Below are 144,179 nucleotides of genomic sequence, written 5' to 3'. Positions count from 1 at the left end.
GGTCAGCCCTTGTTTCATTCCCCCACGTATCCTCTCGCCACAAGCAGTTGTTCCCATGTCTGTGCTTTCTGGAAGTAGGCTCAGTCTATCAGTCACGGGACAGTCGTTTGGTTTCTGGGCAGTTTCGTAGTGCCAACGGGTGGGGTTCCTTCTAATCTTCAAGTCTTAGGAATGCTGGTTTCTGCTGTCGTAACGGATGCTTACTGGAACAATTCTTTGTGACCATCCGGGCGTGCATTACTCTACCAGACAGATTGTACATGCCCTTCTACTTTCTTATCACACCTACTTCCGGGTCTTTTTGCCCACTTATAGGCATACTGACCAGCGAGCCTAAGGCACACCTCAGGCCTTGGTAGTTAGGGTGTCGCATTCCTCACTGAAGACTCTGACTACAAGTGTGAAGGCTGGCCGCAGGCTAGCCTGTATTTGTAGGAGGAGTCTGAGGGCTATTTATCCCTCCTCTCCTCTCATCTCCTGCGTCGGTGCCCACCCGCCCGTTCCTAATTTTTTCATATTATCATTTTCTTCATTCATTTCTTCACATTCACTTTCAGGGTATGCCCACTTATAGGCATACTAACCAGCGAGGCTAAGGCACACCTCAGGCCTTGGTAGTTAGGGTGTCGCATTCCTCAGTGAAGACTCTGACTACAAATATAATAAAGTGGGGGGAAAGGGATAGTGGAGAGGAGAGTGAAAGAAGTGGTCATTGTGTTCTATAATGACCAGGCCCTCCAGCCAGGAATAAAAAGTTCCTCCGGTCCTAGCCAAAAGGCCCGGCCCAGGAGGCAGGTGGTGCAGTGACCGTGGTATCTTTAAATCAAAATGACCCTTACTCACAGTGATTCTCAGATACCCCTGGACTGCCACTCCAGGGGCACATTCACCATAGGCATTTCGTTCCAGATCCAACCCCCGACCGGCCAGTGCAGCCCTCCACCCCTGCCAGCTAGAGAGCCCTTCAAGGTTTTCTTAGGGAGAACTGCGGCTCCAGTTAGCAGCCTCCGCCAATACTAGCCCTTCCAGACCCCCCGTCAACCCGGCAGATTTGCATGGTCCTCCCCCGTCACATCCCAGGGCATTACCAGCTCCTCCAAACGGATCGCTGACAAAGATAGCACTTACACCAGCCAGCCAGAAGGCCGGACTAGAACTCGGCAAAAAGACCAGACCAAGTGCAGCCACCCATCCTCACCAGGAGCAGGGGAGACACCATGATCATGAAGGTGGTTCTCCCAGGGCGAGGCTCGGCCATTGCACTCCGGCTATGCTGATTGTGGTGTCTTCCCTGATGCTTCTCGGCATTTTGGCTAAGATCAAGTGTAGTATCTGTTCTTATCAGTTGTCAGAGGAGCGCTGAAGCACCTCCGTCGGGAGGGTGGATGCAATCCAATGACGTAATAGCACCTGGAAGGGTGGTTTCAGCAGGGACTATGCCGTGCTGCCGGACAGATACTGGGGGCCGGCCAATGGTCGAGTCTGAGCCATCTGGAAGGGTGCTTCTAGTGAGGATGGAGAGGCATGGGGTCTTAGCTGAAGGGCCGGGCCCTGGCCTTCTGGCCTGAATTTGATGCAGTTCCTAACCCTGCTTTGCCCGTTTTTCGAGAGGGAACGTTAGCCCTGCCTTTTGGGGGGGAGGGGGTAAGGGCGGCTAGTACCTCTTGAGTATAATTAGCTCCAGATCCTTCCTGGTGGAGGTGGGGAAGGGGACTGTGACTGTCTGGGCCGTGGACCAGGGTCCGTTGAAAAGCCTGTGGAGATAGTGCCCCTGGAGTGGCAGTCCAGGGGTGCCATACATTGCACAAGTGTGGGGACACTCATCGTGTGGCACCATGGTCACTGATCTCCACAATACACCTTTTCACACTTGCCTCTAGGGCTGAGCCTTTTGGCTAGGACCAGGGGAATTTTTGTTTCCTGGCCGGAGGGCCGGCCAACGTATTGCACGTTGGTCACTTTCTCCTCACCTCTCCCATCTTCCTTCTTCCCCGCTTTCTTTTTATTTATCCCGTGTGTCATGTTACGTCTTTTTTCTGTTTGGTGCACTAGCACTTTATGTGTGATGAGTAGGGTGCTGGTCCTCGGGCCTGCTCTGAAAGTCTTGGGAGTCGGTTGACATGGCCTTCTGGCTTAGTTTGCCGGTTTTTATGGGGTCTCCCTTCGGGGGAGCCTCACCGAGGAGGGTTCTGTTTCGGCAGTCCCTCCAAGGATGTTGGGTCCATGTGGCTTCGGCTGCATGGGCCACTGTTACTCAAGTCCCTGCCAGGAGCCTAACGCCTCGGGGGATCAGAGTTGGGCCCTTTTCAGAGGGCCAATTGACGATGCACCCGTCACAGATTTTTGTTGCACCTCTTTATGTGTGTGCACATTTTTCCTGCACCGGGTGGAGTTTTTGGGTTGTGTTTTGCACGCCACAGGCTTTTCAATAGGAAAAAAAAAAAAAAGTGTGGAATAGCAGTCTGTGGTTCAAAGTCTTTAAGTTCAGGTTACAAGGCCCTCAACAGGCCCTGTGCAAAGGGGCACTCCCAGAAAACATGAAAAGCAGTTTCCTCCTGGATGATACAAAAGGGGCAGTGCCTGTATCTACACAGGTTTCTGGCATGCATGAATGTTCTCATCGGCCTCAGCGGTATGGATCTGACTGATTTTTTTTTTTTCTATTGAAAAGCCTGTGGCGTGCATAACACAACCCAAAAACTTCACCTGGTGCAGGAAAAAATGTGCACACACAAAAAACTGACGGGTGCTGCATCAAATGGTCCTCCGAAAAGGACCCAACCCTGATCCCCCCGGGGCGTTAGGCTCCTGGCAGGGACTAGAGTAATATGTAGTCCATGCAGCAGAAGCCGACACGGACCCAACTTCCTTGGAGGGTCTGCCGAAACAGAACCCTTCTCGGTGAGACTCCCCTGAAGGGAGACCCCATGAGAGCAGGCGAAATAAGCCAGAAGGCCATGTCCGCCCACTCCCAAGACTTTCAGAGCAGGCCCGAGGACCAGCACCCTACTCATCACACACACAGCTCCCGGTCCCCGCTCTGTAACGAGCAATCGCGGACGCGCGGGAGTTAGGGACGAGCGGGGGTAGCGCACGCGCCCCCCTAGTGGCCGCTTAGAGAGCCGATGTTATTGTACGGGCTCTCACGCAGGGGAGTCGACCTGCCGCCGTAGAACTGCGGCGACAGGTCGGCAAGTAGTTAAAAAACTGCCCAAATTCTCCAGGACTTAAATTGCCAAATCCTTTCAGCCTCCTCTATGCCCAACTTAATTCGATCCATATAACCAGATCCAAATAACCGTCCCCGGACCTTAGCCATACATTCTCTCACTAACAATCGTTCATTTTTAAACACTAAAATATTCCTCACTTCCCATAAACACTCTTTCACGCAGTTTACAAGGATCCACAATGCTCTCCCTTGCCTCTTTCCCAACTTCCATAACCCATATAATACCATTTCATACGTCAAAACTTTTACACCAGTCAAACCTTCAATCATTTTTCCAAAACTCTTCCATACTTTTTTTTGCAAAACTACACTCCCAGAATAGATGCACAATACTCTCTATACCCCTACATCTTCCCCTAGGACATTTTTCAGTATCTGACATACTTCTCTTTCTCTGGAATGTTCTTACCGGTATACAACCATGTACCCCCATCCAAGCCAAGTCTTTTTGTTTATTATCCAACTCATTCATACACACGTCCTTCCACACTCTTTCACTCTCTACTACTGTCAAACCCCCTATGCCTTCCATCTCTTCTTTCATTCCCGAACACTCACTCGCCTTCTTACATTCATACCACAACTCTTTCTCTATTCCATCCAGACCAAACGTTTCCATTCCTCTTTCTATACACACATAATACCATGGAGCTTTGAAGCATACAGGTCTTTTTAAATCCACTTCACACCATCCAAACTTCTACCAGTATATCTTATCATACATCCAGCCAAATTTTCCTTACTACAAGATTTCACACACATCCCTACATACCCAATAAACAAAAATCTTTCCACGCATACCATTCCTTTTCCACCATTCATCTTATTCTTCATTACCTTCTCTCTTATATGTTTTTCAGCCTGGAACCATTAAACCAAGCACACTTTTATCTTTCATCATCATTCTCATCAAAGGTTCAATGACACATATAAATAGCACGGGGGACAAAGGGCACCCCTGCCTAACTCCGGATTCTACTTTAACTCCTTCCGTCAACCACCCATTCACCTGAATCTTACTCTCGATATCCGTATATAAACATTTCACCCATCCAATCATTCTTTCAGGCACACCCATTCTTTCCAAAACTTTAAACATAAAACCATGTGCTACAAGATCATATGTCTTTTCAAAATCTACTGTCAAAACAGCTGCTCTCTTCTTTCTTTCTTTACAATCCCACAACACATCTCTGAAACATACCAAACTTTCAGAAATCATTCTACCCGGTACTCCACACACTTGCTCTTCACCAACCATTTTATCAATCACTCCACGCATTATATTTGCTATAACTTTGGCAATAAGTTTATAATCGACATTAAGAAGCGAGATCGGCCTCCAATTTTTAAGATCTCTTTTCTCTCCCTTCTTATACAACAAAACAATCAAACTCGCAGACATACATTTAGGTACCTTCCCTCTTTTAATACAGCTACACATATTTCATGCACATACACACCAATCATTTCCCAAAAAAACTTATAATATTCTGCAGGCAAACCATCCAAACCAGGTGTTTTCCCCCTTTTCATTTCTTTCAACCCGATCTCCAACTCATTCAATTTAACATCCTCACTCAATCCAATCTTGTCCTCTTTTTCCAGACCCATCTCTATTTGTTGCAACACGTCTTCTTCCACTTTCATATCCCTTATTTTTTTAGAAAATAGATCATCATAACATTTCTACACTTCATTCTTTACCTTATCATTCTCATCCAAAACACTCAACAGTTCACTCTTGCTTCCATAAACTTTTTTTAAAAAGAATTTTGTACATTTTTCATTATTTTCTTTTATGACTGCTCTGGCCTGAGCTAAAATTGCTTTACCCTTTGATTCAATAAATTGATTCACTTTTTTCTTCGCTTCTACAATCTTATTACTTACATTCTCACCCCATGTTCTCATTTCTTCTAAATGCGTCAATCTTTTCTGCCACCATTCATACTCTTCACGTTCCCCTTTCACTCTTTCACACCCTTTTTTAATAAAAAAACTTTTTGTATTCTCTTTCACCCATTCCCACCATTCTATCACAGTCCCCAAATCCAATCTTCTCTTCTTCCATCTCTCAAACATCCTCACATACTCTTCTCTCACTCTTTCATCCTCTAACAATTCTACATTCATTTTCCAAACACCCTTCCCATGCGTTTTGTCCGATTTCATACTCACGATACATTCAATACGGCCATGATCCTTGAACGGTGCACAATGAACATTAAAAGAGATAGGCTTAAGAATTCTGGAGAGGAAACAAAAATCAATTCGTGAGCAAACTTTACGGCTTTCACAAAAATAAGTAAAATCTTTTCCCACATCCTCCAAACCTAGATCCACACATAATTCTTTCAGAATTTTTCCGGATCCACCCACACCACCCCCAACACTCCCTCCAACCCCACTCCCACCAACCCTCCTATCATCCTCCCCCAAAATACAGTTGAAATCCCCTAATACCAACAAAGGCTCCCTTCCGCCTAAAAATAAATTGTCATTTTTCAAAAAGCTCAATGCGCTCGCTTTTTTTTTGTAGAGGCATAAACATTTAACACCCTAAAAATAAAACCATCAAACTCAACTTTAACTAATAGAGCTCTTCCTCTTTCAATATGAGTACTGTGCAAAATTTTAAACCTCCACCCCTTAAATAAAATTCCCACCCCTTCATTTCTCTTACTACCCACCGACCAGATTGCGGGGCCATGTGACCATACATCTTTTGGAGGCTCCTCTTGTAGGTTGCATTCTTGGATGCATATAACATCACTCGGTACCAAGGACAGATACTTCAGCACAGCAGCCATTCTAGGTTCCGAACAGATACTCCTGATGTTAAGAGAGGATACCTTCAACATTTTGTACTAATAGAAAGAAAAGGAAAACAGTCAACATCGGGTTAAAAAAATCAATCATCAGTTTTAGCCATTTTTCCTCTTGCTTTAGGCAGTTTGCTTTTCTTAACCTTACTCTCATCCTTCACCCCTGCCATAACTGTTTGTTCTTTATTATACCCTGCCACAGACCGTTTGATCTCCACCTTACCAGAACTCACAACAGACTCTGCTGATATTTCAGAGGAATTATCTGAATCCATTACCAGTGTGGCTGGACTAGGAAAGTCCTCAATGACCTGTGAGGACCCTCCCCCTTCTGGACTTTCCGACTTCCTCTTAAGGGTATCCCGGGATAGGTCCATCTCATCCGGACTCCCACCCTCTGCTGCTGCAGGCTCCGATACAGATACCCCAACTGCTGGGGATCCCGCCTCTGCAACAGCGTCATCAGGATTTGGAGTTTCCGGGACCTCCCCACTTATTGAGGTATTAGTCTCCATCTCAGCTGGAGCGGTTTTTGGAACCTCCCCTACCACTGGATCATCAGTCACCACTGCAGCTGATGTTGCTGTTGGGACCTTCCCACCAGTTCCTGTTGCCCCCTCCACTATACATTTGCCACCACTTACAGCCTCCGCATAAGCTGCTGCCCTTTCCCCAGGAGACTGATAACCCTGTGGGCAATCCTTGGCAAGGTGCTGTTCACTATAGTGGCATTTTTTTCCCGCTTGACACTCCGCAGTCTTGTGCCCAGCCTTGTAGCAGTTTCGGCATACCTTCCCTGCCTCACAATGGTCCCTTGTGTGTCCTAAAGAGAAGCAATTGCGGCAATACTGCGGTTGTCCTGGGTACCATAATACATCATGGTTGGGACCGATGGAGAAGGCTTGTGGTGGGTGATCAACACCACCAACAAATCTGCCAGCTCTAAACTCCACATAATATTTCCGGTGCCCATTGAATGTACCAAAAACATTTTGCTGCTTAACCCCAGCAGATACACTAGAGCAGTACCGCTGGAGAAAAGCCTGGATTTCCTCCTCTCCCACAAAGGGGTTGTACATCTGCACTGTTAGAGGGGTATGCTTCTTTGGTTCTGTGCTTTGTAAGAAGTTGATGCCCAACAGGGATGGGTCCTCCGACTTCTCGTATCTCCTCAGAAGGCAGGTCTGTAGGTCGTTCTGCTTAAAAAAAGGTAACGTCAGAAAATCCACTGGTCGGAAAAGACTGGACACAAAAAATACTTTCGTGAGGCATCCCAAAAAAGTTCCATTAGAATCTTCTTCTGTACGAAATGAAGTCCGCACTCGGCCCTCCGGGGCTCGGGTATGACCACCCTCACGGTGTTTTGATCACTAGGAAGCACCGCTGCCATCCCTCCTAAGCAAGAAAACCAGGCTTACACCAACCCCCGAAGGGAAGGCTTAGCAAGGCGATCGCAACTTGTGAACGTCAGGTAGCGTCCCACCCAATAGCAGCAGAGGATGTACCAATTAAGGAGACACTCCCAGGCCTGTTAATCAGCTGTCTAACATAGGAGGTTCAGGTCCACAACTGCCCGAGAGTCATAGACTCCAGAACAGCATTTGGAAAAGGAACACATGTAATAATAAAAGAACTGCCGGTACTGAACTGAACCCTCGATTACATTATTCTGAACAATTCATTATTTAAACGCAACTACAGTGAAACTTTGGATTGCGAGTAACGCGGTTACCAAGAGTTTCGCAATACGAGCACTGTTTTTTTTAAATCCTGACTCAGTTTGCGAATGTGTTGTCTCACAAAATGAGCAGGATTCAAGCCACAGTGGTGTGCAGTACCACATTTGGCCTGAGGGGGGCGCCAGAGCTGAGCCATTTGGAAATACTCCATTCCCAAGCCTTTTCCGAAGTTTTCCAAGTTCACCCAAACTGTCCCGGGAGCCTCTCTGGTGAAATTTATAGAAGTTCTATCAGCATTCTTATTTCTATTTTTGTACCAGACAGTTCAGTCTCCTCAGAGACTGTCAAAAATTGTCATTGCCGGCTATATTGCAAGCCGTCATGACTGGGTATTGGTAAAAGTTTTCAATTAGCAATAATCGCGCCTCGGTTTGACCTCATTGGCTACGATACTGCCACTGCGCAAAGCTACCATTAGATGGCCACAGTGAGCACCCTCCCACAGGAACATCGCATTCAGCTGAGGGCGAGTCACACTGGAACGCTTTGTTTTCTTTTTATTCTAGATCTTAAGTGTCCTAAATAAATTCCATAGTACAAATACCACATGTACACATATCTTACACACTAATCATCTATAACTATCTATATGTAAGAGAGGCTGTTTGAGTTACTGCTGCATTGTGGGTATTGTATTCAAATGAATCATCACACAGCTCCGCCTCCTATTAGTTCTAGGAACAAGCTTCCCGCAGTTTTTTCCTTTCTATTAGTTCCAGGAAAGGGCTCCTGGCAATTCTTCACACATGCTATAGAGCAGGGGCTGGCAACCTACAGCTCGCAGCCCACACCCAGCCGGCCACCGCATAATGTCCGGCCCGTCAGTGCCTGTGATGACTTCACGTGCACCCGGCCCACGGACATTTTCGCCAATTTCCACTTTATTGGACAGCGGCCTTTATCACAGGGCTGGATGGGGGCAGGAACTGCTGGAGTTAAAGCGGAGGTTCACCCAAAAATCCACTTTTTGACATTAGCTGTAGCATACTGCTAACATCTGCAGTATGCTGTTTTTTTTTTTTTTTTAACTTGTACTTATCGTTATATGAGCCCTTGTTTTCCGGCTCCGAGCGGGGAATCCTGTGGGGAATGGGCGTTTCTAAGCGAAGAGGAGTTGATTGACGGCTGCTAAGGCGCGTCTTGGCCTCTGTTTAATCTTCAACTGCCATGATGCTGCACATGTGATCAGTTATGACACCAGCCATTGGATGGTTGACAGTTTGGTTGAGAGCACAACCAATGTGACAGTTAGCATTCCCGGCATGCCAGGAATGTAACTGCTTTTTCAAACTGTTAAATTGATGGGTTTACTTCCGCTTTAAGGATGCTTGAAAGTTCATTTTGAGGGTGAACCTCCACTTTAACTTTTTGCATGAAATAGCAGGGGATTGGTTGCCGGGCGATCCAAGCAGCCAATCGCCAGCCTTTTTTTTTTTTTTTGAAAAGCCTATGGCGTGTGAACACACCCAAAAACTCCACCTGGTGCAGAAAAAATGTGCACACACATAAAGAGTGTTCACAAAAAAGTGCAGACGGGTGCAACGTCAAGTGGTCCTCCTGTGAAGAAGGGACCCAAACCCTGATCCCCCGGGGCGTTAGGCTCCAGACGGGGACTGAGGTACTGTGGTCCGAGCAACCGAAGCCGACACGGACCCAACTTCCTCAGAGGGACTGCCGAAACAGAACCCTCTCAGTACTAGGTGGGGCTCCCCAGAAGGGAGACCCCATGAGAGCAAGTGAACTAAGCCAGAAGGCCATGTCCACCTACTCCCAAGACGTTCAGGGCTGAAACCATCCTTCCAGGTGCAATGACGTCATTGGATTGCATCCACCCTCCCCATGTAGGAGGTGCTTCAGTGCTCCGCTGACAACTGATAAGAACAGATTTTTTTTTCTATTGAAAAGCCTGTGGCGTGCAAAACACAACCCAAAAACTCCACCCGGTGCAGGAAAACATGTGCACACACATAAAGAGTGAAACACAAAAAACTACGACGGGTGCCATCGTCAATGGTCCTCCGAAGAGGACCCGTCTCTGTTCCCTCGGGGCGTTAGGCTCCTGACAGGGAAAAGAGTTACAGTGGTCCATACAGCCGTAGCCATATGGACCCATCTTGGTCCAAGCAGCCGAAGCCACGAGGACCCAACATCCTCGGAGGGACTTCCGGAACAGAACCCTCCTCGGTGAGGCTCCCCCGAAGGGAGACCCCATGAGAGCCGGCGAACTTAGCCAGAAGGCCAGGTCCACCAACTCCCAAGACTTTCAGAGGCAGGCCCGAGGACCAGCACCCTACTCGCCACACATAAAGTGCTCAGCACCAAACAAAAAAAGTGACAAAACAAAACAAAACACGGGGTAAAATAAAAAAGGAAAGTGGGGAGAAGGAAGATGGGAGAGTGAGGTAAAGTGACCAATGTGCAATACATTGGCCGGCCCTCCGGCCAGGAAACAAAAATTCCACTGGTCCTAGCCAAAAGGCTGGGCCCTAGCGGCAGGTGTCAAAAAGGTGTATTGTGGAGATTAGTGACCAAAAAGGTGCCACACGTTGAGTGCCCCTCACACACTCAGTGCAATGTATGGCACCCCTGGACTGCCACTCCAGAGGCACTATCTTCACAGGCTTTTCAACGGTCCCTAGCCCCCGGTCCGGACCGGCAGCACACTTCCCAGCCAGGAAGGTAGGAGAAGGGGCCGGGGAGTGCCCACCTAAGCAGGCACTACCCACAACCCCTATCTCTCCCACCTAATCACATTCTGGAAGTACTACCTGCTACTCCCGGTAAAGAGAGTAGCAAGGGTTCCCTCCAGAACAACTGACTGGGGCAGATACCACCAAATCCAGGCCAAAGGCCAGGGACCCGGCCTCTTGGCTTCGACCTCATGCCTCTCTGTCCCGATTAGAAGGCTTTCACCTCCACGCCAACAGGCTTAGCGTCCGCCGACTGCCATCCCTTTCCCCCTCTCACAGGGTACTGGGGACAGTCAGCTTAGCACCACCTATTGGCAACTGATAAGAACAGATACTACACTTGATTTTAGCCAAAAGGCCGAGAAGCGTCAGGGAAGACACCACGATCAGCACGGCCAGAGTGCAATGGCCGAGCCTCGCCCTGGGAGAACCACCTTCATGATCATGGTGTCTCCCCTGCCAGGTAAGAGTGGTCACAAAAATGTGCAGATGGGTGAAACGTCAAGTGGTCCTTCTTTGAAAAAGCACCCAAACCCTGATCCCCCAGGGCGTTAGGCTTCAGATGGGGACTGAGGTATTGTGGTCCGAGCAACCAAAGCCAACACGGACCCAACTTCCTTGGAGGGTCTGCCGAAACAGAACCCTCCCAGTACTAGGTGGGGCTCCACCGAAGGGAGACCCCATGAGAGCAGGTGAACAAAGCCAGAAGGCCATGCCCGCCCACTCCCAAGACGTTCAGGGCTGGCCCGAGGACCGGCACCCTACTAATCACACAGTGAACAAATAACGTGCACAAACAAAAAAAAGACAAAAACTTTACAAACATAGGCTAAATAAAGTGGGGGAAAGGGATAGTGGAGAGGATAGTGAAAGAAGTGGTCATTGTGTTGTACAATGACCAGGCCCTCCGATCAGGAATAAAAGATTCCTCCGGTCCTAGCCAAAAGGCCCGGCCCAGGAGGCAGGTACAAAAAAAAAAAAAAAAAAGCGTGTATTGGTGCAGTGACCGTGGTACCAGTCAAATCAAGGTGACCCTCACTCACAGTGACTTTTCCGGTACCCCTGGACTGCCACTCCAGGGGCACATGCTCTATTGAAAAGCCTGTGGCGTTCCTAACACAACCCAAAAACTTTGCCCGGTGCAGGAAAAAATGTGCACACACATAAAGAGTGAAACACAAAAAAACTGATGGGTGCTGCGTCAAATGGTCCTCCGAAAAGGACCCAACCCTGATCCCCCGGGGGGGTTAGGCTCCTGGCAGGGACTAGAGTAATCTGTGGTCCGTGCAGCCGACACGGACCCAACTTCCTTGGAGGGTCTGCCGAAACAGAACCCTCCTCGGTAAGGCTCCCCCAAAGGGAGACCCCATGAGAGCAGGCGAACTAAGCCAGGGCACATGCACCATAGGCTTTTCATGTTCCATATCCAACCCCCCGACTGGCCAGATACTACACTTGATCTTAGCCAAAAGGCAGAGAAGCGATCAGCAGCAATAATCGCGCCTCAGTTTGAACCTCATTGGCTACGATACTGCCACTGTGCAAAGCAACCATTAGTGTGTGTGTGTGTGTGTGTGTGTATAAAAGGTCAATGAGTTTCTGTACTCTTGACAGACCCTTGCATCTTTAATCCAGTGCTGCACTGACGTTTCTGGATTCTGAGTCATGGGGAAAGCAAAGGAATTGTCAAAAGATCTGCTAGAAAAGGTAGTTGAACTGTATAAAACATGAAAGAGATACAAAAATATATCCAAGAAATTGAAAATGCCAATCAGCAGTGTTTAAACTCTAATCAAGAAGTGGAAAATTAAGGGTTCTGTTGAAAACAAACCACGGACAGGTAGACCAACTAAAATTTCAGCCACAATTGTCAGGAAAATTGTTCGGGATGCAAAGGAAAACCCACAAATAACTTCAGGTGAAATACAGGACTCTCTGAAAACATGTGGTGTGGCCGTTTCAAGATGCACAATAAAGAGGCACTTGAAGAAAGATGGGCTGCGTGGTAGAGTCGCCAGAAGAAAACCATTACTACGCAAATGCCACAAAGTATCCCACTTGCAATACGCCAAACGGCACAGAGACAAGCCTCAAACCTTCTGGCACAAAGTCATTTGGAGTGATGGGACCAAAATTGAGCTTTTTGGCCAAAACCATAGACTGCATTTGTAGAGGAGTCAACAAGTGAGTGAAAAAAACTTATATAGCGCAGCACATGCAAACTGAATCGCCTCTGGGCGCTATGGCCTATGATGAAAGGTATGAAAATTGATGGCAAGATGTTATCAGTATGTTATCAAAAATATTGGAGAACATTTGCATTCAACAGCCAGGTAGCTAGCTGTGCAGGGGACGTCAACCTGTCATTAGCTACAGCAGAATAAAGTGAAGGTTCTGGAGTGGCCCCACCTAGTACTGGGAAGGTTCTCTTTTGGCAGTCCCACCTCTTTATGTGTGTGCACATTTTTTATGCACCGGGTGAAAGTTTTTTGGGTGTGTTTTGCACGCCACAGGCTTTTCAATAAATAAATACATTTTTGGAAGCATCTCCCCTCATGATTTAGGGTATAGACACCATTCATACAATATGGGGGTTTTTGCAGCAAAATTCAGAGAGATCCTTTTTAATCAGCTGTCTAACATAGGAGGTTCAGGTCCACAACTGCCCGAGAGTCAGACTCCAGAACAGCATTTGGAAAAGGAACACATGTGATAATAAAAGAACTGCCGGTACTGAACTGAACCCTAGATAACATTATTCTGAACAATTCATTATTTAAAAGCAACTACAGTGAAACTTCGGATTACCAAGAGTTTTGCAATAAATCCTGACTCGGTTTGCAAGTGTTGACTCACAACATGAGCAGGATTCAGGCCACAGTGGTGTGCAGTACCGGGTTTGGCCTGAGGTGGGGGGGGGGGCGCCAGAGCTGAGCAGAGCCATTCGGAAATACTCCATTCCCAAACCTTTCCAAAGTTTTCACCCGAGCTGTCCCTGGGCCTTTCCGAGCCTCTCTGGTGCCCCCCACCTCTGGCCACATGCAGTATTGCATGCCATAGAAGTCAATGCAGAACAAATTATTTTCGTTTACATTGACTTCTATGGGGAAACTCGCTTTGATATGCGAGTGCTTTGGATTACAAGCATTCCTAGAATATATACTCATAATCTGAAGTTTGCACATTGCTAGCAATTTAATATTTCAGTAAATTTACAGCAGTTCTATGAGCACTCTTATTTCTATTTTTGTACCAGATAGTTCAGTCTCCTCAGAGACTGTCAAAAATTGTCATTGCCGGCTATATTTCAAGCCGTCATGACTGGGTATTGGTAAAAGTTTTCAATTAGCAATAATCGCGCCTCGGTTTGACCTCATTGGCTACGATACTGCCACTGCGCAAAGCTACCATTAGATGGCCACAGTGAGCACCCTCCCACAGGAACATCGCATTCAGCTGAGGGCGAGTCACACTGGAACGCTTTGTTTTCTTTTTATTCTAGATCTTAAGTGTCCTATAAAAATTCCATAGTACAAATACCACGTGTACACATTTCTTACACACTAATCATCTATAACTCTATATGTAAGAGAGGCTGTTTGAGTTACTGCTGCATTGTGGGTATTGTATTCAAATGAATCATCACACAGCTCCGCCTCCTATTTTTTATTTTATTTTTGAAAAGCCTATGGCGTGTGAACACACCCAAAAACTCCACCCGGTGCAGAAAAAATGTGCCCACACATAAAGAGTGTTCACAAAAACGTGCAGACGGGTGCAACGTCAAGTGGTCCTCCTGTGAAGAGGGACCCAAACCCTGATCCCCCGGGGCGTTAGGCTCCAGACGGGGACTGAGGTACTGTGGTCCGAGCAACCGAAGCCGACACGGACCCAACTTCCTCGGAGGGACTGCTGAAACAGAACCCTCCCAGTACTAGGTGGGGCTCCCCCGAAGGGAGACCCCATGAGAGCCGGCAGACTAAGCCAGAAGGCCATGTCCACCCACTCCCAAGACTTTCAGAGCAGGCCCGAGGACCGGCACCCTACTCATCGCACATAAAGTGCAGTGCACCAACAGAAAAAAGACGCAACGTGACAAACGGGGTAAAAGAAAAAAGAAAGTGGGGGAGAAGGAAGGTGGGAGAGGTGAGTGGAAAGTGACCAACGTGCAATACGTTGGCCGGCCCTTCCGGCCAGGAAACAAGCTTTTCGTTCCAAATCCTTGCCACGCTGCCTGCCACCAGATGTGGTAAGGCCCCAACAGATGAAGGCAGTGCCCCCCTCCACAGATAAAGCTAGTGCCCCCCTCCACAGATGAAGCTAGTGCCCCCACTAGGCCCTGTACACATGTATCCCAGTCAGTCCCTTCTCACACTCACCCTGTCACTGGTAGTGTTGTCATACTCTGGGCTCCCCCATTAACAGTACTGTCCTCTGCCCCTATTTATATCATAACCCCACATTACATTCCTCAGTCCCCCCCACACATTACAGTCCTCAGCCTACCCCCCACATTACAATCCCAACCTCCACTTTAATATCCTCAGCCCCCCTCACATGACAGTTCTTGGTCACCCCAATTTAACTTCTTCAGGCCCCCCCACACTCCAGTCCTCAGTCCCCCCACATTACAGTCCTCAGTCCCCCCCCCACACTCCAGTCCTCAGTCCACCCCCCCCCCCACACTCCAGTCCTCAGTCCCCCCCCCACACTCCAATCCTCAGTCCCCCCCCCCCACACTCCAGTCCTCAGTCCCCCCCCCCCCCACACACACACACACCAGTCCTCAATCCCCCCCCACACACACACACACACCAGTCCTCAATCCCCCCCCCCCACACCAGTCCTCAATCTCCCCCCCCCCCCACACACACACACACCAGTCCTCAATCTCCCCCCCACACACACACACACACACCAGTCCTCAATCTCCCCCCCACACACACACCAGTCCTCAATCTCCCCCCCACACACACCAGTCCTCAATCTCCCCCCCACACACACCAGTCCTCAATCCCCCCCCCCAAACATCAGTCCTCAATCTCCCCCCACACACACACACCAGTCCTCAATCTCCCCCCCACACACACCAGTCCTCAATCTCCCCCCCACACACACACCAGTCCTCAATCTCCCCCCCACACACACACACCAGTCCTCAATCTCCCCCCCACACACACACACCAGTCCTCAATCTCCCCCCCACACACACACCAGTCCTCAATCTCCCCCCCACACACACCAGTCCTCAATCTCCCCCCCCACACACACACCAGTCCTCAATCTCCCCCCCACACACACACACACCAGTCCTCAATCTCCCCCCCACACACACACACACACACACCAGTCCTCAGTCCCCCCCCAACACACCAGTCCTCAGTCCCCCCCCCCACACCAGTCCTCAGTCCCCCCCCCCACACACCAGTCCTCAGTCCCCCCCCCCACACACCAGTCCCCCCCCCACTCCAGAGACAGATCGGAGGGAGGCACAGCATGTCTGGATAGGGACAGGAGAGGAGTTGCAGGGTGGGAGGCGGGACAGTTCTGGATAGAGGGCCGTGGTAACAAACAGGTGATTGGCTGCTAAGATGAAGGACAGTCCTAGCAGCCAATCGCCTGTTTGATAACCTTGTGCAGCTCCGCCCTCCACCCAGAATTGTTCCGCCTCCCGCTGTCGGCTCTGTGAAGATTACAGAGCGACGGCAGGAGGAAGAAAAGTCTCCTACATAGTGGTCCGAATGGCAGAGTGCCGCGGGACGCATGTGGGGCTCTCTCATGCCGCCCGCGGCCCAGCTGCAGAAGTGCCGCGGACTGGGGGTTGACAACCCCTGCTATACTGTATAAGGTACAAGCCTTAAAGGGACACTAAAGGCAAGATTTTTTTTTGTTTAAAAATAACAAACATGTAATACTTACCTCCGCTGTGCAGTTCGTTTTGCACAGAGTGTCCCCGAATCCTGTCTTCTGGGGTCCCACGGCGGCTGTCTCTGCTCCTCCTCGCAAAAGCTTTCCACGTTCATGCGAGCTCCCTCGCATGGTGAAAAGCTTTTGCGAGCGCGCTCCCGTGATACAGCGGTGGCCATAGCAGCCGACTGTATCACTCGGCCCTGCCTCCCGGTGCGCCGCGTCATCCGCTGTGATTGATAGCAGCGCCAGCCAATGGCTGCGCTGCTATCAATCCGCCCAGCCTAGCCAATCAAACAGGGGCTGGGGGGGGCGGTGCTATCAGATGTTTTTTTACCTTAAGGGCCCTTTCACACGTGCGGACAAACGGTCCGTTTATTACAAGTCCGTTTACGGACTTGTAATGTATCCCTATGTGATTGCAGACGTTAGCGGATGATGCATCCGCTAACGTCCGCAACCATCCGCGTCCGCAAAGATCCGCTTTTGCGGACGGAAGAAAACCCTATTTTTCTTCCGTCCGGCGGAACGGATCGGATGAATACGGACACACGGTCCGTATTCATCCGATTCCCCATAGGGGAGAGCGGAGGAGAGACAGGGCGGTCTCTGCACAGTGTGCGGGGACCGCCCTGTCCGCCGACAGCTCAGCGGGGATTAACGGAGGAATCCCCGCTGAGCCAAACGGGCTAACGGAGCGGATCAATACGGATCTGCTTCGTGTGAAAGAGCCATAGGATGCATTAAAGTAAAAAAACTTTTACCTTTACAACCCCTTTAATTAAAAATAAATGTTTTGAAGGTAACATCTACTTTAACCACTTCCCGACGGCCGTACGACTTTGTACGGCCGCAGGGTGGTTCTACTTCTCTGAGTGGCCGCCTTTATACGGCCTCCGCTCCTCCTGGCCACTAGGGACACAGATCGGTCACCTCCCCCAGTCAGTCCCCTCCCCCCACAGTTAGAACACTATATAGGGTACACATTTAACCCCTCCCTCGCCCCCTAGTGTTAACCCCTTCCCTGCCAGTCACATTTATAGAGTAATTAGTGCATATTTATAGCACTGATCGCAGTATAAATGTGAATGGTGCCGAAAATGTGTCAAAAGTGTCCGATGTGTCCGCCATAGTGTCGCAGTACCGATAAAAATCGCAGATCGCCGCCATTACTAGTAAAAAATAAATAAATAATTCTGTCCCCTATTTTGTAGGCGCTATAACTTTTGCGCAAACCATACGCTTATTGCTATTATTTTATTTACCAAAAATATGTAAAATACGTATCGGCCTAAACTGAGAAAAAAAATAAAATAAATTGAGCTATTTATTTTTTAGCAACAAGTAAAAAATATAATTTTTTTCAAAATTGTCGCTCTATTTTTGGTTATAGCGCCAAAAATAAAAACCGCAGAGGTGTTTAAGTACCACCAAAAGAAAGCTCTATTTGTGGGGAAAAAAAAGGACGTCAATTTTGTTTGCACGTACACGCAATTGTCAGTTACAGCGATGCAGTGCCAAATAGCAAAAAGTCCTCTAGCCAGTAAGGAAGTGGTTAAGTAACTTCATTGCCAGAATCTTTAACGATGCCATAAAGATTACAACAGTTCTATTTTTGTACCAGATAGTTCAGTCTCCTCAGAGACTGTCAAAAATTGTCATTGCCGGCTATATTGCAAGCCGTCATGACTGGGTATTGGTAAAAGTTTTCAATTAGCAATAATCGCGCCTCGGTTTGACCTCATTGGCTACGATACTGCCACTGCGCAAAGCTACCATTTGATGGGGACAGTGAGCACCCTCCCACAGTAACATGACACTGAAATCAGGGAGAGTCACACTAGAACGCTTTATTGTCTATCTATTCTATATCTTACTTGTCCTATACACATTACATATTACAAATAACACATGTACACATTTTTTACTAAGCATCTATCACTATCTATATGTAAGGGCCTGTTAATGTCATGCTTGAGTTACTGCTGCATTGTGGGTATTGTATTCAAATGACTTGTCAAACAGCTCCGCCTCCTATTGGTTCTAGGAATTTTTTTTTTTTTTTTTTTTAAAGCCTATGGTTCTAGGAAAGACCTTCCAGCAGCTCTTTCCTTTCTATTAGTTCCAGGAATGGACTCCAAAAAATTATTGTTCAATCTTTTTCGCTGCTCTCCTCCTCATTGGACAGTGACCGGTATCACAGGGCTGGATGGGGACAGGAACTGCTGCAGTCAACTTTTCGCATTAAATAGCAGGGGATTGGTTGCCGGGTGATACAAACAACCAATCAGCAGCCTGTTAATGTCAATGTTTAATTTAGCAGCTCCCATCCCCATCCAGCCCTGTGATACTGGCCGATCTCAGCTCTGCTGTACACCTGTGGAAGGTAGGAGAGTTCTACCTTCACAGTGTGTGTGTGTGTGTGTGTGGGGGGGGGGGGGGGGGTGCAGGGGACACTGCTTTGGGTGACCTCTAATGTTCTATTTGTGTCCATGCTGCTGCATTATGTAAAACTATTAGAATAGCTTTTACATTTTACATTTTTTCAGCGCCCAAAAGCTGCTCCAAAGATGCTGCTTGCAGGACTCCGTGTGAAAGGGTCCATTGAGATGCATGGAGAGCGTTTTTATAGCGCTATTTTTAACGCTAAAATTTCTATTTTAAACTTACCTGGCAGGGGAGACACCATGATCATGAAGGTGGTTCTCCCAGGGCGAGGCTCGGCCATTGCACTCTGGCCGTGCTGATCGTGGTTGTCTTCCCTGCCGCTTCTCGGCCTTTTGGCTGGGACTGGGTGTGGTATCTGTCCTTATCAGTTGTCAGCGGAGCGCTGAAGCACCTCCTACATGGGGAGGGTGGATGCAATCCAATGACGTCATTGCACCTGGAAGGATGGTTTCAGCAGGGACTACGCTGTGCTGCCCGACAGAATACTGGGGGCCGGCCCATGGTTGAGTCTGAGCCATCTGGAAGGGTGCTCCTGGTGAGGATGGGTGCTGCGCTTGGTCTTGGTCTTTTTGCCGAGTTCTAGTCTGGCCTTCTGGCTGGCTGGTGTAAGTGCTATCTCTGTCAGCGATCCGGTTGGAGGAGCTGGTAATGCCCTGGGATAAGACGGGGTAGAGCCATGCAAATCCGCTGGGTTGACGGAGGGTCTGGAGGGGCTATTATTGGTGGAGGCTGTTATCTGAGTGGCAGTTCTCCCCAAGAAAACCTTGAAGGGCTCTCTAGCTGGCAGGGGTGGAGGGCTGCACTGGCCGGTCGGGGGGGTCGGATATGGAACGAAAAGCCTATGGTGCATGTGCCCCTGGAGTGGCAGTCCAGGGGTATCTGAAGATCACTGTGTGTGAGGGACACATTGATTTAAGATACCACAGTCACTGCACCAGATACACGCTTTTTTTAGCACCTGCCTCCTGGGCCGGGCCTTTTGGCTAGGACCGGAGGAATTTTTTATTCCTGGCCGGAGGGCCTGGTCATTGTTTCACCACAATGGCCACTTCTTTCACTCTCCTCTCCACTATCCCTTCCCCCACTTTATTTTATTTAAGCCTGTGTCACTTTTTTGTCTTTTTTTGTTGTGCACGTTTTGTCACACTGTGTGATTAGTAGGGTGCGGGTCCTCGGGCCAGCCCTGAACGTCTTGGGAGTGGGTGGACATGGCCTTCTGGCTTAGTTCGCCTGCTCTCATGGGGTCTCCCTTCGGGGGAGCCCCACCTAGTACTGGGAGGGTTCTGTTTCGGCAGTCCCTCCGAGGAAGTTGGGTCCGTGTCGGCTTCGGTTGCTCAGACCACAGTACCTCAGTCCCCGTCTGGAGCCTAACGCCCCGGGGGATCAGGGTTTGGGTCCCTCTTCACAGGAGGACCACTTGACGTTGCACCCGTCTGCACGTTTTTGTGAACACTCTTTATGTGTGTGCACATTTTTTCTGCACCGGGTGGAGTTTTTTGGGTGTGTTCACACGCCATAGGCTTTTCAAAAAAAAAAAAAGCTTTTACATTTTAGAATGAGGTGCCTTGAGATTGTCCATCATTTTGAAGGGTGTCTTGACTGAAATAAAGGTTAAAGCAGAGTTCCACCCATATTAAAGTCAGCAGCTACAAAACGTGTAGCTGCTGACTTTTAATAATCAGACACACACGTGTCCCAGGGTCCAGCCATGCGGGCGTGCAAAGCCCCGCTCCTCTTCCCCTCCTCTCTGCGGCACTGGCATTGTCACTGCGGGCGCCTAGCTGTGGCTTCACAGCCAGGCACGCACTGTGTCATGCTGCACACTGTGACTGGCCGGGCAATCATCTGGGACCTGTGACATGTCCCAGAAGATTGCAGAGAGGGAGAGGTGATATTTGTTTTGGCACCCTGGGAGGAAGTGGGAGCAGGATCCCTCTAAAAAGAGGATATCCAGCCCGCCCCCCCCCCCCTCCAAAAAAAAAAAATGACATGCCAAGTGTGGCATGTCAGGGGGTCACCTTCACTTAAAGCTGAAGTTCCATGTTTGGGTGGAACTCCGCTTTAAGAAACACTGATCCATCTCTCACAAGCACCACCACCTAGTTGATGTCAATCAGCTGCTAAGTGTTATGGTGGCACAAGTTTAACTGCAGAGCAGGCTGGACCCAACAGGATTGAGTAGGAGCTAAATGAGAGATATAAATCATAGGTCAATAGGCTAGCATGGTATTTAAGTTTCCAGTGTTGTGAAAGGACATTCTGGGGATGCATATCCATTGAATACTTATGCAATCTGAGCAGGTAAGTATACACACTGAGAAACAGGTAATGGGGTGAACATGCATATAGACAGCCAGCCGATCGGTCTTTCACGAGCACCACCTCCACCACCTCACAAGACAAGTTGATGTCAATCAGCTGCTGAGTGGTATGGTGGCACAAGCTTAAAATGCATAGCAAGCTGGACCCAACAGGATTGAGTAGGAGCTGAGAGACAATAGTATATAGGCCAATAGGCTAGAATAATTTATTGTACTGTTGTGAGAAGACCCTGGGGATGTACATTCATATACCCCCACTTCCACATGTGCATTTGCTGGTCTTGGAGTGAGGGCAGGCAGTGAGAAATGATGTAATCATCTGTGCTTGCCCACAGCTCTGTCAAGAGCAGCCTTCGCATGCCCTGCTGTAAAGGGTGGAACAGCGGTGATGTGAGGCGGATAGTGAAAGATGTCATCTCTTTGCTCGCCCGCCGTACACTGCTGACAGAGTAGTCTTCACGGCCCGGCTGCATCATTCTGCGGCCCAGGGGTTGGGGACCCCTGGCACCAGTCTGTGGCCCAGGGGTTGGGGACCCCCGGCACCAGTCCGTGGCCCAGGGGTTGGGGACTCCCGATTTAGGGTATAGACACCATTTCATACCACTCCCAGGATTCATACAATATGGGGGTTTTTGCCACAAAATTCAGAAAGACCCTTATCAGCCTTCTAACATAGGAGTTTTGGGGGCCCGGGAGTCGACAGAACAACATTTGGAAAAGAAAATCCTACTTGTAGGAAGGCGCAAAGCTAAACACATATTAAAATAATTCCTAGCAATGAACTGAACTCCTGCATTACATTATTCTGATCGTTTTATTATTGTCAGTAACTATTAGACAGCCAATTATGTAAACAGTAACTCCAGAATGCTTCTATAGGCTCTATTTTTGAACCATATAGTTCAGTCTCCGTAGAGACTGTCAAAAATTGCCAGTGCCGGCTATATTGCAAGCCGTCATGGCGGGGTATTGGGAAAAGTTTTCAATTAGCAATAATCGCGCCTCGGATAAACCTCATTGGCTACGATACTGCCACTGCGCAAAGCTGCTGAAACCTAAAAACACAAAGCACACTCCCACAGGAACATCACACTCAGCTCAGGGAGAGTCACACTGGAACGCTTTATTTTCAATCTATTCTGGATCTTATTTATACTAAAACATTTTACATTGCAAGTAACACGTGTACACATTTCTTATACTAATTATCTAGAATTGTAAATGTAATATGTAAGGGAGGTCGTTTGAGTTACTGCTGCATTGTGGGTATTGTATGCAAATAACGTGTCACAGGTCCGCCTCCTATTGGTTCTAGGAACGACCTTCCCGCAGCTCTTTCTTTTCTATTAGTTCCAGGGACGGGCTCCAGACAATTCTTCTCTCAGGCTAACAGCACAGAGCTACACAAAGCCATCATATACTGTATTACATATCACGGCTTATACATATATGGACAGAGCAAACCCTACTCACTATCGCCATCTATTGGTAGTTAAAAGAAATACATGTGACACGCTTTCTAAAGAATGCGCTTTGTTTAGCTCGGCCATGCAGATTGTAATCCCGACACCCATTAATCGCCACAAAGGTCATGTACAAGAGGAGAAAAGAAAAAAGATTTATATATATAAATATAATATATATATAAACACACAATGTTCAATCATTTTGAACAATTTCAAAGTGTTAAAAATGTGATTTGTGTTTTCTGGCACTCCAAATCATCATACAATGGCAGAAACCACAATGGATTACTTTTTTGTAAGGGTGTCTGATACCTCCTCACCACCAACTTTAACCCTCAGAATGCTTGTCCCTGAGCATGTGGTTGCAGCGCAGACCCATTTTCTTGAATGAATTGCATTAGACCATGGTACTGCCTGGCGAATGTGACATGCCATTTTATTTTTGCTTCTTTCCTTTACAGCTGTGGCATGCCCTGAGCAGCTGCATTTTTAGGGTTAGATGTGGGTAAAGCCGCAGTCCAACCACCAGTGGCAGCCGGTAAACCATTTTTTTTGGGGGGGGCAGCAAACCCCCCTGCCTGCAATTCCCGCACTTACCCCACCAAGGTCGCGGGGGCTTTGGCAGCTTCTCCTCCTGGCCAATCTGGTCACTTTCCCACCTGCCAATCCAGTTTTAGCACCTGCTTCCTGTCCTGATTGGCGGGGAGGAGAAGCAGGAAGACAATAACGAATCAACTTTCGCTAATGTCACAAGTGGGTGGGCTCGGGCGCAGTGCTCTGTGCCATGGGCCCACCCTTTTTGAAGTCCATTACAGCTTCCGGCTCTAATCGGGCGCTTCCCAAAAAATAAAAAAACTCATAGAACTCTATGCGTCTGGCGCCCCCGCATGGAGAATAGGGGGGGGGGGGCAGTGCCCCTTCGACCCTCATGGATGGGCCACCACTGCCAACCACCTACTTTTAATGTCACCCATGTGAACAGGGAGATCTGGAGAAACAGTATTGCAAAATCTACATCTCATATTTCATATGTCTCATATATCTCAATTAAAGTGACCTTCGGGCAAGTGATTAAAGCGGGGGTTCACCCTAAAAAAAAATTCTAACATAACATTGAGCCGAGTTGTGAGAATGACATTATGCTGACCTTTTTTACTTTCTTGCCGTACATACCGTTTTATCTATATTTTCACCACGACTTCGCCATCGACCCACTCCTGCTGTGATCTCACACACTGGGAGCCCAGCAGTGGGTACCATGGACTCAATGTCCGCCTGCACCTGCTGCTTAGACAGTGGGGGAAAAAGGACATAAAATTGTATTTGTGTAGAGCGTTGCATGACCAAGCAATTTTCAGTTAAAGTAACACAGTGCCGTATCGCAAAAAAAAAGGCCTAGTCATGAGGGGGGGGGGGGGTAGATCTTCTGAAGGTCAGGAGGTTAAGCATTGTCATATGGAGCGAGGGCGCAGGATCACATCAAGCCCTATGCAAACACTGACTTTCAGGCTCCATTCACAGCACGTGTTAGTCATGTGACCTCATTCATTTGAATGGGCGTGTGCCAAACATGGCAAGAGAGGTTCCAGGACCTTTCGGGGTGCCAAGCTTCATGTGCGTGAAAAGACGCACATTTGCCAGCTGCGCGAATGTGTAGATGTAAATGGGGCCCAGAGAATGAATAGATATTGAAAAGGCTCCATCAGTACAGTGAAACAGGAGAATTGATTGCATATATGCGATGATGCCATCTAATTTAAAGCGGTGGTTCACCCTCAGTGACACGATTTTACCATCGAGACAGGCATTGTAGCGCGAGCTACAGTATGCCTGTCCTGATTTTTTTACCCCCGTACTCACCGTGTACTCGTACATTATAGATTTCGGCTCCCGCGGGGAATGGGCGTGCCTATGGAGAGGGAGGATGATTGACGGCCGGCCCTGGCACGTCACTCTCCCCGAAGACAGCCAGAGTAGGTCTCGGCTCTTCACGGCGCCTGCGCACAGGCTATGCGCAGGCGCCGTGAAGAGCCAAGCCTATTTCGGCTATTTCCGGAGAAGCGTGACGCAACGGCCGTCAATCATCCTCCGTCTCCATAGGCACGCCCATTCCCCGAGGGGAGTCGGTATCTTCGATGTACGAGTAAACGGTGAGTACGGGGATAAAAAAATCGGGACAGGCATACTGTAGCTCGCGCTACAATGCCTGATTTTATGGTAGAAGAATTTTTTTTATTTTTTTTGGGTTTATAGGGTGAACCCCCGCTTTAACATTGCCATTCAGAATCACTTCAATCTTCCATAGTATAATAAATGTAACATATTACACGATCAGCTACAAAATAACAAATTCATTTCTGTTTGACAAGTTAAAAATATTCACTTGTATGTGTTTCATTTTAAAGCACTATCTAGTATCTACAACATCTATTGAGATCCAAAATCTAATCTTATACCCATTAGTTCAGTCTCCGTAGAGACTGTCAAAAATTGCCAGTGCCAGCTATATTGCAAGCTGGCACGGCGGGGTATTGGGAAAAGTTTTCAATTAGCAATAATCGCGCCTCGGATAAACCTCATTGGCTACGATACTGCCACTGCGCAAAGCTGCTGATCTAAAGAAAAAGCGAGCACCCTCCCACAGGAACATCACACTGAGCTCAGGGCGAGTAACATCGGAACGCTTTATTTTCTATCTATTCTGTATCATATCCTGAAAACATTTTGTATTACAAATAACACGTGTACCCATTTCTTACACCAATTATCTATAACTATCTATATGTAAGGGAGGTCGTTTGAGTTACTGCTGCATTGTGGGTATCGTATTCAAATAACTTGTCATACAGCTCCGCCTCCTATTGGTTCTAGGAACGACCTTCCTTCAGCTCTTTCCTTTTTATTGGTTCCAGGAACGGGCTCCAGACAATTCTTCTCTCAGGATATATTATAAAGGGAACAGACGTGTCCTGAATGTGACTAAACAGCACAGAGTTACACAATGTCATTATATATTATTACATATCACGGCTTATACATATATGGACAGAGCAAACCCTGCTTACTATCGCCATCTATTTGCAGTCAGAGGCACTACATGTGACATGCTTCCTAAAGAATGCGCTTTGTTTAGCTCGGCCATGCAGATAGTAATCCCGACACTCATCAATCGCCACAAAGGTCATGTACAAGAGGAGTAAACTAGAGATTTACATTTGCAGATTGACCAGAACATTAAAGTCTGTTCACACCAGCGCACGCTGCGAGATCTAATGTGAGTCGCACATCACATGCAATGTCAATGCAATGCGATTTCAGCCATACAGATAGTATATCTGAATTTGCATTGCATTCGGACAAGATTAGCACAGGACCCTTTTTTTGGTTCACACTCATGTAATCGGATTCATGTCTGAACTGTCAGTTCGCAGTGTGATATGCAAGCTGAAATGGGGGTGTCATTAACAATGGATTGACACTCCCAGCAGTTTGCATAGGGCATTGTGAACTGCTGTGCAAGTCGGGTGCGATGCGTGGGTTCCCACATTGCACAAATGTGAACAGATCCTCAGGGCTTATTCACATTGGCAGCCAGGGGGCAGAAAAGGCAGACAGTTAAGCTGTGGTTTTTCAACCCCAAATCACCCACCTAAACACAGAACTGCAGCTTCAGGCTGTACCAATTTTTTATTTTTATTTTTTTGAAAAGCCTATGGCGTGTGAACACACCCAAAAAACTCCACCCGGTGCAGAAAAAATGTGCACACACATAAAGAGTGTTCACAAAAACGTGCAGATGGGTGCAACGTCAAGTGGTCCTCCTGTGAAGAGGGACCCAAACCCTGATCCCCCGGGGACTGATCCCCCGGGGACTGAGGTACTGTGCAACCGAAGCCGACACGGACCCAACTTCCTCGGAGGGACTGCCGAAACAGAACCCTCCCAGTACTAGGTGGGGCTCCCCCTAAGGGAGACCCCATGAGAGCAAGTGAACTAAGCCAGAAGGCCATGTCCACCCACTCCCAAGACGTTCAGGGCTGGCCCGAGGACCGTCACCCTAATAATCTCACAGTGACACAAAACGTGCACAACAAAAAAAAGACAAAAACGTGACAAACATAGGCAATAACTTAAATAAAGTGGGGGAAAGGGATAGTGAAGAGGAGAGTGAAGAAGTGGTCATTGTGGTGTACAATGACCAGGCCCTCCGGCCAGGAATAAAAAATTCCTCCGGTCCTAGCCAAAAGGCCCAGCCCAGGAGGCAGGTGCTAAAAAAAGCGTGTATCAGGCTGTACCAATGCCATTAGGGGTGCTGTCCATTAGGGGTGCCCAGGCCCCACCCCCCTATCCACAGCCTCCACATCCTAATTAATGCTCCATGATCCACATGCTGCTATCCCCTATTCATATGTCCAGCCCCTTTCAGGGCAGCGGGCACATGAATTACAGCATCAGGGGTGATTTTTTTTTTTTTAAGCACCTGATTAGTGCCAGAGGCTTCAAAATAAGATGGGCACGGGTCGCAGAGCATTGCACCATGAGCCCACCCAGGTGTTGAATATGAATATTTGCTGTTGCAACACTGATCCTCCTCCCGGCCAATCGGGAAGCGGGTCTGATACCCGTCACCTGATTGGCTGAAAAGAAAGGCAAACCTTTTGTACGCCTAGGAGGAGGAGGAGAAGAACAGGAGCCACTGCCCGATGCCAACCGCAGTCCACGATGTCCCGATCCCTGCCGCTACCTAGTGTGGCCGCCGCCTAGATGGGGTAGGTGCCGGTGGGGTAAGGGGGGGTTGGTGGTTGTTTGCTGCCCCCCCCAAACAAAAAAACACAAACTGCCACTGATCACATCTACACTTGGACAACACTACCACGTGGCGTTTCTCTGCTTTCTTTTGCACGTTTTTATAGTGCATTTTTGGATCAGCATGATCATTTGAATGGGAATCCTCCACTCCAAAAACATACTAAAGAAGCTCATGTACCAAAATGTTGGACATGAGCTGAGCACTTTTTGCATTGGCCGTTTTTCGTGCAAAAAAACAGGCAGCACCACACGCAACTGCTACCCATGTTTGGGGTGCCCATAAGAAATAACTGCACTGCAAGTGTGTCATGTGTTGTAGAGCATTTTCAGAAACGCTTGTTTCCTCTACACTCAGATATGAACAGGGCCTAGAAGTTCAGCAAGCTTTCTGTCTTGTTTTGTTAATATCGTTTGCCAGACATTACAATAAAAAACCGACATAATCCAAGAACATATTGCTTGGAGAGGTATGAGAGTGCTTTAGTGACGAGTAAGACATGATATAAAAGGAAGTAAATGTTCATTTCTGTGGAAGATAACACTAAGTGATGGCAATCGATGTGCCCTGGCCAGATGCCCCAGGATAAAATTGATCTTCATCAATGTCAAAACATTAGACCATTGTTGTTATGACTCTTTTTAGCTATCCTTGGAGCGCACTTTAAAGCTGGACTCCGGGATAAGCAAATATTTTCTAAATACAAGAGGCATGTGTTTTCTTACTTGAATCTTGGTGTGCTTTGTGTATTTCCTCCGGATCTGTGCAGTAATCCAGAATGAAACTTTTCCTTTGTATAGGTGCTTCCTGTAAAACAGACTAGTCCCTGCTGTTCCCTCTTCTTGTGCTGGGTGACTGGTCTTGTCTCCACCCCCTCCTGTAGCTTTCTGCAGGCAGCTTGTAGTGGGAGGGGCTCCCACAGCTCTGCACAGGTTATGTGCAGCACAATGATGATGTCTCTGCTATTTTACAAGGTAATATCTTGGCTTGGAAAGGCATTTGGTGCACACAAAGTGGAAATATATCCTTTGCAGTTTTATTTAATTATATTTAAATAAAATATCTGTGCCCATAACCCACAAATAACCTTAAAAAGAGGTCAGAGAAGCTCCTAATAGACAGATAATGATATATTATACACACTGTCAGATTTTCCTAACCACGGCATGCTGTTGGAGAGACACGACTAATGAGATTAGTAGTTTCCATACATGGAAAGGATCTGCTGATGAACTCACTGGCCAACATTACTCACAATCAACAACACTCTGTACTGAATTCAAGTAGGATGACATAATTACTGCAGATCACATGGCAAGGAGCTGGTAACATTCAGCGTATACTTATAATCCATATCGAATTAATGGAACTATGAGCACTGTATTCTCTTGCAGCCTCCTAGCAAATGGAATTATAAAAAAAACAACAACAACAACAACATATACAGGCGCTTTGCCTTTGGGTTATGATGTGTGCACAAAGGGGATGTATCTTGTATCTCTCTATTTTTCAGACATTACATGCCTAGTATGTTATTTTTGAACAAAAAGAGCAGATAAAGACAGGGAGGGAAATTAACCAAGAATGGAGCAGTTATGCATAGCAACCAAATCAGCTTCTAGTTTTCCTTTTGAATACAGAACAAGCTGAGGCTAGAAGCCGATTGGTTACCATGCACAGCTGGCCCCGGAATATGTTTGCTCCAGTTTTAGTAAATCCCTCCCGGAAAATGTGCCTGTGAGCATTAGACACTGAGCTTGCCCTAAACTGTACCCTTTGGTGTACTAAGTCACATGAACTGGGGAGCCAGTGATCCCTATAACGGCCAAACTTTCTAAAGTTACCCTCAAAAGTACTTCCATAAAAATAAGGCCTATCCTATCCTAGACCACCTTTTCCACGTCAAACCTCTCCTATCCCAACCACCTCTTCAACATCAAGCCTCCCCTATCCCAACCACCTTTCCCACATCAAGCCTCTCCTATCCCAACCACCTCTCCCACATCAAGCCTCTCCTATCCCAACCACCTCTTCCACATCAAGCCTCTCCTATCCCAACTACCTCTCCCACATCAAGCCTCTCCTATGCCAACCACCTTTCCCACATCAAGCCTCTCCTATGCCAACCACCTTTCCCCCATCAAGCCTCTCCTATCCCAACCACCTCTTCCACATCAAGCCTCTCTTTTTCCAGCCACCTCTCCCACGTCAAGCCTCTACTATCTCAACCACCTCTTCCACATCAAGCCTCTACTATGCCAGTCAGACACTTCTCCAACGTCAAACCTCTCCTATCCCAGCCACCTCTCCCACGTCAAGCCTCTACCATCTCAGCCACCTCTCCCACGTCAAGCCTCTACCATCCCAACCACCTCTCCCACGTCAAGCCTCTACCATCTCAGCCACCTCTCCCACGTCAAGCCTCTACCATCTCAGCCACCTCTCCCACGTCAAGCCTCTACCATCTCAGCCACCTCTCCCACGCCAAAACCTCCACTATACCAGCCACCTCTCCAATGTCACGCCTCTACTATCTCAGCCACCGCTCCCACGTCAAATATATCCTATCCCAGCCACCTCTCCCACGTCAAGCCTCTCTTATCCCAGCCACCTCTCCCACGTCAAGCCTCTACTATCTCACCCACCTATTTCACATCAAGCCTCTACTATGCCAGGGCAGCCACTTCTCCCACGTCAAGCCTCTACTATCTCAACCACCTCTTCCACATCAAGCCTCTACTATGCCAGTCAGACACTTCTCCAACGTCAAACCTCTCCTATCCCAGCCACCTCTCCCACGTCAAGCCTCTACCATCCCAGCCACTTCTCCCACGTCAAGTCTCTACCATCTCAGCCACCTCTCCAATGTCACGCCTCTACTATCTCAGCCACCGCTCCCATGTCAAATATATCCTATCCCAGCCACCTCTCCCACGTCAAGCCTCTACTATCTCACCCACCTATTTCACATCAAGCCTCTACTATGCCAGGGCAGCCACTTCTCCCACGTCAAGCCTCTACCATCTCAGCCACCTCTCCCACGTCAAGCCTCTACCATCTCAGCCACCTCTCCCACGTCAAGCCTCTACCATCTCAGCCACCTCTCCCACGTCAAGCCTCTACCATCTCAGCCACCTCTCCCACGTCAAGCCTCTACCATCTCAGCCACCTCTCCCACGTCAAGCCTCTACCATCTCAGCCACCTCTCCCACGTCAAGCCTCTACCATCTCAGCCACCTCTCCCACGTCAAGCCTCTACCATCTCAGCCACTTCTCCCACGTCAAGCCTCTACCATCTCAGCCACCTCTCCCACGTCAAGCCTCTACCATCTCAGCCACCTCTCCCACGTAAAGCCTCTACCATCTCAGCCACCTCTCCCACGTCAAGCCTCTACCATCTCAGCCACCTCTTTGCCAACACTGTGACTAGGTCTTTTTACCTTCAGTTACTCAAAAATGTATAAAAAGACACCCAGGCAGACCGATAATTAGTTGATGTAAAGGGTGGTTTAAGGTCAGAACCGTATCCATATACTGGGGCTCACACCTAAATTAACAGGTGTGGTTCCTTAAAAGGGGTTGTAAACCTTCCATTTGTTTCACCTTAATGCATCTTATGCATGAAGGTGAAAAAACATCCAATAATTGCGGGCCCCCCAGCTCCCCCCGTTTACTTACCTGAGCCCTCGACACAAGCATGCACCCAGTGTTGAAAATGCAAAAGTAGCAATTTTTTCCAAATGTATTAAACTACCTCTAATAATACCAAAATACTTCAATTATTATGCAAAAACACCACAAGGGAAAAGATACTATTTTTACAATTATATGGGAAATACAGCTGCATCAACTGGCATTTTTTAAAATGAAGCCTTCCACTTTAAAACAAAAAGGTTTTAAAACATCAATAGTACATTGGGCACATACCTGTAACTGATGGCAGTGTCTGCAGGAGCCTGACATTGCACCAGCGATCCACTGGCTGAGGTTCAATGCTCTGCAGGCTCCTGTGAAAATAAATAAATGCACTTTTTTTCCTGCAGAAACATGTGCATGTGCTTTAATTTTTAACAAAGGGAAACTTAGCCTTTAAAACTGAACTTCTCTCCCCTTTTGCAATGTGATGCCATAAGCTCCATTGTCACAGCTTACCTCTTTACCCAATCTTTTTTTCCCGATTTAGGAGTCCTCAGTCAATGGCTCCTGTTGCTGTATCTGAGCCAATGAGGAGGGAGAGAGCCTCGCTTCTCAGCCTTTTGGCTAAGATCAAGTGTAGTATCTGTTCTTATCAGTTGCCAGTAGGTGGTGCTATGCTAACCGTCCTGAGTACACGGCGAGGTGGAAAGGGATGGCGGTTGGCAGATGCTAAACCTGCTGGCGTGGAGGTAGAAGCCTTCTGATTTGGACAGAGAAACATGAGGTGGAAGCTGAGGGGCCAGGCCCCTGGCCTTGATTTGGTGGTGCCTGCTCTGGTCAGTTGTTCGGGAGAGAACACTTGCTCCTCCTTCCCCTTGGGGGGAGCGGTTAGTATTTCCCGAACGTGATTAGGAGGGAGGGATGGGAGTTGTGGGAGTAGCCTGCTTAGGTGGGATCTTACCAATCTCTCAGAACTCCTACCTTCCTGGCTGGGAAGGGTGCTGCTGGCCAGGCCGGGGGTCGGGGTCCGTTGAAAAGCCTGTGGAGATAGTGCCTCTGGAGTGGCAGTCCAGGGGTGCCATACATTGCACGAGTGTTTGAGAGGGCACTTACTCGTATGGCACCATGGCCACGATCTCCACAAACACCCTTTTCACACCTGCCTCTAGGGCCAAGCCTTTTGGCTAGGACCAGGGGAATTTTGTTTCCTGGCCGGAGGGTCGGCCATCATATTGCACGATGGTCACTTTCCACTCACATCTCCCACCTTCCTTCTCCCCCACTTTCATTTTTATTTTACCCCCATGTTTGTCACTTTACATCTTTTTTTGTTGGTGCACGTTTGTACACCTTGTGTGTGATTAGTAGGGTGCCGGTCCTTGGGCCAGCCCTGAACGTCTTGGGAGTGGGTGGACATGGCCTTCTGGCTTAGTTCGCCTGCTCTCATGGGGTCTCCCTTCGGGGGAGCCCCACCGAGGAGGGTTCTGTTTCGGCAGACCCTCCAAGGAAGTTGGGTCCCCATCTGGAGCCTAACGCCCCGGGGGGAATCAGGGTTGGGTCCTTCTCGGAGGACCACTTGACGCAGCACCCGTCGCACTTTTTTGTGTATCACTCCTTATGTGTGTGCGCATGTTTTCTGCACCGGGTGACGTTTTTGGGTTGCGTTATGCACGCCACAGGCTTTTCAATAGAAAAAATGAGGAGGGAGAGAGCCGAGAGAGGCTCGGCTTCCATACACATTGCTGGATCGAGATCGGACTCAGGTATGCATTTAGGGAGGCTGCAGGGAAAGCTACATGCAGAGGGTTTTTTCTGCCTTTACAACCACTTTTACTTGCCTCTCTTGTCACTTCTGACAAGTTTTCCTGACACCAAGAGCTAAAAAAGGTGACTGGGGATGGATCTTTAGCACACAGCCTGTAATTGACAGCCTCAGCTCTGTTCCTGTGCGCTGTGTGAAGACTTAGGGTGGACGTCCCTCCTCTCACAGCGTAACTATGACTCCCCACGCCCTGCTTTGCGAGTCTGTGAAAAATCTTCTTTCATCCTTTAAGTTTTACAAGGACGTACAGAACAAATAGCTGCAAATAAACAGGTACAACTTATGTAGGAGGATTTGGATCATCTCTGTGTATCCCCTAAAGGCCACTTCACTGGGTAGAAGTAGAGGTTTACAGCCACTTTAACTCCAGCTTTAAAAAAAAGCTGCGTTGAAACTGTACAGCAATTGTGCACTGAAGTACAATTCAACAATTCATTGTTGCAGTACACCACATGTGTGTGATGGTCCCCCTTACCCTATGACTTAGGCTACACAATAGGTTGCAAAAAATATATGGGTGCATGTAGAGGCCTTTACCAAGAGGCCATTATAGGACGTCCTCCTGTGCTTGAGCATCTTACGCACCCCCTGTGGTCGAGCATCGGCAGTGAGCCAAAAGGACCCAGCTGATCACAGATTAGGGTTAAACAGTCAATCACAGTGGCTCTTTACCACTCGATCTGCTGGGGCCATTCACAGTGTAAACGGAATTTGCAGTAATCCTCTCCTCGCGCTGATAGCGAGCAAGGAGAGCCGATAAACGACAAATCCACACAGGGGACATCTACGCTGATAATCAGGGTACTGATCATCAGTGCAGCCTTAACAGTGCCCACTAGTGATGCCCGTCAGTGCCGCATATCAAATATCAGTGCAGCCCCATCAGCGTACATTAATGAAGGAGAAAAACCTACGTTAGACGTTGTAACAACGGTATTTCTACAAACCTTCCAGGATGGCACACACGAGAGATGATGAGGGCTCCCGCCGCCTCCCCACAGGAAACACAATCAATTGACAGCTTGTTATAAGTCCCCACCCTTCCCCTTGATCCCCAGTATGTAATAAAGTCAGGGCTCAAAATTTCAAGTCCTGAGCTACTAGCCAGGCCTCAAGGCATACACGCCACCAGTTGCCCCGCCCAACTCCTACCATGTTTCGCCCCCAGACACGCCCTCATAAATCTCATGAAATTACACTTAAATGTTTTATTTAGAATTAAGTTATAAAAATAAATATGAACAATAACTTTATCCGTGCCCAAAAATGCAGCCTGCCCATGTCTACCAATGCAGCAAAATGTCCCCATTTTCCAGCCAGAGTCCCCCCACAATTGTAGCCAGAGTCCCCTCACCCACACTGCAGCCAGAGTCCCCTCACCCACACTGCAGCCAGAGTCCCCTCACCCACACTGCAGCCAGAGTCCCCCCCCACACACATTGCAGCCAGAGTCCCCCCCCCCCCCACACACACATTGCAGCCAGAGATCCCCCCACACACACATTGCAGCCAGAGATCCCCCCCACACATTGCAGCCAGAGATCCTCTCCCCCCTACACATTGCAGCCAGAGATCCTCCCCCCCCCACACACATTGCAGCCAGAGATCCTCCCCCCCCCACACACACACACATTGCAGCCAGAGATCCTCCCCCCCCCACACACATTGCAGCCAGAGATCCTTCCCCCCCCACACACATTGCAGCCAGAGATCCTTCCCCCCCACACACATTGCAGCCAGAGATCCTCCCCCCCCCCCCCACACACACACACACATTGCAGCCAGAGATCCCCCCCCCCCCCCCACACACATTGCAGCTAGGGATTCTCCCCCCACACACACACATTGCAGCCAGAGATCCTCCCCCCCCCACACACATTGCAGCCAGAGATCCTCCACCCCCCCTCACACACATTTCAGCCAGAGATCCTCCCCCCCCCCTCACACACATTGCAGCCAGAGATCCTTCCCCCCCCTCACACACACACACACATTGCAGCCAGAGATCCCTCCCCCCCCCACACACATTGCAGCCAGAGATCTTCCACCCCCCCCCCCCCCTCACACACATTGCAGCCAGAGATCCTCCCCCCCCCCCCTCACACACATTGCAGCCAGAGATCCTTCCCCCCCACACACACACACACACATTGCAGCCAGAGATCCTTCCCCCCCCCCCACGCACACACACACGTTGCAGTCAGAGATCCTTCCCCCCCCCCACACACATTGCAGCCAGAGATCCTTCCCCCCCCCACACGTTGCAGCCAGAGATCCTTAACCCCCCCCCCCACACGTTGCAGCCAGAGATCCTTCCCCCCCCCCCCACACGTTGCAACCAGAGATCCTTCCCCCCCACACGTTGCAACCAGAGATCCTTCCCCCCCCCACACATTGCAGCCAGAGATCCTTCTCCCCCCCCCCCACGTTGCAGCCAGAGATCCTTCTCCCCCCCCCCACGTTGCAGCCAGAGATCCTTCCCCCACACACACACACACACACACATTGCAGCCAGAGATCCTTCCTCCCCCCACATTGCCGCCGAATGGTTCAAACCGCGGGAAACATTACAGCTTTCAATTCAATAGCTGTGTTCCCTGCAGCGCGTGTCTTATACAGCCCCTCCCCTCTTGTCCGGGAAACTTTAATAGACATATCACCCATCCAATCCTGAACCATTCGGCGGCGCGCTACTTTAGGGTGGGACCCCTGCCAGCAAGGCCTTTCTGCTTGATTTTTTTTACCTCCACTCCCTAGTGTGTGATGAAGGTATCCTAGCTGGATCATGTAACTGTCCTGCAGGTCTGCTCCACCTATGCCCCATGCCTTCTCTTCGGATGCAGGATCTAGGTGGCATGGGCTCTCAATAGATAAAATTTGAGAGCCTGAGAATTTTTTAAGATGGAAAGATTGACTGTGTCAATATTCTAGCAATCATGGTCTATAATGTCGGTAACTGCTGCATAGGACCACCAAAAAGACTAATCAGAGATTTGTTCTGTGAAACAAGGAACTACAGTAGGTGTTTGTGATATTGTGTTTTTAGCACGACAGCATCGCGCTGATTCTCGGCGACATGGTGCCGAGATCTCGCACTCACTGGAATAGTGACAGCACATCCCAGCAAGCGCGTCATAGAAGCGACGGGAGATCCGACTTGGATTCCCGCCAATTCTACACGTGTGCGGCTTTTGTTATGAATCCTGAGGGGGAGGTCCCCGCCGGATTTTAAATAAAAATCCGGCATGGGTTCCCCCTCAGGAGCATACCGGGCCCTTAAGTCTGTTATGGGTTGTAAGGAGAGCCCCCCTACGCCGAAAAAAACGGCATAGGAGGTCCCCCTACAATCCATACCAGACCCGTATCCAAAGCACGCTACCCGGCCGACCAGGAAGGGAGTGGGGACGAGCGAGCGCCCCCCCCCCCTCCTGAGCCGTACCAGGCTGCATGCCCTCAACATGGGGGGGTTGGGTGCTCTGGGGCAGGGGGGCGCACTGCGCCCCCCCCCCCACAGCACCCTGTCCCCATGTTGATGAGGACAGGGCCCCTTCCCGACAACCCTGGCCGTTGGTTGTCGGGGTATGCGGACGGGAGGCTTATCGGAATCTGGGAGCCCCCTTTAATAAGGGGGCCCCCAGATACCGGCCCCCCACCCTAAGTGAATGGATATGGGGTACATCGTACCCCTAACCATTCACCTGTAGGAAAAATGTCAAAGTTAATAAACACACCACACAAGGGTTTTTAAAATAAATTATTTTTCTGCTCCGAAGGCTCCCCCTGTCTTCTTTATTAGGGGGAGCTTCTTCTTTGACGTCTTCGGGTGGGTGGGGGCCGCCCTCTGGTTCTCTTCCACCCCCGGGGGGGGTCGCTTTTAAAAAAGCCCCCACCCCCCGGCGGGTTTCCTCCGGCGTCTTCGGCGGGGGGGCTTTTTCTTCCGCTATCCCGACGGGTCTTCTCCGCTATCCTACCCACGTGGGTAGGTATCACGTGGGTAGGTACAGAGCATGATGGGACTGTGAGGCCTATATAGGTCCGATGAAAGCAGCGCACCTGCCATTTCAGCGAGAAGAGCCGGCGTGTCAACATCTGGAGAAGTGAAGAAGATGACGTCACAGCCCGGAAGAAGAAGAATACGTCACAGCACGGAAGAAGAAGATAGACGTTCAGCGCTGAAGGAGAAGGCACCGGACAGCTGGAGGAAGAACCGGGGTGCGCCGAGTCAACAGCGGAGAGCGGCGAACATAGAAGGAGACCCCCGGAGAGTTGAGAAGACCCCCCGGATAGCGGAGAAGACCCGTCGGGATAGCGGAAGAAGCCCCCCCGCCGAAGACGCCGGAGGAAATCCCCTGGGGGGTGGGGGCTTTTTTAAAAGCGACCCCCCCCCCGGCGGTGGAAGAGAACCAGACGGCGGCCCCCACCCACCCGAAGACGTCAAAGAAGAAGCTCCCCCTGGTAGAAGAGCTAATAAAGAAGACAGGGGGAGCCTCCGGAGCAGAAAAATAAATTATTTTAAAAACCCTTGTGTGGTGTGTTTATTAACTTTGACATTTTTCCTACAGGTGAATGGTTAGGGGTACGATGTACCCCATATCCATTCACTTAGGGTGGGGGGCCGGTATCTGGGGGCCCCCTTATTAAAGGGGGCTCCCAGATTCCGATAAGCCTCCCGCCCGCATACCCCGACAACCAACGGCCAGGGTTGTCGGGAAGGGGCCCTGTCCTCATCAACATGGGGACAGGGTGCTCTGGGGTTGGGGGGGCCCCGCAGTGCGCCCCCCTGCCCCAGAGCACCCAACCCCCCCATGTTGAGGGCATGCAGCCTGGTACGGCTCAGGAGGGGGGGGGGGGCGCTCGCTCGTCCCCACTCCTTTCCTGGCCGGCCGGGTAGCGTGCTTTGGATACGGGTCTGGTATGGATTGTAGGGGGACCCCCTACACCGTTTTTTCGGCGTAGGGGGGGCTCTCCTTACAACCCATAACAGACCTAAGGGCCCGGTATGCTCCTGAGGGGGGAACCCATGCCGGATTTTTATTTAAAATCCGGCGGGGACTTCCCCCTCAGGATTCATAACAAACGCCGCACACGTGTAGAATTGGCGGGAATCCAAGTCGGATCTCCCGTCGCTTCTATGACGGCTTTGTCTCTATCGCGGCAAGCCAGCTCGGCGCTGGCTCCCGCGATGGGGCTCGTAGGTGCTCAATCTCGCCGAGAAAGGGAGCGAGATTGACACAATATCGCGTGCACCTACTGTACTTTGGTCAACAAAGAAAATCAATAGTCTGTTCAGAACGATTTAGAAAAAGGCCTCCTGACAGACAATCCTTGTGGGTCCCCTTTTTATTTGTTTGCCATAGGAAAGACCCACTTATAGCAGATGTCCCGCAGCCAATTTTTTTTTTTTTTTTTTGGGCATTCAATTTTATTTTGCAATCAAAAGTAATACTCACTTATTTGGTGTCTGTAAATATCCCCTGTCCGTTTTCGTGCACAAGAAGAACTTATAAAATGCAATAGATGCAGTTTCCATTTTGCTTGTGGGCAATGTGAAGCCCACAAGCACATCGACTTCCGGGTTTGCATCTGAACGGGCGTCACATTTGGCTCTCCTATCAGATTGCTCTGGAAGCGACGTCCCGTCGTCGCCATCTTGGGGGGATTCTGCTGGGGGGGATTCTGCAAGACAAGAGATACAACACATATGCATAACATTACTCTGTCTTCCCCTAAAACTGCAGGTTTGTACTGGGAAGGGGAAAGGGTAAGGTGAGAAGTGAAATCCAGTTCCTGTTCTGGCTGGCCCCGGGATCTCAGACCCCTAAAAGCCAGGACCTCACTCCCTTTCCAAGGGGGGTTTGTACTCACTGATCCCTGACCTGGATCTGCCTGCAGTCGCATTTGCCTTCCCAGCCTCTTGTTCCATGAGGAGGTTGGCTGGGTCCTGGGCTGCTGGTACCGCTGGAGGGGCTGGTACAGCAAGCCAACCACTTCTCACCGCCTTGCTCTCCACACCACTCTCCACGCTGTCTCCCGGCGTTTCCTAGCACTTCCGGGTTGCACCAAGTCGGCACCGTCCACTTTCTGTGATGCGGCTGTTCAGAACGACGCTTGGAGACCAGTGCTTCCTGTATAGGAAAACCCGGATGTGCAGAGAGCGGCTAATGGAGGCGATTTTGACATACAGCAATGGCGCGCACTCCCCGCGGACTGACACGTACCTGGTGATAGGAGCCCGATGTGCAGGGAGCGGCCTCTCGTAAACCTCTGGCTCAGGGGCCCCTGGTAGAGCAGACAGGGGGCCAAGAGTGCAGAGGGGCACAAGTGCCTAGTAGTTGGCTTGGGTAGTCGCTGGAAGCGGCAGCAGGAAGAAGCACCGAGGTCCTGGCAGGATGCTGGTAGCAAGCTGAAGTGGAGGTGCAGCGCTATGGAACAGGAATTAAGCAGGTGAGGCAAGCCGGGTCAGCACAGACGGTCAGATCAGAGCCAGAGCAAAGTCCAAATGGGTAGTCAAGGTTCAGGCCGGGTCGGTACAACAGGCGGGCAAAGACAGAGCCAGGGATTGAGCAGGTGCGGAAGTCAGACGTAGCCGCGGTCAGAGGCGGGTAGCAAACAAGAGAGCTCAGAGGAAGCCGGGTCAGGAAACAACAGGTTCACAGGTGCAGGTTCTCCAGGGAAACGCTGTAGACTGGACAGCAAGTTGGTGAGGGATCAGACTGTTTATATAGGGAGTCTTGGCGCCAAACACTGTCAACGTGCGCGCGCACCCACGCTGCGAGCGCCACTGACGCATGCGCGGGCAAACGCGCACCACCGCGCACGCGCCGGGAGCGGATTCTCCTGACACTGGAAGGTCGTCCATGACACGGACAGAGCGCTGGTGCACACTTGGGGCGACCTGCGAGAAGGACAAGCCTACAGGTTAGTTCAGCCCTCCCCGGCCTCCCTAAAACCTGTCTCAACAGGGGTACCATTAGACCCTCCCCGGTCTTTAAAACAAAAATGTCGCTGCGTTCGGGAGAAACACAATCAATACTGGGGATCAAGGGGAAGGGTGGGGACTTATAACAAGCTGTCAATTAATTGTGTTTCCTGTGGGGAGGAGCCCTCATCTCTCAGGTGTGCCGTCCTGGAATGCGATGGGAGAAAATTACTTATTTCAGGGCTCGACAAATCCCGGGCGCCAGGTCGCCATGGCGACTAGAAATGGTGTCCTGGCGACTTGGCTTGGAAGGTGGGCGCCATCTGGTGGTGAGCCGTTGGTATTACAAGTTATTACCACCAGATGTGTGAGCTGGTGCCATCTGGTGGTGGCCGTTGGTATTACAAGTTAAGCATTACAAGTTAAACAGCAATTCTAATGTCATTTTTCACTATTTTTCACTGCCATCTTCTTCCCTCTAATTAGAACCCCCAAACATTATATTTTTTATCCTAACACCCTAGAGAATAAAATGGCGATTGTTGCAATACTTTGTCACGCCATATTTGCGCAGCGGTCTTACAAGCGCACTTTTTTGGGAAAAAATTATACTTTTTTGAATTAAAAAATAAGACAACAGTAAAGTTATCCCCATTTTTTTTTATATTATGAAAGATAATGTTACGCCGAGTAAATTCATACCCAACATGTCACGCTTCAAAATTGCGTCCGCTCGTGGAATGCCGACAAACTTTTACCCTTTAAAATCTTCATAGGCGACGTTTAAAAAAAATCTACAGGTTGCATGTTTTGAGTTACAGAGGAGGTCTAGGGCTAGAATTATTGCTCTCGCTCTACCAATCGCGGCGATACCTCACGTGTGGTTTGAACACCGTTTACATATACGGGCGCTGCTCACGTATGTGTTCGCTTCTGCGCGCAAGCTCGTCGGGACGGGGTGTGTTTTCTGGCTCTTAGATTCCAAGCAAATTTGTCAAACCCTGACTTATTTACAAAATGTTATAACCATTTTCGGTCTTTTTTTTTTGTTTGTTTAGCAAAAAAAAACAGTAGCAATTAAATACCACCAAAATAAAGCTCCATCTGCCAAAAAAATATATAAGAATTTTGTTTGGGTACAGCGTTACATGACCACGTCATTCAAAGTGCGACACAGCTGAAAATTGGCCTGGGCAGCAAGGGGGTGAAAATGCACAGTAGTGGTTAAAGGTGAACTTGCCCTATCAAGCATGCACATGTGAATGGGCCCTGAGACAGAAATCACTGCAATATATCCAAGCGCGGGGTGGAGAGGTGGGGAGGAGGTTATTGTTTAGGATGGAGAGGTGGGGTGCAGCCTATTAGTACCCACCAGTGCAGCCTGTCAGTGCCACATCAGTGCCCACCGGTGCAGCCCATCAGTGCCCACCAGTGCAGCCTATCAGTATTCATTAGTGCCCACCAGTGCAGCCTATCAGTGTCCATTAGTGCCCACCAGTGCAGCCCATTAGTGTCCACCAGTGCAGCCTATCAGTATCCATTAGTGCCCACCAGTGCAGCCTATCAGTGTCCACCAGTGCAGCCCATTAGTGCCCACCAGTGGCAACCAGTGCATCACATCAGTCCCACCCCATCAGTGCCTACCAGTACAGCTCCTCAGTGCCCACCAGTACAGCTCCTCAGTGCCCACCAGTACAGCTCCTCAGTGCCCACCAGTACAGCTCAATAATGTCATTCACTGCCAGTCTGCCACCTTATCAGTGCCCACCAGCGGAGTGCTCGGCTCCGTTCCATCCCCTCGACTGGCCAAGGAAAAGCTCCATTCGTCCCCTGATGTGCTTCGTGCCCCACCTCTGCCTCCACACTACAAACCCCAGAATGCAGCACGGCCAGTAACAGCCAATCAACGGCTGCCGCTGTCGACTTCCTCCACTGGGAAAAAAAAAACACAGCAGACAGCAGCCGTGATAGCAGCCGTTTAGAATAAACGGTGGGCGGCCGGGGGGGGGATTTCCACCCCGCACGCCCCTGCTTCTGATCCCTCACAATCTGCCTTTTTTCTCATAATAATCGGCCGATTTCTTTAAAAAGGCGAAATATCGGCCGACCTCTAATAGTTATCCAATTTTCCGCCAACAAATGTTGGATGACAGGCTAGTAAATTTTCGGCGGACAACAGTTTGACATCTGATTTTCGTATGGTCAGTACACAAATTCGTCACACAAAAGTCTAAAGTACAAACACGCATGCTCAGAATCAATTCTCAAACACGAAATTAGCAGAAGGGGTCCAAAGGGTGGCGCACAAGTGCTGAAATTCCTCGTAGTACATCACTACGTTCGTGTTTGTGGCACGACAATTGTGTACTGTTAGTATGCAGCCCTGAAGACCAAAATCAGACGCTTGGTTGGCCAACAATCGTACCGTGTGTACGAGGCTTAGGAGTCACATTTAGTTAGCTGTGGATCATATTTAGGTCTGTGGACAGATACGTTCACCCAAAATTCACATCATTTCCCATTTAGAATCAATTGAGAAAATTCGACGTGAAAGCTGTGTAAAAATAGTTTACACATAGACCCCTTTGTGTCTGTTGGTGAGCAGAAAAGTTCTTATCACATTTGATCACCCAAAAATTGTAATCTAAGGCCTCTACTCCACCTCCTCTCCCTACAGGTGTCACCTTTACTGGGATACCAACCATATAACTCTCCTATATATTACCAGCAACCCTACAGCGCTTCCCCCTCCCCCTCTGTAAGCTTTTTACAAGTAAACCCCCTTCATATAAACCTACAGTAACTTCCACCACGTGCTGCTTTTGCTTTAAAATCGTTAAATCCACATCAGCAGAACTTCCGGTGCACGCGTAAAGGAGTATGGGAAATGTAGTGTTTTACTTCTAAAGAGCCGTGACGTCAGTAGGTGAGTGTGTAGGACGTTTAGTGTAATCAGTAGTGATGTGTGCCTCGTTTTCTCTTCTGCCTCCAGCAGTACACTATCACTATGTTATGGAGGCTTCTCGGGTTAGGAGGAGGTGATTAGAATAGGACTTAGTCAATAGTCACCCTTCCCTTTGCTGTGCTCTGTGAACACGGACGGGCTGTGTGATGTCATAGGTGACGTCAGGATTAACACATAGCTAGATATGTCTTTTTTATTACGGAGTGTTACTGCTGTCTAAGAGCCTTACTGGGTGCAGTGTGATGGTTTGCCCCCTATTAGACCTTTGTGGTATAGAAGGGTGTCCCAGCTGTCATGCCCTCCCCTTCCTGTTTGGGTTTCTACAACAAAGTGCTATGGGACTTCCGGTGGCACCAAGATCTAACTGGCACGGGACCCAGTTTGATATTGCACATTTTTTAAAGGGGAAGTACAGCCAAAGCTCATTTGGCTGTACTTCTATAGATCACAGGAGTGCAGTCCGTTCTGCACTCCTGTGACCAGTTTTCAGCAGACAGCGGGCTGAAGTCGGCTGACGTCACAGAGACGGTCCAGGCTTGGGAGGAAAGTGACCTTATGGCACCTGGCTCTCTCGCTCCAGTGAGCGAGGGGGTGGGGACAGTCTTCGGCTCTCTGCTCAGGGAGCTTTGAGAAACGAGGAAGCTACTGATGACGCATTATTCGTGCGAAACACGTTGAGGCATAGTGGTGCGATGTACACGTGACTTCCTGCCCCTGGTACCATTGAATTTGTGATTGGAACTCACGACTGTTCCCATGCAAGGAACGGCCTGCAAGATACAAAATATGGACCGCTGAATAAACTCGGTGGTGGTCAGAGGCACTTTAACCACTTAAGCCCCGGACCTTTAGGCAGCTAAATGCCCAGGCCAGGTTTTGCGATTCGGCACTGCGTCCCTTTAACAGACAATTGCGCGGTCGTGCGACGTGGCTCCCAAACAAAATTGGCGTCCTTTTTTCCCCACAAATAGAGCTTTCTTTTGGTGGTATTTGATCACCTCTGCGGTTTTTATTTTTTGCGCTATAAACAAAAATAAAGCGACAATTTTGAAAAAAATTCAATATTTTTTACTTTTTGCTATAATAAATATCCCCCAAAAACATATATAACATTTTTTCATCAGTTTAGGCCGATACGTATTCTTCTACCTATTTTTGTAAAAAAAAAATAGCAATAAGCGTTTATCGATTGGTTTGCGCAAAATTTATAGCGTTTACAAAATAGGGGATAGTTTTTTATTTTTTTTTACTACTAATGGCGGCGATCAGTGATTTTTTTCGTGACTGCGACATTATGGCGGACACTTCGGACAATTTTGACACATTTTTGGGACCATTGTCATTTTCACAGCAAAAAATGCATTTAAATTGCATTGTTTATTGTGAAAATGACAGTTGCAGTTTGGGAGTTAACCACAGGGGGTGCTGTAGGAGTTAGGGTTCACCTAGTGTGTGTTTACAACTGTAGGGGGGTGTGGCTGTAGGTCTGACGTCATCAATCGAGTCTCCCTATAAAGGGGATCACTCGATCGATGCGCCGCCACAGTGAAGCACGGGGAAGCCGTGTTTACATACGGCTCTCCCCGTTCTTCAGCGATCGCGAGGGGGTGGCTAGAAACGAATAGCCGCGCCGTCGTCCCGGATCGCTCCCCGCGGGAATTCGCCCGCCGCATGTACCGGGGGGGGTCCCGATCGAACCCCCGACCACGGAAAGGCAGGGACGTGCATGTACGCCCATATGCCTGTACGTGCCATTCTGTGGACGTATATGTACATGCGACGGGCGTTAACCGGTTAAAGGGGTTGTAAATCCTCGTGTTTTTTCACCTTAATGCATCCTATGCAGTAAGTTGAAAAAAACTTCTGTCAATCACCGGCCCCCCGTTTTACTTACCTGAGCCCTGGAATGTCCCACAACGAGGACGCGCCGCCTCTCTGCCCAGGGTTCTCGGCTCTTGGTTGGCTAGATTGATAGCAGCGCAGCCATTGGCTCCTGCTGCTGTCAATCAAATCCAATGACGCGGCCCCCGGTGGCAGGGCCGAGTCCTGCATTCGGCAGCTATGGACGCCAAATGCTGGACACAGGAGTGCGCCCGCAAGATGAGCTGCCGGGGGACCCCAGAAGACGGCGTTTAGGGCCACTCTGTGCAAAACAAACTGCACAGTGGAGGTAAGTATGATTTTTTTGTTATTATTATTTTATTGAACCTTTAGTGTCACTTTAAGAAAGCAGCTTCCTTGGCTGTACAGTAAGAGGGTTTAGTTCAACTTTAAGGCTGTCAGCAGATCGGCCTTTATAAATTCGGCAGCCTAAAAATAGAGACCAAGGGGTAGATTCACATAGATTTATGCCGGCATAGCGTATCTCAGATACACTACGCCGCCGTAAGTTTGAGCCGCAGGTCCTGTATTCACAAAGAACTTGCGCTGTAACTTACGGCGGCGCAGTGTAACTGGGCCGGCGCAAGCCCGCCTAATTCAAAATAGGCTGGTTGGGGGCGTGTTCTATGTAAAATACTATTGACCCCACGTATTTGACGTTTTTAACCACTTAAGGACCGCCTCCTGCACATATACGTCGGCAGAATGGCACGGTTGGGCACAAGCACGTGTATATATACGTCCTGTACTTGTACCCTGCCGTGGGTCGCGGCAAGTCCATACTTAACATTGGCTGCGTCATGTTTTTGGTGGTTTATCTTTACGCCGGAAAAAGCCTAACGTAAACGGCGTATCTGTACTGCGACGGCCGGGCGTACGTTCGTGAATAGGCGTATCTAGCTGATTTACATATTCTAGGCGTAAATCAGCGTACACGCCCCTAGCAGCGGCCAGCGTAAATATGCAGTTAAGATATGACGGCGTAGGAGACTTACGCCGGTCGTATCTTAGCAATATTTAAGCGTATCTCAGTTTGAGAATACGCTTAAATATACAACGGCGGGGATTCAGACTTACGACGGCGTATCTACTGATACGCCCGTCGTAAGTCTTAGTGCAAATAATCATGTGCAGAGCACAACAATATACAGTTATTTTTAATGTTTTACATTATCTAGTGATCTACAGTGATCTAGCAGGACTTAGTTTTCTGACTAAAGTTCCACTTTATGCACAATTAACACTTCTAGACGTTCCCTATAACATTGCAAATCTTTGCTTTTTTTAGTTCAGTTCTAACTTTGTCAGCAAACTCAGTCTTGTAAGTAAAGCTGCTGCTGCAAAGAAGACAGGGAATACTTACCTCCCCCCCTGCCCTCACTGCCGATCTCTGCAGAAGTAATGGAAAAGTGACAGCTGAAGACACGGCAGAATCCGACACTTCCAGGAGTGTCAAATTCCTGGTTTCCCATTTATGCTATATCCTATAGTGGCCAGCAGGTGGGACCTCAATGCTTGATGGGACACCAGAAAATCAACACTCCCTGAAAGTGTCAGATTCTGCTATGTCATCTAGAACTTTCCGTTCACTTCTGCAGAGACAGGGGGCTAGATTCAGAGAGGAGATACGCCGGCGTATCTCCAGATATGCCGTCGTATCTCTGAGTCCGGCTGGTCGTATCTATGCGAATGATTCATAGAAACAGTTACGCATAGATTTCCCTAAGATACGACCGGCGTAAGTGTTTTACACCGTCGTATCTTAGGCTGCATAATTACGCTGGCCGCTAGGTGGCGCTTCCGTATAGTTAAGCGAGGAATATGCAAATGAGCTAGATACGCCGATTCAGAAACGTACGTCCGGCCGGCGCATTTTTTTACGTCGTTTACGTTAGTTTTTTTTCGCCGTATAGTTACCCCTGCTATATGAGGCGTATCCTATGTTAAGTATGGCCATCATTCCCGCGTCGAGTTTTAAAAATTTTACGTCGTTTGCGTAAGTCGTTAGCGAATAGGGATGTACGTAATTTACGTTCACGTCAAAAGCAATAACGTTTTGCAGGGGATTTTCGATCATGCGCATGCACCGTTTGTAAAAAAACGTCAGATACGCGGGGTCTGACGTCTGAATCTAGCCCACGCAGTGTAGGCAGCAGGTGAGGTGAGTATTCCATGTCTTCTATTCAATGGCAATTTTATTTTCAAGATTTATTTTAAGAGGAGAGTTCCAGATTAAATACAAGATTAAGCCATATGGGTAAAATATATTTTTTCCTGTATGTTTTGGAGGTACTGTTTGAAAGTAATGTAAGTAAAAAAGTGTCTGGGTTTACACTAGTGCGAATACGGGCTGAAATCAGACCTGCAATGGTGAACGGGGGCGCACAGGACCCTCTCTTTCAGCCTTAAAGGGGTTATAAAGGTTCATGTTTTTTCACCATAATGCATCCTATGCATTAAGGTGAAAAAACATCTGACAGTTACGGCCCCCCCAGCCCCCCCGCTTTACTTACCTGAGCCTGTTCACCTGCGTGTGTCAGGCAGAGTGCTTTAAATTCAATTCTGTCTTTTACTGGCAGCCAGTGAAGGGTTCTCAACGAAGGTGAGATTGATTCCCATTTTTTTTCCCCAGTCACCAGTCTGGCGGCCGTATTCTGAACGACTTGCAGACGGGAGATTTGGTACTTTGGGAGTCCGAGGTACAGGGCGTTAGCATAGTCCAGTCTGGAATTCACGATTGTTCCCACCACGACTGCTACGTCTTCTTTGGGGATAAATGGAATAAGTCTGCGTAGTAGGCGCAACAGATGGTGCGCTCCGCTGACTACTGACCCTATTTGTGCGTCCATTGTCATGAAGGTGTCGAAGATGACCCCGAGACTTTTGACTTTGGAGCTAGGGGTGATGATTTGGCCCAGAATGGGCGGGGGTGTCCAGGTTGTTGCCAGTTGACTCTTTTTCGGCTGGCGTGAAACATAAGGAGTTCTGTTTTTGAACTGTTGAGTTTAAGATAACTCTTAGTCATCCAGTTTTCTATCAAAGAGAGACATTTCTCTAAACTGAGATGATGATCCTTTTTGTTGCAGATGCGAAAATACAGTTGCGTATCGTCTGCATAAGAGTGATAGAGTAGTTCTTGGCTACTGATAATATCAAAGAGAGGGCGAAGATAGATGTTGAAAAGCACCGGTGACAGGGGGGATCCTTGGGGGACTCCACATGACACCGTGTGCTTTTCCGACGTGAAACAACCCAATTTAACTGTTTGTGATCGGTTTTCAAGAAAGGAAGAAAACCATGGTAAATCACCTTCTGCGACTTCTGCTACCTTGGCTAGTCGCATCAGTAACAGTTTGTGGTCTACCGTGTCAAAGGCTGCGCTTAGGTCCAGCAGAACCAGGAGACAAGATTCTCCTTCGTCTGCGGCCTCGAGGGCATCGTCCCATATTTTGAGTAAGGCCGTTTCTGTCCCGTGTCCGGGACGGAAGCCTGATTGTAATGGATCCAGTAGATTGTGGGTATCTAGATGCTGTTGCAGCTGTTGTACCACTACTTTCTCCATTATCTTGGAGAGAACATTTAGGCCTGTTATGGGACGGCGGTGAGTTGGGTCCTTGGGATCCAGGTTAGGTTTTTTCAAGATGGGCTGGATTGTGCCCTCTTTCAACAGGGATGGCACTGTGCCTTCCTTAAATGACTGGTTTATAAGCTGTGTGATGGGTGGTGCCAGGATGTCGGCACATCCCTTCAGCAGTTTGGTGGGGATGATATCATTGGGCGATGTGCTGTTCCGCAAAGCACCAATGATATTTTTTGTGGTATCGATGGAGATCGGTTCCAGAGTGAACTTTGTTGATTGTAGAGAGTTTCTGTGGGTGTTTTGTGGTTGATTGACGGTGGGGTTGAGGGGGGTATTGTTTTGCATGATGCTTTCCCGGATTCTTTCAATTTTGTTGATGAAGAAATCCGATAGTTCATTGCAGAACTCTTGGGTGTCTGAGTTGGGGACTTCAAGACATCCTGGATTCTTGGTCTGGGTGACCATCTTGAAGAGTTCGCGGGGGCGGTTTAGGGCGCTGTTAATCGCCATAGAAAAATGATGTTTCTTGGCTTTGAAGATTTCTTTATGATATCGTGTTGTTATTGCCTTGTAGATGATGAGGTTATCCTCTGCAGGACTTCTTTTCCAGGCGGCTTCCGCCCTTCTGCGCTCTTGCTTCAGAAGCGACAGCTGGTTGTTGAACCAGCCGGACTTTCTTTTTCGGATGCAGGCTTTGCGTTTCGGTGCTACTAAATCGGCTGACTGTAGCAGGGCTGCGTTTATGGCATCCAGTGTATCTGCAGCTGTTTGATGTGGATGGATTGTTTTGATTCTGTTTCCCAAGGTAGATTTGAAGAGTTCCGAATGGAGCTTCTTCTGAGATCTAGCCCAGTGTATTGTCACCGGCTTGGGTGCTTTTATCACTGGGGGAATTTTGGAGATTATGAAATTAATTGCATGGTGGTCTGTCCATGGCAATGGTTCATTTTCTAAAATGCTTATTTTCAGATTTTGTCTGAAAATTAGGTCGAGTGTGTGACCTGAAGCATGTGTTGGCCCGCATATAAGTTGCTGTAGCCCTAATCCCTCCAGGTGATCAATGCAGGCGTCCGCAATGGGATCCTGTGCGGAGTTGGCCCACAGATTAAAGTCCCCGAGCAGCAAAAGGTGTTTGCTGTTAAGGGTATAAGTGGATATAAACTCTGTTAATGATGGCAAAAACTGCGATTTTGGCCCAGGTGGCCTATAGCAGAGGAGAATGTGAACAGTCTCCTGGGGGGAAGTTTGAAGTTGAAGAGTAAGGGTTTCCATGAATGGAAGAGGATTTTGAAGGGCTGGCTTAGTGATTGTAATGCGATTCTTGTGGATCACCGCCAGGCCTCCTCCTCTTTGCCCTATTCTGTTTTCCGTTATAATGCGATAGTTTTCTGGCACCAAAATGTATGTAGCTCACAACCAGAAATGGATCTTGTGTCAAATAATATCCGCTTTTTGTGGATTACAAGCAGGCACTACATACAATGCTGTTGCTTCCTGCAGTGACTGTCCTCCGCCAGCAATTAGAAATGAAACATTAAGGAGAAGCTAGTTTGTAAATTCTGATTTTAGTTTGCAGGCACTAGTGCAGCTTATGTAAAACAATTGGACAAGGAAATGCATATAACATGCACAGGCAGAATTGACTGGTTATCTTCACCCTGACTGATGTTGTGACTGCTGCTCCTCTCTGCCAATCCCTTCACTGGCTTTCCCTACCGCACCGTATAAAATTCAAAATGCTAACCACAACATACAAGGCCATTCACAACATCACCCTCATCTACATTACCAACCTCATCTGCAGATATCGCCCAAATCGTCCCCTCCGCCCTCCCAGGATTTCCTGCTCTCTAGCTCCCTTGTTACCTCCTACCATGCTCGCCTTCAGGACTTCTCCAGAGCCTCTCCCATCCTCTGGAACTCCCTGCCCCAGTATGTCCGATCAGCCCCTACTCTGTCCAACTTCAGGAGATCCATGAAAACGTATTTATTCAGGAAAGCCTATCCCACACCTACCTAACAGCTGTCCCCGAGTCCCCCCCATCAAATCATTCTCCGCAGCTATTACCTTTTGTACCACCACCCCCTCCCTTTAGAATGTCAGCGCTACGAACAGGGCCCTCCTGTACTTTCTGTCTTGAACTGTACTGTAATTCTGCTGTCCCCCTCTACATTGTAAACTGTTAGCGCTATATAAATCGTGTATAATAATAATGTTGTCTTTTAAAAGATGTCGTATTAGATTACAGAATTCTTTGACACATGTTCTACTTCTCTTGCAGAAGGTAAACTATGCTCAGAGCATTTTAACGATGTGGATCTCTGTCACAAAATGTGCTCTTGCGTTTCGAAAGCAGAGCATTTCCTTGATCAGACGCAGCCTCTCGGAATATGTCCCAGTCTGTCCACCGGCTCATCCAAGTGAAGTGGAACGTCTCCAAGACCTTGTGCTCTGCTCTCAGAGGCTGTTTGTCATGACAGGTGCTGGAATCTCCACAGAATCAGGAATCCCGGATTATCGCTCGGAGGGAGTGGGACTGTATGCCAGGACTGAACGTAGACCCATTCAGCATGCAGAGTTTGTCAGGAGTCAGGATGCTCGCAGGCGATACTGGGCGCGAAACTTTGTGGGGTGGCCACAGTTTTCATCTCATAAGCCCAATACAGCTCACATGGCTCTATATAACTGGGAGAAGGCTGGGAAACTGCATTGGTTAGTGACACAAAATGTTGATGCCTTACACGCTAAAGCTGGACAGCGCCGTCTGACTGAGTTACATGGTTGCACCCACAGGTAATGAGGACAACGTTTTATAGCTATTCAATAATGTAATGCTTTTCTAATCTTAAAGCGGAGCTCCACCCAAAAGGGAAGTTCTGCTTTAATATGCCCCCCCCCCCCTCCTCTTCACCAAATGGCATTTTTTTGGGGGTGAAGGGGGGAGCAGGTACCTGATTTTGACAGGTACTTACTCCCACTTCTGCTCAAATCACCTAGGACACAGGTGTCAAACACAAGGCCCGCAGGCCGAATTCGGTCCTCCAGGCCATTTCATGTGGCCCGCACACCTCTCCTTCAGCTGCAGGAGAGCTCCAGCCCTCCTCTGGTCCTCCTTCAGACCCTGTACTTTCTGCTTTCAAGCAATGCATCCAGCTTCTCCCCAGCAGCAGCATAAGGAAAGGTGGTGCACTGTGATGTAAGGGAGAGTGGGGGACTCAACTTCTGATGGTGGGGTGGCTCTTGACATCTAATGTAAGGGGAGGGGATGCGCTGGACATGTAATCTTACAGATATAACCGGCCCTTTTGAGAACAATCATAATTCAGATGCGACACACAATTAAATTGAGTTTGACACCCCTGACCTAGGAGATCCGAGAGGAAGTCCTCCTCTCCCCCTCCCTCCTCACAGTTTTTTATGTAACAAAAAGTTAAAAGCAAATAATTTTTTTTTTAAGTCTGGCTATTCCTCCCAACCATCTCTCTACAGCAGGGGTGGCCAACCAGTGGCCCAGGGGCCACATGTGGCCCGCAGAGCCATCGGATGTGGCCCGCGGCCTCCTGCTCTGGAATGGCGGGTTGACAAGCCCAGTCGCACAGGTTGCCGACCCGCCATACCACAGCATCAGTGTTGTGAATAAAGCTGGTGGTAGAGGAAGAAAGCGGCTGCGGAGCAGAGCCCCATAAGCCGATGCTTCCTCTACAGCGCTGGCTTTTGCCACAGGTGGAGTCTATGGCAAAGTTCAGATCACCCGCAGGATAGACACAGGTGCACTAAGCTGCACCCATGGTGGGGGTAAACCACAGCACATCAGTGTGAAAGTAGTCTTATGCCGCGTACACACCATCACTTTATGTGATGAAAAAAAAACGACACTTTCTGTGAAGTAAAAAATGACGTTTTTGAAACTTCAATTTTCAAAGACGAAGTTGCCTACACACCATCGTTTTCTCACAATGATCTTGCAAAGTGAGGTTACGTTCCACCACGTTTTACCATTGAAGCTTGCTTCATAAGTAGCTTCTGGGCATGCGTGGATGAAAAAACGTCTTAGAAAACGACGTTTTTTGCTACACACGGTCAATTTCTGTGAAGTAAAAAGTGCACTTTTGAAAAACGACACATAAAATTGAAGCATGCTTCAATTTTTTTTGGTCGTTTTTTACAAGACATAAAACAACGTTTTCCCCCACACACAGTCAATTAAAGTGACGTTTTTAAAAACGTCATTTTTTTTCATCACATAAAGTGATGGTGTGTACGCGGCATTAGGCCCTTTTCACATGATCAGCCCGACCAAATGGGACCCTCAATTCACCTCTATAGAGCGACAGATGTCCGTTTACGCCTGCCTACCTCCAATCCAAAAAACAGTAGGGAATTCATCTCCTTCCATCTGGGTGGATCAGAGGGCCTATAGAGTAGCCGTGACCTGTCATCCGCCCGCTCCGCACATTGTGGCCCGCGACTGGTTACCAAGTTGCTTAAGTGGCCCTCGCTCTTCAAAAGGTTGGGCACCCCTGCTGTACAGCATATTGAAGCCAAGTATGACATTCAATAGGGAGGTGGAAAGGACCAGGGCCAAGCTTAGATTTCACAGGAAAAGCCAAGATTTGTATTTAACCTCAGCTGCCACAGGATATGTATGCAATCATTATTTTTTTTACTGAAGATAATCTCTATTTATGCATAATTTTTTTCATTGAATCGCCCAAGTTTTTGACAGGAAGGGGCTCATTTATGGAAAACACCCCTATACCCCTGTGTCTGTGGAAATTGATCCTGATTTGTTTTTTGCTTCTTTTTAGGGTGATTTGTCTGGGTTGTCAGACAGTGAGCAGCAGATTTGAGCTTCAGGAACGTTTCATAGCTCTCAATCCATCTTGGAATGAACAGGCTTATGGGGTTGCACCAGATGGTGATGTATTCTTGACTGATGAGCAAGTGTCCAATTTTCGTGTCCCACCCTGTGACAAGTGTGGGGGTATTCTGAAGCCACAGGTGACCTTCTTTGGTGATACAGTGAACAAAGAAGTTGTGTTCTCTCTTTATGAGAATCTAGCTCAAGCAGATGCCATTCTGATAGTGGGCTCCTCTTTGCAGGTAAAAGCACATTCCTCAATCCCAATTGAATACATAGATGTTCAGATGTATTTTCAAATTATACAGATATCTGGTCTTTACAATTACACGGGTTCTTCAAAAAGTTTCCACACTTTTTTTTTAACTCTATTAAATATAAAAAGACCCCTCATATATGTAAATAGACCATAAATTAGATAAGGGGAACAAAAGGCAGACCGCTAAATACACTTTTACTATTTTAATCAACCATCCTTGTGCAACAACACTGTTATGGTAACAGTTGTGTAAATCGCTTCTCGGCCTTTTGGCTAAGATCAAGTGTAGTATCTGTTCTTATCAGTTGTTAGAGGAGTGTTGAAGCACCTCCGTTGGGAGGGTGGATGCACTCCAATAACGTAATAGCACCTGGAAGGGTGGTTTCAGCAGGGGCTATGCCGGGCTACCCGATTGACTGGGGGCAGGCCACTGGTGGAGTCTGAGCCATCCGGAAGGGTGCTTCTGGTGAGGATGGAGAATGCATTTGGTCGAAGCTGAAAGGCCAGGCCCCTGGCCTTCTGGCCTGGATTTGATGCAGTTCCTAACCCTGCTTCGCCAGTTTCTCGAGAGGGAACGCCAGCCCTGCCTTTAAGGGGGGGCAAGAGCGGCTAGTACCACTCGAGTATAATTAGGCTAAGGAGCGAAAGAGGTGTAGGGGGGTGCTCACCCTGAAACCTCTAGTAGCTCCCGATCCTTTCTGGTTGAGGTGGGGAAGGGGACTGTGACTGTCCGGGCCGTAGGTCAGGGTCCATGGAAAAGCCTGTGGAGATAGTGCCCCTGGAGTGGCAGTCCAGGGGTGCCATACATTGCACGAGTGTGGGGACACTCATCGTGTGGCACCTTGGTCACTAATCTCCACTACAACTTTTTAACACCTGCCTCTAGGGCCGAGCCTTTTGGCTAGGACCAGAGGAATTTTTGTTTCCTGGCCGGAGGGCCGGCCAACGTATTGCACGTTGGTCACTTTACCCCACTCTCCCATCTTCCTTCTCCCCCACTTTCTTATTTATTTTACCCTGTGTGTCACTTTACTTCTTTTTTTGTTTGGTGCACTAGCACTTTATGTGTGATGAGTAGGGTGCTGGTCCTCGGGCCTGCTCTGAAAGTCTTGTGAGTCGGTGGACATGGCCTTCTGGCTTAGATCGCCGGCTCTCATGGGGTCGCCTCACCGAGGAGGGTTCTGTTTCGGCAGTCCCTCCGAGGATGTTGGGTCCTTGTGGCTTCGGCTGCTTGGGCCATGGTGGGTCCATGTGGCTTCGGCTGCATGGATCACAGTTACTCTCTTCCCTGCCAGGAGCCTTACGCCCCGGGGGATCAGAGCTGGGTCCTTCTAGGAGGACCAATTGACGATGCACCCGTCACAGTTTTTTTGTTGCACCTCTTTATGTGTGTGCACATTTTTCCTGCACCGGGTGTAGTTTTTGGGTTGTGTTTTGCACGCCACGGGCTTTTCAATAGAAAAAAACAGTTGTGTAAATGGGCGCTTTAAGTCGGTATTAAAACCAAAAATATTGAATATTGCAGCTTACCAATTATTAGATGTGGTGGCTGCATTCGTTTTCTTGTTTTTAAGCCCTGTACACACGGACGGGAATCCCGTCAGGAAAAAGATGTTGGTTTTCCTGACGGGATTCCTGGCAAGCTTGCTGTGCATACAGACGGCCATTCAAAAGAACCGCTGTTCTTCCTGGTTACCATGTGATCAGTTGTGATTGGACACAGCTGATCACGTGGTAAGGAGCCTAGATCAAAGGCTCTTCACCTAGATCGGAGATGAGGTGTGTCGGATCGAAATACCGCACCACCGATCCCTATGCTTATCTTGCTGGACGTCATATGACGCCCAGTCAGGATCAGGATAATCCCTGCAAGTGTTAAATGGTTTGTCTCCTCCCTGTAACTGCAAGAGAGCTGTTGAAAAGCAACAGACTTACTATCTGGATCACCAGATGAATAGAAGAAAGAAAGCCTTAAAAAAGGAAACTAATGCAGCCATCACATCTAATGCCGTGTACACACGATCGGAATTTCCGACAAGAAAAGTTCTATGTGAGCTTTTGGTTGGAAATTCTGACCGTGTGTAGGCCCTATCTGACTTTTTCTGTCGGAATTTCCGACAGCAAAAATTTAAGAGCTGGTTCTTTGTTTTTCCGACAAGAAAAGTTCTTGTCGGAAATTCTGATCGTCTGTATGCAATTCCGACGCGCAAAAAAACACGCATGCTGGGAATCAATTCGATGCATGCTCGGAATCATTGAACTTCATTTCTCTTGTAGTGTTGTACGTCACCGCGTTCTTGACGGTCAGAATTTTGTGTGACCATGTGTATGCAACACAAGTTTGAGCCAACATTCCGCTGTTTTCTATCGTGTGTACACGGCATTAGAATTCGTAAGCTGCAATAAATATTTTCTTTTGGATTTAATACTGCTTAAAGAACACAAACTAAATTGCATATTACAGTGACCTATTAGTTTAGAAACCTAGACAGACACCGATGTTATATGGTGGGTTATATTTGAGGATCTAAACACACTCTGGGCCGGATTCAGAAAGGAGTTACGACGGCGTATCTCCAGATACGCCGTCGTAACTCTGAGTGTGAGGCGCCTGATTCATAGAATCACATACGCCTCACTGTTGCCTAGATACGAGCGGCGTAAGTCTCCTACGCCGTCCTATCTTGGGGTGCATATTTACGCTGGCCGCTAGGTGGCGCTTCCGTTGATCTCCGTGTAGAATATACATATGAGCTAGATACGCCGTTTACGTAAGGCTTTTTTCGGCGTAAAGTTACCCCTGCTATACGTAGCCAATGTTAAGTATGGTTGTCGGGACAGCGTAGAATTTTGCGTCGTTTGCGTAAGTCGTACGCGAATAGGGCTGTGCGTAAGTTACGTTCACGTCTAAAGCATTGACTATTTGCGGCATGATTTGGAGCATGCGCACTGGGATACTTTCACGGACAGGGCATGTGCCGTTCGTTAGGAGCGTCAATTACGCGGGGTCACGAGTCATTAGCATACAACACGCCCACTACATGCCTACTTTGAATTAGGCGGGCTTACGCCGGACCAGTTACACTACGCCGCCGCAACTTAGGGCGCAAGTTCTTTCTGAATACGGGACCTGCCGCTCTAAGTTACGGCGGCGTAGTGTATCTGAGATACACTACGCCCGCCTAAAGATAGGCATTTCTTTCTGAATCTAGCCCTCTGGGCCAGATTCTCAAAGGCGTTACGACGGCGCAACGCCATTTGCGCCGTCGTAAGTCCTAATCTGGCCCGGCGTATCTATGCGACTGATTCATAGAATCAGTTACGCATAGATATCCATTAGATCTGACAGGCATAAGGCTCTTACGCTGTCAGATCTTAGATGTCATTTTTTTCCCGCCGCTAGGTGTCGCCGATGTCGTTTTCCCCGTCGTCTATGCAAATTCCCGAACGTATGCGCGGACGACGCAGTGATTTTACGACGTTTACGTAAGCGTAAACTTGCCCCTGCTATATGAGGGGCAAGTTTACGATGGTCCGTCGTATGCCATGTTAAGTATGGCGTCGGGTCAGCGTCGGCTTTTTCCGTCGTTTCCGTCGTTTTCCTAAGTCGTCCGCGAATACGACTTTACGTCAATGACGCTCACGTCGGCGTCATTGACGTTTTCCATCGTGAGCTGGAGCATGCGCACTGGGCTATCTTTCCGCCCGGCGCATGCGCAGTTCGATCGGCGCCGGGGGGCACGCTTAATTTAAATACAAGCCGCCCCCTTTGAATTACGCGCCCTTACAACGGGCCAATTACACTACACCGACGCAAATTTACAGGAGCAAGTGTTGTATTCCCCAAACACTTGCTCCATAAGTTGGGACGGCGGAGTGTAAATGCCCCGGCGTAGCCTGGCGGATCTCCAAGGGGGCGGCTTGTATTCAAATTAAGCGCGCCCCCGATTCTAATGAACTGCGCATGCGCCGGGCTTCAAAAAGCCCAGTGCGCATGCTCCAGTTCTCGGCGGAAAACGTCAATGACGCCGACGTGTGCGTCATTGACATAAAGTCGTATTCAAGAACGACTTACGGAAACGACGTACCCGACGAAAAAACACGACGCGGACCCGACGCCATCCGTAACATGGCCTACGTGGGACTTGCGGAAATTTACTCCTCATAATAGCAGGACTAAATTTCCGCTTACGCAAACGACGTTAGCGACGGTTACGCGACGTGAACTCGTTCGGGAATCGGCGTAGAAGGATCATTTGCATACGCAAACGAGTCCTTCACGTAAATGCCATCTAGCGGCGGCCGGCGTCATTACATTTAAGATCCGCCAGTGTAAGTGACTTACAGATGGCGGATCTTAAGTGTATCTATGCGAAAATGATTCTAAGAATCAGTCGCATAGATACACTGGCCAAAAAAGGGAGTTACGATGGAGTATCCTGAGATACTCCATCGTAACTTCACTGAGAATATGGGCCCAAGTGCTTGGAGAATACGGCACTTGCTCCAGTAATTTGCGGCGGCGTAGTGTAAATGGCTTACACTACGCCGCCGCAGATTCTACAAGAATCTGGCCCTCTGTTTTTAGAAGACAATTATTTTTTATTTTTTTTTATTATTGGAAGTGCCGTTTGCATGCGTTGCTAGGTTAGAATTACTGACTGTATTCCAGAACTTTGTTGGGTGAGGTTTAATTACAGTGACACAGAGTGCATCCACCTTATGTTTAAGACCTGAAAAACATTGAACGTTAATGGGTAACTAAAACCATGGGCTGAGAATGTGTCATTAACTGAGAGTAGCAGCTGACATTCTCAGGGAATTTAACATTTGTTTTTAGTCATGTGGGGATAAAACAGGTTAGTTATAATTAAAGTGGATCTAAAAACAAGTGTATCTAAAAACAAGTGTATCTAAAAACAAAAGCCAAGGTTCACATTGCGGCGATTTGGAATGCGATTTGACATGCCAAATCAGCGGCTATTGCCAGCAATGACACCATACAAATCGGAGCGATACATTCTCTATCTATCTAGCGCAGGACTGCTGCTGTCCAAGGGGCGACTATACAGAGAGTGGAGGAGTTGGGGTAGCCATCCTAAGATGGGAAAATGTGTTACTGCCCAGATCACCAGTTGAAAACGAATGCAGCCCCCCACATCTAAGGATTTGAAAGCTGCAATACACAAAATTATCGTTTTGGTGTTTAGCTATAATTTTGAATTAAAAATAGGAAAAAGACATGACTGGGTAATTCTTAACTCTAATCCTCAATCCTCATATTTACAAAGACATCCGTCCAATAGAAAAACAAGATATGAGTTTAAAATGAGTACTTTCTGAAATTGCTAAATGCTAACACTTACCACTTTTACCTCTCCTGCTTGAAATAGGAGAGTACACCATCCAGTGTGTCTGACAGCTTATGGACTCTTTCACAGGGGTGTCAGTTTCTACTGACCTCTGAAAAGCAATCCACGGTGGATCTCTTTTGAGAGGGCGGCAGAGCAGGGCTTCTAGCCATGCTGGTGTTTCATCAGATTAGGCAACCGGTCAGAATGTGTAACGTAAGTGATGTTCCGTCGCCGCCATCTTGCTACACCCCACACTTCTCCACAGTAAAGATACACTGAGAAGGGGGAAAGTGGACATCGTGGGCCAGATCCACGAAGCAGTTACGCTGGTGTATCTCTTGATACGCTGCATAACTGCTAGGTTGCTCCGGCGTATCTTTGTTTTGTATCCACAAAACAAGATACGCCTGAAGCAGGGCTAGATCCGACCTGTGTACGTCTTAGTACGCCGTCGGATCGAAGGTGCATATTTAGGCTGGCCGCTAGGTGGCTTTTCCGTCGATTTCCGCGTCGAGTATGCAAATTAGCTGGATACGCGAATCCACAAACGTACGTCCGGCCGGCGCATTTTTTTACGTTGTTTCCGTAAGGCTTTTTCCGGCGTAAAGTTACCCCTGCTATATGAGGCGTATCCTATGTTAAGTATGGACGTCGTTTCTGCGTCTAATTTTGAAAATTTTACGTTGTTTGGGTAAGTCGTTCGCGAATAGGGCTTTGCGTAGAATAACGCTCACGTTGAAAGCATTGGCTTGTTGCAGGTTAATTTGGAGCATGCACACTGGGAAACCCCCACGGACGGCGCAATGCGCCGTTCAGAAAAAACGGCATTTACGTCGGGTTAAGTATAATTAACATAAAACACGCCCACATCTTTAACATTTAAATTCCGCGCCCTTACGCCGGCAGATTTACGCTACGCCGCCGTAACTTTAGAGGCAAGTGCTTTGTGAATACAGCACTTGCCTCTCAAAGTTGCGGCGGCGTAGCGTTAATACGCTACGCCGGACTAAAATTACGATCCGCTACGTGGATCTGGTCCCTTGTTACACCCACTGGAGTTCCTCATTGTACATTTATTTGTAACTGTATAGTGACTTTATATAGTGAAAACCAGTGCATAGAACTCTGCCTGACTGGTTAGATGTTTAATTTTAAAAGCAGTGCCAAGCCTGCTCATAGTTTTGCTTCTTTTAAAATTCAACATCTAACCAGTCACTCGGACTTTTAAGTACTGTATTTCACTATATAAAGTCACTTTACTGTTAAAAATAAGTGTAAAATACAAAAATCCATGTCCGATTTCCTCCTTCTCACTGTATCCTTACTATAGAGGAGTGCAGGGTGTAGCAAGATGGCGGCGCCGAAACGTCACTTCCGTTAAACATTCTGACGAGTCGCCTAATCTGACGAAACACCAGAGGCAATCCTGGCTGCCACCTTCTGATTGTGTGTTTTTTTTAATTTACTAACCAGTAAATTAAAAAAAAACACACAATCAGAAGGTGGCAGCCAGGATTGCCTCTGGTGTTTCGTCAGATTAGGCGACTCGTCAGAATGTTTAACAGAAGTGACGTTTCGTCACTGTTTTTTTTTTTTCTCCAGCTCAACAGGGATTTTGTATATAAATATTGTGCTACAACAGTGAGCCAAGCGCTTGGCTTGCAACTGCACCGTGGCCTCATTGACTTCAGTGGATGAGTTTGACAGGCAGTGTCACCTGCCCTGGCATGCAACGTTAAATTTACCTTGGCCACAAAGCAAAGTATCGTGGCTGTGTGGCCGCGACTGCATGTTATGTTTTGGATGGGCAATTAGGGGTTGATAAAACCACGTATCAACTGCCTGTTTTTTACCACCCCCTGGTTGCCATGGGAAAAAGGCTTATATGTCTGTGCTCTGCAAAACAGAGCTTAAAGAGAAACTGCCGCCGGCTCACATAATTTGTAATAAAACATCTTTGCCATTCTGAAGCTTCCCTCCAACCACTTTGCATATTATTTTATATATACTGTGATTTTGTACTTGCCAAATATGCTGCAGAAGTCTCCCTCCACTGAGTCTGGCTGCATCCATTTTAACTGTGGGCAGCTGAAGCTGCTGCCTGTTCACTTCCTGGATTTACACAGACACACAGAGGCACACCTCCAGCTCTGCAGCTCTCATTGGCCCTCTTATGACTCTGTAGCTCTCCTTGGCCCTCCTTGGCATCCCCCTCCCTTTCCTGCAAACTCTCACGAGAGTGAGAGAGAGAACTGTGCATGATTTTATAACCCTAGGCTTTTTACCAGACAAGAAACAGGAAGTGGGCTGTATAAGGTATTTACTGGCAGAAAAAAACAATGTTTTACTATCTCAAAGTTAAAACAACAAGGGCAGAAGATTTAATACATGGAAAGTTGAAAAAATTACCAAAGGTTCGCTTTATTAGTGATAGCATTGCATCAAGGGTTCGCACATAGTGATGGAGAATTGATACATATACAGGTTCTGTTTTTAGTTATTTTCCTATTTTTCTGTTGTTTAGGTTTATTCCGGCTATAGGTTTGCACTTAAAGCCCAGGAAAAGGGGATTCCTATTGCAATTCTTAACATTGGACCCACCAGAGCTGATCATCTTGCAGTTGTTAAAGTCAGCGGTCGCTGTGGGGATATCTTGGCAAAGATAATGTCAGTGAATCAACGTCTGCAGGAAAATGTGAGCTAAATGACTACTGGAAGAGACCCAGCAGATACCTGTGTGTACAGTGGATACATTGTCTCATGGTGGAGGAACCTACTCCTGGGTGTCTCATGGTGGAGAAACCTACTCCTGGGTCACTCATGATGAAGGAACCTACTCCTGGGTGTCTCATGGTGGAGGAACCTACTCCTGGGTGTCTCATGGTGGAGGAACCTACTCCTGGGTGTCTCATGGTGGAGGAACCTACTCCTGGGTGTCTCATGGTGGAGGAACCTACTCCTGGGTGTCTCATGGTGAAGGAACCTACTCCTGGGTGTCTCATGGTGAAGGAACCTACTCCTGGGTGTCTCATGGTGAAGGAACCTACTCCTGGGTGTCTCATGGTGGAGGAACCTACTCCTGGGTGTCTCATGGTGGAGGAACCTACTCCTGGGTGTCTCATGGTGAAGGAACCTACTCCTGGGTGTCTCATGGTGAAGGAACCTACTCCTGGGTGTCTCATGGTGGAGGAACCTACTCCTGGGTGTCTCATAATTAGTTTATTATTATTATTGCTACACTACGACTATGGTGCTTACTAGGTTCACTTATATACAAATAAAGTTTTTTTTTTTATGTACGGCTTAGTAAGTAATAGAATAATGTTTGAATATTTCACTTTTTAATTAAACCTGAGCATTTCATACTAAGCATATGGTAGAAAATGCATAAATAGAGATTGCCATCAATGTCAACCCCATAAGTAGATCCGGAGATATAGACAGCTGAAGCTACATATACAGTATATGTTAAGCCTCGTACACACGACCGAGTTTCTTGGCAAAAACCAGCAAGAAACTTGCTGGGAGATATTTTATTTGCCGAGGAAACGTTGTGTGTACATTTTCGTCGAGGAAACTGTCGAGAAACTCGACAAGCCAAAAAGAGAGCAAGTTCTCTATTTCCTCGACGGGAATGGAGAAACTTGCCTTGTCGAGTTCCTCGACAGCCTGACAAGGAACTTGACGAGGAAAACGATGTGTTTCGCCCGTCGAGTTCCTCGGTCGTGTGTACGAGGCTGTAGGGATGCACCGATACCTGTTTTGTACCGGCGAGTATGAGTACTGACCCTTGTGGTCGAGTACTTGCCAATACCAATTAACCGATATCTTTGCAGTGCGATTTGAGCCCATGCTATTTGAATAGGAATCTGGTGTGATTTCTGTCCGAATCACATGCATTTTCCAGCACCGCTCCTGTGTAATCCCAGGCTACAGTCACTATGACAAGCCTGGGTTCACCCAGGAGCGGTGCGGGAAACTGCATGTGATTTGGACAGGAATCACACCAAATTTCTGATCAAATCACAATTCTGTGCATTGCGATTTGAGCCCATTCATTTTGTATGGGCTTAAATCGGATCGTAAAGGAAACAGTTTTAGGTATCTGAGCATTTGCACAAGTACAAGTACTTGTACAAATTCTTAGTATCGGCACAAATACTGGTATTGGTTTCGGTGCAACCCCCAGTAAATGTTCCTTTTTATTTTGGAAAAGCCAAGAGTGGCCTTTTAGTGCCTCGTGAGCTTTCTCACTGGTCAGTAAGGCAGCCCATACCTTCCCGTTTGTCCTTTGATGTTATCTATTAAGCATATTAGTAATAAAGGTTACCTTTCTTTATGTATGTTTTTTCATTGTATGATTAGTTTGAATTGTGTGTTTACATTACACAGCTTTACATTAAAGATAACAAGTCACCAACTTCCATTGATCATAATCTCCATTCTGGAATTATATTAGTGGCCTAATTTCTTAGGGATTCCTTATATTATGTTTTCTGTGATCTTGTATTCTTCATACACACAATTGGACTTTTTGACAACAAACTTCAAAATGAGCAGGTTTTTCCAAAAATCCGACCGTGTGTACGCTCCATCGGACAAATTTTTTCGGTTTTCATCAGACAAAAGTTAGCTCACCAAACAGACAAACTTTCCGGCATCAAAAGTCCTATGGTGCAAAGTCCTGTCGTGTGTACAGAAATCCATCGGACTTTAAGTCCAAAGTACAAACACGCATGCTCAGAACCAATGCAAAAGATCAGACAACAATACAGAAGTTGACCAAAGGGTGGCGTTAAAGAGCTGAAAAACCACATGATTTTGGGAAAGTTTGCTGAAAAAGTCCTGCTGTGTGCAGTGGCGTAGCGTGGGTTGTCAGTGCCTGGGGCGAGGCAAGTAATTTGCGTCTCCCTGACCCATGGACTTATCTATTTTCAGCTAGCTCCAATCTGGTCACATGATCCACTGTGTGAGACAGCGGTGGCTGTAGGGAAGAGGAGAGCGTGCTTGATAATGACTGGTAAGGCCTAGAGTGGTGACATTGTGCATATGTTCCATCTGTTGTTGGTGCTTCCGCCTCTCCACACTTGTGACAGCGCCCCTCTAAATTTTGCGCCCAGGGCGATGGCCCCCCTGGCACCCCCCACGCTACGCCACTGGCCGTGTGTATGCATACCGAGTTCACGGCCAACGCCCTTGGAACAAAAATCCACTGAAAAGTTTGTTTGAAGTCTGATCGTGTGTATGAGGCTTAAGGCAGTCTGTTGCCTTACCTTACCCAGAAACACACAACATAAAACAATAAGCTTTGTTCATACTTCTTCAGAAGCTAGACATTAGGCAGGTTACCTGGTCTTATTAATGGCTCATTCACACAGCCATTCCTGAGAACACCGGGTCCAACCTGCCACAGAAGCTGTTCTGGGCATTGTGCGGCCAGGCAGGAATGATCATGTGAATGAGCCCTTAAGATTGGATATTTAGAATGCTTGTTCCTGACTGCGTTACATTAAAAATGAACGCCAGACAAACAGTTAAATACATAAATGAAAAACATAAGTTGGAAAGAATTTGTATTATTACCCATCCAGTCCTGACATTTACACAGCTCTGCCACACAACACAGCACTGTCTAGCAGGAGAGGGACTTGATCTTTCTGCTCTGCAATTTTTACTTTCCGTTACAAGCCTTCTCCCCACTTCCACCCTACAGTAAGTAAAAGCAGCAAACGAATGAGCTAATCTTTTCAGCACTCTTCTCTATCAGCATTCTCTTTGCACTGCAGTACAACTAATTGGCTATTTGTGCTGCTTCTTCCTCTCCCAGTCTGAACCCTTATGCAATGGGGTTGATTTACTAAAACTGGAGCGTGACAAATCTGATGCAGCTCTGCAAAGAAACCTATCAGCTTCCAGTTTTTATTATCAAAGCTTAAAGAGGTAGTAAAGGATTCCCTTAATTTTCATAGATTTGCTCTCACTTCCTCTTTGGCTATTGGGCAGGAAGTGAAGGGAAATCTCTGAAATGGGTCAGGGATGATAAAAAATAAACTGACAGGGGCTATAACCCTCCCTTACTCTATCCAAAATGAAAAAAAAAAATGAAAAAAAAAAAGTGTTGCCTATAGTTCACCTTAGTCTTTAGTACTTTAAGCACAAATCTCTGATAATTTTATGGAGAGGACTAAGAAGATATAACCATGCCAATGGTGCAGCAGAAAACATATAGCACAGTAAGGAAGGTTTGTGGTCCAGGATGATAGGACAGTCAAAATTAGAAGCAGCTTGCATTACACTAAGGCTGGGTTCACACTACGGTTTTCCCGTCCGTCAGCCGCATACGATTTATATGAAAAACCGTATGCGGCTGAAACGGACGGGAACGTATGGCACCGCACATATGTGCGTTTTCCATTGACATTAATGTTAAAGGAAAACGTATGCGTTTGCCATACTGTTTTAAAAACGACCGCAAAACCGTGGTTGAACACGGTTTTGCGTACGTTTAAAAAACGTTTTGCCAGCAAATCGTACGCACCCGGATGCATCTGAGTGCATACGATTTGCAATGCATTGTCTATCTATACGTTTTCCCGTCCGTGCCCATACGTTTTCAATACTGAAATCGTATGCGGCTGACGGACGGGAAAACCGTAGTGTGAACCCAGCCTAACAGTGTAGCACAACCTGGCGGGGACACTTTCCGTGCTGCCCCCATTGCAAAGTGCTGCCCTAGGCCTGGGCCTTGTTATACAGTGTTGCCAATATACATCTGAATTTTGTCTGCTGCACCTTCACTACAGCATTTAGTTGGAAGCCAAGAGGAGCTCCATGGATGGAGGTGATCCATACATCTTAGAAAACAGATCATAGGAATCTTAAGAAACTGACATGGTATCGTTGGTTAAAACGCAGGTACCAACATGCCCTGTCAGTGTGCTAAGACTAATAACCACTAAACTACAATGTTTGAACACCATTGTCTGCCTGTGTATACTTAAATATTTGAAATCAAATCCAAGACATTAGACTTGCTACTAAAACAATCTCCACCTTTCAGTTAGTCCAGCCATTCTGTTATTGTCAAAGTTATCAGAAAAGGTTTGATCATTTTTTTCCCTATATATATATATATATATATATATGTAGCGCTACCCCCGAAGGAGCCGCTGGTTGATTTGGGACCGGCCTACCAAATTAACCTGGCAGTGTCTAGGGGTGTAACTGTGAGAGCAGTAGCAGTGAGTGGAGGTCCAGTCATCCAATAAAGAGTTTTCAATGCTTTATTGTCCAGGCCAAACACGGCCAACATCAACACACATTGGGAAGGTCAAGGTTGATGAAGGAAGAAAAAGAACCATGCGGTATCAGGCCTGGATATAGAACAGAGCAATCAACACTGCTCTGTATAGAACCAACTTTGCTACACGTCGCCACTCTGCTTGGAGTGGGTAAAGTGCCCCCGGACAGACCTCTATGACAGGCCCTGGCAGCCAGAGCGTCACTCTGGATAATACTGGGAGGAACAGGCCTGTCTCACAGACCTGACTCTGGGGCCCCTGCCACTGGCCAATTTCAATAGAAGGAATAAGGAAAAGAGAATCCTCCCAGTAGACTTTTCTATAAAGGGTCCCTGGATGACAGCAAGCATACCTGTCAGTGGTCCGGACACCCGATCCCAGACGGGGATTCTATCAACAAGCCTTGGAACCCAGTGAAACACTGGGGTCCCTTCTCTCATCAGGATGAGGTTCGATGCAGAGGTCAGCTCTGGCCAGGTGGGCCGCGCCGGCGGGGTCCATGGATGCGCGTACCCTGAAGGTGGGTACCGCACCTGGAACGGGGACCCCGCAAAGACTCCCAAACGCATGACCCCTGTCCCAGATATATCCTCCCCCAGCATGCCTCGCAAGGCAAAATCTCCTCCAATTGGCTGCTGGGGAAGAATTGCTCTGCCAGAATCCCTCTGGCGCCAACTGTCGGCCAGAGGTGGCATTGCACCCCCTGACCACAGACTGACCCAGTGGACTTTCTGGAACGACAGAAGTTCCAAATTTGAGTAAACACTGAATGGGAGCAAGGTAACTCTCCCACTCCCACTAACTTTAGGCGTAGTGCCCATGCTGAAATATATAAAGGGATAGGTGTGTCTGTCACAGAGGTTAGCAGACTTTCACCTGGTAAGAGATTGCCAATTTACACTTGTCATAAATATCAAGGCTAAACTGGAACTGTGAGCTTATTACACAAAGCAACGTCTGTCTAGTTCAGATCACACAGTTCAGGTAACTGGGCTGCTCCGTCACTGAGGAGTTGGTATTCCTTTTTCACAATGGCAGTAGGAAAGCTGCTGCTGTTTTCTCTGGCTGTGGCACTAACTGCCTATTACTTTTATGACACAGAAACTATAACTCCAGGTAAGAATGCCTTTCTGTAAATGAGTTCCTATTCAGAGACATGAATGTTTTGCACAAAATGTATGTTGTGTTGTAATGTATGTCTACACCTTGAGTTGCAATTTAGCATTGTAGTGTTATCTATGTACTAAAAAACACTTTACAGAGTCCTACAAGGTTCAGAGACAATAGTCCCTATAATTAGGTGGGGGAGCTATTAAAAAAAAACATAATAATATGGATAATGCTCAACCTCACCCTAAAAAATAAATAAATAAAGAAGAAAAAAATTAATCAAAAGATTCTAACATCGGGTATATCAGATATGTAGCCTAAAGACTAATTATATCTCCAAAGTAAAGGAGAATATTTAATGGCACAATGATACAATAAAATATTTAATGTGTCATGTGTGTTTTGAACATGTTTTTGCAATAAAGGTCGAAAAAAAATTTGTACATTGATGTGAGTACTTTTATGTTCACATGCGTTCGCATCTCTTTTACACTGGAGATATAATTAGTCTTTAGGCTACATACAGTGCCTTGAAAAAGTATTCATGCCCCCTGAAATGTTCCACATCTTGTCATGTTACTACCAAAAAGATTTTATTGGGATTTTATGTGATAGACCAACACAAAGTGGAACATAATTGTGAAGTGGAAGGAAAATGTTTTTCAAAATGTTTTACAAATAAATATGTGAAAAGTATGGCATGCATTTGTATTCAGCCCCCCTGGGTCAATACTTTGTAGAACCACCTTTCGCTGCAATTACAGCTGCAAGACTTTTTGGGGATGTCTCTACCAGCTTTGCACATCTAGAGAGTGACATTTTTGCCCATTATTCTTTGCAAAATACAGTTGTGTTCAAAATTATTCAACCCCCCAATGCTGTAAAGGGTTTTAAGGAATTTAGTGTACATTTGTAATTGTATTCAGAATGAAATCCTACAAGGACTTCTTAAAGAACCATATGCAACTAAAATGACATCAATTGGTTTTGTAATACAGTAGTAAATGTTTATTTTGTGAATTCTTCATTTACACAATTATTCAACCCCTTAAAGACTACCACTCTGAAGAACAGAGGTTCATTGAAGTGTTTTCAATCAGGTATTGAAAACATCTGTGGATGTCAGGGAGCAGCAATAAAGCCTAATAAGCACCAATCAGGCAGCTTTAAAATGACTGTGATACTCAGCTACTTCTAGACATTTACTGGTGTGGTTACAAACATGGTGAAGTCAAGAGAATGGTCCGGGAAGACAAGAGAAGAGGTGATTACTCTTCACAGGAAGGGCAATGGCTATAAGAAGATTGCAAAGATGTTAAACATACCAAGAGACACCATAGGAAGCATCATTCGCAAAGGGCACTGTTGAAACGCTACCTGGTCGTGGCAGAAAGAAGATGCTGACTTCGACTGCTGAGCGCTACCTGAAGCATAGAGTGGAGAAAAGTCCCCTTGTGACTGCTGAGGAACTGACAAAAGATTTGTCAGATGTGGGTACTGAAGTTTCTGCTCAGACAATACGGCACACACTGCGTAATGAAGGCCTCCATGCCAGAACTCCCAGGCGCACCCCCTTGCTGTCTCCAAAGAATAAGAAGAGTCGACTGCAGTATGCAAAAATCATGTGGACAAACCACACAAGTTTTGGGATTGTGTTCTGTAGACTGATGAAACAAAATTAGAAGTGTTTGGGCCCATGGATCAACGCTATGTTTGGAGGAGGAAGAACAAGGCCTATGATGAAAAGAACACCTTGCCTACTGTGAAGCATGGCGGGGGGTCAATCATGCTTTGGGGCTGTTTTGCTTCTGCAGGTACAGGGAAACTTCAGCGTGTGCAAGGTACCATGAATTCTCTTCAGTACCAGGAGATAGTGGATAACAATGTGATGCAGTCCGTCACAAACCTGAGGCTTGGGAGACGTTGGACCTTTCAACAGGACAATGATCCCAAGCATACCTCCAAGTCCACTAGAGCATGGTTGCAGATTAAAGGCTGGAACATTTTGGAGTGGCCATCGCAGTCACCAGACTTAAATCCGATTGAGAACCTCTGGTGGGACTTAAAGTAAGCAGTTGCAGTGCGCAAGCCTAAGAATGTGACTGAACTGGAGGCTTTTGCCCATGACGAATGGGCCAAGATACCCGTAGATCGCTGCAAGACACTTGTGTCAAGCTATGCTTCAAGTTTAAAAGCTGTTATAACTGTAAAAAGATGTTGTACTAAGTACTAAGATTGAATGTCAATTGGGTGTTGAATAAAACTGATAATGATGTGAGCACAGAACAGACATTTGTGGTTATTTCATTATAAATGTTATGTTATATTTGTCTGACCTACACGTGCCTCTTTGATTTAATTGTAAGCAGGATGACTGAATGATTAAAATCAATGTCAAACTGGCCAAAACAATCAATTTCAGTGGGGGTTGAATAATTTTGAATACAACTGTAGCTCAAGCTCTGTCAGATTGGATGGAGAGCATCTGTGAACAGCAATTTTCAGGTCTTGTCACAGATTCTCAATTGGATTTAGGTCTGGACTTTGACTGGGCCATTCTAATACATGAATATGCTTTGATCTAAACCATTCCATTGTAGCTCTGGCTGTATGTTTAGGGTCGTTGTCCTGCTGGAAGGGGAACCTCCGCCCCAGTCTCAAGTCTTTTGCGGACTCTAACAGGTTTTCTTCTAAGATTACTCTGTATTTGGCTTCAACCACCTTCCCATCAACCCTGACCAGCTTCCATGTCCCTGTTGAAGAAAAGCATCCCTGCATCATGATGCTGCCACCACCATGTTTCACATTTGGGATGGTGTGTTCAGGGTGATGTACAGTGTTAGTTTTCCACCACACATAGCGTTTTGCCTTTAGGCCAAAAAGTTCAATTTTGCTCTCATCTGTCCAGAGCACCTTCTTCCACATGTTTTCTGTGTCCCCCACATGGCTTCTCGCAAACTGCCAACAGGACTTCTTATGGCTTTCTTTCAACAATGGCTTTCTTCTTGCCACTCTTCCATAAAGGCCAGATTTGTGGAGTGCACAACTAATAGTTGTCCTGTGGACAGATTCTCCAACCTGAGCTGTGGATCTCTGCAGCTCCTCCAGGATTGCCATGGGCCTCTTGGCTGCTTCTCTGATTAATTCTCTCCTTGCCCGGCCTGTCAGTTTAAGCAGACAGCCATGTCTTGGTAGGTTTGTAGTTGTGCCATACTCTTTACATTTTCAGATGATGGATTGAACAGTGCAGTGCGAGATGTTCCAAGCTTGGGATATTTTTTTTCTAACCTAACCCTGCTTTAAACTTCTCCACAACTTTATCCCTGACCTGTCTGGTGTGTTCCTTGGCCGTCATGATGCTGTTTGTTCAATAAGGTTCTCTAACAAACCTCTGGGGGCATCACAGAACAGCTGTATTTAAACTAAGATTGGTGGACTCTGTTTACTAATTAGGTGACTTCTGAAGTCAATTGGTTCCACTAGATTTTAGTTAGGGGTATCAGAGTAAAGGGGGCTGAATACAAATGTATGCCACACTTTACAGATATTTATTTGTAAAAAATTGTGTAAACCATTTAGCATTTTCCTTCCATGTCACAATTATGTTCCACTTTGTGTTGGTGTATCACATAAAATCCCAATAAAATACATTTATGTTTTTGGTTGTAATATGACAAAATATGGAAAATGTCAAGGGGCATGAATACTTTTTCCATGCACTGTATCCGATATACCTGATGTTAGAATTTTTTTATATAGCTTTTGATAAAAAAAAACATTTTAAATTTTTTTTTCCTTAAAAGGTTAGGTTGAGCATTATATGAATACACTGACTATGTGGTTAATCCAAAAATAGAGTTTTATTTAATAAGATAACACATGATATGAGGAGAATATGGTTGGCAGTGGGGCTAAAATCAATTATAGTGGGATCTGGGCCAGTGGGGCTTGGGTCAGATCAACACATAAACATACACATTACAGACGAAAAACGTAACAGAAAACATTTAAATGGCTGTCCGGACGTTAGTTAGCAAAAGAGGGATGTCTATCTCTCAGGGGAAAATCCCCAGAACGTAGATTATCAATTAATATATCGAATAATGGAGATAGGCTATCCCTCTTGGCCTCCTGGATGCTCGAGCAATTAGGTAGAGAAAGGAGCCAGGGATAGGAGAGAGAAGGAAAGGATAAAGATAAACTGGGCTCCAGCCGTAATGAAAAAAATATTTCGTAATGATAACTGAGATGTCCACAGCTTGATAGAGGTGTAGTTCAGTGAAGGTCATAAAATGCTGCTCTCATACATCTCTATTCAGGAAAAAGCATCATTGATGATATATTATTATGATTATGCCGGCTTATATTTGCAAAGTTTCAGTGATACATCAAAAAGGTAGTTCAAGAAAAGACACTGTCTCGTATGCGGTACATTACCGTTACGTGATTGTAGCGTGCCTTTCACCTGCTGTCACTCAAGTTACCTCAGATAGGTAGTGTCGTAGAGAGATCTATATGGCACATTCGGTATAATGCCTGAAGTGCACTTCAAAGGCTGTAGGTGTGCCGCGCCTGGGAGTCAGGTAGACAGGTGATTGCTCTCATACGACAGGTGAGATAGATTGCCTGGATGTAGTCGTACTGATACGGACAAAGCCACGGTTACAAGTCCTAGATCCACGTTCAAGCTTAGGAACGTGGACCGCTGCTCCGGTAGTTATCCTTCATCAAGATTATCTCTCTGTGTTCCAATCCCCCTTCGGCATCACTTATATAAATTTTGGCAACCTAAAACACACTAGGGCTTATTTTCGGGGGGTGTCTTATTTAACTATGGTATGTACAATGATCCTAAAGTGGTTGTTATCCTAAAGAAAATAAATAAATAAATCCTTTTCCTTTAAAGCATGATAGATCTCCTGTGTCCCCTGTCTTCTCCCCTCCCCCTCCCTGTCAGGTCAGGAGTCAGTATTTTGATGTAAAAAGCATATTAAAATACGATACCTTTCTTGCAGCTTTCCTGGCTGACGCATGGTCTGCCTGGGCTCTTCTCTGCTTCAGGATCCCCGCTGGCGTCGGCCTGCTCCCTGCCTGCTCCGTGCACTGGGGAGGGGGCCGCGGGCGTCGGGCGGGAGGAGAGCAGAGGAGGGGGGAGCCGGTGTCCTGCTGGCGTCGGCCTGCTCCGTGCACTGGGGAGGGGGCCACGGGTGTCAGGCGGGAGGAGAGCAGAGGAGGGGGGAGGCGGTGTCCTGCTGGCGTCTGCCCGCTCTGTCCGCTGCGGAGGTTAGGGGCTGCGGGCATCAGGCAGGAGGAGAGCGGAGGAGGGGGGAGCCAGTGTCCCACTGGCGTCTGCCCGCTCCATGTGCTGTGGAGGGAGGAGCTGCGGGCATCGGGCGAGAGGAGAGGGGGAGCCGCTGCAATCATTCTGCAAAGTGGATTAAAACATTTTTTAAACTAATTTTACTAGGGCTTATTTTTGGGGTAGGGATTATATTGCAGCCCTCCCCAAGAATCATGCTAGGTCTTATTATCAGGATAGGTCTTATTTTCAGGGAAACATGGTATGAATGGCTTTCTTGGCAGAGTACCCACATTTATGTCTTTGAAGAGGGAAGGGTAAGGCAACTGCCATCTCATGTCTATGGCCAGCTCTAGTTTTGCTCTAATATACTAACCATTAAAGTGAGCCTGTCATCAATCATTAATATCTGTAACTAAAACTGCTGTTGCTAAGTCCTGGCACCACAGGGTGTCTGCTTCAGTTTGTTAGCGAGACCTTAACTGATTATATAGGGGGCTGTTGGATTGTCATGCCGCGTACACATGGTCAAAATTTCCGACAACAAATGCTCGATGTGAGCTTTTGGTCAGATATTCCAACCGTGTGTATGCTCCATCGGACATTTGCTGTCAGAATTTCCGGCAACAAATTTTTGAGAGCTGGTTCTCAATTTTTCCAACAACAAACGTTCTTGTCGGAAATTCTGATCGTCTGTATGCAATTTTGATGCTCGGAATCAATTTGGCGCATGCTTGGAATCATTGAACTTAATTTTTTCTGGCTCGTCATAGTGTTGTACGTAACTGCGTTCTTGACGTTCGAAATTTCCAACAACATTTGTGTGACTGTGTGTATGCAAGACAAGTTTGAGCCAACATTCCGTCGGAAAAAAAATCCATGCTTTTGTTGTCGGAATGTCCGATCGTGTGTACGCGGCATAGCACTGACGGACCAAGGCTGGCAATACCCAGCAAATTTTGGTTGGTACTGGAAGAACCAACAGAAATTTACTCTGTGGATGGTCCTGTCTCCACCCTCCCAGCCAACATCCTTCCACTGAAAAACAAATGTAGCCGGGCAAATTGTCAGCCGATCAATGCCTGAATCTAATCAGCTGCAGGCATTGTTTGGGTATTTCAACAGCTGTCAATACTTTAGCAACAGGACAGGAGTTTCGTTCATTCACACTGTTTAGCCCAGATGGAGGAAATTAAGTCAAGGCTTCAGTAGCAATCTTGACTGCTTGTCGCCCACCCACAGTAGTTGCACTGTGAGCGGGTGGCAGCTGCAGGCCGGGCAGTGTACTGGTATATCGTGGCCTTTCTTCCTGTGCTGTGATTGGACAATGATTTTGGCTGACATTAACTGATCGGCAGTGGCCAATCATACACAAAACAGACAGATAGTTAAAGAGGAGCTCCAGCCCCCCCACGAAAAATTAAAAGTCAGCAGCTACAAATAGTGCAGCAGCTGACTTTTAATATATGGACACTTACCTGTCCAGGGAGCCCGCCTCAATGTCGGCACCCCAGCCAGTCTTCGGATCGGCTGTCGGATGCAGCTGCCGCCATTCCTGATAAGGGATCCTGGCAATAAAGCCTTTCAGCTTCACAGCCGGTTTCCAACTGCTAATGCGCAAAGTTCACTTTACTTTCTGATTGGTCTGGTGGCGGAGGAAGAAGGAGGGGGACGAACTTCCAAGAGCCGGAAGTGGAGAAGGGTACCTGTCAAAAACAGGTCCCTGTTCCCCCCAAAAAGGTGGCAAATATGGGAGGAGACAGATAAGCGGAGTCTCCGGATGTAGAACTATTTTGTTCCCTAAGACAACCATCACTTTCTCCTCTTTCAAATCCTCCTGTGCAGCCTATATAAACAAATTAGAGAATCAAGTTGGTTACTGTGGAAAACGGACACTTTGAAAATGTTGTACCTACCTCAGCAGCACTGTCTGCAGGGTTGCCACGTGTTCGGGATTCACCTGGACAGTCCAGGATTTGAATCGTGTGTCTGAGTTTCAGGCAGACTGAAACCCGGACACTATTCAGACCGGGCTGTGGCTCCCCAAGTAACCAAAATAGCCACACTGCGCCCGGCTGTCTGGGGTCAGGTTCAGTGCCTGGGCCGTTGTCTACGGTGCGAATGCGCCGTAGACAACGGTGCAGTGTTTTCAGCAAATATCTCCTTAACCGTGTAGGTGCAAGTTGTGTGGTTGGGCTTACAACCACTTTAACAATTTAATACATTTCTAAATACATGCCAAGAGTCTCTATGGATAAACGTGTAAAATAGCAGCCCGCATAATGTAGGCTCCCCTAGCTGCACATACCTTAATCATGCATCTACACATTTGTAAGGGCATACCTATCCCCTGACGACTCCTGCAACTCCCTCTTGGTTGTTCAAGAAATGGGCAGCCTCAACATTCGATGGGGAATTACTTGGACTAAGGTACCGTAATCTACTTACTAAGGTATGTGTGCCCAAAGGGAAATGTTGGTTTGCCAGTTTATAATTTGATTTGCAAAACGATATGGAAAAGTATGTAAAATGGCATTGTGCAAATCTTTGTAAATATTTTTTTTCTTGAAATGTAATATAATGTGACTATGTATATATGTGGAGTTTTAAATAAAGCTTTTTAAAAAAAAATGTGTGCCCAACTAAGGGTGCCTACAGTACATTTCGCTTGCTACTCTACAGTCCAATGGTTTACCAAAAGAAAGGTTATGTCATCAGGAGACCAGTATTACCAGTGAATATCTCATGATTTATCTGGATCTTGCAGGCATGGTAAGAGGGAAGAAAGTGCTGGTCACTGGCTCCAGTACTGGGATTGGAGAGCAGATCGCATATAAATTTTCAGAAATGGGAGCTCATGTCATGCTCACAGCCAGAAGAGCCCAGCGACTACAAGAGGTATGCTTTACAGTGAAATATCTCAGCAATTTCTGTTATGTCACATAATCTGATTTAATAAGTATATATAAATCTTCACTGATATAAAGTGCACATGATATCCCTGCAATAAGTTGTTTTATTCTTCAAATAACTGGATTAGTCTAAAATGCTTATCATTTGGACTGTCTTTTTAAAGTGGAGTAAAGAAAAAAGAAGTTGTATGGTTCCCAAAGCCAAGTTTATTGAAACGTTGCTAAAAAAAACACTGAAACACATAGGTGTGTGCACAAGGTGTGCCAGGTGTGCCTGGGCACACCCTAATCACCCTGTGTGGCACAGATTCAGCCTGTTTAAACCCCTGATAGTTTAGCAAAGCCCCCTATTGGGGCTTCTAAAAAGATGTTTAAAAAAAAAAAAAATTATAAGAATAAGCCAAGTTTATTGAAACGTTGCTAAAAAAACACTGCTTTTGTTGCAGCAACTCTTCAAGGATCATAAATATACTAGAGAATAAAACACTGAACACAGCCATATGGAAAGAAATTAAAAGAATCTAATAATTAAAAAAAAAGAATTTGAATTTTTTTTAATTTACATTTTTTCTGGTCCACTGAGGGATGCATTGGTGGTTATTTACTAAAACTGAAGAGTGCAAAATCTGGTGCATAACTGCATGGAAACCAATCAGCTTCCAGGTTTTAGGCTGGGTTCACACTGGTAAGAAAAACGCTCCAACATTGGGAGCTCATGTCGCATGACGTGTGAAAATCAATGTTTCCCTATGGGAGCCGTCTTAACTGGTCTGACACAAGTCGGTCTGACTTTGAAAATTCTCCCTGCTCTACTTTGGTCCGACTTTGATCCTACTTTAGCCCATTGAATATCACTGAAGTCGGATCGCAGTCTTAAAGCGGGGGGTTCACCCCAACATTTTTTTTTTAACATGACATTCAGCCGAGTTGTCAGAATGACAATTGCCTGTTTTTTTTGTTTTTCCCAGTGCCGTACATACCGTATTTTCACCGCCGCTTCCGGGTATGTAATGGGCGTTCTTAATTGATTGACATCCTTCCGACTGGCGCATACAGCGCGTCACGAGTTGCCGAAAGATGCCGAACGTCGGTGCGCAGGCGCCGTATAGAGCCGCACCGACGCTCAGCTTCTTTCGGCAACTGGTGACGCGCAGTATGCGCCGGTCAGAAGCACGTCAATCACAGCCTGTGATTAGGAACACCCACTCCCGCGGGGAAGCCAGGGGTGAAAATAGCCCTAAAATGGTATGTACGAAAAAAAAAAAAAAAACAACAGCATACTGTCGGTCTCATAGGTCGGCTCCATGCAATGTTAGAATTTTTTTTTAGGGTGAACCCCCGCTTTAACTGAGATAGTAAACCTGACTATGATGCTCAGGGAAATGAAGAAAAGTACTGGAAAGTTTGGACTCCCTATTTGTTTTTTAAAGATCAAACTATGCTAGCTTCCCAATCATAGGCTGAGGTGAGATATTGTGACACTCTTTTTATTTCCTGGAGGTAATAGGTTCTTCAGGCTGCTGGGCCAGGGGGGTAGGTGGGTTTCTTCCCGTACCCACCCCCTTGCCTTCCTTTTTTCCTTCTGCCCCCCCTTTTTTATTTTATTTTTCCCCCTCTTTCTCTATCTCTCTTGTCACCCATTCCCTCCCACTTTTTATGTTTTCCACTGGGGTTAAGTGTTAGTTTTTTCCTGTATATTGAAAAAACAAAGATGGAGGAAACGATGTACTTCAAGGGTATGTACAAGAAGCACCCCTGAATGCACATATCCAATACTGCTACACCTTGAGTCCAACACCTTCGATCTATTTGTATTTGAATTTATGTTTTGGTGTACAATGTTTTCTGCATTTCATGCTGATATGTTATGTGTTGAAGAACATGTCATAGGTGTGTGCACAAGGTGTGCCAGGTGTGCCTGGGCACACCCTAATCACCCTGTGTGGCACAGATTCAGCCTGTTTAAACCCCTGATAGTTTAGCAAAGCCCCCTATTGGGGCTTTCTAAAAAGATGTTTTAAAAAAAACAATTATAAGAATTAATAAAATAAAAATAAAACTGACGTCACCATCCACTGCTCTACTGACACCAATGTATATACACATGCATGTGTTTGAGCTTAAAGGTGCACACCCTATGTAATAGAGTGTGCGCACCTATGCAACATGTTATACGGCTTCTTCAAAAATCCTGACTGGTGATGTAGCTTCAGCTTTTCCAGGCCCTACGGGGCTATGCGGAGTGGAGTTGCCACAAAGTAGCGATGGCTGTCAAAATGCAATAGCTGCTGTGGGAGATCCATCCATGTGTGCTGTGGGCTGCATGAAGAAAAAAACCTGTCAGTGTATGGCCTGCTTTACATTGATTCAGATTGGACCAATATAAGAATCTCCTATCTGATAGACTGCTGTGGAAGTTGACAATAACTGTAGTAGTCAGCTCTACTACAGCGATTTTTGTGATTTCTCAGGTTCTGCGCTGAACAGCTGCCCCACTACATGATGATCACAAAGGGTTGATGATTTGCCAATTGCACAACGTCTTGTATTTTTTTTTAAATGAATACAAGGAATTATATTCTCTGATTGGACCAAGTAAACATTGTGACGTCACCATCCCTCCTTTCTACCTCATCCAATCAGAAGTGAGTGATCCCTAGTGGTCAGTAGGCAATAGGGCACAGGACCCTGAAGATCGCAATGATCACTGTAGAAGCACCAACTATTACAGTGATTTCCACAGCAGTCCCTCAGGTATGAAATATGCATTCATATTGTACATTGGTCCAAGCTGTGGACGCCATTGGAGTACTTGGATCTCATTGTCATGTACACCAGTGGTGAGATGATTTGAGCTTTGTGACATGGTGCATTATCCTGCTGGGAGTAGCCATCAGAAAATGGGAATACTATAGTCATAAAGGGATGGACATGGTCAGCAACAATACTCAGGTAGGCCGTGGCGTTTAAACAATGCTCAATTGGTACTAAGGGACCCAAGGTGTGTCAAGAAAATATCCCCCACCCCATTACACCACCACTAGCAGCCTGAACCATTGATAAAAGGCAGGATGGATCAATGTTTTCATGTTGTTTATGCCTATTTCTGACCCTACCATCTGAATGTCGCAGCTGAAATCGACAATCATCAGAGCAGGCAATGTTTTTCCAATCTTCTATCATCCAAGTTTGGTGAGCCTGTGTGAATTGTAGCTTCAGTTTTATGTTCTTAGCTGACAGGAGTTGCACCCGGTGTGACTGTCTGCTGCTGTAGCCCATCTGCTTCAAAATTTGAAGTGTTGTGCATTCAGAGATGGTATTCTGCATACCTTGGTCGTAACAAGTGGTTATTTGAGTTACAGTTGCCTTTCTATCATCTCAAACCTGTCTGCCCATTCTCCTCTGACCTCAACAAGGCATTTTCTTCCACACAACCGCCGCTCACTGGATATTTTCTATTTTTTGGACCATTCTCTGTAAACAAATTGAATATAGCCTCTAAAATAATACTTAATATTAAAATAATGTGGGTAATAGTACCATCATCCAGGAAGTTAGAAATGTAGAGATGGGAAGTTTTGTCCCCCACCAAAGTTCCCCAAAAAAGCAATTGGACTATCTCGGTACAGGTTGAATTAAAATAAATTAAAGTGTAAAAAAAACAAACATATATAGACAAATATTATTAAAGTTTTTATTAATAACATCAATAGAAAAGAGCACACAATCATATACAAATTAAAAGCATGGTGACAATCCATACATATCACCAGTATAATAGTCCCCAAGGGGGAAAGATCACACTGGGATTGTAGGTCACGAACAGCATCTCAACTAGTTCATGCCACTTCGTCAGGAGAAAATCTGTAATTTGACTGACAAATGATCAATAACAATACAGTTGACCAAATTAGTGGTACAGACTCATACAGTGATAACTATAATAGTATAAGTACAAGGGGAAAGAACAGGGCTGCTTACCTATGACCCTGGCCGATATGGTGCAAAAGGCGTGATGCCTTTTACCCTATATTGGCCAGGGTCATAGGTAAGCAGCCCGAAGGGCTCCCCTGCGGCGTCTAGGGGGGACATGCAGATCAATGGACTAATATCTGAATAGATAACGTAAAATGATTGATGCACATAAACTATGGGGTAAAAAGCGGTGTGGAGTGATGGAATGTGGGTGTGGGGTGAGAATGTGTGGAAAAAAGGGGGGAAGCAGGGCTTGGGGAATTGAGTGGAAGTGTTGCAGTAAAGGCAGGGGAGGGGGAAAAGGGGGGGGGAGAAGGGATGAATGGACAGAGGGAGTGAGTTTGGGAAACAGTGGGGAAAGAAAGGGAGGAAAAGGAAGAAAATAGGGAGGGGGAGGGGGGAAAAGGGATAGAGGGGGGAAAGGAGGGAAAAAGAAGGGAAGGGGAAAAAGTAAGAGAAGAAAACAGTGGGGAAAGGGGGGGGGGAGTAGTAAGAAGGAAGGAAACGAAGGGAGGAGAGAAAAAAAGGTAAGGGGGGGGGGGTAGTATGTAACTTTTATGCAGATGTACAGTGTAACGGTCACCACCGTTTACGATATTCCATTCCACCAACCCTCGACAGCTTATCCGACAGTCCGACAGACATCAGACACGATCCATTCCATTTCCCAGAATAACGAGACTCAAGCACAGCTCTGTTACTGGTTCCAAAATTTATGAATCTTTAATGGTAAAACTCAGGTTTTTATGCAGTTACAAGCATGCTTTACACAGGGACAATGTAACTCTCCACCCCCAGCATCACACAATGGGGCTTCACTACACCTTCAGATGGGCTAATTACTAAACATTATACAGAGAGCCTGGCTCCGCCAAGCTGTTCTCACCTGATTCATAATACACATTCCTTGTCAGACGTCTGACCTTTAGACTGCTAACTCACAACACATATCTATCATCAATAGCATCTTCACACAAAACAGTGTCATTAGCATACACAATGAAAGGTCTTAGGAGCAGACGTAATTAGCACAATGGACGATAGAATGTAATCACAGCAAGATACTTTAACATCCCATAATAGCCAGCCAGGCTGACTCTCAGTTTCAATCCACATCACCACAGTAGCAGACTTAGTTAGCATCTCAACAGTTTAAGCATTGAAGTAGACACTCTTACTGACCGCATGACGCTGTCTTTTGCAGGCCGCAATACTGTTATCTAGTACTAGACCCAGTATACTGAGGGTCTTTTGCATATGGCCTATATTCCATCCTGCTATCTATGAGGTGTCTGTTGTCCCAGTGGACCCCAAGATTCTATACATTCTACATATATATTTTTACCTGTGACGTCTAACTCAAGCCTGTGAAGTGTGTCTTGACTTATAGGTCACTATAAGATCCTTTCTCTAAAATTGTGGACAAGTCCCCTATCGATCTTATGACATCGGTTGCTATATGTGCCCCTTGGATGTATCCACCGAGAGACCATCTGTTATATAACTACTTGTTCTGTGTTACACATTTTCTCACAAAATCCTTGTTATCGTCCTGAAGAAGCCCCACGGCGAAACGTGCGTCGGCGTCTGTCACGTACCTTAAGGGTGAGCCCGACGTGCAGGAAGTGGCTGCTGTTACTCCTCTGATCCCGGACCCCTGGTAGAGTAGACAGGGGAGCGGGAATGCAGAGTCGCACAAGCGCCAGGGATGACGCTGGTGCAGGGGCCAGATGGAGCTTCTGCGGAGTCTGAGGAAGTCTCTGAAAGGCAGGTGCAGGCCGGTAGGTAGCAGCCTGGATGCAGCAGCACTGGAACAGCAGGTAAGCCGGAAAGGAAGGTATTCGGAGAGTCTGGCCGCAGCAGGTCCCAGAAGACTGAAAAGGGTCCCAGAAGACCGGAGAAGCAGGAGCAGCCGGACTGGCACAGGAGAGGCCAAGGTAACAGAGAGGTCGACTAGCCGGGTCGGCAACAGGCGGTCAGCGGAGTACCAGGGATCAGGCAGAAGGATGGTCAGAGCAAGCCGAGGTCAGGGCAGGCGGAAGACAGGAACAACGAAGACAAGCCGGGTATCAGGATCTGGATCAAGCAGGAGTAGTTGGTACAGGTACAGGTACAGGTACAGGTGGTCTCAGGAAACGCTGCAGACCGGACAGCAAGAGGCCAGGCTCCCAGGACACTTTAAATAGGCTTGTTTTGGCGCCAGATGGACGCCTGCACGTGCCCGCGCGCTGTTACCGCCGTTGCGCGCTCCCGTGCGCCGTTACCACCGGTGCGCGCGTGCACGAGCGCGATGCCGCGATTGCGCGCGCATTGCGTGCGCCGATGCGCCGCTAGCGCCCTCTGGTGGCCGAGGTAATTCATGACATTGCCCCCCCCAAGGGGCAGCCTCCGGATGCCCAACTGAGTCATCTTCAGCGGGTGAGAGTCTTTAAACAACTGAATTAGTCTTTCGGCGTGTATGTTGTCCTCCGGTTCCCATGAATTTTCCTCCGGCCCATACCCCTTCCATTTAACGAGGAACTGAATTTGGTTGCGTCTCTTCCTGCAATCCAGGATAGATTCCACCTCAAATTCCTCCTCACCATCGACTAATACTGGTTCTGGGGGATCAGTATCCCGTCCAGGGAAGGAGTTGGGAACGTCTGGTTTGAGCAGGGCAACATGAAAAACCGGGTGGATTCGAAAGGACTCTGGTAAGTCAAGTTCGTAGGCCACCTCATTTATCTTTCTCTTGACAGCAAAGGGACCCACGAACTTAGGACCTAGTTTCTTCGTAGGGCATGCAAGCCTTAAGTTCAAGGTGGACAAGTAAACTTTAGTTCCGGGTACTAAGTTGAGTTCCCCCCTTCTTCTCCTGTCAAAGATTTCCTTATTGCGTTCCTGTGTTTGGGTCATTGTTTCCTGCAGGATCCTGTTATTTGAGTTAAAGAAATCCAAGGTGTCTTGAACGGCGGGTACCGTACTTTCTGGAACGGAATTGGAGAGGAACAGTGGATGAAACCCGTAGTTGGCATAAAAGGGTGACTGTTTGGTGGCCGAATGGATGGAATTATTATAAGCAAACTCCGCCAAGGGCAGCAGAGAAACCCAGTCTTCTTGCGAAAAGGACGAGAAGCAGCGGAGATACTGTTCAAGGGTCTGATTCGTTCTCTCCGTCTGCCCATTTGACTGTGGATGGTATGCTGAGGAAAACGATAGGCCGATCTCGAGACTACTGCAAAGTGCCCTCCAAAACCTAGAGGTGAACTGTACTCCACGATCGGACACAATATCCGCAGGAATGCCGTGGAGTCTGACAATTTCTCTGATGAAGACTTTAGCCGTCTCTGGAGCCGAGGGTGTGCCCTTTAAGGGGACAAAGTGTGCCATCTTAGACAGCCTGTCCACTACCACAAAGATAGTGGTGAAGCCTTCTGATGGGGGAAGTTCCACGATGAAGTCCATGGAGATCCTTCTCCAAGGTCTTTCCGGTACGGGTAATGGCTTAAGGAGCCCCCAGGCTCTGAGTTTACTACCTTTGTTTCGAATGCACGTAGTGCACGATTCCACATAATCCTTGCAGTCCTTCAGGAGTTGGGGCCACCAAAAGGTGCGTTGCAGAAGTTCAGCGGTCTTTTGTATCCCAAAGTGCCCAGCCAGCTTGTGGTCATGGCAGGAGCCCAGAACACTAACTCGCAGCCCCTCGGGTACGAAGATCTTATCCCGGTACCATAGCAAACCGTCCCTGGATTGTAGCTCCGGATCAGGTGGAGAAGAAATGCCAGCGGATGCCTGCCTGATCTGGGGTACCAAGTCCCTTTGTAGTAACAAAAAGTTCCCTGATGACAGAATAGTATCCGGAGGATTGGGAGACTCCGAACTGGCGTACATGCGGGAAAGAGCATCCGGCTTGACATTTTTTGACCCTGGCCTGTACGTGATGTGGAATGAAAATCTCGTAAAAAAAAGTGCCCACCTGGCCTGGCGTGGTCTAAGTCTCTTGGCCACCTTCAGGTACTCAAGGTTTTTGTGATCTGTGAAAATCAAAATCGGGTGCGCTGCGCCCTCTGGGAGATACCGCCACTCCTCCAAGGCGGCTTTTATCGCCAGCAGCTCTCGGTCCCCAACATCGTAATTTTTCTCTGCTTCAGATAGTTTACGGGAAAAGTATGCGACAGGATATAGCAGTGCCTTGGGACCCTGCCTCTGAGAGAGGACTGCTCCAACCGCGGTTTCAGATGCATCCACTTCAAGAATGTAGGGCAGGCTTGCGTCGGGATGTCTCAGAATGGATGCCGAGGTGAACAAGCCTTTCAGGGTTTCGAAGGCTGTTTGGGCCTCTGGTGTCCAGCGAAACCGAGCAGACAGTTTAGTCAAGTCCGTTATAGGAGAAATGATGTTGGAAAAGGCTTTGATGAACTTCCTATAAAAATTCGCAAACCCGACGAATCGCTGAACACTCTTTCTGTCAGTCGGAGCTGGCCAGTCAAGTATTGCGGAAACTTTCTGAGGATCCATCTCAACGCCCCTTACAGAGATGATAAGTCCCAGAAACTGTATACTGGGGCGCTCGAACTCGCATTTGCTGGGTTTTGCGTACAGTCCGTGGATACGGAGACGTTCAAGCACCTTCCTCACATGTACCCGGTGTTTCTCTAGGGAAGGGGAGAAGATTAGGATATCATCCAGATAGACGATCACAAAGAGGTCCAGATAATCTCTAAAAATGTCATTGACAAAGTGTTGGAATGTTGCCGGAGCATTACAGAGCCCAAAGGGCATGACTAGATATTCAAAATGCCCGAAACGGGTACGGAAGGCGGTCTTCCACTCATCCCCTTCGCGTATGCGGACAAGGTTGTAGGCCCCTCGGAGGTCCAATTTAGTAAAGATGACCGCGGACCCCAGACGCTGAAATAGTTCGGGTACCAAGGGAAGAGGGTATCGGTTTTTAATAGTTATTTTGTTGAGTTCCCGGTCGTCCACACAGGGGCGAAGGGAATGGTCTTTCTTTTCAACAAAAAAGATGCCTGCACCCGCGGGTGACGTGGATGCACGGATGAACCCCTTCCTCAGGCTGTCATCGATATAAGTTTTCAGGGTCTCAAGTTCAAGTCCGGTTAAGGGGAAGATCCTTCCGAAGGGGACTTCGGCACCAGGAAGGAGTTCGATGGGGCAGTCATAGGCCCTGTGAGGTGGAAGGGTCTCAGCCCCCTTTTTGCTGAAGACATCCAGATAGTCATGATAAATTTCTGGGACGGATTGACGAGTCTCAATGTCAGAGTCCGAACAGAGTAAGGGCAGAGGTGGAGACGGTAGTTGCAGGCAGTGCTGTCGGCAGAATGGAGAGTTAAAGTCAATTTTACCAGTGGCCCAGTCAATCTGGGGGTTGTGGACTTGGAGCCATGGTACTCCCAGTATGACAGGGAACAGGGGGGAGTTGATCACATCCAAGCATAAGAGTTTGTGATGGTTATCGGCAATGGTGGTGGCAAGAGGCTGGGTCTCCTGGGTGACTGGACCAGATTTTAACACCGAGCCGTCTGCTAAGTACACAGAGAGTTCAGTAGACCTGGGGCGGAGAGGAATCTGATATCTAAAGGCGAATGATTGATCCAAAAAGCAGCTACAGGCTCCTGAATCAATAATGGCGCTGGTTTGTATAGTTCTTCCTGGAAGCTGGAATAAAACAAGGATAGCCAGATGAGTGGAATTGCTTGGAAGGACAGGTAGGGATACAGACGACAAGGATTGACACTTACGCAGCTTGGCAGGACAGGTCCTCACATAGTGTCCGGACTCCCCGCAATACAGGCACAGGTTGTTGGCCCTACGGCGTTGTCGTTCCTCCGGCGTAAGTGAAGGGCGAAGGAGGCCTAGCTGCATAGGCTCTGAAGTATCAGGGATAGAAGAGACTGTGGGAGCTGGTGGAGGTGGATTGACCGTGGAAGGTACCCGTGGCATCATCCAGACCGGACGGGATGGGGCAGTGGCCCTTTCAGTCCTGCACTCCCTCAGGCGCCGATCGATCTGGATGGTCAAGTTGATTAAAGCATCCAGAGTCCCAGGAACCCCTACCCGGGCCAGCTCATCTTTTAGCGGTTCGGACAGGCCAAGGCGAAACTGGTAGCAGAGAGCCGAGTCATTCCAGGTTGTGTCAGAACACCATTTGCGGAATTCGGACACATAGTCCTCTGCGGGTCTGCGACCCTGTTGTAGAGCATGTAATGCAGCTTCTGCAGTGGCGGTCTGGTGCGGGTCCTCATAAAGCAGAGACATGGCCTGGAAGAAGGCTGTTAAGCTGTCAAGTGATTCATCCTTGTTCTCCATGAGGCGATGAGCCCAGGTTTGCGGTTCGCCAGACAGCAGCGAAACGACGAAGCCCACCTTAGTGGCTTCCAGGGAGAAAGTCCGGGGTTGGAGAGCGAAGTATAATTCGCAAGCGTTGCGGAAGGCTCGGAATTTGCTACGTTCTCCTGCAAACCTCTCGGGCAGGGGAACTTTAGGTTCAGGTGGCAGCATTATTACTGATGGCGAAGCGGATGCCCCTGAAGTCGCAGAGGCTGTGGCAGGAGTGGACAAGGCTTGGACCCGATTTTCCAGACGTGTATAACCTTCTTGCAGGGTTCGGACGGCCTGGGTTAGTCCTTCCAAATGGCGGCAGAGTTCCTGCATCGGATCCACTCCCTGCGCGGGCTCGGACATGGCTGTCCGGTACTGTCACGTACCTTAAGGGTGAGCCCGACGTGCAGGAAGTGGCTGCTGTTACTCCTCTGATCCCGGACCCCTGGTAGAGTAGACAGGGGGAGCGGGAATGCAGAGTCGCACAAGCACCAGGGATGACGCTGGTGCAGGGGCCAGATGGAGCTTCTGCGGAGTCTGAGGAAGTCTCTGAAAGGCAGGTGCAGGCCGGTAGGTAGCAGCCTGGATGCAGCAGCACTGGAACAGCAGGTAAGCCGGAAAGGAAGGTATTCGGAGAGTCTGGCCGCAGCAGGTCCCAGAAGACTGAACAGGGTCCCAGAAGACCGGAGAAGCAGGAGCAGCCTGACTGGCACAGGAGAGGCCAAGGTAACAGAGAGGTCGACTAGCCGGGTCGGCAACAGGCGGTCAGCGGAGTACCAGGGATCAGGCAGAAGGATGGTCAGAGCAAGCCGAGGTCAGGGCAGGCGGAAGACAGGAACAACAAAGACAAGCCGGGTATCAGGATCTGGATCAAGCAGGAGTAGTTGGTACAGGTACAGGTACAGGTGGTCTCAGGAAACGCTGCAGACCGGACAGCAAGAGGCCAGGCTCCCAGGACACTTTAAATAGGCTTGTTTTGGCGCCAGATGGACGCCTGCACGTGCCCGCGCGCCGTTACCGCCGATGCGCGCTCCCACGCGCCGTTACCGCCGGTGCGCGCGTGCACGAGCGCGATGCCGCGATTGCGCGCGCATTGCGTGCGCCGATGCGCCGCTAGCGCCCTCTGGTGGCCGAGGTAATTCATGACAGCGTCTTCTGAGGATTTTGTATACAGTGGTCATTGTTGTAATTGTAATTTACTACCATGTAATTTTTCTTTGTAATTTTATGTGATATTAAACTTTATTTTTAATATACTTCCTTGGCCTCAAAGTCTGACCATCAATATCTACTTGTAGTTGTTGTTTCCCCTTTAATATATACACAGATGCGGCCCATGTGAGTGCTACCCTCATGTATTCCATCCCTCCCCTTCCCTTTCTCTTTTTCCAACCTTTCTTTTGTATTCACTCTTATTGACCGGTTGGGGGTCAGCATGAAATCACCTGTAATATGTCCAGATCTCCTGCAATACATGAATTATCATTTCTCAGCCATCCTATGGCCAAAAGGGGCATAGGATGACCCTAGACCCAAGAGTCATTAGTGACACTGGCACAGGAGTACCCCACATACTTCAAAAGTCTCTGGGTGTCACGGGCCATTCCGTTACATACAGTATATAAGGGGTTCACGAAATATAGAAACCAGCTGAAAGCTGGCGGTTCCAATACTCAGCAAATTTTGGGGGGTACTACAGGAAAGGCACGGCAGATGAAGTTGTGGTTAGATACACACCAAGTCCCCATGTGTGTATAACCTAAAATTATAGGAAATAACAATGGCCACAGATGAAATAGGAGGAATTTGGTCAACCGTATTGTTATTGATCATTTGTCAATCAAATTACAGATTTTCTCCTGACAAAGTGGCATGAACTAGTTGAGATGCTGTTCGTGACCTACAATCCCAGTGTGATTTTCCCCCCTTGGGGACTATTATACTGGTGATATATATGGATTGTCACCATACTTTTAATTTGTATATGATTATGTGCTCTTTTCTATTGATGTTATTAATAAAAACTTTATTAATATTTTTCTATATAGGTGTTTTCACACTTTAATATATTTTAATTCAACCTGTACCGAGATAGACCAATTGCCCCCTTTTTTGGGGAAATTTGGTGGGGGGCCAAACTTCTAATCTCTACATTCTCTGTAAACCCTAGAGATGGTTGTGAGTGAAATTCCTAGTAGATCAGCAGTTTTTGAAATACTCAGAACAGCCGTCTGGCACCAACAACCATGCCACGTTCAAAGTCACTTCCCTTTTCCCCATTCTGATGCTCGGTTTGAACTTCAGCAAGTCATCTTCACCACATCTAGATGCCTAAATGTATTGAGTTTCTGCCATGTGATTGGCTGATTAGCAATTGTGTTACCAAGCAATTGGACCGGTGTACCTAATTAACCAACCAATGAATTTATATTTACCTTACACCCAATTTCTTGTCACAAGAGATGGAATGCTCAGCATCCACAGGATTTCACAGGAAGTTGGGTATATTTTCTCATATTTTATGCAGATATTTTCGATAGTGTCAGGGTCGGTTTTTCTCTGTACATATCTATGGGCAGCCCCATTGCTATTCACATGCAACTGTGTGTTTACATACGAATAGAACTGCCAACCTACCCACCTACCCAAGACACAGCCATGGCATTTGTGCAGAATTTTGGCCACACACAAACCAGCTAATCATATGAAGACAATGCAACTTTCTCAGGTTCAGTGGTAAGAAGTCACATACTAATGGGCATATCATTATTTTTATAGATTATCTAAATTAAAGAGTATTTTTTTTCTAGGTTGCAAAGCGGTGTCTCCAGCTAGGAGCCAGTTCGGCGCAATATGTCGTGTCTGATATGAAGAACTTGACTTCAGCTCAGCATGTGGCCCAAGAAGCTATTGATAAATTAGGTAAATATGAACTACATATAAACATATAAAGGGATGTAATAGAACTGCGCATGGAGAATGTGTGCAGCTGCTGGCACTCCACTAGATATATAGTGCAAAAAACAATAGTGCAACGCTGAAAAGTGACAAACCTATAAAATGAATTGCTGAAACTGAGATATAACTCTTAATGCCACAAAATTATAACATAAACAACTCAAATCACATATAAAATGTGATAAAACATAAAAAGTGAAAAGTAGTACAAAACAAAAATTTGAAATTGAGTAAAAATCAATAGTCCAGTAAACTATAGTCTTGTTGTGATAAGATGAATCCCAGAAAATTGAATTGGTATCACCCGTGAAGGAACAGAATATTAAAACACCATCACTGTGTTGTCCACCACCAATGCGTAAAGCAGATGCCGGACCTTGCCCGAAAGAAGTCTCCGGCGCAAATGTGCGGGAGTGACGACATCGCGGCTCCAGCCACTCACGGCGCTGGAGCCACGATACCCGGAAGACACGCCGAGGCAACATGTCAGCTACCTCGGCGTGGACCAGGTGAGTTACCGATGCCTCGTTCTAAGGTAAGTATTTCATAATCAGCTATTATGTGGTGCATACTAGCTCATTATGCCTTTTGCCTTACAGGAGAAAAAAATATAAGATTATGGGACTATACAACCGCTTTAAGGATGCCAACTGTTTTCTTTTAATTACTCAACCAACATCTTCACCCCCTTCTCCCCTCAGTATCCCCTAAGAAAGTTCCCTCTTCAATGGAGTCCTTGTGCTGCGACCATCGCTCGCATACAATTTTTACTTAAAGTGTTACTAAACCCACTACAGTAAAATAAGCCCGTATATGCAGTAAAGCATGCTTGTTATACTCGCTGTGGAACCTAAGGGGTTAATCCTCTGAATTGTATACAAAAGCTGATTGATCCTGTCTTCTCTGATCCTCCCCTTCTCCCACTGCCCCCAATCTATCTTCTTATAGAACAGAGCTTTGGGGGAAAGCTGCACATGCTCAGTTTGATTGTCTTGCTAGAGAGTTTTTTTCTTCTTGGGAGGGTGCATGTGTTCAGTTCAGCTGAACTTTCATGATTTCAAACCCGCATTTCAATTCGGGGGGTGATTTGAAAGACATCTATGCAGGTCCATTGAATTCGCCCCTGAAGTCGCCAAAATTAGTGCAGGAACTACTTAGTTGAAATCAGTATGACGCCACAGAGTCGCCGCAGAGTAAGAGTCGCATCGATTGGGACAGTGCAGTTGCCGGCAATAGGCTGCGATTTGGCATGTCAAATTGCGTGTTAAATCTCGCCAATGTGAACGGGGGCTAAATGTCAAAGCCTAAGGCCCCTTTCAGACGTCCGCTCCGCCTGTCCGTTATTACAAGTCCGTTAACGGACTTGTAATAGATCCCTATGGGATCGCGTCCGTTAGCGGATGGAGCATCCGCTAGCGTCCGCGTCCGTCGGGATCTGGTTTTCGGACGGAAGAAAACCCTATTTTTCTTCCGTCCGGTGGAACGGAACTGATGCAGACGGACAGACGGTCCGTCTGCATCCGGTTCCCCATAGGGCAGAGCGGAGCTGAGACAGGGCGGTCCCTGCACTGTGTGCGGGGACCACCCTATCCGCCGACAGCTCAACGGGGATCCCCGCTGAGCCGACGGAGACACACGGAGCGGACCCAGAAACGGTCCGCTCCGTGTGAAAGAGCCCTTATTGAACAAGTTGAATCTAGAAGCTGATTGGCTACCATGCACAGCTGCTCCAGATTCTGAGTGCTCCAGTTTTAGAAAATCTCCCCCATTATGTAGGATGTTTTTCTGTTACTCATAGAAGGAATCCATAACCTTGAAGGTTCCTTCATGTACATTTCTTTTTCCGATTAATAGAGATGGGGCTTGTATGCTAACCCTAGGAAAAAACTAGGAGCGATACAAGAAGTCATTGAAATATTTAAACATGTACAGGTCATTCTCAAAAAATTAGCATATTGTGATAAAGTTCATTATTTTCTGTAATGTACTGATAAACATTAGACTTTCATATATTTTAGATTCATTACACACAACTGAAGTAGTTCAAGCCTTTTTATTGTTTTAATATTGATGATTTTGGCATACAGCTCATGAAAACCCCAAATTCCTATGTCAAAAAATTAGCATATTTCATCCGACCAATAAGTGTTTTTAATAAAAAAAAAGTCAACCTTCAAATAATTATGTTCAGTTATGCACTCAATACTTGGTCGGGAATCCTTTTGCAGAAATGACTGCTTCAATGCGGCGTGGCATGGAGGCAATGAGCCTGTGGCACTGCTGAGGTGTTATGGAGGCCCAGGATGCTTCGGTAGCGGCCTTAAGCTCATCCAGAGTGTTGGGTCTTGCGTCTCTCAACTTTCTCTTCCCAATATCCCACAGATTCTCTATGGGGTTCAGGTCAGGAGAGTTGGCAGGCCAATTGAGCACAGTAATACCATGGTCAGTAAACCATTTACCAGTGGTTTTGGCACTGTGAGCAGGTGCCAGGTCGTGCTGAAAAATGAAATCTTCATCTCCATAAAGCTTTTCAGCAGATGGAAGCATGAAGTGCTCCAAAATCTCCTGATAGCTAGCTGCATTCACCCTGCCCTTGATAAAACACAGTGGACCAACACCAGCAGCTGACATGGCACCCCAGACCATCACTGACTGTGGGTACTTGACACTGGACTTCAGGCATTTTGGCATTTCCCTCTCCCCAGTCTTCCTCCAGACTCTGGCACCTTGATTACCGAATGACATGCAAAATTTGCTTTCATCCGAAAAAAGTACTTTGGACCACTGAGCAACAGTCCAGTGTTGCTTCTCTGTAGCCCAGGTCAGGCGATTCTGCCGCTGTTTCTGGTTCAAAAGTGGCTTGACCTGGGGAATGCGGCACCTGTAGCCCATTACCTGCACACGCCTGTACACGGTGGCTCTGGATGTTTCTACTCCAGACTCAGTCCACTGCTTCCGCAGGTCCCCCAAGGTCTGGAATCGGTCCTTCTCCACAATCTTCCTCAGGGTCCCGTCACCTCTTCTCGTTGTGCAGCGTTTTCTGCCACACTTTTTCCTTCCCACAGACTTCCCACTGAGGTGCCTTGATACAGCACTCTGGGAACAGCCTATTCATTCAGAAATTTCTTTCTGTGTCTTACCCTCTTGCTTGAGGGTGTCAATGATGGCCTTCTGGACAGCAGTCAGGTCGGCAGTCTTACCCATGATTGCGGTTTGGAGTAATGAACCAGGCTGGGAGTTTTTAAAAGCCTCAGGAATCTTTTGCAGGTGTTTAGAGTTAATTAGTTGATTCAGATGATTAGGTTAAGAGCTCGTTTAGAGAACCTTTTCATGATATGCTAATTTTTGGAGATAGGAATTTGGGGTTTTCATGAGCTGTATGCCAAAATCATCAATATTAAAACAATAAAAGGCTTGAACTACTTCAGTTGTGTGTAATGAATATAAAATATATGAAAGTCTAATGTTTATCAGTACATTACAGAAAATAATCACAATATGCTATTTTTTTTGAGAATGACCTGTATACAGTATAAATGAAAAGCAAGTTTGTATAAAAGCAAACAGTATTAAAATAAATGGTCAAGAAATACAAAGAATTATGGGCCAGATCCACAAAAACCTGGCGTAACTTAAAAAATCCCATTTAAGTTACACTGCCTTAAAGTTTCTACCTAAGTGCCTGATCCACAAAGCACTTATCTAGAAATTTCAAGCTGTGTAACTAAAATTCCGCCGGCGCAAGGCGTTCCTATTCAAATGGGGCGAGTCCCATTTAAATGAGGCGCGCTCCCGCGCCAGCCGTACTGCGCATGCGCGAAGTTACGTTACGCCGAGTTTTGAGGATCGCGACGGCTTAAAAAAGTTGCGTCGGGGAAAAAATAAATAAAAATTACAGCGTCGCTCGGCATGCATTCCTGAGAGGGAGAACTCCATGCCAATTTTCAAAGAAAAAACCGGCATGGGTTCACCCCCCAGGAGCATACCAGGCCCTTGGGTCTTGTATGGGTTGTAAGGAGACCCCCCTACGCCGAAAAATCGACGTAGGGGGTCCCCCTACAATCCATACCAGACCCGTATCCAAAGCACGCTACCCGGCCGGTCAGGAATGGGAGTGGGGACGAGCGAGCGCCCCCCCCCCTCCTGAGCCGTGCCAGGCCGCATGCCCTCAACATGGGGGGGTTGGGTGCTCTGGGGCAGGGGGGCGCACTACGGGCCCCCCAACCCCAGAGCACCCTGTCCCCATGTTGATGAGGACAGGACCTCTTCCCGACAACCCTTGCCATTGGTTGTCGGGGTCTGCGGGCGGAGGCTTATCGGAATCTGGGAGTCCCCTTTAATAAGGGGGCCCCCAGATACCGGCCCCCCACCCTAAGTGAATGGATATGGGGTACATCGTACCCCTATCCATTCACCTGTAGGCAAAAAGTAAAAGTTAATAAACACACAACACAAGGCTTTTTAAAATATTTTATTATTCTGCTCCGGATGCCCCCCCTGTCTTCGTTATTAGCTCAATTACCAGGGGGGGCTTCTTCTTCCGCTCTCCGGGGGTCTTCCACTCTCCGGGGCTCTTCTCCGCTCTCCGGGGGGGCTTCTCCGGACTCCGGGGGGGGCTTCTCCGGACTCCGGGGGGCTTCTTCCATCTTCTCCCCTCTTCCGCTGTTGACTCGGCGAACCCCGGTTCTTCTGCAGCTCTCCGGTGCCTTCTTCTTCAGCGCTGGCTGCCTGCTATGTTTGTGTGTTAGCTCAATTTCTAACAGGCAGCCAGCGCGGTCTTCTGTGGCGTCAGGGTCTTCTCTTCCTTTCTTCCGATGTTGCCTCGTCGCCTCTTGTCGCTGCAATGATGGAAGCGCGCCTTGCATCCCATTTATATAGGCATCACCGTCCCATCATGCTCCGGTAGGTACCCACGTGGTGGGTGCACGTGGGTAGGCACCCACCACGTGGGTACCTGCCGGAGCATGATGGGACGGTGATGCCTATATAAATGGGATGCAAGGCGCGCTTCCATCATTGCAGCGACAAGAGGCGACGAGGCAACATTGGAAGAAAGGAAGAGAAGACCCTGACGCCACAGAAGACCGCGCTGGCTGCCTGTTAGAAATTGAGCTAACACACAAACATAGCAGGCAGCCAGCGCTGAAGAAGAAGGCACCGGAGAGCTGCAGAAGAACCGGGGTTCGCCGAGTCAACAGCGGAAGAGGGGAGAAGATGGAAGAAGCCCCCCGGAGTCCGGAGAAGCCCCCCCCCGGAGAGCGGAGAAGACCCCCGGAGAGCGGAAGACCCCCGGAGAGTGGAAGACCCCCGGAGAGCGGAAGAAGAAGCCCCCCCTGGTAATTGAGCTAATAACGAAGACAGGGGGGGCATCCGGAGCAGAATAATAAAATATTTTAAAAAGCCTTGTGTTGTGTGTTTACTAACTAACTTTTTGCCTACAGGTGAATGGATAGGGGTACGATGTACCCCATATCCATTCACTTAGGGTGGGGGGCCGGTATCTGGGGGCCCCCTTATTTGAGGGGACTCCCAGATTCCGATAAGCCCCCGCCCGCAGACCCCGACAACCAATGGCAAGGGTTGTCGGGAAGAGGTCCTGTCCTCATCAACATGGGGACAGGGTGCTCTGAGGTGGGGGGGCCCATAGTGCGCCCCCCTGCCCCAGAGCACCCAACCCCCCCATGTTGAGGGCATGCGGCCTGGCACGGCTCAGGAGGGGGGGGGGGCGCTCGCTCGCCCCCACTCCCATTCCTGACCGGCCGGGTAGCGTGCTTTGGATACGGGTCTGGTATGGATTGTAGGGGGACCCCCTACGTCGATTTTTCGGCGTAGGGGGGGTCCCCTTACAACCCATACCAGACCTAAGGGCCTGGTATGCTCCTGGGGGGGAACCCATGCCGGTTTTGTTTTTACAAATTGCCGTGGAGTTCTCCCTCGGGAAAGCATACCAAATGCCGTCGCTGGAATGGGCTTTTACAAGGTGTGACTAGTTTACACTTTGTAGAACCAGCCCTAATTTTACACTTGCAAAATAACACTTACGGCGCAAAAAGGAAGCTGGAAAGCTTTGTGGATCGCCTTAAGTGCTAATTTGCATACTAGAAACGGCATTTCGACTCGAAATGCCCCCAGCGGCGGATGCGGTACTGCATCCTAAGATTCGGCAGTGTAATTCAATTACACATGCCGGATCTTCTGCCTAACTTTGGAAAAAGCCTTTTGAGGATCGTTTCCAAAGTTAGACACAGACTGAAAAGCAGTTAAGTCGGAGTATCTCTTTTGTGGATCTGGCCCTATATTCCAAAGCGGGCTAAATGCTGCCAGAGCACTGCAGCCAACAAACGAATAATGAACCAGATATACATTTCATACCTAACAGCCAACTGTATATGTTTATGGCTCAAGGTAGACACCTACTGGTGGCTGCTACAAGTACATCCCTAGAGTTAAATCAGAACTAAACTCTCAATCAACAATACTGTAACTATGTTAAATCCTTATGATTTAAGCATTAATAAATAGATAGGAAGTTATATTATATTTACTTAATTTAAACTTTTTTTTTACATTTCTTTAGTTGCTTCCTGGTTTCTGGCCTAGGCCAAAATTATGTCATTTATTTCAGGAATCTTTATGGGCATTTTTTTCTTTCTTCTGAAGGAGGGAAGGAGGTGCTTTCCTAGCTAAGCACACTCTTCTGCCTGCATGCCTGAGCTAAGGGCAGATTGATTCTAGGAATTAAATACTACATGAATCATCTGCCCTTACTCAAAATGGCTGTGGCTATATATGCTAGGGAATGTTTTTTCAAAGTTATTTCTCAACAAAATAAATCAAGGAGACATGAATGGAAGGGTGAGATTGTTTTAAATACTAAAAATGAATGCAAACGTGTTTTCAGTATGTGGTGCTCAGATACAGTTTAGTTCAACTGTAAAGGAACATATAGATGTTGATATACTTACTGGAGACGTTGTTTTTTTTCCCCCATACACATGATTGCGTATTCTTTGCATAGTGAATTTGTGAAGAAAAATGTCCCTTACAATGTAAAAATTCCCTTACAAAGTGAAAAATGTTTTTTTTTTTAAAGCCTATGGCGTGTGAACACACCCAAAAAAACTCCACCCGGTGCAGAAAAATGTGCACACACATAAAGAGTGTTCACAAAAACGTGCAGACGGGTGCAACGTCAAGTGGTCCTCCTGTGAAGAAGGGACCCAAAACCCTGATCCCCCGGGGCGTTAGGCTCCAGACGGAGACTGAGGTCCGAGCAACCGAAGCCGACACGGACCCAACTTCCTCGGAGGGACTGCCGAAACAGAACCCTTCTTAGTACTAGGTGGGGCTCCCCAGAAGGGAGACCCCATGAGAGCAGGCAGACTAAGCCAGAAGGCCATGTCCACCCACTCCCAAGACGTTCAGGGCTGGCCCGAGGACCGGCACCCTACTAATCACACAGTGACAAAACGTGCACAACAAAAAAAGACAAAAAGTGACAAACATAGGCAATAAATAAAATGAAGTGGGGGAAAGTGATAGTGAAGAGGAGAGTGAAGAAGTGGTCATTGTGTTACACAATGACCAGGCCCTCCGGCCAGGAATAAAACATTTCTCTGGTCCTAGCCAAAAGGCCCGGCTCAGGAGGCAGGTGCTAAAAAAAAAAGCGTGTAGCTGGTGCAGTGACCGTGGTATCTTCAAATCAAAGTGACTCTCACTCACAGTGATTCTCAGATACCCCTGGACTACCATGTAATTTTAAGGAAAGATCAAATTTCAAAGTGGCTGATCCTCCCTTTAGCAGAAATCATATGACCAAGCACCACGCCCCTCAAATATGCGGCTTGCACTGAAAGTAGCCTTTACCAACAGTTTATACCTCCCAACTTTTTGAGATGGAAATGAGGGACACCTATCAGCAAAAGTATGCAGGCATAGGACACACCCCTTGTCACGCCCCCTAAAGGAGAATTGTACAAAAAAAAAACAAGATTGGTTAAATCCATAAATGCTTTTTTTTACCACTACTATTCCTTTATATTGGATTTTAGAATTTACAAATGCAGCTATTTAGAAATTTAGATGAAAGGTTTAGCGCTGGGAAACACTTTTTGATAGATAAAAAGTGCATTTTATATACAACTCTATAGATCAGACCAAAATGAGGGACAAATGAGGAGGAAAGAGGGACATTGCTCCAAATCAGGGACAGTCCCTCGAAATCAGGGACAGTTGGGAGCTATGCCTGAGTTACATGCATCCAACTTACATACGACGCATACTTACAAACAGAGAGAGACAAAAAAAAGTTTTCCTCGACGAGGTTCTTATCAAGCTTGAATCTTGTCAAGCTTTCCTTGCATACACACTGTCGAGACAAAATCTCGTCGTTCTCAAACGCAGTGACGTACAACACGTACGACGGCACTATAAAGGGGAAGTTCGATTCCACTGGCGTGTTAAGTAAAAGTTTGAGAGACGATTCGCACTTTTCAGTCTGTTACAGCGTGACGAATGTGCTATTTCCATTACGAACGCTACTTTTACCGAAGGTGCGCTCCCGTCTCATACTTTATTCTGAGCATGCGCGGGTTTCTAAGCATACACACGAACGTGTTTCTCGTCGTAAACCAGCCCGACGAGAAACACGATGGGGAAATTGAGACTCCCGACGAGAAAAAACAGAGCATGAAAAACATACACAGGACCGTTTTTCTCGGCAAAAAAGCTCTGCCAGCAGTTTTCTTTATTGATTTTTGCCGAGGAAAACAGTCGTGTGTACGAGGCATAAGAGTAATTATAGGAAAAGGGTGTCTCCACTGAAGCTTTATCACCAATCCTTGTTTCTTCAACAACCCAAATTTTTCTAAATCCAATTGTCACAGGGACAAAAAGGCACTTAAAAAAATGTACCTGCTCTAACTTACATACAAATTCAACTTAAAGCGAAGTTCCGCCCATTTAAAAGTCAGCAGCTACAAAAACGGCCCAGCGATGTGGGCGCACAAAGCCTTGCTCCTCTCCACCGCGCTGGCATTGTAACTGTGGGTGCCCGGATGTGGCTTCACAGCTCTGCGCGTTGTGAATGGCCAGGCAATCTTCTGGGACTTGTGATGTGTCCCAGAAGATTGCGGGGAGGGAGCGGGAAAGAGGTGAACATCCTTCAAGCGCCGCGACACCAGGGGAGGAAGTGGGACCTGGGTACCTGTCAAAACTGGGTACCTGCTCCCGCCCCCAAAAATTACATGCCAAATGTGGCACGTTAGGGGGTCACCAGTACCTAACGCGGAAGTTTAATTTTTGGGTGGAACTCCACTTTAAGAACAAACCTACAGAAGCTATCTTGTTTGTAACCCAGGGACTGCCTGTATTGCTTTTTTTCTTTCTTTCTTTTTTTTTATCAAGATCTTCGACAGGTTTATGTTTCCTTGTAAGTATATTACACTTTAAAAACAAGGCGCTTGACATACATATTAACACTAGAGGGAGCAACTGCACAAATTAGAAGGGGACGTAATATTCAAAATATGGCAGTTAGTAAAAATAGGAATGTCACAGCAAAACATTTTTTTCAGTTCAATGTTTAAATAATACTGTGCCTCCAAATTTAAACTATTTGAGAATACACAATATTTTCCCTTCAAAGTTCGCATTGCTGCAGTGATCTTATTCTGCTTTTTGTTTTTATGTAGGTGGCGTGGATTATTTAGTTTTAAATCACGTGGGAGGATCTGGGTCATTTGGATATTTTCAAGGTGACATGAAGGATGTGCTGAGTTCCATCACTGTCAACTATCTCAGTTACATCCAGTTGACATCCACAGCATTGAAAGCGCTGCAAAAATCTCAAGGCAGCATTGTCATTATGTCTTCAATGAGTGGTAAGGTTCTTGAATTGATGTCAAGCTTTGCTTTTGGTAAAATATGTTTTGAATGAGAAAATTGGAAACAGATTTACAGATTAGGGGCCAGATTCTCAAAGGACTTCCGAATGCGAGCCGTCGTATCTATGTGCCTGATTCTTAGAATCAGTTACGCATAGATTTAGCCACTATACGAGTGGCGTAAGTCTCCTACGCCGTCGTATATTGGGTCCATAGTTACGCTGGCCGCAAGGGGCGCTTCCGTAGATTTACACGTCGAATATGTAAATTAGGTAGATGCGCCAATTCACGAACGTACTTGCGCCCGCTATGCCGTTTACGTTAGGCTTACGTCCGGCGTAAAGTTACCCCTGCTATATGGAGTATGGACGTCGGCAAGCGCATCTTTTTACGTCGTTTACGTAAGTCGTACGTGAATGGGGCTGTGCGTAGGTTACGTTCACGTCACAGGCTTTGGGCCTGGCATATCTTAGGGCGTAAATTTGACGTGATACTGAGCATGCTCTCGCATGCGCCGTTCGTTAGGCGCGTCATTTACGTGGTGGGGTCACGGCTCATTTGAATGCAACATGCCCACCTCTTCCAAATTTGAATTACGCGGGCTTACGCCGGCCCATTTACGCTACGCCGCCTCAACTTACGGAGCAATTTCTTTGTGAATACTGCACTTGCCTGTCTAAGTTGCGGAGGCATAGCGTAAATAGGATACGCTACGCCCGCATAAAGATACGCTCTCCTACGTGAATCTGGCCCAAGAAGTATGTAAAGTACAGAATGCAGAATAAATAAACAGCATCAATTGACCCTCAAAAGAACATCTAGAATACATCAAAATGGTAATCAGTTAAAAAAAAAAAACAGGGGTTCCTTCCCTACTATATCCAAAAGATATACTTTAAGGCCCCTTTCACACTTATACGACTTGTCCCGCGATTTGTAATGGCAAAGTAGCATGACAAGTCGTTTCCCTTGATTTCCAAAGACAGCCATTCTTATTAGTACGATTTCAAGTCGTCCCTGCTCTACTTTGGTCTGTTTTTAATGCCAGTTACACAGGCATTCCATGAAATTGCGGCGAAATTGCGGTAAAATCGCGCACATTTGAAGTTGCAGTAGTGTGAAAAGGGCCTTAAGCTGAAAGTGGTTGTAATGGCTGAAGTTTTTTTTCCCTACTTCTGCATACAACGCCCCCCCCCCCCCCCCAATCTCGATTCAGCACTCTCTTGCTCCTCGATGGCTCAGATACAGCAGAGGGAGACATTGGGTCTCTGTCTGTTGGTTGGTTTGTTGCACTGTGTCATATTGGAGGTGGTTGTAGTTATATTATTCACTTACCTAAATAAATCATTATATTTTCACTTATATGTGTTTGGTGTTCCTCTGTTGCTAGCCACTCAGTTCTGATCACACCTGGTACATGACCCTCACCCCAATAATGCAAGCTGAACACTGACAGGATAATCACAAAATCCAAAAATGTGCAAAATATAGAAGAAAATAGTGCAGTGCAAAATTAAATGTAAATATAAATATATATATGTGTGATAAAGTCCAAAATATGTGAAAACAAATTCCGAAAAAACTTTTATTTAAAAAGCATATATCAGGCCACTCACATTTAACCGAGAAACAAATGGCAGTAGTGTATATATGCATACAAACATATGTTTGTCTTTCCAACGTTTTGAGCTTATTAGAGAGCACTTAGGGGGTAATCCACAAAGAGCCGGCGTAACTTAATTTTTCCCATTTAAGTTACACTGCCTTAAAATTTCTACCTAAGTGCCCGATCCACAAAGCACTTACCTAGAAATTTTTGGCTGTGTAACTTAAATTCCGCCGGCGCAAGGCGTTCCTCTTTTCATGGGGGCGATTCCCATTTAAATTAGGCGCGCTCCCGCGCCGGCCGTACTGCGCATGCTCGTGACGTCATTTCTCCGACGTGCATAGCGCAAAATTACGTTACGCCGAGCTTTGTGGACTGCGACGGGTCAATAAAGTTGCGTCGGGGAAAAAGATACGGCGAAAAAAAAAAATTTCAAAACAAAAAAAAAATCGCGTCGCTGGACAGAAAGGTCTGTTTTTACAAGGTGTAAACAGTTTACACTTTGTAAAAGCAGCCCTAATTTTGCGTTTGCAAACTAAAACTTACGGAGAAAAAACGAAGCGTAAAAGCTTTGTGGATCTCCGTAAGTGCTAATTTGCATACCCGAGGCGGCATTTCGACACGAAATGCCCCCAGCGGCGGATGCGGTATTGCATCCTAAGATCCGGCAGTGTAAGTCCCTTACACATGTCGGATCTTCTGCCTATCTATGGAAAACTGATTCTGTGGATCAGTTCCATAGTTAGAAGCAGGGATACGATGGCGTAACAGCAGTTACACCGGCGTATCCCTTTTGAGGATCTGGCCCTTAGATGTGTTTTCTTTATCATTCATGGTCCATATGTTACCGATGTATGAGGAATCTGATCTATATCAAATCTTCTGGCATTTCCACATTGTGAAATCTGCTTGTTTAAACTACCTGGTAAGACAGGAGTCCATACTTGGAGGTGAGAGTAGCCATTCTTACTGGTGGACGGATCACTTTGAGTTTGGAGTTTTAAACATCACCTGGTGAAGATCTCTGGAATTTTGTTCTTATTTGGCACTTTTTTCAGAATTAGTTTTCACATATTTTGGACTTTATCACACACACATATATATATATTTATATATTTTGTGATATTGGGGTGTTTAACTCTTGTGGTAGATGCATTTTCGTGCAGTGAGTCAACACCAAACAGGCATATAACGTTAAGGGCCTGGTAGCCCACGTTTATTAAATGAGGAAAAATAAAACAAAAGTCCACACAGGAATCCCACGCAGGGGTTTAAACGTTATTCAGAGACAACTGAAAATACCAGCCCACCTGGCTACTCTTTAATGGCACTGCTGCCACAGGTACTGGTCCCTCAAACCAGCAGCTCCTCCAGACCCACGGTCCTGGATGCACACAGCTCCGAAGCCCTTCAACGCATACAGCGTCTGTCCGCACACAGCGTCTGTCCCAACACAGAGACACCAGCAGCCAGCTGCACACACTCCACCTTCCTCTCCACTCTGCTTTCACCAGTCTCTCATTATATTGGTTGTGTGCACCTGGGCACACAACCTGCTGGCTATTCATAATACCTGGACACAGGGTTGGAAATCCCATCCCACCCAAGTCTCTGCAGGATCTCCAAACTACACAGCCCAATTCGAACTTAGCTTTGAAACAGAGAAAACTGTTTTGGCAGCTTCCTCCGGGTTTTGCTATGTAGTGTAGTGTGCAGTCCACTGACATGCAGACTCTGTGTCCGTTTTTGCTCCCTTTTTAGAGTGGCATGGACTCTCACTATTACAATTTATATTTACATTTAATTTTGCAGTGCCCTGATTTGTGTTTCTTACTGTGTGGGGGCGTGACTTAGCGTGTGACATCACTGATCGTCATTTCCTATGACAGGGAACAGACAATCAGAGTCAGTCTCACTAGGAAGCACAGGGAGAGGTTTGTTTATACTAACCTCTCCCCGTTCTTCCTCTCTGTGACCCGATCGCTGGACACCGGCACCGATCAGGTCTGCGGTTCCTGCGGGGAGAGTCACGGAGCTTTGGACCGGGTCACGAGCACGCCGCGACCCACAGCTGGGCTCTAAAAGGGGACGTACATGTACTCCCTTGTGCCCAGCCGTGCCATTCTGCAGACGTATATCTGCGTGCGGCGGGTCCTTAAGCAGGTTAAAAAACAAATAAAATTTCCACATTCACTAGGTTCTGAGTCAAATACACCAGCAAAGTGAAAATTCCATTGAAAAATGAACAGCCTATTTGACTTTAGTAAATATATTTAAGTATAGCCTTAGTCAAGTCTATAAGGGCTTAATGTACAGGTGCTTTTAGCACAGAAGAGGGTTTTACTCAAAATAAGCAGCTGGCTTAAGGGGATAGGGAGTTCTAGGTTTGGGTTTAGGTTGGGTTCAGGGCTGTCTTAATGCCCAGGGGCCCCAGCTGCATGGGGGGCCCCTGCCCTTTCCTCAAAGCAGCTGGTCCTTGAGCCCGGGCTGCCCAAAATTGGGGTAGCCTGGGCTGCCCCTCTACATCCCAGATATCCCCCCAGAACTCTGACCCCTCTAAACCCTAGATATCCCCTACCTCCTACCTACGTGATTTCTGTTTACCCGCATGGTCTCCATTGTAGGGGCCAGAGAGCATTACTTTGCCCAGGGGCTCATAATGCTATTAAGACGGCCCTGGTTGGGTGAAGTTAGAGGTATCTGGAGGGCAGATCCTACAGCTTGGAAAATAGGGAAAAATCTTAGAACAGTCCTGAGTTCAGACCTCGGCATGGCCTTACAGAAGTTTTTTCATTATTCTTCTCAGTTTAGTCTGTGTGTTACCATGAAGCTTGGGAAAATATATTTATATAAGTATGTGATAACTTGTAGAAAAGGATTCATTGTTGAAATAAATATGATACATTAGGTAGTTTTAGTCTGAGTTTAGGACTTGATGTACAACTCTTTTCACTCTGCACAGGACGAATTGGAAGTCCATTTACCACAAACTACTGTGCAGCCAAATTTGCCTTGGAAGGTTTTTACAGTTCCCTCCGCAGAGAATTTACACTAAGCAAGAATAATGTTTCTGTCACTGTGGCTGTTCTTGGATACATTGACACAGGTGAGAGAGTTGTCTTTTGGGTTACTATAGTCATTCTTTTAATAATTTCAATAAGTCTTCATGTCATATTTTAAAAGCGGATCCCCCATGCCTATACAATTTTTTTCTTTTGGTGTAGTTTAATGGTTAATAGCATTCATTATATAAACTCACTAGTTTGGTGTCCCACGTCCTCTGCTGTGCCATTCTGTCTGCAATTTACATTTATATTCCGCTCGTTGCGCCGTTCCCATTTTCAAATGTGGGCATTAGAAGCCCACAAGCAGCCACTTCCTTGTTGCGGCGCTCGATCCCACGCACTAGTAACAGGGAGCAGCGGCATCAGCTTCTGTGTAAAAGCTCACACAAAGCTCACAGCGGAAATCACACAATATTTGGTATCACAGCTCCGTAATGAATACTGGGAGCTATGAGAGAAGCTCCCAGAGCACACTGTGTGGTACGGGAAGTGACACAATACCCAAAGAATACCCGCAGTTGTGCAGACTGGAAACAACATGAAACAAAAGGTACTGTACAGATGTAAAAATTAAAAACCTCAGTTTTAACCATTTTTACTGTCGGCAGTATGATTGGGCTAATGTGGAAACTAGGGTGGAGCTCCGCTTTAAGGTGCATGTTTATCCAGACAATATTATAACAAGTTGGTATAAATTACAATAAATATTTATTGATTGCTAAGTTTAAATACTTGCATCCATTGCCACCTTTCCAATGTCCATGCATGGTTCATGCAGCCACTAGATCAGGGGTAGTGAATTAAAATTCACGGGGTTCCGGTCAGAAAAATGTTCTCCTAGCGGAGATCCGAGTGTCATATTGGTGCTATGACTCCACATGATATCCTCCACATCGCAGCCTCCTGTGCACGTCACAGGCCCCTCATCTCAAACCACCATCACAGACTGGTCCCCCACCCATCACAGACTGGTGCTCCCCATCACAGGCTGGCCCCCTCATCACAGGCTGGCCCCCCTCATATCACAGACTGCCCCCCATATCACAGACTGGTCCCCCCCATATCACAGACTGGCCATCCCCATAACACAGACTGGTCCCCCCCATAACAGACTGGTCCCACAACACAGACTGCCCCCCCTCATCACAGACTGCCTCCCCCCCCATCACAGACCTCCCTAGATAGCAGATTTATGTCCTCATAACAGCACGGTACTTCCCCCTCCCCAGACAGCCCTACCTTTTTCACTCAAGACGTGCAGCTCTGGACAATGGGCGGGACTTTTCCAGTTAAAGGTGAGCGATTGATTGCTGGGTAGCAACCAATCACTTGCTTCTTAACTTAAAAAGTCCCACCCTTTGTCCAGAGCAGCCGCGCTTCTCATTTTGTTTAAGTAAGACAGGCGGAGGGTGGAGACACTGCAGCAATCCAAAACCGAAGGGACAGACCAATCCGTGCACAGGGCGCCTGCCATGCTGTGAACATAGCAGCAGGCAGGCAGGTGAGCCAGCGGCGGGGAGAGGTGTGGGACACACAGGAAACTATTTGGCGAGGCTGCGGTCCGGGTAGAATGGCTACTGGGGCCGAAACCGGACCGCGGTCCGCCATTTAGCGGTGCCTGAACTAGATAGTGCTCTGCATATAGAACAAATACAAGTTATTGGCACACTCCAGCTGGGGTTGTATATACTGTAAAGTCCTAATCAGATGGTGATAAGACCACCAATATGTAGTCCATAAGTCCGTAGTGAATGAGTCTTTAAATGGATAAAACACTGACACCTTCTTGTTGTGTTGTGTCTATAAAATGTTTTTTTGAAAAGCCTATGGCGTGTGAACACACCCAAAAACTCCACCCGGTGCAGAAAAAATGTGCACACACATAAAGAGTGTTCACAAAAACGTGCAGACGGGTGCAACGTCAAGTGGTCCTCCTGTGAAGAGGGACCCAAACCCTGTTCCCCCGGGGCGTTAGGCTCCAGACGGGGACTGAGGTACTGTGGTCCGAGCAACCGAAGCCGACACGGACCCAACTTCCTCGGAGGGACTGCCGAAACAGAACCCTCCCAGTACTAGGTGGGGCTCCCCCGAAGGGAGACCCCATGAGAGCAGGCAGACTAAGCCAGAAGGCCATGTCCACCCACTCCCAAGACGTTCAGGGCTGGCCCGAGGACCGGCACCCTACTAATCTCACAGTGAACAAAACGTGCACAAACAAAAATAAGACAAAAACGTGACAAACATAGGCTTAAATAAAAGAAAGTGGGGGAAAGGGATAGTGAAGAGGAGAGTGAAGAAGTGGTCATTGTGTTCAGCAATGACCAGGCCCTCCGGCCAGGAATAAAAAATTCCTCCGGTCCTAGCCAAAAGGCCCGGCCCAGGAGGCAGGTGCTAAAAAAAGCGTGTATCTGGTGCAGTGACAGTGGTATCTTAAATCAATGTGTCCCTCACACACAGTGATCTTCAGATACCCCTGGACTGCCACTCCAGGGGCACATGCACCATAGGCTTTTCCTTCCAAATCTACCCCCCCCCCCCGACCAGCCAGTGCAGCCCTCCACCCCTGCCAGCTAGAGAGCCCTTCAAGGTTTTCTTGGTGAGAACTGCCGCTCCAGTTAGCAGCCTCCACCAATAATAGCCCCTCCAGACCCTCCGTCAACCCGGCGGATTTGCATGGTCCTACCCCGTTCCACCACACAGGGCATTACCAGCTCCTCCTACCGGATCGCTGACAGAGATAGCACTTACACCAGCCAGCCAGAAGGCCAGACTAGAACTCGGCAAAAAGACCAAGATCAAGCGCAGCACCCATCCTCACCAGGAGCACCCTTCCAGATGGCTCAGACTCAACCATGGGCCGGCCCCCAGTAACTGTCGGGCAGCACGTTGTGTCTATAAAAATGCTATAGTCTTCAACACCAGTTGAGAAGACTTTTCAGCAAATATGCTAAGGATGCACACATTTTATATATTCTGCGCCTTCCTGTGACTTGCGATAATCCAAGGGCTGTTAGAAAATAAAAAGTCTGTACAAGCTGGTACAAGCTGGTGTGATGCTCCCATCCTTTCAAACTTCAACACGTGCCTCTGGGGGTCCAGCAAGACTCTACAGTTGCTGCTGAGCAGTTTTTAGGACCACAAACCACCCATTGCATTTGCATAAAGTTCATTGCTCCTGCATCACAAAGATTGAGATAATCCATGACTTATTTACCAACTATTGTATTGTGCGGTTTGCAAGGGGAGCTCATTTGCATATTCCAGACTACGCAGTATAAGAAAACATTTTACTAGCACAGGCAAAAAAATGTACATGGCACTTTTTTTCCCTAATTTTGGAGTATGTTCTTTAAAATACCCAAGTAACAATACATAGGCCACTTGTGTTTAGATAATATTTGCTTATTCTGGAGTTCAGCTTTAACACTTACATCATTGTTGCTTTTAAATATTAGAGAGTAATAAAAATGTCAATAATGTAATTTTTTTTCAGAAAATGCTGTAAAAAAAGTGGGTGACAAAATAACCATGACAGCATCATCGAAAGAGGACTGTGCTGAAGAGGTGGTGAAAGCGGCAGTCTTGAGACGGCCAGAGCTATTCTACCCATACTGGGGAATTAAGCCATTGGTTTTAATTCGAGACTTCGCTCCAACTCTGATGGGAAATATCCTGGATAAGTTTTATGTTCTGGAGAACATCCAGTGAGCTGGGGTCTTACACAGAACAGTTTTTTTTTACAGCTTTGCTATCTGAACAAATAAAGGAAAACAGTTTAACTACTTCAATACCAGGCACTTCCACCCCCTTCCTGCCCAGGCCAATTTTTAGCTACACAGTACCCACATTTTTTTTTATCATTTTGTTCCCACAAATAGAGATTTCTTTTGGTGGTATTTGATACCTGCTGGGGTTTTTATTTTTTGCGCAACAAATAAAAAAGTCTGAAAATGTCTTTTTTTCTTTGTTTCTGTTATAACATTTTGTAAATAAGTAAGTTTTTTCCTTCACTGATGGGCACTGATGAGGCTGCACTGACGGACACTGATAAGGAAGCACTGATGGGCACTGATGAGGTGGCACTGATGAACACTGATAATGGGCACTGATAGGCGGCACTGGTATGCAGCACTGATGGGCACTGATAGAAGGTACTGATGGGTACTCATAGGCAGCACTGATGGGTACTGAAAGGCTGCACTGATGGGTACTTATGGGTGGTACTGATAGGTGGCACGGATGGGCACTGATAGGTGGGCACTGATGGACACTGATGGGTGGCACTGATGGACACTGATGGGTGGCACTGCTGGGCATCACTGATAAGGAGACATCTGGCAGGCATTCACAGTGGCCACTGACTGGCACCATTTGTGGGCAGTGATTGGCATCTTTTAGGGCACTGTGTGGCATCCCTGGTGGCCTGGTCATCCATGTGTGGTGGGGGCCGTGGTGGTCCTGGTGGCATTCCTGGTGGTCCAGTGTGGGCATCCGCGGCTGCTGCACTGATAAACAATCAGCGCAGACCCCCCCTGTCAGGAGAACCACCGATTGGCTCTCCTCTACGCGTGTCTATCAGACACAAGCGAGAAAAAGGAGATAAATGGCTCTTTCTGTTTACACTGTGATCAGTTGTGATTGGACACGTCTGATCACGTGGTAAAGAGCCTCCGTCATATGACGCCCAGTCAGGATAACTGATAACTGAAACCACTGCCCAGCCGTCATTCTGCTATAGGCCCGGTCGGGAAGTGGTTAAAAAGATTTGGATTTTACACTCCCCATACATTATCCATAGATGATTTCGAGGGGGGGGGGATTGGGGGCTTGTCTCCAGAAAGACTAGTGCCCCATCGTTGATGTCAATCAGGGGTCAAGTCCTGGGGGAAAAAGTGTGGGAACTCCCACCCAAGATCCCCTCCCCCACCAAAAAAAAAAAATGATACGCTCATCGAGGAAGTAACGGAATACCCGCACACCACCAGATTAATCCATATACAGGAAGCGGCCAGTAACAAAGGATTACTAAGGTTCGCCTGCCCCTGACAGTGACTCGAGCTGGGCATCGCCATTTAGTGAAGGATTGGCTCGGGCGGCTCGGCTGCTCTCGTCCTGCAAAGGGAACTGCGTTCCTGCTGTGAAAAAAGTGCAGGAACTCCGTTCCCACACGTTCCTGCAGGACTTGAGCCCTGATGTCAATGGAAAGAATTGTACCCTTTTGATAGTGTCAGTTGGAGGAATAGTGCCCCATTGTGTCAGCAAGAATGATACTCTAAGGAGATTCAGCTGTCACAAGAGCTGACCGTCCATAATACACCCCCGCTCATTGTGATGTTTTTTCACAGCTTTCTTGACGATTTCCAAATGACGTTGCTTTATCTTTAACTTTTGGGGTCAATCTAATGCCTGTCTGTGACTGATGGCAAGGACATGCCTCTTAGACTATGAGCGTTTATGTTTTTTTTTTTTTTTTTACAAATCTTTTATTTATTCAAAAGACAAATTCCATGACATTGGAAAAACAATGGCAAGAAAGGATAAATAGCATGCTACAAAAAAAAATTGTATGACTTTAGTACAACCAGCCGGCCCATAGATGGATCGAAATGGTAGAATTTTTGTCACTGTATGGTTGGCTTAACTGTGAATGTGGTTTTCACTGGGGAAAAAACATACATTGTAATGCGCATATGCTAAGCACTAACTAAACCTGCTTAATAAGTCTTGGATTCCAGGTCTGGGTGAATTTTCAAGTGGAATTCCAGGCAAAACCTAAAACTGTACCCTCCCCCCTCCCAACACCTATACTAACTATCCTGTGGAAGAAATATATTTTTAGGCTACTCCAGTCCAGTTCAACCCCCCCCCTCCCCCTCCCTGTCAGCCAACAGCGGCTGCAGGGCAGAGGAGGGAACACTGATGGCTGGCGGGCCATTAAAGCCTATGGGTGTGGTCACTCTCCCAGGCATTACCAACTGTTGTGGTAACGCTCTCACCTATCCTCTGCAGCCATGCTAGCTAACACAGGGCAGGTCACGTGACTAGACTGGAGTGGTCTGAGAATAGGTAAGTGTACAGATCTTTCTTACACAGGTTAGTCAGAATAGGTGTTAGGAAGGGGAAGGGTTTTAAGGGCAAATAGGTTTTACATTGAATTCCACTGTAAGGGTATAGGGTGTTGGGTATTAAGGGTCTACTGGTATATGGCCAGCTTTACTACTCTTCCTCTAATGTGGAGAACTGTTGCTTGGGGATTGAACACTCAGGCACCCAGTTCTTTCACATGTGGTGAGAAAGAGGGGAATTTACTAAGACTGGAACACACAGGGGGTTATTTACAAAAGGCAAATCCACTTTGCACTACAAGTGCAAAGCACACTTGAAATTGCACTGAAAGTGCACTTGGAAGTGCAGTCGCTGTAAATCTGAGAGGGACATGCAAGGAAAAGAAAAAACAGCATTTTAGCTTGCACGTGATTGGATGATAAAATCAGCAGAGCTTCCCCTCATTTCAGAACTACCCCTCAGATTTACAGCATCTGCACTTCCAAATGCACTTTCAGTGCAATTTCAAGTGCACTTTGCACTTGTAGTGCAAAGTGACTTTGCCTTTTGTAAATAACCCCCACAGAATCTAGAGCTGTTGTTTATGGCAACCAATCAGCTTCTAGTTTTAATTTTCAAAGCTTAACTGAACAAGCTGAAAATAGATGCTTGTTGGTTACTATGCACAGCTTCTCCAGATTATGTCTGCTGCATTTTTAGCAAATTCCATTCATTGAGTCCTTAGTACTGTGTAAGCCGCAAGTCGTGACTTGAAGTTTACATAGGGTTTCTTCTCATATCTCCTAGAGCCTAAAGCAGTGCTTCTCAAATACTGGGGCGCGCCCCCCTGGGGGGCTCGTTTGACCTGGCAAATACTGCATACTGCAGAGAGAGGGAGCAGCGCGGCGCGATCACTTGAGATTGTCCCAGCGCAGCCCCAGTAGCAGCCCGACGCGGAGGACCACGTGACCCTTTCGAGGAGAACAGACCCGTAGCAGCAATTATCCCCCGTTTCCAGCCCGTGCAGCACCTCCGCACCGCTCACCACACAGATGCTCTGATCCTCTGAGTTATCGCTCCAGCCTACCAACTCGGCACTCCGCCCATCTTGTTCCACATGGGCCAAGCCTCCAATCTTCCATCCAATCCCGCACCAGCACTCTGCGAGTCCTGACACCGCTCCTCCGCTCAGCGTCAGTGAGACGTCCTGCACAGCCTGAGTGGAGCGCGCGACTCGATTGCCCATGGTGCACAGGGACTGACAGCGTCCTCTCACCCACGGCCGACGGAATGTCCCTTCACCTGAAGGCCTACACATCCATCTGGGTCATGGTAAGACAATTTTATAGACAAAAGATACTATTTACAGTCGTGCGGGGGGGGGGGGGGCCCGAAATGTTTTCTTCTTCATAGGGGGGGCATGACAGAAAATAATTGAGAAGCACTGGCCTAAAGAGAACAACGAGGAACCAAAAAAATGTATTGCTAAATATGTGCAGCTGGGAAATGCAGAAGGTAAGTAAATTGCAGTGGCACTGTTCTGCTGAGCTGTCTCCAAACATGCAGATGTACATGACATGAGAATTATTTTCCAAGATTTTGGACTTTGTTACCCTTTTTGGGCAAATCTGTGCTCAAAACTATAAACTTGCCAGACTCAGACACATGCTACTGCTTGGCCCTATGGCCTACACATCCTTTGTGATGTGGAAAGCCACCACTTTCCTTTTTCTGCTGATGCATATGGTCCAAGTATTTGGAGGTAAAAATTCCCTATCCAGATTAATGCTTCTACACCTGAAGCCCCGTACACACGGTCGGACCTTTGTCTGACCAAAATCACATCGGAATTCCATCGGAGTAAAAGAGATCATGTTCTCTATCTAAACTCCGACGGAATTCCTTGGAATTCAGTTGGACTTTTTCCATCGGAAATTCCGATTGTGTGTACGGGGCATAAGAATGGAAGATTTTTTCTGCAATCGTTGCAATCGAAGCAATTCCAAGATATTGTTGTCTGAACACACTTACACAGCCTAACTCAGATGGGTGATGGTAAGTACCGTATCTCTTGTTCTTTCTTGGTCCAGCTGAAAAATGTGTTGTATTAAAGTGAACCTGTCATCCTTTCTGAAAATAAAAATGGTGCCTGCTAGCCCTTGTCCTGAAAAGTTTACTCGTTGCTCTGTCTGAGACTGCTTTCCATTGCTAGTGAGGCCTTGACTTTCCCAATCATAGGCCTACAGTTAGTGGCCCAGATTCTCAAAGGAGATACGACGGCGTATCTCCAGATACGCCGTCGTATCTCTGAGTCTGAGCCGTCGTATCTATGCGCCTGATTCTTAGAATCAGTTACGCATAGATTTGTATTAGATCCGACCGGCGTAAGTCTCTTACGCCGTCGGATCTTAACTGCATATTTACGCTGGCTGCTAGGGGCGTGTACGCTGATTTACGCCTAGAAATATGTAAATCAGCTAGATACGCGAATTCACGAACGTACGCCCGGCCGACGCAGTACAGATACGCCGTTTACGTTAGGCTTTTCCCAGCATAAAGTTACCCCTGCTATATGAGGCGTACATGCGGCGTACCAATGTTAAGTATGGACGTCGTTCCCGCGTCGAATTTTGAAACTTTTACGTCGTTTGCGCAAGTCGTTCGGGAATAGGGCTGGGCGTCATTTTCGTTCACGTCGAAAGCATTGGCTTCTTGCAGGTAATTTGGAGCATACGCACTGGGATACTTTCACGGACGGCGCATGCGCCGTTCGTAAAAAGCGTAATTTACGTGGGGTCACATAAAATTAACATAACACACGCCCACATCTACCACATTTGAATTAGGCGGGCTAACGCCGGCCTATTTACGCTACGCCGCCGCATTTTTCGTTTGAGAATACGGCACTTGCCTGTAAAAGTTGCGGAGGCGTAACGTAAATAGGATACGTTACGCCCGCACAAAGATACGCCGCTGTACGTGAATCTGGGTCAGTGACTTTATACATATACCATGAGTCTGGAGGAGGAATTAGAATCAATACACAGAAGTCAGAAAATAATTTCCACAACACACATAGTAGATGCTATAGACATTTTGGTATTATTAATAACTGTTTATTAGTTCTTAAATCAGTATATATGACTAACAGAGATTAACAGTTTTTGTTTTTGTCCAGATCTTTGTAGGCTGGGTTGTATGGAGCTTTGGCAAAGCAATTTGCAGCTACCCTGTCACAATTGCAGATAAACTGAGCGCAGGCATCACTAGAAGCTGTGAAGAGACAATAACACGTTAACAAACATCGTCAAACCATAAATATAGGATTTAGTTTTGGGGTGATAATGCATCTCTGACAGCCTATTGTACTGTAACGTAGGTGCAGAGGTAAAGAATGATGCTGTTCCCCGGTCATTGCAGGTGCCACTAACTTGCCATTGTGTTGAATACCTGTGGTTTCTGTCATTGCCTTGTACATACTCCAGTGACATACGAGCCAATGAGAGGGAATACAGGGTGCAGTATGAGTAGCAGGTCCTCAAACATCTGGAAGTGTGAAATACCTGCAGTGGCTGAGGAGTAGCGAAATGTATAGATTTGGACAGCTACTATGAAGCTAAGTTATGTCTCATAACTTCTGCTACATTTTCAGTAATATGATTTGTAACAAATTAAACATGTAGATCCCCTGTAGGCTACTACTATTAAAGTGGAAGTAAAGACTATTTTTTAATTTGTACCTACAGGTAAGCCTATAATAAAGCTTACCTGTAGGTACAGTGAATATCTCCTAAACTTGCACTGTTTAGGAGATATTCACACAGCATGCAGCCAGTGACCTCACCGATGCATGTGCTCTGAAGGGATGGCTGTACCTTAAGAGCTTTGTGCCAGAACTGGAGCTCCTGTGCGCACATGCGGGAGTGACATCATCGTGGCCCAGTCCATTCATAGAGCCGAAGTCCACCAAACCGGAAGGAAGACCAGGTGATAATGGAAGCGCCAGGGAGTCATGACAATGACAGCGCTGCGCTAGAGGGCTTTGTGTCCAGGTAAGTCTGTCATGATGTGCTAGTATGAGGTGCATACTAGTACATTATGACTTAAACCTGCAGAGGGGCCTAATTTTTTTTAATTATTATTATGGTGGTTTACTACTGCTTTAAGTACATTTTAGTTTTTGGCCTTTCTGTAGCCAGAGAGCAGCAATTGTTTAGTATTGACTGTTCTAGGTTCTGCTGGTGGCGGCTCAGTTACTTTCTCCTGCATCCCACTTAAACCTGTGATATAGTGGGAGGGTGAGTTTAGAACCAGACCTGCATATTCATGCCTCTTCAGTCAACCTCTGGTCAGGAGAGTGAGTGACCAGCAGGGGGCTAACAGGGGTATAAATAGGTTGGGGCTGAGTACAGCTTCCTCTTGTTCCTGGAGGAGTAGGACCCAGCCTGAGGGGCGAGGCATCCCTTGGAGATCAGCTTCAACATGCAAGAATCCTTTTTGGGGTCCTAGCTGCTGCTTGGGCTTGAGGACCTCTGATCTAGCCTCCTGAACACATGCAGAAAGTTCATCTAAGGAGCCAGGACACAGGCAAATAAATACAAATGCTGTCTGATACTGCATAAGGGAATACAGTATTCAGGGCACATTGAATACAAGCCTTTTTGGACTTTGGAGATTCTCCTTTTCTTCATTTGGGAGAGCTTTTCACAGTACTTCCAGGATTATACTCTGTTGAAGAGTCTGTTTGGAACCAGTTTACCCTTGACTTTAAAGAGGGTGCTTTCACCCTGAAGGAGCAGTTCCTCGTTGTCATTTTGTGAAGCCTCGTACACACGACCAAGGAACTAGACGGGCGAAACACATCGTTTTCCTCGTCGAGTTCCTTGTTAGGCTGTCGAGGAACTCGACAAGGCAAGTTTCTCCATTCCCGTCGAGGAAATAGAGAACTTGCTCTCTTTTTGGCTCGTCAAGTTTCTCGACGAAAATGTACACACGACCGGTTTCCTCGGCAAAAAAATATCTCCCAGCAAGTTTCTTGCTGTTTTTTGCCGAGAAACTTGGTCGTGTGTACGAGGCCTTAGAGGTTTTTCTTGGAGAATCCTAAGGCTCACCCTACCCCTAAGCAAATAAACTGCAAAAATACATTTATGGCCTAAATATTGACTAGAGTGACTGAACTATCGTGTGTCTGGCTGAAACTTGGGATCAAACAACCAGACCAGTCCCAGGTCTGCGCTACAAACATAAAAGAAGATACAGTATACTGGAAAAATGTCTAATCAGATAATTAAAAGAATAGACTTGTTCTGGTTAAATCCTCAATAACTCTAGTCTGAGCACCCCTGAGTTGTAAGCCCAGCAGAGCAGACATCAAAAAGTCTATACCTATAGGCAATTTCATCTATCTATAAGCAAGCCTACATACTTACAGGTACAAGTGATAGATGTTCCTGAGCAGGTGTAAGAGTAGGTTTTTGTATATGGATTATTCGCAATACCACTACAGCTTGACAGAGCATTAGCTTGTGAGTAGCAGTTGTCATGGGTTTGGCAGCATCTGTGTGAACATCAAAACAATTCACTTAAGTTTATGGGAGTTATACTGATAATTGCATAGCACTGTACAGATTAGATTGATGCTTTTACAGTAGAGACCATGTCAATGGTCATTTTTGAAAACCTTGCGTTTTTCATTAAATCACATGTGGCTACGTTCCAATTGAAGATGCAGTGATTGATAAGAAAAAGCTGCATTTGACTTTGCTTGCAAGTCACACAACTCTCAATTGGTCATGCTGCTTTTTTCCGCACTGCACCGCAAATCACATTAGCACTGCAGCAGTAATGGGCAATGAAGAAAACATTTTTTTTAATGTACCCTAGAGGTGACCTGCGTTTGCCGAGAGCAGAAAAACCCAGGTCATTGCACATAGTGTGAACAAGCTTTAAAGTGCACCGTTTGGACTTCCTGTGAAAAAAAAGGGCACCTTTATGGCAGTTATGCACACACGCATTGATTAGGTGCACTTCATCGCAGGACAGACATCTGTAACTACAGCTGTCTGGTGTTCCCTATCTGCTTTTAAATGAAAATAAATGCTTTAAGGTCAGATTAAAGAGAAAAAACAGGTTTCAGAGAGCAGAAACATTGTGTCCTGCCAGGGAAAACAATGCAGATGTGAAATGAAGACACACCAAACCGGGTTCACCAGGACAGGAAAACATTGGCAGCAATTTAAAGCGGAGGTTCACCCTAAAATACAACTTTCTACCATGCCATCCAGCATACTACCATCAGCTACAGTATGCCTTTATTTTTATTTGTTTGCGCTGTACTCACAGTTTAATCCATTAGTTTTGTTTCAGACTCCCCGCGGGGAGTAGGCGTTCCTATGAAGAGGGGAACATGATTGACGACCGGCTATGGCGCGTCACGCTTCCCGAAAATAGCCGGAGTAGGACTTGGCTCTTCACGGCGCTATACGGCGCCTGCGCACAGACTAGGAGCTGACTGCGCAGGCGCCGTGAAGAGCCAAGTCCTATTTCGGCTATTTTCGGGAAGCGTGACGTGCCATAGCCGGCCGTCAATCATGTTCCCCTCTTCATAGGAACGCCTACTCCCCACGGGAGTCTGAAACTTAACTAATGGATTAAACTGTGAGTACAGCTAAAAAAATAAAATAAAGGCATACTGTAGCTCACGCTAGTATGCTGGATGGCATGGTAGACAAAAAATTTTTTTTTTTAGGGTGAACCTCCGCTTTAAGCGGAGCTTCAGGCACCAAAACATTAAAGTGGTTGTAAAGGCAGAAGTTTTGTTTTTTTACAGAGCCTCTTCCCGCTCTCTCTCTCCTCACTGGACTTGGAGGCAAGAGCAGGAGCCATTGGCTCCTGCTACTGTCAATTACAGCCAGTGAGGAGAGAGCTGGTAAGGATTGAGCCCGCATGAGTGGCCCTATAGCGAGCAGCTTGCTATGGGGGAACTTGGCATGGGGGAGGAACCAGGAGCACCAGCGAGGGACCCCAGAGGAGGGGGATGATGGCTGCTCTGTGCTATGGTTTTGGTAACCATCAGGTAAGTTTGACATGTTTTTTTTTTTACTTTAACAATCACTTTAATTTATATATATTCCTCAAAAGCTACAAAGGATATAAATCCACTTACTGTGCACCAAATGCCTTTACAAATTCTGATATTACCTTTTAAAACTAACAGCAACATCATCAATGCAATGTACATAGTCTGTGCGGACAGCAGGGCTGTAGGATAGGGTGACCAGACATCCCCAGTTTCAGGGGACAGTCCCCTGATTGAGGACACTGTCCCCGAACCAAGTCTGTCCCTGGTTTTGTCCCCAGATTGGATTTAATGGGGGCCTGGGGCAATTTCAAAGACAGTCAGTGCATAATTAAAATAAAAAAATTAGAATTACACACCCCCAGCTCCGCCATGCCTACTAGCATAGGGGGGTTGTATTTTTACCATTATCTGTGCCCCTTTCTGATGATCATGTTCTGGTCAGAGTGGAGGGAATATTTCTCCAGTTTTGGGCGCATGCCCATTAATCTTCGCTCGCATGTTATTCTGCCTTGGCTCAAATCCTGGCCAGCCACCTGCCTATCTCCTTGCCTTCCCTGGCGGAGTGATCTTCTCCACTCACCATCCAGTAGTAGCCGGGGCCCGAAGAGTAAGACTTTAGAGGCGGGTGGCGACGGGCAGAGAGTCACTGATTGTTGCCATTACTAGTAAAGAAAAAATATGTCCCCGGATTTCATTTTAAAAATCTGGTCACCTTACTGTAGGAGGAGCCCAGCAGGCCCACCCACTACAGGCTGCCTGTAGAAAACTACAGGAGGGGGCAGAGATAAGCCACCCTGGATAAGGAGGGATAGTAGAAGTGATTGGTCTTTTTTTATAGGAAGCTCCTACACAAAGGCAAAATGTCACACTGGATTACTGCACAGATCTGGGAGAAGTTCACAAAGCACCAGAGCCGTCTTTAATGTGGAGCAAAAGGCACAGCTGCCCTGGGCCCAGTCATTGTTGTGGGGCTTGAAGGAGCTGCCCCTTGACCCTGTGCTGCCCACAAAACGTTTTCCTGGTGTAGCTGGCAGCCAATCCTCTTTCCCCTCGACTCATCTGCCCACTCTCTGCGCTAGTTTACTGTGCATGCAGCCAGCTGTGCTGTAAAAGGGGAGAGGCGAGCTTCGGGTTGTCCGTGTAACACCCCTCCCTACTGTCAGCAGCACAGAGATTAACCACAGGAGTGGGCTCTGTGTAAACCCTGCTTACTGTCCACTTTTTTTCCACTGCTGGGATGTACACAGAGAGTAGATGGTGTGTGGACTCTTCCCCCCCTTTCTCCTCTCAACAACGTGGGGGTGGGGGGCAGATTAATAAAACAGAGAGAGGAACCAAGCAGGACCCTGTGAAGTGGCAGGGCCTGTCTGCAATAATTCCAGCTCACCGCCTGTTCTGCCGCTTCTCCCTCCCTCCTAAAATAATGGAGGATGCTCCTACCAGGATTCTAACTTTTGATGATCTACACTCCTCTCACAATATCCCTTTGCGAAAACATTATAGATATTTTTCAATCAGACATTTTCTTCAGCAATTTATTAAATCTCGCCCTACTCCATATACTTTGACTTATTTTGAGAGCCTATGCAGGGCTAAACCCCACTCCCCGGGCATTATATCCCTGATATATTCTTCTATAATTTCAACTAAAAAAAACCCCGTTCAGGATGCATCAGCTTCAATGGGAAAAGGAACTAGGGAGGCAGTTAGACCCAGAGGACTGGCAAATAATGACCATAGCTCTTTCAAAGAGTTCCCAAAACGTCCTTATCGTGGAGAATGCCTTCAAAGTATTGTATAGGTGGTACTACACGCGGCTTGATTGGCCCAGTTTGTCCCAACTTGCTCTCCTCTGTGCCTTCGGGGGTGTTCACAAGAAGGGACAATGGCACATATTTGTCCAAGGGCATGCAGGCTATGGGTCAGAATCTATACCCTTTTTCGCAATCTATTTCATATTGACCTCAAAAGGGATCCCTATGAAGCCCTACTAGGCAAGCCAATTGATGAACTACTTCGCCAGGAAAGGCAACTGGCCCAACATCATTTAGCTGCGACTAAATTAACGATTGCCAAAGCATGCCTAGCCTTGAGGTTGTCAAAAACCGCATGAACGATATTATGGTAAATTAAAAATTACCGGCCATTCTCTTGGATACGCATGATAAATTTCTCTGAGTTTGGCAACCGTGGATCACATGTTCTCAACCCTCCCGTTTCGATAGTACGCTCGTTTCAATTTAACGCTTCCCTGACACATTCCCCGTGGACCCTTCTCTCTCCTCTTTCTTTCCTTTTTGGCCTTTTCTCTTTCTTTCATGTTTCTTCTCTTCCCTTCTTTTGTTCTCTTTCTCCTTTTCCTTTTCTGTTAAATATGCTTTGTGCATTAAGTTAATATGGATATCGGGCTAACAGGTATTGACCTGGTCCGGATGGTTATATCGATAATATTGCTTTTTATGTTATCTTTACATTTTCCCCCCTTTTTTTTTTTTGTTCTACTCTCTCCAACTGGGTGACACTATACTATGCACGCCTTCGCTCAGATATCTCAGATTCAATATTTGGTCATTTAGGTCTGTAGACACGTTATGACCTCCAGGATACCCCGAAAGGCTGCTTTTGGACTCTCCCTTACATTCCTACTTTGCGACCTGTGCAAGGTTATTGTCTATGTTCTCTTTTTTTTATTATTATTATTTGTGCTTTCTTTTGTTAATCATTTTTTGACCTCATGTTTCACCACAATGACCACTTCTTTCACTCTCCTCTCCACTATCCCTTCCCCCACTTTATTTTATTTATAGCCTATGTTTGTCACTTTTTGTCTTTTTTGTTTGTGCACGTTTTGTGACACTGTGTGATCAGTAGGGTGCCGGTCCTCGGGCCAGCCCTGAACGTCTTGGGAGTGGGTGGACATGGCCTTCTGGCTTAGTTCGCCTGCTCTCAGGGGGTCTTCCTTCGGGGGAGGCCCACCTAGTACTGGGAGGGTTCTGTTTCGGCAGTCCCTCCGAGGAAGTTGGGTCCGTGTCGGCTTCGGTTGCTCGGACCACAGTACCTCAGTCCCCGTCTGGAGCCTAACGCCCCGGGGGATCAGGGTTATGGGTCCTTTCTTCACAGGAGGACCACTTGATGTTGCACCCGATTGCACGTTTTTGTGAACACTCTTTATGTGTGTGCACATTTTTTCTGCACCGGGTGGAGTTTTTGGGTGTGTTCACACGCCATAGGCTTTTCAAAAAAAAAAAATTTTTGGACCTCATGTCTGTTTACTATAAGCTGTAACCATTCCATTGCTGTCTGTATATGTTGGATTGTCTATTAATAAAACTTTTGTAAAAGAAAATAATGGAGGATGAATTGCAGCCCCCACTCAAGCTATGCAGCAGTAAGGAGAAGAGAACTGGGGCAAAGTTTTCTCTTCAAGTTGGCTACCAGGACAGAGTCTGTGAGAAGACCATGCTGGGGATGCCATATGAGAGAGAGTGCTTGTTCCAGTGAAAGCTCACTGGCATGTGTGGGACTACCAGAGGGTACAGAGTGTGACCTGAGTGCGGATGGAACGCAGCTGCTGCCTACCAGAGTCACCATGGGCAACCCAGAGTGAGCGGACACCTATTTGGAGGGATCACTTCTGCTGTGTCGCTAGGGTCTAGTGAGAGAGATTTGTGGCCGCTACTTACCTACCATGGGGGAGGGGTTCAAGAAAATGTCTGCCCAGGGTCCAAATTAATATTAAAGCCAACCCTGCAAAGCACCCCAAGACTCAAGGAAAGATACACAGGACTCATGTTTAGATGATATTTAATGAATGCAGAGTTCTTTAAAGCCTCACCGAGGCTCTCAAGCCTCGAACACACGACCGGTTTTCCCGGCAAGAAAACTGCTGGGAGAACTTTTTGCCGTGAAAAACGGGCGTGTGTATGCTCCCTCGCCAGGAAAACTGCCGGGAATCCCGGCGGGAAAAATAGAGAACCTGCAGTCCGCAGTTTTCCTGTCGGGATTCCCGGCGGACTTTATACCGCAGGGAATCCCGGCTGTGTGTACATGGCTTTACCCTTGCCCATTCTAACAAAGTGTTATGGTTGCTTTTTAAAGATATTTATTTTTGTACTTTCAGCCCTTCATTCCTGACTGTAATAAAATCAGAAAGTATATTATTTTCCAACTCTATCCTACTTTAAAAAAAAAATGGGCTTGAGATAGGCTCTGGGCGCTAAACAATATATTTTTCTCCAAAAATAATCCATAAATATCCAATACTTAATGGTCCTTCCTGTAATCTATTTTTGATTGAAATTGTTTGTTACTGTTTTTCTGCCTCTTTGTATCATCCTCTGCAAGCTCCCAAATCACTCCTCTTCCCACTCATTTCTATTTATTTGAAACAAGCAGTGTACATTAGTTGCAGTCATATGCACTGCTCTATGCACACTACACATCCCATAGTCGATTTCGGGAGCAACAAGAGGTTATGTTCCTACATACAGTGGGACCATGGAGAACAAATGTAGCGACCCACTATAAGGAATTCAGATCACAGCAGAAAAAAAAGGAATTAATGGATGTTGAGGACAATAGAAATCTTTTTTGACGTAAGAGTAAATACTTTTTAAACCAGAGTTTCATGTCACTTTACATGTGTTTACCTGTCTAAAGTGTCTTTGGGGGTTCCACCTCCTCCTAATCCGCAGTAACATCCATAGTTGTTAAATTCCGCAAGGGGTGCACTGTTGGGGATGGCACATTTTATCAAACTGTGAAACTGCCACAGTGCCCGATTGTAAGGCGAGGCAGAGGCACAGGATACTAAAACACAAAAATGAATAAATACATCAATAAACACAATTATCTCACAAAATATTTGTGTTGCATTCTATAGCTCTTTTATCACACACAGCCCTGAGTATTGTAGTGGAGTGCCATCTAATGGACAACAGTATGTCAGCAGCTGTTAATTTTGTTTTGATATTCCTAATCCTATAGAATTTTGTTTCCTGCGGAATGCATTTTTTTGTGCATACAAGATGTTTTATTGTAGCATTTTCGCTCAGCTTAAAGTGACACTAAATGTTCACATTTTTTTTTTAAATAACAAACATGTCATACTTACCTCCACTGTGCAGTTCGTTTTGCACCGAGTGGCCCCGATCGTCCTCTTCTGGGGTCCCACGGCGGCTCTCGCGGCTCCTCCCTGCAAGAGCTAACCCCCTCTGGGAATCTCTCTCCCGAGGGAGTTACCTTGCGGGCGCGCTCCGTGTCATATAATCGGTGTCCATACCTGCCGATTGTATGACTCGGCCCTGCCCCCCACATCATTGGATTTGATTGAAAGCAGCAGGAGCCAATAGCTGTGCTGCTATTAATCTATCCAATGAAGAGACGATCAGCCAGGTGGAAAATGACACAGGATCGCGCCCTTGGAAATTCGGGGCTCGGGTAAGTAAAACGGAGGCTCGGGGGGCCACTCACTGCAAGGTATTTTTTCACCTTAATGCATAGGTGCATTATGGTGAAAAAACTCAAAGCTTTACAGTCCCTTTAAGTCAGTGTTCTCTGAAGTGCGGCCCAGGGGCCTGATGTAGCCCTTTGCTTGTTTTTATCCAGCCTTTGTGGCATTATTTCCCCCCACTGTCCCCAACAGTCGGCTATAGTTCTGCCGATTCTATTCCTCCTGCTGATACAGATGATGGGGCATTAGTCCCCTCACTGACACCAACAATGGGACACTTTTCCTCCCACTGACACCAATGATGGGTACTATGGGGCACTATTGCTCCTCCTAATACTAAAGATGGGGAACTGTGCACTCCCACTGACACAATGTCATTTTCTACTCCCACTGGCCACAGTCTGGCTCCCCTAAAGTTTGAAGGACAATAAACTAGCCCTTTGTTTAGAAAGTTTGAAGACCCCTGGCTTAAGCCATACATTTTCACTGGTACTAATGGTAAGACATACACATATTTGGGCTTCCATTTGGACATTTCTTGTCCTGGTCACACCTGGGTTTTAGGACAGAAAATGAAGGGAGAATTCTTAGGTGGGGGCATAGCAAAAAATGGGCTAATGGTCCGAAAACTTCTCTACTCTACTAAAAAAATATTTGTATCTACAGTATGTTGGAGGGATTTTCCCAACTTTATGTTCCTGTGACAGGACAGGAAATTAGGGAAATCTCACAAATGTGCACACAGGTTCTATCTTCCCTATATCCAAAACTAAAAAATAAAGCAAAAATCATTCCAACAAGATAATTTTAAAACACAGATAAACCATGAGCTGTACCAAGCATACAGTACTTATTAGAGTATTATAGAGTTCAACCTCTATAACGACTAATGTATCACCTTTACCTTAAGCAGTCTTCTTTGGAAGGTGCTTTGGCATCATGGGTGTTTTTTGAGGGACTTCTGCGGCAGATTACAGAGCCTGATCAAAGTGGCTTTAACCTTGGCATCAGTCGCACCATTGGCAATGGAAGTGTGCCTTCTGGGACTCATAGAAACCATTATACCGACCAGAGCTAAGCACACACTGATTGGCTTATTACTTGTTTACACCATATTGCAATGCAGTGGAAAAAACCCACTTCCCGTCGTTAGTACAGTGGAAACGTTTGGTGAATAACAGCCTTCCTCTGTATAAAGATACTTACGTAAATAGAGGCTGTCCACAAAGGTACAATAAAGTTTGGAGTACATGGTTGGCTGAACCTGAAATGACCTAATGGATGGGGGTTCTGTACTGATAGATTGCTAATATATTGGCCAACATCTGGGAGTGGTTTGTAATGTAAGGACCTAATGAGGCATTTCCCAAGTGTTTCCCATGTGTTTTTCCAACTGTTACACCCACGTATGCAGAATTGTACTGTAACACCACCACACTTAAGTTGTGTGTGTTTTGTTTTTGTCTATAAAATATGCAATAAAAATAATAATTAAAAAAAAAAAGTGGCTTTAACCTTACAGGGTAAAGCTATGGCTATATGCTGGACCATCAGCCCAGGTTCTGGCAGAATAATGAAGCTGGTTATACACTCGTTGAATTTCCTGAGGAACGAGACAAAATTCATTCAGTGGGTGGCCCTGTCCCTTCTGGCATCCCTTGATTGAAAAATCGAAGGATGTGGATGGAAAATTGTCAACCAAAACGCAGCTGAATCTAATCAGATGTAGCCACTGTTAGTGTTTTATGTACAGGGCCATAACTATGGCCATACTTTTCATCCATGAGCTCTCAAACTCTAGCAGGAACCATAAGGAGGAAACCCTTTGCCTTTAAAAAGGTAGCCTTAACAGTCAGAATGGGAATTGAAGCCCGATGACAAGTAGCTCTAGGTCAGGGGTGTCCAAACTTTTTTCAAAGAGGGCCAGATTTGAGGAAGTGAAAAACATGCGTGAGGGCCGACCATTTTGCCTGACATTATTTGAACCCTTAAAATTCGGTCTAAGTGTGTTCATCCGAGCAACTAATACACGGTCCAACAAGACTGTGGCGGTGTGTGGTGAAGAGATGAGCTCTGTGTGTTATTTGGATATACTGTATACAGGGCAGGACTTAGGGTGGTGGGGGCCCCTGGGCTTGAGTGTTGAAGGGGCCCCCTGGAGCCGAGAATTGGGGGGGATCGAAGTTGTTGAGCGGGGGGGGGGGCGAATTGAAGTTGTTGAGCGGGGGGGAGCACATTAAAGTATTTTGCAGTTGTTGAGGGGGGGGGGGAGTGCCTCTCACCTGTGCCAACAGCCGGGGCCACAGACTGTCATTAGCCCGGCTGTCGGCTTTCTTCCCTTCAGCAGCCACAGTCCTCCACACACCACTCCGGTTCCTCCTGCTTCCGTGCTGCCTCCTCTTGCAGTGCGGGAAAATCCCTTTTGCGGGACTACGGGAAGGTCCCACAGATTCCGTGCGTGATGGGAGGTATGCGCAGGGCCGCCATCAGGAATTTTGGGGCCCCTTGCACAGCTTAAGGCATGGGCCCCCTGAAGCAGAGAACCTAGGGGGGGTGGGGGTGCTGCCGCAAATTGAGAAGCGGGGGGGCCTTTACAAAAAAAAAGAAGAAATAAAGAAGAAAACAAATATATATAAATATATGTAGCCACCCGGGGCCCTGGGGACCTCTGGGCCTTTTAATAAAAAGAAAAAATAAACCTCTGGGCCCTTTAATAATAAAAAAAAAAACATTTATAAAAAATACATTAAAAAAAGGGAGGTTGCCAAACCCGGGGGCCCTGGGGACCTCTGGGCCCCTGGGAACCTCTGGGCCTTTTAATAAAAAATAAAAAAATAAACAAAAATAAAAAAATAAACATTTATAAAAAAAATAAAAAAAGGGGGGGTTGCCACATGGGGCCCTGGGGACCTCTGAGCCCTTTAATAAAAAAAAATATATATATATATATAAAAAAAAATGTAATTTTTTTTATAAAAAAATAAAAAAGGTGGGTTGCCATCCGGGGGCCCTGGAGACCCCTGGGCCCTTTAATAATAATAATAATAATAAATATATATATATATATATATATATATATATATATATATATATATTATATATATAAAAATAAAAAATATATAAAAAAAAACATTTTTTTACAAAAAATAAATAAAAAAAAGGGGGGTTGCCGTCCGGGGCCCTGGAGACCCCTGGGCCCTTTAATAATAATAATAAAAAACAAATATATATATATATATATATATATATATATATATATATATATATATATATATATATATATATATATATATATATATACATATATATATATTATATATATAAAAATAAAAAATATATAAAAAAAAAACATTTTTTTACAAAAAATAAATAAAAAAAAGGGGGGTTGCCGTCCGGGGCCCAGGGGGCCTCCGGGCCCCTGGACCCCTAAAAAAAAAAAAAAAAAAAAAAAAAAAATTTTTTTTTTTTTTTTTTTAAAGGGGGCCCCCTATTGGGTGGGGCCCCTGGGCTTGAGCCCAGTCAAGGCCAATGGTAAGTCCGGCCCTGACTGTATATATCTCTTTTGTGGCCCCAACGAATCCCAGAGCGCTGTTCAGGACTAAGGATGAGCTTGGGCGTGTTATTTGGATATACCATATTTATCGGCGTATACAGGGCCGATCCTCCCTATAGGCTCACTATGCAAGCCGCTTAGGGCCCCGCAAAGCTGCAAAGGGCACCCCAAATTACTAGAGGCCCCGCCTTGTGAGAAGTTATTTTTGCCCCCTCACCCCGTTTCTAAACTCGCTGGCTGAGTCATTTCCGACAGCAGAACACCCCCTCCCCCCGCTTCTCAACTTTCTTTTATGTGACATGTCACTGTCGTCAGGGCCCCCCGCTTCTTGATTTTAATGTGCCATGTCATTTTGCTTAGGGGCCCCAGGGAGGTCAGGATCGGCACTGGGCGTATAACACGGACAGGCTTACCATTGAGATAAAAATCAGCCTCACCAATGCCTAGAATGCAGCCTTACCAATGCCATCAGTACAGCCTGATTGATGCCCATCTGCAGCCTCAGAGGGGACAGGGAGGGGGCGGGACAAGTGCCGTCAGATTACAAACAGGAGAATTTCTTATTTACTCAGTGGCCTCTTTAATACAAAGTCCCGCCTTCTATGATAAACAGAACAGTCATCCAATGGCATCCCAGGAAACGAGACTTCCTTTTACAGACGCCCCTGAGTAAACAGGAGATTCTCTTCATGTAATCTGACAGCGCACGTCCTGTCCCCTCAAAATATACGGTATATATCTTTTGTGGCCCCCCAGGGCATAGGGCACATGTGAGGCTGCATTGAATGTATATATCCAAATCCCCAGGGGGGCCATATTAAATCACCAGGGGGGCCGCAATTGGCCCGCGGGCCGGACTTTGGACATGCCTGCTCTAGGTGGTCAGCATGCCTATGGGCATAAAATGAAGCTGGCATAAGTTTTAATACAAAGGGAATCAGGATTTCCTAGGGGGTGAAGGCACATTAGGTAAGGTTATGACATAAACTACTGTAGTAACTATTCTTGATTCAGATCTCGATCAGTTTTAGAAATACCTTCACAGTTCCAAGACATAAATACTCTCTGAATTAATTTTAAGAATTTTGGGCCAGATTCAGGTAGGGAGCGCGTATTTGTGCGCGGGCGTAGCGTATCTTATTTACACTACGCCTCCGCAACTTTGACAGACAAGTGCAGTATTCACAAAGCACTTGCTCTGTAAGTTGCGACGGCGTAGCTTAAATAGGCCGTTGAAGATGTGGGCGTGTTTTATGTACATTTATTGTGACCCCGCGTAAATGATGCTTTTTCCGAATGGCGCATGCGCCGTCCGTGAAAGTGTCCCAGTGCGCATGCTCCAAATTAACCCGCAAAAAGCCAATGCTTTCGACGTGAACGTAAATTACGCACAGCCCTATTCGCGAACGACTTACGCAAACAACGTAATCGACGGAAAATTCAATGCTGGCCCGACGTCCATACTTAACATTGGCTGTGCCTCATATAGCAGGGGTAACTTTACGCCGGAAAAAGCCTTACGTAAACGGCGCATCTGTACTGCGACGGCCGGGCGTACGTTCGCGAATAGGCGTATCTAGCTGATTTACATATTCTAGGCGTAAATCAGTGTACACGCCCCTAGCGGCCAGCGTAAATATGCAGTTAAGATACGACGGCGTAGGAGACTTACGCCGGGCGTATCTTAGTCAAATCTATGCCTAACTGATTCTAAGAATCAGGCGCATAGATACGACGCCGCACACTCAGCGATACGACGGCGTATCTGGAGATACGCCGTCGTATCTCCTACCTGAATCTGGCCCATAGTGCATACAAGGCAACCAACAAAAGGTGTAAAACATCCCTAAAACAAGAATAGGACTGTTAACTGGCTACAGTAAATGCTTGGTTATCTCCGCCAAAGGCATGCTGCTAAGCAATGCTTTACTTTAACATATATCATACGTTATGTTTTATTTCTTTCAAGCCCATTAAATTCAGCTTATAGTAACCGTGCAATAAATTGTACTCATATGGCATACTAATGCAAATTTTGTTAATTTTAAAGTAGAGTAACTTACCTGCCAGGAGAACGGCAAGGATACGGAGCATCATGGTGACGAACTCAGAACACTTTCTAACTTTGCTCCTTAAATAGTGAAAGGCTGGCCTTCAGATTCCAGGGACATCAAACGCTAAGAAAAGATTGCTGCCAAGTGCACATTTTCTCAGCTGTATTATGTCAGGTATTACCTTGAACTTGTTTATTCTCTTTATAAGAAGTCCAATATTTATCGAGAACAGTCCACTTTGCAGTGGAGATAGTAGACCTCATAACACCATATTTGAGTTCAGCTATAATTTATTATTGCAGTCTAGTCTGTTCTATCTGTGACAGGTGTGCTTACAAATAAGGCACATTATTTATCTATTACTGCAAAATGAATTCTGAAAATATTTTTCCAAATTTTAAAATGCTTGTTTTTACATATTTACATATAAATAAAGATTTTGTGTATTAACCACTGCAGAAAAGTATGTACTGTATGTTGCATTTTAACAGTCCTCAGATGTGGTGAAAACATATTTTTTTTCTTTTTCAGGCTTTCAATTTTTTTTTAAACTGGTAATCTTGCCAGTAAGACACTGTCTGTCCTACACCAACAACACTCACCTGTATTGTATATATTGGGGAATATTTGGCAGAGCAGTTTTTTCTGCTCACTCCTGAATTGGATAACAAAACACTTCCCCTTATTTTTATCTCCATTGCATTAGTAGTGTTCTGTAGTACACAAAGAGAACTGGGCAGGGCTAGAAACATTGGCAGTTCAGTGCCGCATAGGCACTGTCAACAGGAAGTTATGGGCTCACTGGACTTCAGTCAAATCAACATGTTTTACACTTATCACTTATTACCGTATTTTCTGGCTTATAAGACGACCTTTTGTCCTTAAAAATATCCCCCAAAAATCGGTACCTGTATGCAGAGTCAGACTGCGGGCGTCCATTGTTCAAAAGCCGCGCCTCCTATTTGTCCTGTTCCGTGATAGGCGGAGCACTCAGTTTCCCAGCAGAGCCTGTGTTCAGTGTTCCGCCCATCTGTGATAGGCGGAACACTGAACACAGACTCTGCTGGGAAACTGAGTGTTCCGCCTATCATGGAACAGGACGAGGAGGAGGTGTGGCTTTTGAATAATGGACGCCCAAAGTCTGACTCTGCATAACAAGGATAAGATATGGAGATCGGCACAGTGAGGTATGCAATGGGCACAGAGAGGTAGGCAATGGGCACAATGAGGAGAGTCGGAAGGGGGTCATCTTATAAGGTGAGTATATCCCAAAAACAAGTATATTTTAAATAGAGATGGTCCCCAGGTTACAAACAAGATAGGGTCTGTAGGTTTGTTCTTAAAGGGGGGGTTCACCCTAATGTATAACATAAGCTTTTTTTTTTGCAGTTTTTGCACAATTCGTTTTAATTTTTTTTTTTAAACGATTGCATACCTTGGTTCTGTCTTTGTAAGCTGCCACTTCCTGGTTGGGATCCCGCGGGAGTGGGCATGTCCCTTCGTCGCCGCATTGTTTGCTGGGATTCCTCTGCAGGGTCTCGTGACACTGCAGAGGAGAAGAATCTTTTTACTGCAGCATGGCAAATCTCGCGTGATTTTGCATGTCACATGACTTGGGGATGCTTGGCTGTAAAAAACTCACTCGTTTCTCATCAGCTGCTCAATTCGTTCTGAGCTATCGCTGAGAGAAACGATCAGTTCAGTTGTGTGTCAGCACAACGGGGCGGGTCATTATGACGCCGGCCGTTGCGATGGCAACTGAGCAGTGTTGACAGCGCGGCTCGCCGTCAACACTGCACATGCGCGGGATAGAGCGTAGATTGTGCTGGGCTTCACAGTGCCCAAAGTAAAAATGAAACCTTACATCTCCGGATTATATAAAATATACTTTTGGGCTAAAACAGAATGCTGGCGGGTAAAAGAGTGGGACGCACGGGCTGCTGTTTATACAAGGTAAGAGCGGCAGAATAATTAACCTCTTTACCACCGGGCTAATTTTTCAGATTCGGTGTTTACGAGACTAAAACAGTTTTTTTTGCTAGAGAATTACTTAAAACCCCCAAACATTATATATATTTTTTTCTAACACCCTAGAGAATAAAATGGCAGTCATTGCAATACTTTTTGTCACACCGTATTTGCGCAGCGGTCTTACAAGCGCACCTTTTTTTTTAAAAAATCACTTTTTTTGGAAACAAATCACTTTTTTTGGAAACAAATCACTTTTTTTGGAAACAAATCACTTTTTTTGGAAACAAATCACTTTTTTTGGAAAAAAATTACTTTTTTTGGAAAAAAATCACTTTTTTGAATTAAAAAATAAGACAACAATAAATTTTGCCCAATTTTTTTATATATTGTGAAAGATAATGTTACGTCGAGTAAAATGATACCCAACATGTCACGCTTAAAAATTGCACCCGCTCGTGGCATGGTGTCAAACTTTTACCCTTAAAAATCTCGATAGGCGACGTTTAAAAAATTCTACAGGTTGCATTTTTTGAGTTGCAGAGGAGGTCTAGGGCTAGAATTATTGCTCTCGCTCTAACGATCGCGGCGATACCTCACTTGTGTTGTTTGAACACCGTTTTCATATGCGGGCGCTACTCGCGTATGCGTTCGCTTCTGTGCGCGAGCTTGTTGGGATGGGGCGCTTTAAAAAAAAAAATTTTGTTTTATTATTTATTTTTATTTTGTTTTATAATTTTTTACACTGAAATAAAAAATAAAAAAAATTATCACTTTTATTCCTATTACAAGGAATGTAAACATCCCTTGTAATAGAAAAAAAGCATGACAGGTCCTCTTAAATATGAGATCTGGGGTCAAAAAGACCCCAGATCTCATATTTAGACTGCAAAAAAAAAAAAAAAATGTTTCTTTAAGATGCTGGGCGGGATTGACGTTTTGACGTCACTTCCGCCCAGCAGAGCTATGGGGACGGGTGAAGGAGATTTTTCCTTCACTCGCAACCCCGGTCCCGATCGCCCCCGCCGCTACCGACGGCTCCGGTAAGTGGCGGAGGGCACGAGAGAGCGGCGGGAGGCCCCTCTCCCGCCACCGATAACGGCGATCTCGCGGCGAATCCGCCGCGGAGACCGCCGTTATCGTGTATACCACCACCCACTGAAGAGATGGATATCTGCCGTTACCGATATATTCATCTTTAAAAACAGGACGTCTTTTAGACATGGGGCGTTGGTCAAGAGGTTAAAAAAAAATTAAAAAAAAATCGTGGAACCCCCGCTTTAAGTTGAATCTGTTTGTAAGTCAGAACAGGTACATTTTTTAAGCTTTTTGGATAGCGTAGGGAAGGGTTATCACTCCTGTAATGTTTGTTTTGCTGTCTGTGCCCCTGTTCAGAAGATTTCACCTCACTTTCTGTACCGGTGACAATTGGATTTTAAAAAATTTAGGTTGTTGTGGAAACAAGCCTTGGTGATACAGCTTCAGTGGAGATACAGGCGGTCCCTGGGTTACAAACAAGATTGGGTCTTTAGGTTTGTTCTTAAGTTGAATCTGTTTGTAAGTCGGAACAGTTAACTTTTTTAAGTGTAGCTCCAGCCCAAAAAACGATTTTTAAGCTTTTTGGATAACATAGGGAAGGGTTATCACCCCTGCAGCGTTTGTTTTGCTGTCTGTGCCCCTCTTCAAAAGATTTCACCTCACTTTCTGTCTATTTCTATTTCTAAACACCGATGGAAAAAAGTCAGATGGGGCCCACACTCGATCGGAATTTCCGATGAAAAAAGTCCATCTGACTTTTTTCATCGGAAATTCCGATCGTGTGTATGCGGCATAACAGGAGTGAATTTCCCTTCCTAGGGGTAGATTTGTCTCACTTCCTGTTGTCTCCCTCTATTTGTAAGTAGGAGTAGTTTGTAAGTCAGATTTTTGTAATTAGGGGACTGCCTGTATTTAAAAAAAAAAGGCTATATATTATCTCTCAAAAGTAGAACTTTTCTCTTAAACCTGAACAGGCATGACCTTAAGTGCATACTTAAAACATTTTTTTTTAACTTTTTAATAAATAAGTTTGCAATAAAGCATGTCCATATTATTTCCAGTACGTATCATTCCATACTAATTCCTCCTACATACACCATTCACTACAAGCCTAATACAGTTTCAACATTATTATCTTTTAGTTTACATTTGTCTTCTATTTACTTCTAATAATTTACTTTTACATTTCCTTTATGTCTAGAGTCATATAGGAGTTACACCACATATCCCATATTTTTTAATACTTTTAGGTACCCCTCTATGTTCATACATGATCTTTTCATACAGTAATATCTGATTAACTGCTCTAATCCATTAGTTTATTGATGGAGCTAATAATTGCATCCATCTCAATACTATTTGTTTACGTGGTATAAATAATGTTTCTTATAGCATAATCCTAGTATTCTCCGACCCTTCTTCCACATCCAATAATCCTAATAAACACACTTCTAGGGTATGTGCATACTTACATTGGTCCCGTTTAGACCAATGTAAATATGCATATCTTATACATGAGGAACTGTTGTGGAAGCTGACAGTATTGTAGTGTTTGCCAAGATCTTCCAGGTCCTGTGTCAAGTGTCTTCCCCTCAGCAGACTGACTACAGGGGTGTTCGCTTGCTGGGTACTACCACCATTTACAGAATAGCTTGTATTTTTTACACTGAACACACAAGGCATTTTCTAATTAAACGAGGTGGAGATTGTTATGCCATTGCACCTACCTTAAAAGGGTATTTAGTCAAGCAATAAAACTATAATTCTACCACTTTACAAAATTTTGGTTGGGCCACATCTTGAGTATGCTGTCCAGTTCTGGTCACCAATCCTCAGGACAGAAGTGCTTAAAATGGAGAAAGTCCAGAGAAGGACAACCAAGCTAGTAAGAGGGCTGGAGGGAGATTACAGCTATGAGGAATGATTACAAACATTAAGAGCCAGATCCACAAAGAAGTTACGCTGGCGTATCTATTGACACGCCGCGTAACTTCTAGGATGCTCCGGCGTATCTTTTTTCTGTATTCAGAAAACAAGATACGCCGGAATTGTGCTAAGATCCGACTGGCGTAAGCCTCTTACTCCGTCGTATCTTAGTTGCATATTTACGCTGGCCGCTAGGTGGTGCTTCCGTAGATTTACGCGAGGAATATGCAAATTAGGTAGATATGCCGATTCACAAACGTACGTCCGCCCGGCGTATTTTTTTACATTGTTTACGTAAGGCTTTTTCCGGCGTAAAGTTACCCCTACTATATGAGGCGTACGCAATGTTAAGTATGGACGTCGGGCCACCGTCAAATTTTTTACGTCGTTTGCGTAAGTGGTTCGCGAATAGGGCTGTGCGTAAGTTACGTTCACGTCTAAAGCACTGACGATTTGCGGCGTAATTTGGAGCATGCGCACTGGGATTCTTTCACATGCGCCGTTCGGAAAAAACGTCAAATACGTGGGGTAATGATTAGTTAGCATAGAACACGCCCCCAACCAGCCTCTTTTGAATTAGGCGGGCTTACGCCGCCCGATATATGATACGCCGCCGTAACTAAAGGCGTAACTTCTTTGTGAATACAGTACTACGCCCACCTAAAGATAGGCGCATGTACGTGGATCTGGCCCTAAATGTATTCTTCCTGGAGAAGAGATGCCTAAGAGGAGATATGATCGCAATATACACATTTTTAAATGGTGACTCTAGCGTTGGGAGGAAACTATAATTTTAGGTCTCTAAAGAAGACACATAAAGCCACACAATGATATGGTTTAATCTTAAAATGTTTGAGTGGTTCTTTACTGTAAGGCCTCGTACACACGATCAGTCCATCCGATGAAGCTGACTGATGGTCCGTCGCACCTACACACCATCGGTAAATTAACCGATCGTGTCTGAAGGCGGTGACGTAAAACACAACGACGTGCTGAAAAAAACGAAGTTTAATGCTTCCAAGCATGCGTCGACTTGATTCTGAGCATGCGCAGGTTTTTAACCGATGCTTTTGCATACTAACTATCGGTTAGGCGTCCATCGGTTCAATTTTTAAGTTCCTATTTTTTGGACCAAAGGTTAACTAACCGATGGGGCCCACACACGATCGGTTTGGACCGATGAAAACGTTCCATCAAACCATTCTCATCGGATGGACCGATCGTGTGTACGTGGCCTTAGAGCAGTAAGGGCTTGGAACTCCTTTCCACAGTTGGTAGTGTCAGCAGGAAGTATAGGTAACATTAAAAAAACTTGCTAGTGAACACAATGCACAGGAATATGGAAAATGATAGTGACATAAACACACACACACATACGTTGGACTGGATGGACTGATGTTTTTACTCAACCTCAACCGATTATAGGTAAATAGGCTGTTTACTTTGCAAGGATGTTTTTTATTCGGTAAGTGAATGTCTTAAAAAAATGAAATTTGAATGTACCCATAAGATTCATATGTTGAAGTACAGTACAGGAAGCAGGAATTCATTATTATCATGGATCATATGCTGCAAACTTCAAAAGACTGGACACTTGCAAAAACTTTGCTTGGACACCCACCCCACCTTGTGTCTATCTAACCCCACCCATTCTGTGAGGTTTCAGTTTTTTAGTAAGCAGTGACGGAGAAAAGAGGAAAGGTGTACTGCACTCTACAATATTGAATCTACAGTTGCAACAAAATTCCTATTATCTTAACAGTACACTACAGGACACATGAATTGATTTTTAGACCATGGGACGTCCCCAAGCTATAATTCAAGGGGTGGGAAGTAAATTAACCAAAACAGCTGCAACAGGCCCCACAAGAAAAGTCATCAGACCCAAACATAGTTAACTGTAGAAGCACCTTGCATTAGAAGCTCAGATCAGCAGAGGCTAAAATAGCTACCTTTCCAATAAACTGATGAAGAGAAACAGTTAGCGGTGGAAATTGTGGGGAAAAAACAGGTGCTAGATACTGTAAGAATCATAAGAGTCCCAACATTTTTGTCAAAGCTCTAGAACATTTGAAAATTACCACCCAACTGGGTGGAAGAAGAGAGAGGAACTCTGTAGGGCACAATTGTCAAACACAAGGCCCGCGGTGGCTCTTGACATCTAATGTAAAGGGCCGAGGGGATGCGCTGGACAGCTAATCTTACAGATGCAACTGGCCCTTTTGAGGGCAATCATAATGCTGATGCGACCTGCGATGAAATTAAGTATGACAACCCTGCCGCCACGTGAGGAAACAGAGGAGGGATAAGTTCCCAAGGGAGGAAATGGTAGGCAGCCATAAAAGACAGACCTGACCCCACCCATAAAGTGAATCGTAACAACCCTAAACATAAAGCCACCCTAAACATAAAGCCAGAGCTACAATGGAATGGTTTCGATCAAATGATATTCATGTGTTAGCATGGCCCAGTCAAAGTCCAGACCTAAATCCAATTGAGAATCTGTGGCAAGACTTGAAAATTGCTGTTCACAGATGCTCTGCATCCTATCTGAGAGAGCTTGAGCTATTTTGCAAAGAAGAATGGGCAAAATGGCAAAGCTGGTAGAGGCATACCCAAAAAGACTTGCAGCTGTAACTGCAGCGAAAGGTGGTTCAACAAAGTATTGACTCAGGGGGGCTGAATACAAATGCACGCCACACTTTTCACATATTAATTTGTAAAAGATTTGGAAAATCATTTATTATTTTCCTTCCACTTCACAATTATGTGCCACTTTTTGTTGGTCTATCACATAAAATCCCGATAAAATAAATTTACGTTTTTGATTGTAACATGACAAAACTTGGAAAATTTCAAGGGGTATGAATACTTTTTCAAGGCTCTGTATGTATTAAGGTACCAGTTTCTTCAGAGCACCCAGGGGAACAAATGGATGCTGCCCAACCTTACAGAAGTGTAGTTTTTATAGAGTAAGATTAACCCTATAAATTATAAATAACTGTGTAAGCTTCTGAGAACGGGATGAAGAGACATTAAAGACCACTTCCAAAGGCTCTGATCCTTTTCAATAGGTCCAGTATCTCATCTCCATCCATCTCCACACTGTAGCTGCATCTTATAGCTGGTCTCTAAAAGAAGAGCAGAGTATAGATCTCCTATTTTTTTAGTCAAATAAACAGAGGCCACTATTTTAAGAGTTGGAGAAAAGTTATATACTAAAGGGCTACTGCGATATTGCGCCTGTAAGGCGAGTATTTAGATTGTATGATTGTAAGCTGTAATGAGCAGGGCCCTCTGATCCCTCTGTATTGATTTGTATTGTAAGTGTACTGTCTGCCCCATATTGTAAAGCGCTGCGCAAACTGTTGGCGCTATATAAATCCTGTATAACAATAATAATATCGTGTTGATAAGGTTTTAAAAGGTATAAGAACATTATTGTGATACAGCTAGTGAAGAAAATGCACGTCGGGTAATTTGACGGACGGAGCATGCGCAGTACGTTCGGCGCGGGAACGCGCCTAATTTAAATGGTGCCCGCCCCATTTAAATTAGGCGGGCTTGCACTGAGCGGATTTACGTTACACCGCCGCAAGTTTACAGGTAAGTGCTTTGTGAATCAGGCACTTACGCTGTAAACTTGCGGCGGTGTAACGTAAATGGGATACGTTACGGCGCCGCTGCGCAACGTATTTGTCTGTGAATCTGGCCCTAGATGTATAAGAAGGAATGTGGGACATTGCTCTTTTGATTGGAAATGCCCAGCCTCTGAAAGAGGGATAAGGGGGTCCTGAGGCAAAAGAGACATGATCAGCCTCTGGATAGGTTCTTGTAGATTCAAAACTTCCCACCCTGAAGTAAAAGTCGAGAATGTAACTGTAAAGCCCCATACACACCATCAGATTATCTGCAGATTTTTGTCTTCAGATTTACCAAAACCATGTAGTACAAGGGCCTGCTTGATTGCATACAAATTGAAACTCTTAAGGTTTGACCTCATATTATATGGTTTTGGTAAATCTGAAGACAAAAATCTGCAGATAATCTGATGGTGTGTATGGGGCTTAAGCCCCAGAGGGTTCCTAGCACTGGCTGGGTGGGGGGGTATTGGGATTTGTGAGATCTATGCAATGCCTAGCATTAGGTACTGCTAACCCACCTCTATCTTTTGTGTCAAGTCTACTTCTGGGTTGTTTCTGTTTCCAAATTAGATCTCTGAATAGGGTGTGCGCTCACTTGAAAACCCGTTGAGTTATCCAAATTGGGGAATTATGAAGGACATACAGTATAACAGTTGAGGAATTCATATTATTTTCACCTAATTTACCTTCCTATAACAGTTAGGGGTAATTTACATCAGGTCTTGTAATTTTTCATTAACTTCATCTATGTTCAAAGCAATATAGTCAGTGTGTACGGAAGAAACATTTATCCCTAAATATTTAAAGTGGTCGTAAACCCTTGTTTACAACTTTATGTTACAGGTAACCCTATATTAAGGCTTACCTGTAGCTAACAAGGATGGCCCAGATTCACAAAGCACTTACGCCGACGTATGACAAGTTACGCCGACGTAAGTGCAAATGTGCGCCGTCGTATCTGTGCGCCAGACCCACAAACAGATATGCGCCTAAAACCAGGCTACACCCCGCCGACGTAGCTTGCTTACGCCGGCGTAGGGTGGGTGCACATTTAGGCTGGCTGCATGGTGCCACTCCCATTGATTAGCCATTCAAACATGCAAATGAGGGAAATACAGCGATTCACGAACCTGCGTGCACCCGACGCAGGCTACGCGAGGTGCGCGTAAGTTGTGCGTCCGGCGTGAAGTTATTCCCCATAAAGGAGGTGCAACCCAGCAGCAGACATGCAAAGGTCTACATCAGGGAACACAAGCCGGCGTATTTTACGTTGGACGTGTGTCTGGCTGGGCGTAGGTTACGTTCACGCCGTACGCAGTGATCCGGCGTAGTTTAGGCAGTTGTTCCGACGTGGTTGTGAGCAGGCACAGGGGGATGCGTCCACGTCACGACGCAGTTCGTGATACGTATCTGTCTGGCGCTCGGCCCATCATTTGCATGGGGTCACGCCTCATTTGCATGGGTCACGCCCACTTCCACCTACGCCGGCGTACGCCTTTGAATCCCACGCCATGCTGGCGCAGCGTTGGGAGCACTGGCTTGCTGAATGGATTGTTTGCCTCTCTGCTCTGCGTTGGCGTAGCGTACATTGGTTACTCTACGGCGGCGTAATGTGCGCCCACACTCTGTGAATCTGGCCCGATATCTCCTAAACCTGCACGGTTTAGGAGATATCCCTGTATTTGCATGTGCCGACGTCATACGGCACATGCGCACTTAAGCCAACTGAAGCAATGCCACTGCTTCAGTTGTACTGTGCCGCTCCCACGGGAATGTGCGGGAGTGACATTATCGCGGCTCCGGCCAATCACAGTGCCGGAGCCGCGATACCCAGGAGGTCACTCCGGGACAACATGTCAGCGGTTGGAGGGGGAGACGGGGCCTCGATCTGAGGTAAATAATTCATAATCAGCCAGTATGCTATGCATACTAGATGATTATGCCTTTGCCTTGAAGGTTTTTTTTGTCCTTTTGGTTTCTTTCAGAGGGTTTACTTCCTCTTTAAAGGCTACTAAAACAAAATTGCCAATTACTGCAGGTAGGTTACCTGTAATGGGGTCAAGTGGCAAGTAGATTTGTTCAAGTTTACTGTGAAACATGAAAACTGACTATAGGTAGAGATTAAATTGAATATATGGTACTACAGCGCTACTAATACTAATTAATCAAAGAAAAAGTATAGAAATAAAAAACTAAATAATACCGCTGCAGACACAAAAAGAGTGTACAAAACCAATAATAGTGATAAATTAGGTGTGTTGCGCTGATAATAACTTATTTCTAAGTACAAAATTACATAAGAAGAGAGACCCCCTTGTAAACCTTAATACAAAAGGGATCACAAGTGCAAAAAATAGACAATATAATAAATCATCCAGTGAAGTGCCAGTGAAGTGCTAGGAATAAATCCCTATTAAGACCAGCATGCAATCTTCATGGGCAACTGCAGCAAGTCAGTACAACCTCTGTCACATGGAAAAAATAGACACACCACAGTCCAATATTCATGGGATAGTTCCAAGTTTACAGACTTTTCTCCTATGTAACTTTTCACTTCAGGACAGTGCCGCTCATGCAAAAAAAGAGAAAAACACAGATATGGTGCAAATAACGTATGAATAAGGAAGAAAACCAATGCAATACAGCGATTGCACTCACGGAAGCCTCGATCACATTAGGCTCTGCTGTAAAGTAGTACGAGCGCCGCTCAGTGCTTAGACGATCTCCTCAGGTGGATGGTCGCGTCACTCGGCTCCTCCCCCACGCGTATCGTCACTAGACACGCGACTTATTCATGGGTCATGAATAAGTCGCGTGTCTAGTGACGATACGCGTGGGGGAGGAGCCGAGTGACGCGACCATCCACCTGAGGAGATCGTCTAAGCACTGAGCGGCGCTCGTACTACTTTACAGCAGAGCCTAATGTGATCGAGGCTTCCGTGAGTGCAATCGCTGTATTGCATTGGTTTTCTTCCTTATTCATACGTTATTTGCACCATATCTGTGTTTTTCTCTTTTTTTGCATGAGCGGCACTGTCCTGAAGTGAAAAGTTACATAGGAGAAAAGTCTGTAAACTTGGAACTATCCCATGAATATTGGACTGTGGTGTGTCTATTTTTTCCATGTGACAGAGGTTGTACTGACTTGCTGCAGTTGCCCATGAAGATTGCATGCTGGTCTTAATAGGGATTTATTCCTAGCACTTCACTGGCACTTCACTGGATGATTTATTATATTGTCTATTTTTTGCACTTGTGATCCCTTTTGTATTAAGGTTTACAAGGGGGTCTCTCTTCTTATGTAATTTTGTACGTAGAAATAAGGTAGAGATTAAAGCCATAACAGACTGGGTGGTATCCCCTAGAAATAGCAATGCACCATCTGCTTAACGAGTATGTCTTCTCCAGTAGCTCTACAAAAGCCCAGTGTCAGGTGATTGCCTTATGGCTGCAGCAATAGGCTATAAAGCTAGTGCAAACAAAAGGGGTGTGTTCCTTGAAAAAAATCGAGAGGGGATCCGAGAGGTTATTGTTCACCTGGACGTGGGCTACAGGTGTGGAGTATCCTAAGCCATTGAATAAAATGCAGGCCAGAGCCAAATTTATGTATTGTCTGCCATAGAGCATTCCATTCTATGCTCTCAAAGGCCTTGTCTAATGAGAGGATAGCCCTTTTGCCCAGGTTGTTTGGTGGGATCTTCTAATATTCATCAGAGGCGTTGCTAGGGGGGTGCGGGGTGTCCGGTCCGCACTATTCCGTTTTTTTTTTTAGCTGACATGCCCAGCAGGTGACACCCGCCAGAGGGGTGACACCGGGGCCGTCGCCGCGCCGCTAAACACCGTACTGTATTGATTGGAGCGGTGCGAGCAGGGCATCTAGTCGTGCGGGGAGGCTGCCTGTAACATTCCTCAGTCAGGCTATCCCCGTGTGAGCCGGAGTTGGTGGGCGGAGCTGTGGGTGTGGCTGCCTCCTCTTCTCCTCCCAGACTCCTTCACCATAGATGATACTGCAGCTCAAGCAGCTAGAGTGAGGACACAGCAGCCCCGCCCACAAGCCCGGGTCTTCATCTGCATTCATGCTATGTAAGTAAGTTACTCTGCAGTGTCACTACATAGAGTTCCAAGATGCACTGTGCCACCACAGCCTACCTTGTACCACCCAGCCTGCCCTGTACCACCCCTGCCTACCCTGTACCACCCAGCCTGCCCTGTGCAATGCCAGTCTACCCTGTACCACCCAGCCTGCCCTATGCAATCCCAGCCTGCCCTGTACCACCCCAGCCTGCCCTGTGCCACCCAGCCTGCCCTGTACCACCCCAGCCTACCCTGTACCACCCAGCCTGCCTTCTGCAGTGCCAGCCTACTCTGTACCACCCAGCCTACCCTGTACCACCCAGCCTGCCTTGTGCAATGCCAGCCTACTCTGTACCACCCAGCCTGCCCTGTTCAATCCCAGCCTGCCCTGTACCACTCCAGCCTACCCTGTACCACCCCAGCCTGCCCTGTGCAATCCCAGCCTTCCCTGTACCACCCCAGCCTGCTCTGTGCCACCCCAGCCTGCCCTGTACCACCCCAGCCTGCCCTGTACCACCCCAGCCTGCCCTGTATCACCCAGCCTGCCCTGTACCACCCCAAACAGCCCTATACCACCCCAGCCTGCCCTGTACCCCCCCCCAAACAGCCCTGTACCACCCCAGCCTGCCCTGTACCACCCCAGTCTGCCCTGTACCACCCCAGTCTGCCCTATACCACCCAGCCTGCCCTGTACCACCCCAGTCTGCCCTGTACCACCCCAGTCTGCCCTATACCACCCAGCCTGCCCTGTGCCACCACAGCCTGCCCTGTACCACCCCAGCCTGCCCTGTAGAACCCCAAACTTTCCCATGCCACCCCAACTTGCCCTGTGCCACCCTAACTTGCCCTGTACCACCCCAATCTGCCCTATGCCACCATAAATTGCCCTATACCACCCCAACGCCACCCTAACTTGCCCTGTACCACCCCAACCTTTCCCATTCCATCCCAACTTGCCCTATGCCACCCTAACTTGCACTATACCACCCCAAACTGCCCTGTGCCACCCTAACTTGCCCTATACCACCCCATAATGCCCTATGCAACCCTAACTTGCCCTATACCACCCCAAACTACCCTATATCACCCCAACATGCCCTATACCACCTTAACCTGTCCTATACCACCCCACTACACCAACCTGCCACTATACCACTCTATACTACCCTAACCTGCCACTATACTATAATTTACAGGGGCTGGTTTGGGGTGGGCCCCGTGCCCGTGCGCTGCCTGCTTGGTGCTGGGCAGCCTAGACAGAGGGGGGGTGACACCATGTTTTACCGCACCGGGTGACACCAACCCTAATGACGCCACTGATATTCATTGCTGTAGACCTACTAAGTATGAAACCCACCTAGTCAGAATGTATCACCTTGCCAAATATCTTAGATAATCTGTTGGCTAGAACTTTGTCTAAGAAGCTTATTATCAGACATAAAAAGAGATATTGGCAGTAGCATTCAGGTATAATGCAGCATACACACGATCGGAATTTCCGACAACAAAACCGTGGATTTTTTTTCGACTGAATTTTGTCTCAAACTTGTGTTGCATACACACGGTCACACAAATGTTGTCGGATATTCCGAACGTCAAGAACACGGTGACGTACAACACTACAACGAGCCGAGAAAAATTAAGTTCAATGATTCTGAGCATGCGTAGGATTTTTGTGCGTCGAAATTGCATACAGGTGATCGGAATTTCTGACAAGAACTTTGCCGTCGGAAAATTTGAGAACCAGCTCTCAAATTTTTGTTGTTGGAAATTCCAACAGAATATGTCCGATGGGGCCTACACACGGTCGGAATTTCCGACCAAAAGCTCACATAGAACTTTTCTTGTTTGAAATTCCCATTGTGTGTACGCGGCATAAGGGTTTTTTTTTTATGAGGTTTCAAGAGGACAACAGTGAGTGTTTCATTCATAGACTGGGGGAGAGTACCAACCTCAAAAGCTTCATTAAGCTCTTTACAACCCCTTTAAATTTTTCTACATTCTAATACTGTTTTGTTTGTGTGTGTGGCCAAATACATAAAGAATGACCAACGGTAGGCACAGAGTATACCAAATAATATAGGGAATACCTTTGGACCTCGGGACCAACACTAGTTACAGGGTCCACCACAAGACAAAATGACTGTCTCTGTACAGAATTAAACACAAAGGGCCAGATTCAAGAAGCACTTGCGCCCGCGCAACCATAGGTTGCGCGGCGCAAGTGCTTACTTGCTCCGGTGTAACGAGTGCTCCTGATTCAGGAACCTTGTTACACCGACTGCAGCCTAGGATGTGACAGACATAAGCCTCCTTATGCCTTCACATCCCAGGCTGCATTCTTGCGTTGGCCGCTAGGGGGCGCGGCCATTGTGATCGGCGTATAGTATGCAAATTGCATACTACCACCGATTCACAAAAGTTGCGCGGGCCCTGCGCACGCAAGGTACGGAGTTTCCGTACGGCGACTTTAGCGCAAGGTTGCTCCTGCTAATAGCAGGGGCAGCCAATGCTAAAGTATAGCTGCGCTTCCCGCTCGTGAAATTTAAATTTCACGTCGTTTACGTAAGTGATTCGTGAATGGCGCTGGACGCCATTCACGTTCACTTAGAAGCAAATGACGTCCTTGCGACATCATTTGCCGCAATGCACGTCGGGAAAGTTTCCCGACGGAGCATGCGCTGTTCGCTCGGCGCGGGAGCGCGCCTAATTTAAATGATTCCCGCCCCCGGCGGGATCATTTACATTAGGCGCCCTTACGCAGGGCTAATTAGCATAGCGCCCGCGCAATTTACGGAGCTACTGCTCCGTGAATCGCTGGGCAACTCGAAATATTTGCGTGGGCGCAGAGAAAAATCTTTGCTCTTTGCCCACGCAAATATTGCTCAAATCTACCTGAATCTGGGCCAAAGACTATCATTGTCCAAAATTAATACCACCACCCCAAAGATTGACCACTGGTACATTAAGGGAACAATCGCATTTGGATGACAGAATTAAAGTAGCATAATATTAACAAGCCTTAAAAATGGACCCTCCTCCCTTTGTATGCCTACATTTTTGATCCAGTCATGAAATTCCTTGTGTCAATCAGCAAGTGCTGCAGGGAGAGGAGGTAGCGCTTGAAAATGTCTGGAAATTTTGGTAGCCGCGATGTCAGTCATAGGCTCCCATGTCCCAGCTGTCAGTTCTCCCTACTCTCCCCTGCAGCCGCCACTCACAGACACAGGGGAGATGGAGCTGCAGATCACGTGACCGGATCATAGCAGACTAAAAACAGGTAAGTATACACATCTATTTTACACAGGTTAGACAGCATAGAGGAGAGAATATTTTTAAGGCCAGTTAGTGTTAGGCTGGAATTCTACTTTAAGCAGCTGTATAGCAAAATTGCCTACCACTACAGTTAGGGTCTAATGACCACTAGGCCCAAACGCTGATCACTGCTACAGCCATTAACTTCTGAAAATTGAAAACACCATAAAAAACATTTATACCTGGGGAGTGAACAGCAGTCTATAACTGCCTGACACTACCACTAGAGCTAAGGAGTTCTACCATCCATTTTACCCATTTGATAGGCCATACACATAATGTTAGACCAGTGCCCACTAACAGGCCAGGTTTGCAAGATAACTGAAATGCATCACAGGTGATATAATTTGCTCCTCAGTGATTGCAGTATTCTAGTCTGCATCTCCCCAAGGTAATACATAAAACCTGGCCTGTTCGTGGGCCCTGAGGGCAGAAGTTGATGACCACTGTGTTAGACCATAAATACCAGTTCTTAACAGGACACAGTCTAGAACAGTGGTCATCAACCCTGTCCTCAGGGCCCACTATCAGGCCAGGTTTTAGGTATTACCTTGGGCAGATACAGACTAGAACACTGCAATCACTGAGGAGCAAATGATATCACCTCTGATGTATTTCAGTTATCTTGCAAACCTGGCCTGTTAAGCCCAGTACACACGATCCGAAAATCGTACAAAAAATGCCGCTTTCGAAACGATTGTACGATAATCGGATCGTTAGTACAGAGCTTTCGAGAGCCGATCAGGACACTTCATCCGATTTTATTCTATCGGACAGAATTTTTTTTCGTATGATGCCAGATCGTACGATTTTCGTTTTATCAGTACAGCTGTCATTTGAAAATGCAATACAAATGCATTACAACACATGACATCACTTCCG

General features: G+C 46.6%; 3 protein-coding genes, 6 non-coding genes and 5 pseudogenes across 10 annotated transcripts; 6 read left to right on the top strand and 8 right to left on the bottom strand.

The window, feature by feature from the left end:
- The first annotated feature begins 1,190 nt into the window (after positions 1-1,190).
- Positions 1,191-1,342, top strand: LOC120925734 (annotated as a pseudogene).
- A 6,726-nt stretch (positions 1,343-8,068) lies between these two features.
- Positions 8,069-8,209, bottom strand: LOC120925331. The gene has a single exon (XR_005746616.1). It is a non-coding gene; the product is annotated as a U4 spliceosomal RNA (small nuclear RNA).
- Positions 8,210-10,778: 2,569 nt separating this feature from the next.
- On the bottom strand, positions 10,779-10,960 carry LOC120925640 (annotated as a pseudogene).
- Positions 10,961-11,830: 870 nt separating this feature from the next.
- Positions 11,831-11,974, bottom strand: LOC120925248 (annotated as a pseudogene).
- Positions 11,975-13,754: 1,780 nt separating this feature from the next.
- LOC120925328 lies at positions 13,755-13,895 on the bottom strand. The gene has a single exon (XR_005746613.1). It is a non-coding gene; the product is annotated as a U4 spliceosomal RNA (small nuclear RNA).
- Positions 13,896-18,029: 4,134 nt separating this feature from the next.
- On the bottom strand, positions 18,030-18,170 carry LOC120925330. Its single transcript, XR_005746615.1, has one exon. It is a non-coding gene; the product is annotated as a U4 spliceosomal RNA (small nuclear RNA).
- An 888-nt stretch (positions 18,171-19,058) lies between these two features.
- On the top strand, positions 19,059-19,214 carry LOC120925638. The gene has a single exon (XR_005746863.1). It is a non-coding gene; the product is annotated as a U1 spliceosomal RNA (small nuclear RNA).
- A 2,857-nt stretch (positions 19,215-22,071) lies between these two features.
- On the bottom strand, positions 22,072-22,212 carry LOC120925273. The gene has a single exon (XR_005746560.1). It is a non-coding gene; the product is annotated as a U4 spliceosomal RNA (small nuclear RNA).
- Positions 22,213-25,099: 2,887 nt separating this feature from the next.
- Positions 25,100-25,240, bottom strand: LOC120925271. Its single transcript, XR_005746559.1, has one exon. It is a non-coding gene; the product is annotated as a U4 spliceosomal RNA (small nuclear RNA).
- Positions 25,241-31,678: 6,438 nt separating this feature from the next.
- LOC120925211 lies at positions 31,679-31,814 on the top strand (annotated as a pseudogene).
- Positions 31,815-42,645: 10,831 nt separating this feature from the next.
- SIRT4 (sirtuin 4) lies at positions 42,646-62,015 on the top strand. Its single transcript, XM_040350369.1, has 4 exons — positions 42,646-42,741; positions 50,524-51,035; positions 53,051-53,345; positions 61,241-62,015. Exons 2-4 carry the CDS (start codon positions 50,554-50,556, stop codon positions 61,418-61,420), a joined length of 957 nt encoding a protein of 318 aa, XP_040206303.1. The 5' UTR covers positions 42,646-42,741; positions 50,524-50,553; the 3' UTR covers positions 61,421-62,015.
- Positions 53,616-53,718, top strand: LOC120925143 (annotated as a pseudogene).
- Positions 62,016-66,888: 4,873 nt separating the features above from the next.
- LOC120937278 (hydroxysteroid 11-beta-dehydrogenase 1-like protein A) lies at positions 66,889-106,997 on the top strand. Of its 2 annotated transcripts, XM_040350349.1 has the most exons (6): positions 66,897-67,133; positions 75,194-75,324; positions 88,445-88,556; positions 98,285-98,473; positions 103,045-103,188; positions 106,641-106,997. In XM_040350349.1, exons 1-6 carry the CDS (start codon positions 67,049-67,051, stop codon positions 106,853-106,855), a joined length of 876 nt encoding a protein of 291 aa, XP_040206283.1. In that variant the 5' UTR covers positions 66,897-67,048; the 3' UTR covers positions 106,856-106,997. The 2 variants fall into 2 exon arrangements, with proteins under 2 accessions (XP_040206291.1, XP_040206283.1); XM_040350357.1 differs by lacking the exon at positions 103,045-103,188 and having other exon boundaries at positions 66,889-67,133.
- A 5,289-nt stretch (positions 106,998-112,286) lies between these two features.
- Positions 112,287-127,450, bottom strand: PLA2G1B (phospholipase A2 group IB). Its single transcript, XM_040350341.1, has 4 exons — positions 127,342-127,450; positions 120,923-121,082; positions 114,622-114,749; positions 112,287-112,465 (listed from the first exon to the last, which is right to left on the bottom strand). Exons 1-4 carry the CDS (start codon positions 127,373-127,375, stop codon positions 112,347-112,349), a joined length of 441 nt encoding a protein of 146 aa, XP_040206275.1. The 5' UTR covers positions 127,376-127,450; the 3' UTR covers positions 112,287-112,346.
- Positions 127,451-144,179: the final 16,729 nt, after the last annotated feature.

Source organism: Rana temporaria, chromosome 1 (genome assembly GCF_905171775.1).
Source record: "Rana temporaria chromosome 1, aRanTem1.1, whole genome shotgun sequence".
NCBI lineage: Eukaryota > Metazoa > Chordata > Amphibia > Anura > Ranidae > Rana > Rana temporaria.
The sequence above is the reverse complement of the archived record's forward strand: the minus strand, read 5'-3'. Positions and strand labels throughout refer to the sequence as shown.

Coding starts and splice junctions, on each gene's coding strand:
- SIRT4 (XM_040350369.1), top strand. CDS start 50,554: ATGTGGATCTCTGTCACAAAATGTGCTCTTGCGTTTCGAAAGCAGAGC. Junction 51,036..53,050: donor TTACATGGTTGCACCCACAG/GTAATGAGGACA, acceptor GCTTCTTTTTAG/GGTGATTTGTCTGGGTTGTC. Junction 53,346..61,240: donor TAGTGGGCTCCTCTTTGCAG/GTAAAAGCACAT, acceptor TCTGTTGTTTAG/GTTTATTCCGGCTATAGGTT.
- LOC120937278 (XM_040350349.1), top strand. CDS start 67,049: ATGGCAGTAGGAAAGCTGCTGCTGTTTTCTCTGGCTGTGGCACTAACT. Junction 67,134..75,193: donor CACAGAAACTATAACTCCAG/GTAAGAATGCCT, acceptor TGGATCTTGCAG/GCATGGTAAGAGGGAAGAAA. Junction 98,474..103,044: donor CATTATGTCTTCAATGAGTG/GTAAGGTTCTTG, acceptor CACTCTGCACAG/GACGAATTGGAAGTCCATTT.
- PLA2G1B (XM_040350341.1), bottom strand. CDS start 127,375: ATGATGCTCCGTATCCTTGCCGTTCTCCTGGCAG. Junction 121,083..127,341: donor CCTTGCCGTTCTCCTGGCAG/GTAAGTTACTCT, acceptor TTTGTGTTTTAG/TATCCTGTGCCTCTGCCTCG. Junction 112,466..114,621: donor AACATCTATCACTTGTACCT/GTAAGTATGTAG, acceptor GTCTCTTCACAG/CTTCTAGTGATGCCTGCGCT.